A 141,956-nucleotide genomic window follows, 5' to 3' on the forward strand; every position below is an offset into this window, starting at 1 on the left:
TCTGTATGTTTCAGTAATACAACCCTTGCTCCCTGGAAAATCAATAACCAGGTAGTGAAGGTGAAAGCAAGCATATTATCCTTCATATTTAACATTTAGAGACAAATATGAAATGTAATGAGCAAATGATTGTTCCCTGGTAAATGTTAAACTATTGATTGGCTTTGACATCATTAATGTATTTATGCATACAAGGTAAGAGCATTCTTGTGCAAAGTATTCTTGTTATATGATATTTTAATGTTCCAGTATAGGAATATATTCCAATATTAGTGCAAGATACTATTTTAATATACACTTATTTAAATTCTACATTTTAGCTTTATACAACATTATAACTAACATTGTGCAGTTCACCCAAGTTTGCTATATAAATCTTTTTTAATTTTGTTTGTAGTTTCTACTGTTTTTGCTTACACTACTATTGTGGCCATACCTGTGAACTTGACTAGTTAGGGAACTATACCAGAATCTAGATCACTGATATGAATCAGGAACAGCAGAGGTCCCAGTACTGATCCCTGTGGTACACCACTAATGACTTCAACCCAGTGTGAGCATTCAGCATTTATGTGAACACTCTCTTTTCTATTTATCAACCAGTTCTCAATTCAAATACTTCAATTTCCTTGAATGTCTATTGCCTGTAATTTGGGAATTAAGCTTTCATCAAAAGCCGTGATCACCTAGGAATCACCTAGGAATGCAGAGCACACTCTTTGAAGCAGGACAAATTTGCAAATTGCCTCTAAACTTGAACAAATTAAAATATAAATTTAGCATCGTTGCCTGCATGGTCATTCTTGCCTAGTTATCACGAAGCAGCAGGAAAATACAACCCTGTGATATTAATTGACTGTACCGTGTTTTCTTCTTTTCATTCCACAGATTTTAAAGTCACCTGTGGAACAGTCACCTTCCCTAATTCATACCAACTCTTTCCAAGACTTTCAGCTGCACCGATCAGCTCTTCAGACTACATGATCAGCGGAAACAGAGACTTCAAGGCACATAGTTCCACGTCTACTGTGTGAATTTGGGAGTGTGCAATGTGCCTAATTAAATAACTGCACCTTCTGATAATGCAGGAAATGAGCAAGCATGAAAAGCAGTCCAAAGGCCATGGCATCTGGGGCTTGGGAGACTGTCACTCTGTATTAGAAATGTTAAGGTGAAACTTACAACACGAGAAACTGCTCAACAAGAACGTAAATAAGCCTAAAGCCAAGCGGTACAAAACAACCCCCTGCTTGAACACATCAATCACAGAAGATCAATCAGTATAATTAACAGTTCCCATGCCCATCGTGCATCACAATGGAACAAACAGGAACTGCATCATCATAAGCCATTTGGTAAAACTGTTTGCATATATGCAGTTTGGTTCGTTTTCATCTTTCACCCATTCATATTTTCATTGTATTTTTTCTAGATAGGAATGTAAGAAAGGTCACAAACGACAGGAGACCATTGTGCCCGCTGTGCCCGCTGGGTGCTTGTGGGGCCTGTGGGGCTGAGCACTGGAGGTGAGACTGGGACGTGGGGCGGGGGCACTGCCTGACCACGAGCCGGGACTCCCCCTCCCGCAATGCACAGCAGCCAGGGAGCCCCAGGGCTGTGTGGACCTTGGCCACACAAAGAATGCCTGACTGATCCCACAGAAGCAGCCCTTGCCACCCTGCAGCCTGGCCCTGTGAGCTTGCAGAGCTGTGAGTGAGAGAAGCACTGATCTTCCAGGCTGTGCCAGCTGCTGTAGGCACTGAGTGACATGGAGAGGAGCTCTGGCAGGATTACACATCAATGCCCCCTGTGCTGGTGGGAGCTGAAACTGTGATTCCAGATTGAGATCGACAGTTTGGTTTAGAAATAGAACACGTTTTTAAGCCAAAAGTCCGAAAGCAATGCAACTGCTTTCATGTTTCTTGCTGCAAATGTTAAAAATGCGCTAATGCTGCATGCGATTGTGTAACAGTACGGAGGCTGTGGAAATTCATCCCTCCATGGTCAGAGAGCAACCTACTCCTGACGTGCCCAGCAGCCCAGAGCCCATCCCACAAGCACAGGGTGCACTGCAGGGTGACCCTGGTGATGGCTCTCCAGCCCGTCACTCATGCACGCCCACACACATACACACGTGCACAAACACACACACACATGCATGCACACTTGAGCATACAAACACACATGCAATAATGCACACACATGCACAAACACGCACAATAACGCTCACACATATACACACAGAAACATACATACTGTACACACGTACGCACTGTGATGCCCCGTTTGGGTGGGGATTTTCATCTGCCCTCTCACAACGTGCACACACACACTCAGAAGCACATGCACACACGCACAAACACACACACAAACAAACACACAAGGACAGTTTAAAGATGCCCTAAAGCCCTGACAGCATACTTTGGAAAGTGGGAGGAAATTAAAGTCAGGACCCAGGAGCTCTGAGGCAGTGGTGCTACAGTGCCTGTCTCAGTTGTGAGCAGATTTTGATTAAATTTTATTGATAACAATTGCAAAATAAAGTTTTTATAAACCTCCCTCTTGACATTAATTCAGGAAACAAAGGAACCTTTGATATACAAGTGCAGTATGTCATATTCTTGAGAGCTGTAAATCAGTACAATATAGCAGCCTTCCCATTTCGTGAACAAAGGCATGCTTGAACAACAACAATAACTGCCAAGGCTGTGCTAAGAGAGAAGAAGCGCTGAACCTTGAGCCACATGCATTAAGCCAGCGAGCTGAGAAAGAATTAAATCACCAAACTATTGTTTTTAAATGGGTAGGAAGGATATCTTAAAGGGTTGATTAGTTTCTTGAAACAATCATTTGTCTATTTTTTTTGCCATGTTGTTAAAAAAGGGGAATTATGGTTCAGTTCTCTACCATTTAACCTAATATACAATAACGGATACATCATCAGTTCTCCCTGTAATTAGTTTTTCACTTCCTTATGCTGGAACCCTGTCTCACTTTCGTCTGTCCTCTCTGACCTCTTTTCGAAGGCGCGCCGTTCTCTCTCCCGGCCTTCAGGGCTATACGGAAGCAGATTTTGTCATCGTTACTCTGTAACTCTGTAGCTCCCAGTGACAGGAGATCAGCGCTGGAGCTCCATGCTCGACTGTGCTGTGAGGGTGAGCTCTGAGCTCCTTACAGGGGAGCGATCGAAGCACCTCTGGCTGAGGAAGCTACACCCCCACTGGACCCCCGCGAGTCACGGTGGGCCATCTTTACATGACAAGCTGAGGAGGTGCCGGCTGAATCCCACTGCACCCCCCTCGTGTCAGGCATCCTGGTCACAGCTGTCTAACAGCAGTGTCTGTGACCGAACCAGCCACATAACAACATAACATCAACATCACTTTATTAGCCCTTTACAATTTCTTGCATTAGGAATTCTTTTTTTCGCATACCCCAGCTTGCTCTCCATGAGACACACAGACAGGGAGAGAAGCTGGGGTCAGAGCACAGGGTCTGCCATTATACCGCCCCCCTGGAGCAGCTGGGGTTAAGGGCCTCTCTTAGGGGCCCAACAGAGTAGGATTCCTCTGCCGGCTGCAGGATTTGAACCGCAAACCTTCCAGCCACAGGCGCAGATCCTGAGCCACAGAGCCACCGCTCCGCCCATGATCACCCTACATCTGTACTGCAGGGCTCAGCAGCCCCCACCGCAGGGCTGAACGTGAACGGCGCGTCTCCTCGACCCCTCGGCCGCGGCGCTTCCGGGCGAGATTGCTTTAAACCACCTCCGCTACCTCCTGCACCCGCTGCAGGAGAGAGGTCTGCGTTCGCACCTTTCAACATTTACTGCGTCTAGAAAGCAGAGCAAAATTCGCTCCTGAGGAAAGGGCTTTGAAAATGAGAAAATGTTTTTTAACAAGATTTTCAACCCTGCAGATCCCAGCTTCCTGTAAGGGTTTATCACACTTAGTGCGTTTGATCTCAGCAGGGGATCCGCTCTCCTGACGCACACTTAGCAAACAGGCGGTCCTGGAGTTCAGTCACAGCCAGCCTGAGGTGGGCAGAAGTTCCCAGGTTGTTCCCTGTTTTAGCAGCACTTCAGCTTATTTCACTGACCTCTACCTTGCATAAATACCTTGTAAAAGTGGAATCGGGGCTGCTGTTATTTTCCTAATATTAAAATCATATTTAACTGTTCAGTCAGCACAACTCAGATTAGACTTCAGCCAGAGCTCCTCTGAAACAGTGCTTATCATATGACAGACTCTTATTGACTACCAATTATGTCCTCTTTCATTCTGAGGAAGAGTTCTGGTGCAGTATTTCCTCTCTGACGTCTCTGACATTCAGCAAACTGGCAGAACTAAAGTTGACCTCTGCTGTCAGCTTGACTGCTGTCTTATCATTCCAGTCCTGCTAAGAACCTGAGATTTGATAAGCAGGTGTTTATCAGCCCACACTGATCCAATACCATTGTCTGTCAAAAACTGAGACACAATCTGTTATGCACAGTGCACAGAAGGTGTGGAGGAGGAAACTGTTTCTTCTTTGCTTGGACCCCTGACTTCCCACTATTTTGAGATCCCCCAACAGATTCCTATATCTACTTCCAAAGTGTGCAACAAAACTGAATCTTCTCCATTTTATTTTGCTCCTTCCTATACATAGACTGTATCTGGACAATTCCCAAAGGCAGAGTCTGATGAACTCAGCATCCAAGTAACAAAGTTACATTTCTAGATTTGCTTCCTTGATGTTAACATTGCACAATAGCTTGCAACAGTTTCAAGGCAGCCTGCAGCAGGTTTAAAAGCTGAAAACAGTTCATGATTTGATGAAGGTTGTGGTTTGCAGGCCTCGGGGAGCTGGATTGTGAAGCCCTCATCTAGAGCACTGAGGGAACATTCTCCTTTAATCTTGTGCAAACAAAACAAAAGTTTCAAAATTCTTCCCAGAAAAACTCAATTTCATTACATTTCATTTCAAGAGTAACACTTCTCTGTATATAAGTAACAGAAGAAGAGCACACAGTGATTTACTGAAGCATTTGAGCCAGAGTCACATTCAATCGATCTCTGTGATGGCTTTAGGACTAAGATCAATGGCAGATAAGGATGTGTCAGCCCTGGCCTCTTATCTCATATACTTCATCTTAGTTAACTTTAAAGCTAAGAACACATTGAAATATTGCAGCATTAACTCATACGTGACTATATACCACATTTATTTTTATTGTGATATCTAGTTTTTAATGCATTGTAAAAGATTGCTTTTAAACAAGCTACATTAAATAGTTTTTTTTTCTTCTGAAAGCAGATGCAGGAGAAATGGCCGTGTCAATCGCCCACAGAAACCTACTCAATCTTCTGTAAAGCCAGGAGGACCAGACCACATAGACCACCTGCACCTGGCATTAAAATGGGACTGACTGGGACAGGAAAAGAGGAAAACAAGAACAAAGCAAAGCAGGCTAAAGCTGTGGTTTGGAATATACTGTACATTGCAGTGTTTTACTACATCTGGAATAATGCTGAATTGATTAATAAAGGGAGCTGGTGCTCAGTGCACACTGGAGCCCTGACCAGCCAGCTGTGAGTTAAAGTCCACTCCAGCACCTTGCCTTGTCCTTCAGCCTTCTGTGCTAATCGAGAACCACATATCAATACAGTATCTATAAAGATCTATATATCAAAACAGTATGAATAAAGATCTATATATCTATACCATATCTATAAAGATCTATATATAAAATACAATATCAATAAAGATCTTTGTATACAGTATCTATAAAGATCTATGTGTACAGTATCTATAAAGATCTATATATCTATACAGTATCCATAAAGAGGTCATGCTGGACCTCTGCAAACGCCCCCTGATTGTTACAGTCAGACCCACCATTTGAACACAAACCTGCACTGAAGACCATGGCAGGATCAGGGTCTTGTACTATGAGCATCCCTCAGGGGAAGTCATTATGGGCTTCGTCCCCAGGGCTGTCCCCAGCCTGTGAGGGACTTACAGCACTACAGAATGTCCAGTGCTCCTTCCTCAGGAAAGCTGTTTCTCGGAACTGATTAATTTCACATTCTGCAGATTGCCGTGCTTTTCAGTGCCTCAGTGCAGCTATTGAATGTCAGGGCTACAGCAAGTGGAAACAGTTGTTCTCCCCCAATCGCTAAATCAAGAAACACAGCTATGGATTTCATACACACAAAAACAGCCTTGATGTGCGTGAAAGCACCGTGGCGACGCTTTTCCACTGCAATTTAAACACAGCACCAGACAGGTATTACAGTCAAAATCAATGGCTGTGTCAGTCATGTAAATGGAAACTGCTTTTACAGAGAAGTATCGCTTCTCATTACTCTCATTCCGTTCCGCGGTTACCTTTGTCCGGTAGGACTGCCAGAGGCTTACTGTCCACTAGAATAGAACCCTCTCTCCAATGACAGAGGACCAACGGTATTTTTAATAAAGATTTTGTTAAAGATCAACTGGCTGCCTTATAAGAAATATTACATCTGTTCCTGGGCAAGCTATGAGGGCTATGACTGCAAAGTATTAAGGGTTCTGTGCTGCAGTTCTAAAAGACTTAAAAAGAAGCAAGTGCAACACATTTAGGAGCCTAAGATCAGGAACTTTTGCATGACATCGGCTTCTGTCTATTGTACCCGGAGCTCCTCTATAAATGCTTCACTGACCGACTTCAGTAGCAAGCCATTGTTGAGCAACAGACACAGCACTCGTTTCAGAAGAAGGAACAGCTCAATGTTCAAACACGTCTGAAGGAAGGCCGCACTGCATCATGCTCTCAGAGAGAAAAAAAAACAATTTTCTTGGTTGATAAAAATAAAAGACAAGGTTCCTTTGTTTTTTTCCCTCCTATTGGGAAGACAGTTAAGAACCCCCTGCATTATTTAACATCCAACAGAACAGATGTCATTACTCAAAATAAAGCATTCCCTGTTTATTTTGCTTATTGCTGTTGTTGGTCCTGCTGTTATCTAAGGTTCTTCAATCACCCGTTCTTAGATTCTGCACATGAAGCGTACAGCAGACAACAGATTGCACTCTCTCCACAGCCAAGCTAACTGGCTCCTAAATTCTCTCTCCACTGGGAGTATTTCTAGTGAGTAGAAAACTAAGTTCCGCCATACAGATTATTTCACACAGTGGCAGAGTCATTTGTACTCCTCCCAAGAGTAAACCGACTCTTTCTGTTAGTCTGTGGGGTAGCCCAAACACAGAGATGGGTTGCTTATTATCACAGTGTGAAGCCTCACTTTCTGAAGCAGTTACAGTGCACACAGATCACACAGGTGAGAAGTTAAAAAAAAGTCCTTGAAAAATGGTTCTAAAGGCACAACTGGTGTAACTTCGAATTGTGTTTGTTGTCTTTTGAGAACATACAGCAGGGATCTCCAGCCCTGGTCCTGGAGAACCCCAATCCAGAGGGTTTCAATCATCCATTTCCAAAGACTCGGGACAATTGAACTCTAAACAATTCGGCAGGTAACTTTGTAAATTAATAAATTCAGACACCATCCATCTACAGTATTTTCAATAAGTACCAATACAGGGTAGCAGTGAGACAGAGCCTGACCCATCAGACACTGGGAACACTGGCTTGGGGTGTTCCGAGGGCAGGACACCAGTCCATTGCAAGGTACACACACACGTAAGCACACACACGCACATGCACAAACATATGCACACACACACACGCACACACATGCATGCACACACACACATGCAAACACATGTGCACACACACACATGCACACACATACTGTACATGCATGGATGCACACATACACACATGCATGTGCACACAGGGAACAATTTACAGATGCCAGTTCATCTAAACAGCATGTTCTTGCCTGTGGGAGCACAACAGAGAGAACCCGTATGGACAGTGTGAGGCCTGAGAGCCCTGTGACAGCAGTGCTAAAGTCTCTAGCCCTGTGCTGCCATAGACAGGTCTGCTAGAACAAAAATGAGAATGCCTTAACTAAACAATCATTTGCTGAATTTATCAGTATCTGCTGCGTGTTCTAATGTGTCTTATAAGGCGATTTAGGTGATCTACAGGTATAAAACAACCTGGACTGCGGTGCTCTGGGGCTGAGCTTGGGCACCCCTGGACTATAGCAGCTGTTTGAGAATAATTCTTTCTCATGTTAGCTAATGTTTCTGTCTTTAAGAACCAAAAATTCACAAAAATGTGAAACTGCTTTCATTAACTCCTCCAAGAGAAATGGATAGATTAACTTGGCCTCTAGCTGTGATAAATTAGAAGAAAATGCAGATGAATATTCCAATGACAGCTTGAAAGGTTTCTCACCACCATCCCTGCAATGCAGAAGTCACACGTTTCACTCGCACTGGGATTACTTTAATGTCATTTTAATAAAAGAAATTGCTGAAATTACCATTGTTACATCATTATTTATTTTGCATAATAGGAGTTCTGTTAAACCTGCAGTATAAATACCACATTAGTGAGCACAATCCACCTCTTTATTAGTGTGTATAGAATAAAAATTAAGGTGTTCGTTTCAGCAATGCTCACACAAATTGAAAACTGATTTCATGAAATAGTGATAAATCACCTGTACAAAACACCTACAGGCTAATGACACTGGAACTGCTGCTGCTTTTATAATTATTTTATACGTGAAAATGATTTGAATGGTAATAAAATGAGCGAACAGAGCAAGGCTGGTGCAGGCAGCATGTTTGGGATGTGAGCCCGACTCTCAGTCAGTAGGTCTAATGACACAAAGGGACCGTCTGAAATTCAGATCCATCTGAAGAGTTACAGCAGCTGATGTCCTTTAATGTAAAAGCAAAGCCTGAAATGTGGCAAATTCCAAACAATCAGGCAAAACAAGTATGTGTTACCTGTGCTGCACACTAAAAAAGGACCTTTAAGCTGTTCATGAGTAACTGTAGATGAAACACCAAAGTCTCCCGGAGGGAGGGGATTGAATTAATACAGAGGGTCACACAATACTAGACCACAGAGGCAAAATGGTCCCTACAAAAATAATTCTGTTTGTCAAAGGGAAAATCCACAATCGGAGGATAACCTAGACACAGGATCGCAAGTTTCTTGAGTGTAGATGTCGCTCGTCAATTACCTGACATTTCACACAGCTTTCCACACTTTTCACATTTGGTGTAAGGAAACCTAAGCTAATAACAGACGTAAACGTTTGTGGTACTGTATACACACCTTCAGTTACGTGAAATTCATATTCATTACCTGAACAATCTTACGCGTGAAGCATAGCTTCTATATGGAGTAGCTCAGCAAGAGGGCCTGTACTGCTTCACTGATCTCACAGATGGAATGTCACATCAGAGTGAGTTTTCGCATTAAATCTCATTCCACAGTTTTCTTTTCCACCCCTTCACTACTTCGCAGACCACTTACACTAGGGCTTGGAAATCACTGCTGTAGACCAAAGAATACTGAGTCCCTTCCAAACACAGCAGGTGGACTTTCAACTCCAGGCAGCAGAATCTAGAGTCTAATGTGTTAAAGCTCACTGAAGGTAATTACTGAGTCAAAGTGGCCATGACTTGTACCCCGTGTTTCACAAAAAGTGCTCACATCATCAGAATACTGCTGCCGCAGCTGGGAAGGTGCAAGGCACGGGGTGCTGTAAGATCGGGGTACACCACATCCGGGCCTCAGGACCCCGTATGTCTCCTGCTTTTGTTTCAGGTGAGCTCTTGGCTTCTTAGTTAATCTACCAATGTCCTTAACAGGACTCTGCATTGCATCTGGTTGCTTGGGATTTTTTATACTGTCGGCGCCTCTAAATTCCCAACAGTTTCAGACATAGAAGCAATCAGAAAAGTCCATTTAGCTAATGAACAGTTTGATTAAGGGTTGACTTCAGCCTTTCTGAGCTCTGCCAGGAGGGCCTGTGTCACATGGAGGACCTCCTCCTGGGTTCTGACTGAGTGAGTGGATCAGGGGAGCGACTGGGCACATGAGCCCAGGGGCAGGGGACTTCTGGAGCCTGTGCAGCCATGGACACACAGAGTACCACTCAGGGCACCACTGGACTGCAGCTTCTCACAACACTGCAAAAGGTTCCACTGCGGATGCACCCTTGAGCAGCCTGTAAGTGCATGCAGCTGCACAAGCCTCCCTTTCCTGGGTTTCCCTGAGTGCCGTTCCCCCGCCGCCCCCCCACTGGGGAGCACTCCCGGAGCCCCACCGTCTCGCTGCTCCCCTGAAGAGGCGCTGAGCCTGGCAGAGCCAACTGCCTGGGGCTCGCAGGCGTTGAGCGTGAGCCGCACACGTCTTCATCCCACCCCCCTTCACATTGGTCTGTTTCCTTCCTTGCTCTGTGCCTCGCTCTTCCACTATGGCCTCCCCACTCACTGCGCGCCTGGGCTCCGCGGGGCCCCCTCCCCCTCCCCCTCAGCACAACGAGTGAAGAAGAGCCGGTGAGTCTCTTGTCCAGTTCACTGCGTCTTCGCTTGACGGACGTGTCGGCACTGGCTGAGAAAAGCACTGCAAGCCGGTGTTTCCGTGTGATCCAGGGGCCGGACTGCACAGTCTCGGCTTCTCCTCTCTGGGAACGGGCTGGAAGGCCTGCGATTTCCTGACAGAACATTTCTCATTTCCAGTTTGTCCGCTCAAGCTTTTAAACCTTTTTATAGGTTGGACTCACGAAACGCCATTGGTAACAGCTGTCAGTGTAATTTTATCTCTCGCCACAGACAGCATTGATCTGGGTTCATATCTCTAGATTGGAGTTTAAGATTTATCCGGGCTTAGCGATTAAGGGATCATCTGTGTGTGCCCCCGGGAAAGGTCATGTCCATAACACCTTCCATTTATGCTTTGTGCTATCCACACTGCCTGAAGTAAACACTGGGCTTAACAAACTAATTGAGATGGAAGTGGAGCAGCTTGCTTGTTCCGCTTTAAGAGATCTTGTAACTAGGTAAATAAAATCCTTCAGAAGAGAGAAAATTAATTTGAGATTAATCCGCACACAGCTAACTTCTCTCTTAGAGACCACTTGGAACAACAACAGTAAGAGAAGTATTCTTCATAAATAAGAGGCTCAAAGTCACTCTGGCATTTAATAAACAGAATTCAAAATTCCAACAGTAATAAATGTTTGCTTCCAAAATCTTGAGATAAAGTTAAATAGAGATAAGCAGTATGCATCTCCCCTTTACAATAGATTTAAAATTGCTACAATGATTTAAAACATTGAGTGCCAAACAAATCTATCAAATATTTTTTTCTCTCCTTAACATGGTGGATGCTGCACATTGGTAGTGGTGGAGGGGAGTCCCCATTACCTGTAAAGCACTTTGAGTGGAGTGTCCAGAAAAGCACTATATATAAGTGTCAGCAATTATTAATTATTATTATTATCAACATGGAAATATGAGATTATGTCCATTTCTACACCCCATCTGCCAACACACTGCAATGTTTATGATCTCATATAACCTTACATTTATTAATATAAATGAATACTTTATTAATTAAATGCATCATTTTCAGACACACTATACAATGCACATTTGTAAGAATTTAAAAACAGTTTTTCCAACTGAAGATAACACGCAGCTAATTTTGTTAGCTACCAGGAGAGTCTTCAGCCTTCTGAGGATGAACCAGTTACTGAAAATGGATGCATTAGAAAATGGTATTAGTTTTAGTACAGAGCCCTGACATATTAAAAAACATTCGAAAATGTCCTAGCAGTGTCAATAAAGGACATACTATACCAATGTGCAACACGGCTGTCTGCACTAGACCCTGTAGTCTAGTGCAAGACCAAGCTACCAGATGCTACTTTGTTAGCTTCCACTCTATTTTGTGCCCAGTATTGTGCAGAAAATGAATTATCTCTGTCAAGCCTGCATATTCTTATAAGAGTGAGCCACGCACTGCTTCCCTTACAGCTGCTCCCAGCCACACTTCAGGGATGCAGACACAATGGAAAAGTCTGGTTTTACTGAACTCCTTCAGGCATCCAGCAGTGGCAATGAGGCAGTGCCCCTGCCCGTGTTTTCCTTGTTAGTACTGGGGACGGTTCTTCATCACCACACCTTCAATTAACTTATGTCTACAACTAGGCGCAATGTCAAGGGCTAATTAATCATGTGTGAGATTTTGCACATGGCTACTGACATTCTGTGAAATCACGACTAGATCCAAGAACAAATTTGGAGCTGCAAATTAGGGAATATGTCTCACCTGTTCGACATATTTGTCTTCCTGTTAGACATATTAAGGTGCTATTTTAATAGAACAGGACAGGAGACCCCCCCCCCCCCAGAGCTTGGAATCTCGTTTTTTTTAGCACTCCAAACTTTAGAAGCATGTTCTCAACATTTATGAGTTTTCATTATTTCTGCATTATAATGAAAGGTGTGTTCAATTTCATATTTGATATTGCATCTGCACAATTAAATTTGCAGTGTGCTGTATATGTTCACATTTCTGTGATCCCTGAATCACCCTTTAAAGTTATTCGTGCTATTTGTATCTTTATGTGAACCTCTTTCAGATGGTTTGGGTGATGATTTTCTGAGAATTCTACGTCACTGATGTGTGAATGAAGTACAGATCTTTCCTTTTGGAGTGCTCTACTATTTTAATGTACTGTCTGTAGTCAGGCATTAATCCATTGTGTGTTCCTGGTAAGAGCTGGGCAGCTCAGAGCCAACCTGGAATCGCAGGGCTCAAGAGAGGACTACCCTCTGGACGTGAGGTCAGGCCACCAGCGGGCATGCTCACAATCCCAATTCGGAGACGTCGGTTAACCTGCTCAGCACGTCCTTGGAAATCCGGAGGAAGAACAGAATCACCTGGGAAAAAACCCAGGTGGACATGAGGGGAACATGCACAGTCAGGAATCAACCTGGGACCTGAAGGCTATGCAACACTGACCACAACAGCACCTGATGCACCTGTTGGTATGCAATAAGCCGAGACTTGATCCATAATGTATTTTTTCATCCTACCTGTTGTTAACACCTCCACTGCGCAAACACTAGATAAAAAATTCCATCACCGGTCACCTTCTTCTGCCACCATATAGCAATCCCTTTTTTATCTTTTTCATCCATTTTAGATTTTCTTTTCCGGACTATCACCTGCGTATCTCCGCAGGAGCCTAGCAGAATCCTATCTATCCAACATATTATTTCATGAATTATGGATGAATTAATGAACCAGTGAACATATGGGATTTACATTTATACAGCTACTGTACTTCATGAGCACTTTATAAACCATTCAAAGGGAGACACTGGAATAAAGGCAATTTACAGCACATCAAAGCCTGGAAACTGTTCGCACCATTATCTCAAACCTCTAAGCTGACTTTAATATACGTATGATTGTGCGATGCTTTCTGAGAGCCATTACCTCTGTTGATCCCACATACTCCGTGGGTATGAAGCTTTCCTCCAGAACAGCCATTAGATAGTTTCACCATTCTACAGTAATACTGCCTGAACTATGTCAGAAAGCGAGTTAAAGGTGAAATGTATAAAATACACTGTTTAGCAATACATCAACTTCTATGCATCAAGGTCAACTGAGTAATAGTAATTGCTTACACTTCTATAGTGCTTTTCTGGACACTCCACTCAAAGCTCTTTACAGGTAATGGGGATCCCCTCCACCCCCACCAGTGTGTAGCCCCACCTGGATGATGCGACAGCAGTGGAAGTGCACCAGTCCTCTCCCCACACACCAGCTATTAGTGGGGAGGAGAGCAGAGTGATGAAGCCAGTTCAGAGATGGTGATTATTAGGAGGCCAGGATTGGTAAAGGCCAATGGGAAATTTTGGCCAGGATGCTGGGGTAACACCCCTACTCTTGTCAAGAAACAACCTGGGATTTTTAATGACTTCAGAGAGTCGGGACCTCAGTTTTTATGTCTCTGTTTTAGGTCTTATGTCTCTTACAATTGACAATTGCCAGTATGCAACACTTCACTTTGATTTAGTCGGGGCACAGGTTGATTTTGCATCAATTTAATTTCTTGATTTTATTTTTGGTGAGAGCCCAGCACACATTCTTTTACTTCAGTCCCCTTTATGTCTAGAACCCTGAGAGTGGGAAGAACAAAAACTGGTGTTATACCAAGCAAATCCTTTTTTTACCTGTTTGTTCTTATTTTCAATTATTTTTCCTGGTGGTATCAGATCCTTTTGTCATGTACAGATTTTCCCAGAAAAAAAGTTTCCACATTTACTGTAAAACTGGGACAGAAAACCAGCATCAGAGGTAGGACTGTAAATCAGAAAATAGCTCTAGTTGATAAGGGCTGACATCTCATAACACTGTACAATTGACACCAGTGACAAATGAGCTGTAGCTGAGACACCTGAGGCTGCGATATGATTCACATTGTTACACTTCATTCACAACACGCTGTCTATATGCCGATAGCAGGAAAACAGTGCCATGAATTTCAAAAATAAAAAAGAGAAAGGTGTTAAAATGCTGTGTTTAGAAGGGAAAAATGGTGTTGCGTTATCACACACAAATGCACACACTGAGGCTCCAATGTCTAAGACCTTTCTGCTGATTTCAGTGTACAGAAATCACTAGCTGTTACCTACTGTAACAGGTGATCAGCGCTGCGATGCTGAAGAGTGAGGAAAGCTGGGCTCTAGTGCCCCTCGTTCGCGAGCACGGGGACCGAGGTCACCTTGCCGGAACTCAGAACCTCAACGGATTTTCAAGAAGAGTCCAGCTAAGCTGCTGCACCACAGAGCTTTCACAGAGCACGAGAGTCACATCACCGTCGTCTCCTTTTCTGAGAGACGGCAAATGAACCACTGCTCAACACACATTTATTCCGCCCATCATTTAAAAATATAACCCCTCTCCCAAAAAAGCATTGCTTAATTTTATCAGAGTATTCTAACGCTTGTAGCATTAACATCAGCCTTCTACAAAGCCTTCTACAAAATCATCTTGCTGCTTGTAAGGGACAAATCACCTGATAGCATGTTAATGTGTGCTATTCTACACCATTGTTAAGACCACTCTTTATATGACAGCATGAATCCATATGCAGTATATCTACAGAGCCCAGGATGAAAGGAAACACAGCTAAAATGAAACTAGAAAAATGTTAATTTCTTCATTCAGCCCTTCTGTTGTGAGCAAATAGGTTACGTTCCGAGGGTGAGCATTCATTCAACCAACGAAGAAATGGTGTTCAAGTTATCTTTAATGAAAGCATCTGATGAAACACTGCAGGATTTTGAAATTGTTTTCTTGGCTGCAGATGGGATCCTGCACATTTCATTTGCTGGCCAGGTGGCAGAAAGCCTCCGTGCGGGAACACCAGGATAAACCTGCACAAGGAGAGCCACTCAGGGAAGAACAGCTGTAGCCGGAGTCTGTTCCTCCATCGTCCTCCACAGGAAACCTGCGGCATGTGAAAGCAATCTTTTTAGTGCTCTCTGTTTTTCTAAAAGCTTGGACCAAATAGATAAGCCCAAAACCAATATCTCTATACTGTATATTTCAGATGTCAACCCCTCAGGAGACCAGCTGGTAGATAAAACTCCAATAAAGTTACTGACCTGATAAGATGATTTTTTTTTACTAAATCCTTTGATGTATTTCACAGTTTCAGAGATGCTGAATGCTGTTGTGAATTGAAGAATTGTACTTTCCTGTTGTGCGGAGGCTGTGCCAACTGATTGGAAAAGCTGAATGAAATACTCATTCATAAAAGAAGGAAATAAACAAGCCAGCAAATTACACCATGTTATCTGTAGAGTTATGGAAAAAAATATTAAAAAAACAAATAAGAATTGCATCTAAATTAAAAACATGATTTAGGGGATATTTGTACATATGGGAAGCAACACCAGTGGATATTTTCAGGCATATGACTGGATTTTCATGTTCCACTTGAAGAGCAAATCGTCACACTGAATGCTCCAGGAATCAGATGTATCACATGGCATGTGCACAATGACTTAGTTAATGTGAATGAAAGAGATAACAGGAGTTTCCTCCGGCTGGAATGAGATCATTAGTTCCACAGTGTGTGCCCTGCTTTCCCTAATTTAGATCAGTCATTTAGACTCTGGTATACCTTGTAAACGTATCACCTTTGCAGTTGATTCAGAAGTTGGAAGAGCTGCAAGTACTGTCTCAGCAGTTAAGCAATTCAGGAGGGCTTAGATGACATGAGAGCTGGGAAGAGTGATATCTGAGTGCAGACCAGTGTCAGGCATTAAAAAAGCTTTGAAGAACATACTACTGTAAGTCAGAACCTAATACTGGTCACAAACAAGACGTGGCCATTCAGCCTGTTTGATCCCAAGATCTCCTCCAGCTGTTTCTTGAAAGAAACCTGGATACCATCTTGAACACTATGGCTGGGTAGCTTGTTCTACACCCCCAAATCAAGAAAATCATTCCAAACCCCCTTCATCATCTAGGCAGCGCCAGGAAGCGAGAAACCCCGGTTTCACCTCATGTGTGCTGCTGTGCTTTAGTTTTGGAGCAGCTTTGGAGTCAGTGCAAACACACGCAGCAGGAGTGGCTCCTGGCCAGGAGGGAAACCATACTCACACAGCTTCATGGAAGCAAGAGGGGTCTTGAAGGTTCAGGAGGGGGAGGACCCCAGCCTCACTCACTTTCACTCACCTGTGCACAGGTACAGTAGACTCTCAGCATCATGAACTAGTGGGGGGTTAAGGGATATCTGTGGTGCTGAATGTGTGTTAAATCATGAAGAACGGGCTTTTTTTTCAGTCCAAAAACATACTAGTATATGAGAAAAATGTACATCTATGTATACGCTTGATGAACGTTTTGACTTTTCTCTTATAACTTCTGTTGTAATCTATTATAATGGACACAGTTTATGAACATTCACTCTGTGTCATCTGAACTGCAACAGTGAATGCACATAAATTTGGATTTGATTCGGATTTTAACACTACAAGTTTACAATTAGAAATCTGCACATGAAGTTCGCACGGAGTTCAGAGTCTGTAATTGGGTAATAGTTCTTGATGCAAAACATCTTCAAGCGCCGCTTTGAAATCTCGAAATCGGATAAAAAAGAGTGTGTTTCAGCACACAAAGATGCACACAAGAGCATAGAATATTAAAGCTATCAAGTTCTTTCAAAGAACTGGATTAGATGCCAGTAGTTTTTTTGAGTGCGTTTAGTTCCAGAATGTAGCGTGTTGATGCACATTCTCCAAAGAGCCCCATCTCACGACGCCAAGCTGTTTGTATTTGCAATGTATATTCATGAATGCATATGTATAAATAATACAGGAAGCACGTACCCTATTTCTCCGATATCTAGTTCGCACTCTGCCAGATCAAATCCCAGACATCATTTTACTGCCGAGGATGGGCTGGGAATTGAAGAAACACTTACACTATGTTCATTGCCGGAAGCGTTAATTTGGATTTACATGACAATGTGAGAACTCTAACAACTTTATCTCCGTTTGTTCAAAATATAATTATGACAAAAGACGCATAACGCACCAGATGTCCGCTTTGTTTTTCGTGTTTATTCTGTTGAGCTGATGGCTAGCTCTTTCGTGTTTTTCACTCTCGTTCGGAAAACAGAATTAATCTGACGGTCTCGTTTCCCTCCTTTGTCGCTGCAGCTGCAAATGGATTAATTCAGATGGCGGAGGCTAATTCCTTTCCAAAATAAAATACGGAATGGGCTCCCAAAGACGAGGGGTAGCAGAGCTGTCTGCCAAACGGCTTTGCCTTCCCGTGTTTAGCACCACCAGGCGCGTCTCTTTCATCACTTCCTCAGCCTGCACTTGAGTTAAAAAGCAGCTCTTTACCACCTGGCCGTCTGGCCATCGTAGATATGTTGTTAAACCGGGATTCATGTCTACAGCTGTAATTTGAGATTGTATACTAATTCTAACGTGCGCTTTGGCGGGTGATAATACTGTAGGTGACTACAAGCCGTGTTTCTGAAACGGTTCCACGTAAAAATCGCTGGGCTTTTTTAAGCTTCATTGTTTGAATCGACCAATACTATATGCGGATTCCGCTACAGCTGTAGCGATTTTTACGTGGAACCGTTTCAGGTATCTTAAAGTCTTCTGACACCTGAAGAGATTTCACAGCCTAAATGTTGTGTTTTTCTTTCTCATTTTCAGCGAGGAAATGACTTCTACTCATCCCTGCTCAGTCACTTCTTCTTAGAGTTCAGGAGTACAGTACACGCGTTCCATGGGTAAGACCAATTTAGATGTCAGATGCCTGGAGAAGGTTCTTACAGGACACTTATACATTTCAAAACGACTCCCCCTCTTTCTATATCCACAGAGCACAAGCATCTGATCTGCAGCCTGTGTCAAATAACAATGACAACAGTGAAAACAGCTTGGAAAACCCAGCTGCCTTCAAAGATACTGACAGCACTTTCCTAACTGCATCTGGTAAAAAATGCAGAGCAGGTATGTTCAAACGGAAAAGACTGTCAGACGGGAGTTGGGTGGTTGTGCTATGGTGGAGAGCTCTAATTTCCCAATAAGCACCAGTGTAAAAAAAAAAGGTGAGGGATCACTTGTGAAAAATTGAAAATGAACTTGAAATATTATGAGCATCGACAGTAAATCAAGGTTCTGTCAAAACAAGCACAGCAAAAGTACCCAGAGACTGATTCATAACCTCGCCATAGTGGGGGTCAAAACTCTGGATAACTACAGGGTGGTGTGGAAATCGTGGGGGCAGAGTTCTGCTGTTTCTCCCCAGATCCAGGCCCTTCACTCAGGCTGCTCCAGTAAAATACCAGCCCCAGAAACGGGCACCAATGTCAGTCACGTTGGATACAAGTCTCAGCCCCCCAAAAAAGTTAATCAGACCTCAGCTGCATCACATACAAAACAGTGACGTGCCCTCAGAATTCCTCAAGTGTTACGCTGATACTCAATAAGCTGCATGTCAGTTTCAGTCAAAACCAGCTCGTATGAAGAAGACCAGGGGAGGCTTGTCATGTGGAGGGGACAGGAAAGGACTGTGATCATCTTTAGCATAGCTTATTCCTGCCGGACTCAGCACTGATCTGTATCAGGTCCTCCTGGGGAAAACTCCAGGGGCATGGCCACAGACCTGGGCTCACTAAGCTACGGTCGCTTTTTGGCAGATTGTTCTGGAGGCAACTGTGAGAGCTAAACAGTGAAAGGCTTGCTTGGGACATGAAGCTGATGTAGACAATAGTGCAGCACCTTGCTCACTTGAGATGTGGCCAACAAGGTAGACAAGACAGATTCTATGTAAGAAAACAAAAAGCGTAGTCAGACACAGCAGCAGAGCAACCATGAAAACAGAGACAATGTACTGTAGCAAACAAAGGATTGAGAAAGGCAATGCACAACTAGGGCATTATGACTTAATCACTATTCTGACACCTCGGTCCAAGGCAGTTGGCACTCAAGTTAGTGAACCGTGGAACTGCAGGCAGGCTAAGTGCTATACAAAGCTGACATGTCTAATGGACATTTTAGGACTCATTGTAATGCATATCCATTACAAAACAATACACAGCCATTATTACAGTGAGCTGACAGATTGCAGTACAAGAATAAACGTGAAAGGGGATTGAAGAGCAAAAAGAAAAGATGTCAGATTCTTTTTTGGTCCACAGTGGGTACCGTCAAATGGTGTTCAACTAGAGAGAAATGAGGGATGACTATCGGAGTAGCAGAGTCAACCCAATGGGCTTCTTCACAGTCAGCAGTGAAACACCAGCCAGAGGACACGTGCGAAAGCTGCAGGTTGTGCATTTACAACTCGGAACAGACGGCACTGCTTTACACAAAGGGTTGTGAGGTTCTGGAACAAGTTGACCATTCCTGTTGGATTCTTTCGTTGTTGTTTCTTTGAAAGGATCCCTGTATCAATTACGTGCTAGCAACCCAACGAGCTAGATGGGCCACGCAGCCCCCACTCTCATATGTCAGCTGTCTCATCTTCTTGTGCTCATGGCCGTGAAACACTTCCAAGAGCCCACAGGAAAGGAGGTGGGCAAACTCTTCAACTGTTCCACTGAAACTGAGCCACTGTTTCAGCAATTCAGTAAAGGGATACGAAGTAGAAGAACTGCCTGTGTAAATAATCGAATTCATGATCACATTAAACTCACTGTTTTGTCCGTGTGCACTGGGGTATTAAACTGAGACTCGGAGTCGGCGGTGTTTTATGAAGGGAATGCCTGTTAGCTGTAACTGAAGGATCTGTGAGGTCACGAGGCCTCGGGTGCAGGGTTTAAACACAAAGTGTGCCAGACAGAAGTCACTGGGTATTACAGCGAAGCCCCTCTGGAGAATTGAAGCCAGGCTGATCTCCGCAAGAAATGGAGCAGTTAATTGTAGGCGTGCAGAAGCCGAGCATGGCAGAATAATTTGATACCATTAAGATATCATTTGTTTCAAGACGTTTTAAAAGGATTTCTGGTTATCTCGTTTCTTGTTGTAGCTTTGGCAGGATACAGATATGCTGCATAAATGGTGTTCGCCTGTGCTGAGATTTGCAGCCAGTGCTTCAGCTGGCACTTTGTTCAATGGAGGGGTGTGAATGCCCGAGTGATAGGTACAGTACAAAACACACAGGCACTGCCATTATCAAACACGGCTTGCAGGGACGCGTGGGGTCATAGTCCGCGCCACTAACCAACAGTGCCACCCTGCAAGTACATTGGAGAACGTGTAAGTATAGGAATCCCAGCCTAGCCCGACCTTAAAACTGCACTAATATTTATACTTCAGTACACCCAGTGCACAGAGTCCATCTACATCACAAGCTTTACTGAAAGCACAGCTAAAATCCTGGGCATGACAAAGGAATGAGGGATGAAAGCTATTATTGTGCAGGTAGAAAAAAAATAACAGGGATCAGGCGTTTTTTTTTTTCAAGTACTTTGCAGTACTTTATAAATACAAATCCCCAGCACAGTGAAACAGCCAGGGCTAATTAACATTCATGGCCAGTGTTCATAGCAACTACATGGTCTTAAAAATGACACCACAGCCCTGAAGTGTATTTCTTGTAAAGTGCATATACAGTATATAAACGCTGTAACAGCTGCTGTGTATACTTGTATACTTCTGTGCAAAACCATGCACACTGGCCAAAATATTAGGAACCCCACTCCATAACTTGCTCGATCCCTGTGAGTCCCAGGAGCATGCTAGCCTTCCTCTGAGGCGAGGATGAGGGTGATGTACAGTGGGATTGAGCTGCCCTGCTTCTACCAGCGTCCAGTCGGATTGAGATCCGGGAATTTTCTCGACTGGGGAGAGGAGAGATGCCCGTCTCGTGCTCCTGAAACTCAATATTCATTTGACTGAAGTTCTTATATTTAATCCAGTGAGTGTACACCTGTGTACACACACACACCTACTCCGTATTATAAACACCCACAGCCGAAGCGTTGTTTCTTTTCTTCTCTTTTCAGCAGGGAATAAACCTGAACTTGTTACTCTATTACATTGCAAAATATTTACTGGGACAGGAAGAAATATGTAAACATTTTTACATTGATAATATCTTCTAGATTTATTTTATATGTATTCTACTGCGCATGTATCTAAATCGATGGCCGTCGAGTAACGTTACATTGAGGAGCTATTTAAAAAAACACAATTTAATAGGAATATTACAATTGTTTTACATTTATTCGATAACAAAAAGTATTTTTTAAATATGAAATTGTGCATCCCCAAGCACTGAATAAGCGACACCTTGTGGGGCAGCGCAGGAAATGTTCTTGAACTCTGCCGCCGAGCTGTAGTCAGGAAACCCAGGACGCGAAAACCAACTTGTGTAAGAATGTAATCGTGCTGTGGACAGATTGAACTCTCCAGGAGGCCACATTAACCAACACCGTGAAATGTATGTGACCTACACTTTGAACCCCTCTGTCCCCAGTCAGAGGTCAGTTGTTATTTCAGCTGAAGGTTGTTGGGTTTTTTTTTTCCCCCGGCAGGGGAGGTCTTCACTCGGAGGACCTAAAAAGTACAGGAAAGGTTTATTTCATTCGTTTTACTGGCCATACGTTACATCATCATAATAATAATAATAATAATAATAATAATAATAAAAGTTTAGTCGGGAAGATTCACCATGTATTCATACTTAAGTGTTTTTTGTAACACAGTACATCTTTATCCTTGAACCTTGCGTCAATCGCTAGGTTTTTCCCCCTTTCTATCATACGAATGCATGTCAAACCCGGTGTAGAACAGCAGGAAGTACAGGGCGTTTTAGCAAAGACGAGCCCCGGACACGGCGTGTGAACACGCCACGCGTGCGCCGAGCTCCACGCCGGTGCCGGACACGGGCGCCCGGCGGTAACCTGTAACCGCGAGCGAGCAACTTTGTCAAAGGCGACCGGTTCCATTCGGCGGCTCGTCTGCAGGGGGCTTTTCGAGGAGCGCGGCGTCGCCCTGCCGCGGGTCACGGCGGCAACGCGGCCCCAGCCCGTCCCGCTGTGGCACTGCGACGCACGACCGACAAGAGGAGCCCCCGTGGTGGGAGAGGGGGGGTTAAAATCGGCAATGTGCGTTTCGCCGTCCCTGCCGGGGAGGCAGGGTTACCCTGGAACTCCCCCGGCGCGGACAGTGGTTCGCTCCCCCTAGCGGAAGTGCCCGCAGATAGATCAGCTGTGCCTCGGAGAGAAAGTTGTCTGTACCTGGACCGAGTCCGCAGGAGCGCCGTCGGAGCCCGTCGCCCTCCCCCCTTTACCCAGCAGCTGGAAGAGAAGATGAGACGGAAGGAGAAGAGGTTGCTCAAGTTCGCCGGGCTGCTGTTGGCGGCTCTGCTGTTCCTGCCGAACGTGGGCTTGTGGTCCCTGTACCGGGACCGGGTGTTGGAGAGCTCGCCGGAGATCGCCGAGAGAGCGGCGGGTCTGCCCGCTGTCCAGGTGAGAAGCCGTGCTTGTCTCACTCCCTGGCCGTGTCGCCCTGCCGCGCTGAGCTCCTTGCGGGCTCCGAGCCGGAGCCGGAGCCGGCGGAGGCTGGCTGCTCCCCCTCGCCTTGTGAGTGCGGGCTTCTCGGAGGCTGCCCGCCGCTCGGAAGGCGCTTCTTGCGACTTTTGTTCCACCGACTCGACCCCACCACCCGCACCCCGGTTGCCCCGTGTGGCTGTGCGGGTGGTGTCCGGGCGCAGGCTGCGCTCAGATGCGCGGCGAGGCTGTGCAGGGCTGTGCGGGGCTCAAGACGTGTCTTTTTTGTCGGCGAAGGACAGGCCACGTATTCGAACGAGGAAACGGTTCGAATGCAGTGCGATACAAGTTTCAGGAAATCCGGGAAGAAAACTTTCCAGAACCAAGTGAAAGGTTCAAACATCATCATCATCATCACTACCATCATGCGCTTGGGCACCGTGGCATTGAAACAGGACTCGAGCACCGTGTAAGCAGGCGATGCAGGTTTGTTTCTCAACGGGCAAGCAAACGTGTTGAAGACGACGTGCTGCTGACTTTGTGAGCGCAGTCTTTTTTTTGTTGTTGTTTCGCAAGTAGTCCGACTCGAGCTTAACATCTACGTTTGACTGAATCGCAGTCCGGTTTAAAAACGTGCAGTTCTGAGAGCTAGTGAAGTTACGAAAGCGCTGTCTAGATTTTCGAGGTGTGCCTTTTTGTTGTTGTTTTACTTCGTCAGCCGGTTTGAAATTGATATTAAAATGCAAAATCAAGCACGGTGCCTTAATGGTGAAAGACTTTTTTTTTTTCCGCGTAGCTACAGAATATGTGACGCTAGCTGTCTGTAGAAACGTGCGCTTCCCTGTCTGTGAGGGCAGGAGAAGTGGGCGAGAGCTCTGTCGGGGGCAAAACTTCACACCTCTGACCTGTTGTAGGTCAGAGCCAGGAGCGCCGCTCCCCTGAGCTACAGCCGCTGCGAGTTCGAACCACAAGGAGCTGCAGTTCGTTCAGGACGTCTGGAAGGAAAGACCCCGTGTTGTGTGTGTGACAATATACGACAGCGTAGCAGTGCCGACAACAAGAACGCAACCTACCTGTAAAACGCGCTAGGCAAATATACAAAATCTCGGTCTTCGCCTCTCCGCCGCTGCGCCTCGGGGGAGCCCAGCCGAACCGGAGCTGCCGGTGAAGGTTCAGCTGTGTGGATGCGCTCGCTGTGATCAAGATCCCAGTCGAGTCTGCAGCCGGCTGAGCTGTTCAACACGGTCAGCATGAAGCTCTTCGTTGGTTGTGGATTGAAAACGCAGCAGCATACCAGTTGTATACATTTTAAATCCCGTAGTGTCGGGGGTATGTATTGCTAAATAGGGTGACACCTTTATACTTGATTTCGATGTGTTAAGCGTTTGAGAACCAGTGTTTTTATGGATTTCCGAAATGTCTGGATGAGGCAAGGCCAGTGTCTTTTTTTTTCCTGGTAGCAAAGGTTCCTGAAACTAGCATCGTTTCTAAACATTCATTTTCAGCAGAATGTGAAAGCGTGTCCTTGGCTGCCCTTGCCTAAACACCCCTTACAGTTGCCCTGATACCCTCCGAGCTCCCAGTCTGTCCAGTGATCGGCTGCCGCGTACCTCACTTTTCCCTACTTGCAGCATAGAACGTGAATCTCTGATTTCCCCCTGCATGTTGGGGGACCTGACGCAGATCTCTCCAGTCCTCAAAACCGAGAAAGGGAGTCGCTTCTTTACCCAGAGGGTGGTGGGAGCGTGGAACAAGCTTCCCAGACACATTATGGGATGTGTCGATACCCTGGCTACCGCGTAGAAGCCTGGGATCAATTAACACCCGAATGAGATGCGGGGATCAATTAAGTGTTAATTACTGAACGGGCACGATGGGCCGTAGAGCGCTTCTCCTTTGTCACCTCTCTCTTGTGCCTCTGTGTTTTCCGAAACAAGAGGACGACAGACCATTGAGCTTTCGGCTGGCTCAGTGTCTTGGCAGCATTGCAGCTAAAGCTGGGATTTCCTGAACTGAGAAGTGAGGGAGAGAGCTGTTAACAAAACACCTGATTTACAAATCAGTTTATTGTTCAAGAAGCCTTGGTAATTATGTGATCTGCTCATACAGTACCAGGGTTGAGAAAACCAGGCTCACCCCATTGTGTCATGTGATGCAATGTCATATTTTGAGCTGCCTTTTTTTCCCTAAGCAAATGATCTGCTGATTATGACACCCGGCAGCCTCAGAACACTGTAGCCTTCACAGCTGCTATATTATGATGAAGCAAGGACAGGCTTTCTGCAGAGAAAGGAATGGGACCTCGAGCTGGTGCAGGTTCATGCAGGGGAATTGCAGGGAGGCCCAGCAGCTCTGTGTGTGCTGAGCTGTGATTATTGGCACCACAGGCTCCTCCCGCTGTCCGTCCCTTCGGATCACGGGGGGCCCGAGCCGGTGTGTTCTCCGTGCCCGCGGAGCGTGGCCGTGTTTGCGTCTGTCCGAGGCCCCCCCACTCCTCCCTCCGTCCGGAAATGCAGCCTGAGCAGACTTCAGCGCAGGAGTTCACGTGGGTCGTGACACCGACCTGCTGTTCGCAAGACTCCGTTTTTTGGATTTCTAGCCCATAGGTCTGTAACACTCTTATAGCATCAGAAATACAGGTCCAGTGAGTCTAGACTGGAGTGGCTGTGTAATTTGTTTTCACTTATCGACAGCTTTTGTTAATAAATTCATAGAGTTCCGGATTATTTTAATGAATGTTTTATCGGAAACGGGAGGCTTTAAAGCAAGCAAGCAAGAAAGGAAGGAAAAGTGCGACTCGGCCTTGTCACCATTAAGGAACCAAGCGTAGGTGTGCACATTGGGTGTCACTTGGCTTTCTGTGCCTCTTGTTAATCTGTCACTCGGGCTACGGTCTGTCGTGGCGAAGGACCTCGGAGTGTTGAAAAGGACACAACAGGGGTGTTGTTGTTGTGGCCCGTGCTGTGATTTTCCCATCTGGACTCCGCGCCTGGTGTTGGAGTGCAGGCTGCTCTGTATGCTGGTCAGGCCGACGCTCTGTGCTGCAGGGGACCGTGTTGTTCAGCTGGAAGCAGGTGCTCTGACCCCCTCGTGCTGAGCGTTTCATCACGCATCCCTTTACTAGTGGTACCAGTGGAACAGTACCTATAGAGTACGCATAGCGCTTAATATTGCACATCAAACATCTGGAACTGAAGTGGATGTTCGTAGATGCATGTGTGTCTGCAGTTTCTAGCAGTGTTTGCCTCCGGCATGGTGTCTATTAGTCGAGGGCAGTTTCTGACAATAAGCGCCACGTGTGACGGATCATGGCTTTCCCACGTTTTGCAAGGCTGCTCTTCGGTTTTCCCTGTCAAGTTTTATCGAGGCCAGCAGAATGTTCTGTGCTTCTTGAAGTGTCCACATCTTGCCCTCCGAGCCAAAGAAAGGGATTTAAGGGGCTCAGAGCCACCGTTGCAGTAAGTGTGCTGTTTTTTTTTTTCCCCAAGCTGGTGTTTGTTGAGCGGTGCAGCGCGGCGTCCTGATGGATAGAAGGTCTGGCCGTGACCGAGCATCTGAAATCTTGCTTAAAACGTTCGGAGTGTGGGGAAAAATTGTGTGACCGCTGTGGCGAGGATAGAAAACCGCTGAGCTTCAAATTAAGTAGTAAGAGAGGTCTAAAATGTATTGCAGCAGGGTTGGGTCCTTGGCTGAAAAGGATGCCAATACGTCCCAAGCAGTTCCTGATACATGCAGTCAAAGGTGTTTTCATTAAGGCTGTTGATACTACATTCATCATCGGTAAGATGTGTGTGAGCATACAACCAAAACTGAGAGCTGCTTACGTCGGCACGTTCTCAGACCTGCTCTGCTGGAAAGGGCGGAGTACGCGCACACTTTGTTGTACTTGGCATTAAAAAGCACCTGTTTCACTAATTACAAAGTGTCAATATTGACTGATTCAGAGCAGGACAGTCAAGTTTAAAGTAGACAATAGCCTGAGAAATAGGTGAGGGTGAGTCCTTCGTTGTTGCTCTTGGATTATTGACAAGCTGCCTGAATATTTCTCCCATATGCTACAAGCCTGTGTACCATGGGTGCTGATTGGGTAATTGGAGTCCCAGGGTAATTGCAAGATCTGTGGATTGGAAACACACCTAGGACTGTCCTTAACAATTCTTTGTCCAGTACAGGCCTGACATCCCTTCAGATCATGAGCTGTCAGTAATCAGCTCAAACATCTGGCATCAACAGAGAGTCAGAAGTTCACTTATATGCTGCTGTACAGTATATCCAGGTGTACCAGATGTCCACTGTTCAACCCAATGAACTTTGGGTGGAGCAGTATTATTCTGTTAATTGAAGGGGATCATTCCTTTGGGTGGGGTGTAAATCCTGGAGGACAATCTGTCTTGGTTTTCCATGTCTGCAGAAATGGTTGACTGTACTTGATAGGATCTGAAGTATAGCTGATTCCAGTGTGAGTCACAAAGCCATACTTTACTGTGGGCCACTTAGTTTGTAGACATGCCTGAATCCAGAAAATCAGAGGTGTACAGTCCTGCTTTACAGGCCAAGAGACATTATGAAAATCACTTTGATTGTCATTGTTGAGTTGGGAGTGTCACCGTTTTGGTTTCAAAATCACAGATGTCCAGACTGTGCACTTTAAGGGGCACTTGTTTATTTCACCATGCTTGTATTAAAGAGAAGGGTGTTTAAAACCGAGAATATAAGGCACTTTCTTACAATAACGGTTGTTTGGACTGGAAGAAGATGACCAGCCTTGTGACCGAAACTGATACCCTGGCTTTTTTCCAGAAACAGCTGGATGAGCTCCTTGGATCCTTTACCTGCTGACATTACTAATGGCCAAGTGATTCGCCAAGTAGCCCCCTCTCGTTTGTTACCTTCCTTCTGTTCTTATCTACAACTGCAGCAGCGAACCAAAGTGATTGACGATTGGTTCCAGATGGAGATGAAAATAGAAAAATCACTGGATATTCTGTAGGTCATGTAAAAAGTTTCCTTTGTGTGAAAGCAATATAGTAATAAATATTTAAGGGTTTGTCTTGAAATCAGGCCATTGCATCTACAGAGACCCAGGTTAAATAATTTAGGCATCATAAGTTATTATTATATCTGTATTCCTTTGTCATCACTAATAAGCTGCGTTTTGAAGCTGAACTGCTAAACTTGACTGTTAATAATATCATTTTTTTTAATCTATATTTCCACAAACAATATCGGAGGGAGCTGTAGTTGTGACATGCAGCTTAACTGTCCTTTGATATTGGAGCAGGTGTGACGGGGAATCGAACTCTCGTCACCGGGGTCTAAGGAAAGTGCTGCCTCTTTTGCCACAAGTTCCAGTTCTGCTGGCAAGGTGAGATGACAATCTCCCCCAGCCTTAGGACTGCACCCATCCGCATCTTCAGCTCCGTAACGGAGCGACTGGTGTGTGAACAGTCTGGGCCTGTGCCGCTGTCTGGAGGAGAGGGCAGTCTGCTGGAGGGTTGTGGACTCCTGCAGTCAACACCTTGCTGTATAAAAGGGTTAGCTTCCAGGTCAGTGTTGTAAATGGGCATTTGTTCTTGGTTCACCTTTGTGGTTAAGTAAAGGATTAAATGAACGCTGGTCATAACGTTTTCCTCTTATCTGAGCATGCACACCTCGCCCGATGCAATTCTTTAACTTGCGCAAAAGGTGTGAGACCTGGCTTCCGCTACGTTGATGGTCCTGTCGTTCACATATGCTTCATCGCGGTCTCTGTTTTTCTAATTGGGTTTTGTCATTTCCTTCACCTGTGGCACAGGGTGCTCTTGCAGAGCCCCAGTGGGTGAGGTGGAGATCGGCTGCAGGGCCCTGTTGTCCTGTTGGTGAGGTGCTTCCTGCAGACCTCTGCCAGGGCCTTGTGTGTTCTTGCTGTCCACATTTATTTCACCTGAGGGGACGGCAGGACTGAACAGAGTGAGCTGGAGGATGGGCAGAAGGATAAACGTCATCTGGATTTTTATTTATTTATTGATCCCAGCTGGACCTGCATAATCCCTCCTCAACAGTACAGTGAGGTTGGAATCTCTCACTGGTTTTTCTGTTTCTTTTCCATTTCCAAGTCTATTATCAGCTCCTATTTCCATTCCCTTTAAGGCAGATCCAGCCTCTCTCTATCACTGTCTGAAGGCCCTTGTTGGACTCGGAATGGGAGTTTATCACCAAGCAGTGGATCCACTTTGATATTTTAAATGATCCTGACTTGGACAGCAATGTCTTTTTAAAGGATTGTAAAACGATCATTTTAAGTTCTTCAGAACTGTTCCCATGGAGAAAAAAAAGAATTGAATCATGATAAGATCATTAATTACCCACACAAAATTCTGTATTTTCTCTAACATCTATTATGCATGTCCTGTAACCATGCGAAATTCTTTTTCTCAATATAAAAAAACCAAAATGAGAACTTTTATCCTGGTACCCTATGCTCTGTTGGAATAATTGTGTGTGGATTCCAAGAACATTTTATCTACTTGTTTTGCTTGGAATTTTTCTACTCGTTTGGTTTGGACTGTGTTTTTCATCATAACCTAGTTTGAACAGAACATTTGTTGCAAAAGTGCCCTCAAGTGCTGTAGCCAAGAGTTAGCTGCTCTGCTGTGTGCTTTGAACAGTGTTCCTTCTTGTTCAGAGTGCATGACAAGCAAACCACCCTCAGCCTTTAACAACTGATCATCACAGAGCAATTCTGCCTTGGTGATGATGAGTCAGGCTGGAATTACATCAAGAAAATGTTGGGGAAACTTGATTGTTCAACTGATTTCAGCCAGAGTTCCTTTTGCAGCACCATCGTAAACATACAGTGTTAAAATACTCAAATACTGAATTTAAAATGTGTTGGTGCAAGGTTGAAATTGTTAGAGTAAAAACTTGCCAATACAGGTTTGCAGGCAGCAAAAAAGAAAGAACCTGTAAATATTGCACTTGGAGGCTCTGAATTCACATGGATCCAAAATGAGGATCGCTTACAAGTCAACATGCTCCTGAGGAATTTTATTAGGCCAGGATTGTGCTCTGCTGAAGGACATGTGATTGCACAGTTAACATCAGCCGTTTTGCGAAGGGCTTCATTGCTGCAGATCCCTCTCTTCTCTCAGACCTGACGAGGGCTGTGAAAGGTTGAGGATTGAAATAGTGCCTGCCTTTCTTCACTTCGGATGAGAGTGGCAGAGCGCCCAACAATGTGTGAATCTGGCTGGCAGGATGTGGCTTTCTGCATTGTAGGAGCGGGCTGACAATTCAGAGATCTACAGTCTGATCTGTGTTTTACTTTAGAGCTGCACAAGAACTGAGGGGAAAAAATCTGAAGCACAGTCCTTAGCCGTCAAAAGCGTTTCCATCCTCTTTCTTTGAGCCTCGTGATTTTGCCACAGGCCTGCGTACGTCGTCGTAGCGTTCGTCTTGCACGCTCAGCCAGTCTAGAACATGTCCTGTAGTGCTGGTCCTTACGCTGATATAAAAAGAAAACCTTTGTTTATATGGTGCCACGAATTATAAGCACTTTGTGAATATATCTGAGATTTCATTGTGTTTGTCTTTGTTGTATCTGACGCTGCTGAGTCTGAAAGCCTGCTCCCTGCACGCTCTCCAGCATATCGTTTATAAATGGAGCAGGTGGAGAGCCCTGCTGCTGTTTCAGACTGGGTTGACTGGGACAGAACATCTGGACTGTGGCACTGGTAGGGAATGACCGCAGAACATGTTTAACGGTTACCTTGGTTCAGCTTGGTTAATCTGGATTTAAACCTGTTCCCCCACCCCCTGTGTATGACTTCTAAAAGGGCGGCTTGTTCAAGCTACTGTGCATGAAATAATTCAGCAGTTGAATTGTACTGTATTCATATAGCTTTCTCTTCTCATTTCAATGAAGAACTTGCATTGTCTCAAAATGTGCGAAAAGGCCGACTGAAAAATAAAAAGCGCACACTGAGGATGAAGAGCTCTGAACAGAGAGAGGTCTGGCCTTCACTGCTTTAAAACTGGAGTTACCAGCCACGGTCTCAGAGGACCACACACCTGCAGTCCCAGCCGAGCTCTGTTACCTTATTGAGCATTGAATTGACTCAATAATGTGCTATTTGACGGTTATCTGCCACTAAACGTGTTGGGGGTCACCTTTTAACTGTTGCGTTTCATAAGTCAAATAAAATCCCAAACTTTTGAGTAGGGAAAAAAAAAACTTGCAAATGTTGCAGTCAAGCAACTTATGAGTTCAATTAAGTAATTAACCTGTGCTGGTTAAACGAGCAGATGTGTGGACCTCCAGGGTCAGAGGTGGGGACCTCTGTCTTAAATCGGCCTGCTGCCGTCTGTGGGCTGTGCGATGGAGCATGTGGGAGACTGGGTAATCGTTACTGGGCCTGCAGGTTCTCTTTCCCACCATGTTATTACGGTCCCAGTAGAGTCAGTGGTTAAGCTGCAGGAGAGGTCAGTTCCATACTGTGAAGAGTTAACTATAGATGTTGTTAAGAGTGCACAGCGGTATAACAGCTAGTGCAAATATCTCAGAAGAGTCAGCCCAGCAGGAAGGTGATTGTATCGATTAAAGCAGATCTATGTGGACCCTTCAGTCGACCTCACTCCTCTCATTTCTGTTTCTCTTGCCTCCACCTGTAGAAAATCAGGCGCATGACGTCTGCGGTGCGCTGAGTTTTGCCGGCAGGTTACGTTGTGTCTCGCAGGTTGCGGGAAGTGAGAGAGGCAGCTGCAGCACCGTCTATGCGGTATGGTTGGCCTTCGTGAGGCAGGGCGTTGGGCCACTGGAAGCTCTTTACTTCCTGAGCACACCTAGGCCCTGTGTCGCCTGTCAGCTACAAAATGTATGTGCCAGGATTCTCCACCCGCATTCCCTTCCTTTCTCATTAGAGCGAAAAGGATTGACGTCCTCAGGTATGTACACGTTTGTGTGCTTCACGCTGTCGACAGGCGGTGGATTTCCACTCAAAGCCTTCGTGAGCTTTTCTAAGCTTGAGGTGCTGTCAAATGCAAGTGCAGGGAGCCACACCTGCCACCGTGATTGAAACGTCCTCCGCAAACAGGACTGGCACAGCGGTGGTCAGCTCTGGGGTCCTGGGTTCGATCTCGAGCTGAGGTGCCTTCTGTACGGAGTCTGCTCAGCCCTCCGGAGTCTGTGTAGATTTCCTCCGGGTGCTCTGCATTCCTCCCGCCTCCTAACAGGCCCACAGAGCTTGCCTCTGGAACTGGCGCCCCCTCCAGGGCGAGAGCAGTCGTGTGCTTCCAGGTTGGTCTCCAGGCTGCCACGAGCCTCACCAGGACACCTCTGATACTAGATGGGTCCTTTGCAAGCTCGAACTTCCAGTTCAAGTTCATTTGTTTTGCTGGATTAATGCGCTTTAAGAACTGTTATTACTTCCCATAAAAGAAGGCTTTATTCTCTGCAGAGCAGCTGCAGATATACAGTATGCACTTGAATGAGAGCACTGTGCGCAGACACTTGTATGCAATCCAATTATTTTCAATCCCCGAGCTGCTCCGCAAGTGCTGTCAATGGAAGTCTTCCTGGACATTCACATGGCTGTGCAGGATGCACTAATTATTTATGATTTTCCTCTTCTCCCATGCCTTTTGTAAGCGATTCGGCAGCCAGCGAATCTCACCCTTACCAGGCATTCACAGAGCTCTTATTCTGCTCTTGGAACAGCTGTTCAATAAAACGCCAGGCAAGTGAAGCAGGCAGTGGAAAAAGGAATACAAGCAGAGCTGAAAGAAAGATATTATATTTGTAAATATTAAATATTTGTAAATTCTAGCTTTAAATAAAGCTTTTTTAGCTTTATTTTCAAATCCAGCTTTCCAGAGCATTTTCTTTGCTTTTGTGTTTTGTCCTCGTCGTGCTATGAGTAAGGTAGGAGGAACCACGTGTCTCTCGTTAGGGAGTTAAATTATACATAACAAATAAAGCATTTTAGGTTCACTTATGTAACTGCTAGTTGAGCATGCACAACGCATTACAGAACCCTTCACATGGCAATAAATGATCTAAATGGCAACATAGAATTCCTTGATGCATGCCACATTTAGCAAGAAGAAAGACGGTCGATGTCTTTGCGAGAGAAATGCGTTTGTGATTAAGAAAGTGGATTGTGAGGAAGCCGCAGTGCAGGCTCCAGCTGTCGTGCTTCAGGGCCATAATCCCCCGTGAGCAGTGCAGGTAGGGCCAAGGGGAGGAGGATGAGGAGGAAATGGAAGAATGGGAGAACACGAACGACACCTTCGGCACTGCGTTTGATTTCCTGTTTAGATGGACATTCACCTTTCTCCCTATGAATGGTTTTAGCAGTAGTAAAGGCACTGTCAATGTAAATTCAGATTTTAAAGACCTTCAATCCCTTGGTCTTTTATGAGCTAAATGCTTCCTCTCTTCGGCATCATTAACTCAGGGCAAGGCCTGCGTTGGACTTTCCCATTGCTTTGGGATGTAGTCTCCAGCTTCTCCAGGAACCAGTGGTCTTCAGATCACTTTAATTGCCATATACAATTTCTTGTGTTAGGAATTTCTTTCATATACAAGCAGTTGGGGTTAAGGGGCCCAACGGAGTAGGATTCCTCTGCCGGCTGCGGGATACGAACCGGCAACCTTCCAGCCAGTGGCGCAGAGCCTGAGCCACAGAGTCACCACACCGCCCCTACAGAATCCCTTAACAGTACTTGATTAACCCAGTACTGCCCAGTGCAAGGGCCCTCTGTCATAGAGGTCAGACTCTGTTCGGAAGCTCATCATGCTGGTCGAGCTGGTTTGTATGTTTTGGATTGCCGGTTCTGTAAGAGAGGGACTGCAGGTGGAATTCAGTAAATTCTCAAGCTCTCATTCCTGCTTCCCCCGAAAATGCTTGGAGAACAGCGACCCAGAAGACGCCGCTCTGCTGAACTATGTTTTCTGCCTGGAAGGGGTTGAGACGGGGCACAGCAGGAGCCTTTTCATAATGACTACAACTGGGAGCTGGTGGGGCTGTATAATATGCATGGAAGGATGAAAGAGGAAGGAAAGTTTCCGAGCTGAGGGCTCCCTAACGCTGTGTTCAGTGACTGTTCTGCTCTGCCTGTGCAACACGGTACTTTGCTGATGACTGCAGCAGTGCTCTCTGATACTATCTACTGGGTCAACTCTGGCCATAGTTTAATTCTGTTTGATGTGCATGAACGTTTCTCACAGTATTGCAATCGGCTCTATATAGCTGTGTTCTGTACCTTCAGGCAGAAGGCAGAAAAGAGCACTGTTTACCCAATTCCAGACCAGATTTGAAGCTCTTCTGATGGCCTTTTTCACCCTTTCATACTTGTGAATGGAATGGGTCATTAATTCATTCATTCCTTCCCTGTCGACAAACCCTTTCTGGTTAAAGGCCTGATATTCAATACTAAAACATTTGATTCTCATTCAGCGTGAAATGAACAGGTCAACAGCTTTGTGGAAAGTGTTGAGTAAATTACTGTGCAGCGATGGCAGAGTGCACATTCTTCCTGCTGATAATTTCATGTTATTCCAAGATTTAGCTATGGGTATCGGTGTCAATGACAGTAAATGTTCATGCTGGAGCAGTTCCCTTTCTGAACCAAGTGAATTCACTGTTTCACTGCTACAGTTCCAGCAGTTTAAGCAACAGCCCTTGTTTTGTCATTTTATTGAAAAGTACCTTGTGTTGTCCTGTATGGTTCTGGGTGCAATTAAGAGTATTTAAAAAAATAGCCAGAAAAGTTGCGTCTTCTGCACTTCGTGTACATTGTACCGCAGATTGTAGGCTGACAGAATGCAGCAGAGTACCGTGAATACGTTATGACAAACGGATTAGTTCGTTAATGCTGTAACCGGCTCTTTGTATGTTATACATTCAATCTGATCTCTGTGGATCCATTGTAAATATGAGGCTTAGGTCTATTCTTGGTGTTGCATGTTAGTTTGATGACATCTGGGCAGATTTCTAAAGGCTGCTACTACTCTTTCCATGCTTGGTCTGAGTTCTTTAAAGTAGCTTTATGGAGCACCAAGCTCGGTAGCATGTATTGACATCCCAACATGAGAGCAGTGATGTGCTTAATTCCGTAAGTAAGCTCTGGTGATTATGTGGAATGACACCGTTCACATGCACAGTGGCTGTACACGCAACATTTATAATGATCTTGAACCCTTCAGGTTCAGGTTTTCAGGCCGTTGAAATAAAAGGGGAGTGCAGTTAATCTCCACTATTTGCGAGATTAAATGTCAACGAGAAAGCATATCTGATAGAAGATTTCAAAATCAAATGTACTAGGAGCCTGATTGTAATCTGTTTTCAACAGCTGTCACACCCTCCTGTTTAGAAACAGCTGGGCTCATAGGGATCTGCTTTGCATCATTCATACAGATATGCATTTCACATCATTTTCTGTATTGTCTCACTAGACATTAAGCAGAGCTGTTAAAAGCTGTGTCGCAGGCACGAACTGTTCTATAATAGGCCCTTTCAGCATAACAGTTTTGCTACCAGCAGGCGTTAAAAGAACAGACCATTACAGGGGCACATTAGTGTTGATTAAAAATTGCTCAGCCAGGTAAAATGTGATATTTTTGTTGTTTTTTTTGTTTTGCTTCCTGCTGTCGGTCGAACTCAAGCTTGAATGCTGATGCTGTGCAGAAACACATTTAAAACTTCAAAGTGCCCGAAAGCAGGCGACTGTTCCTGTTTGGGACTACTCTATTAGGATGTTTGTACCGTGGCCTGAATACTGATGAAATCATCTGCCTGCCAGCAGAACATCAAACCTGCGCCATTATAGGAGAGGTTAATATGTGCGTTCGCTGTTACAGCTCTGGCTTTTCATCTCGCACCCTGGAGTTCATTCCTGGCGGGTCGAGGGTTGTCAGCCCAGAAGGGCCGTGTCCCTGCATCCCTGCATCCCTGCTGTGTCGCTGGCTTCCACCAGTTGTGAATGTTTTTCCCCCAAGTCTTTGATTGGGGTTGTTCAGCATTAATGGCGCGACTCTCCTCACCCAGCTTGGCAGCTGGTGTGTATAAAGACTGTGTAGCTCGTCCCTCGCCCGTCTCTTTTCCCAGTCGTTGTCATCGAGGAGGTACAGCTGTTTATAAAGAAAAGCTGGGATCAGGGGTCACCAGTCGAAAAAGACCTGCAGCTAGCTGAGCAGTGGCCAGGTGCAGTTCTGAGGTGCCACCCCAAAATGCAAAGGTCCTGGATCTCCGCTAGTGCCTGCAGCTCAGGGGACAGGGCTGCTTCGACAGAACTAGGGGAAACAAATCTTTTTCTGACTTTTGGGGTGCGTAGTTCGAAGTGTCGTTGCCCATTGTAGGTCCTGTGTGGGTCACCCTATTATAACTAATAGCTCTTCTCGTGTAAAATCTTTACAGTTCCTACAAATCTTAGAGACCATCAGGGGACCCGCAGTGATTAGTTTCTTGTGTTTTGCATTGGCGTCTTGTCTGTCCTTCAGGATCCTGGTGCTTCTCGGAGGCCATTCATCTCGGAAGAAGCCTGGGTAATGGGTTCACCGACATGGCTGAGTGGCTAGTTCCAGACACCCACAACCCTCTGTGTAAAGAAGTGTCTCCTGTTCTCCATTTTAAATATGCTTTCCATCGGTTTTCATCCGTGTTCTCGAGTTCTCATATGGAAAAAGCAATAAGGTGCCAGTTCAGGAATTCCAAGGAGAAATGAGCTGGTCTCCATTGATCTACTCTTTTAATTGGAGGATGTAGAACAGCATTGCTTCAGTGTGATTTATTTTTCTTACTGGGCAAACCTGAAGCAAATTACTCATAATCCACTTTCTTGTTCTCACTTTAGTACAGTGAAAGCTATAGAAATGTTTTTTTTCAATGAAGGGAATTATTCCCTTTTTATTTAGAATGATTAGGGTACATGTTATAAAATGTTACACTAGGGCTCTATGTCTGATGGTGGGGGGGAGTTGGAGAGACTTTATGATGCCCTGACTCAGTAAAAGGATTTGTGAGCTCCTGTTAACCACAAACCCCAGTGGAATACCACCACGTTCTGTGTTGAAATTTTAATCAAAGGGAAATGGGGCAGTTGCATCTCTGCGCCTCTTAACAGTCTTCAAGTGAATCTGGACTTTTTTTTTAGCTTTCTGCTTTAGGGAAGCTGTCTTTCATAGTGGCATTTTGAGAACAGATTTCCTGAACTCAGTTTTGATCTTTGCGCTTCAGACAGGATCTGCAATATAAAGAGTTTTCCTGAATAATAAGGTTACCTGTCAGTCAGCTCTTCTCCTTGTGGCACGGATAAGAATAAATTAAATACTGTCCTAAACAGCATATGTAATGTTGTTCAAGGAGTGGAGGAGTGGCATGGAATGCCGAATTAATGCAGTACAGTGTTACTAAACGTAACTGTGAAGCAACATTCAACTCCTGCTGTGTCCATTTTATGTGGATACCTTTCTGCTGTTTCTTAATGACTATGTAGTTATGTTTAGTGCTTTAGGGTCCATTAAGCAAAGTGTTAGCAGCGTATAGGTCTTGAGAGAATTCCCATGTGATGCAGATTGGAGACCCGTGGTAGGTGTGACCTGTAAGGCTTGGTGGGTGCAGGATCACTACAGAGCAACAGAGCTTCTTCTGCGAGTCCAGTGCCTTTCTGAACATGTGCAGAATGCTGTGCAGTCCATCCAGGTCCAAGATGGCCTCACAAGCCATAGAATACAGAACCACGTTGGTTCGTGGAACCAATGCTTCCTGCAAATAAAAGCACTGAAAATTGATCTTGAAGGGACTTCGGAAAGTCTTGGACTTTTCTATTCCGGCATCATGTGCTGCACTGTGGCTGCCCTTCTTTCTAACCAGGAGGGCGTTTGTTCCCTGAAATGTCCTGAAACATTTTTTTAACATCCTTCCATCCATATTCCAGCGTTTTTTTTTTTTTTTGTACCGGCACTGGGGCCTGTAGAATGAGGACCTGTGCACAGAGACTTGGACACGCCCGCCTGTCAGGGTCTACCCAGGGGTCTTCTGCACAATCCACAGTGAAGCGCAGTGAAAGGAACGTACATTCGTTTTTTGTCTTCCTTCAATGAAAATAGACTGTGTACAGAGTGATCTGTTGCTCCCGGGGAGTGCCAGTGATTCGGTACTAGTGGGGCGTGATCCTGATTTACGGGAGAGATGCCCCTCATTGTGCAGCAGGCTGGAGGTGCAGCGGCTGGTGGAGCCGTGTGAATAAAAGGGGCCGTCAGAATATTTTTGCCCCTCGGGAATTGGTGTTACAGGCGGACAGAATTAAACTGCTAATCCCGGTGGTTTATTCTGTACAGCTGCTGTTTTCACACCCTGCCTTTACTTGTCACCCCAGGATGTTCGCCCTTGCCGTCGTCGCACAGTGAGAGTGGGCGGGCGAAGGTGTACTGCCCCAGAAACGGAACTGTGATTCTTCTTGGGTTCGGAGTCTTATTCTTCACAGTCAAAATTGGCTGGGGAAATTGATGCGGAGGCGGTTTTTTGCAGTGTATGGATTATGTAAGAGTACTTCAGGAAGACCTGGGATTTCAGTCTTGTAACGGCGAAACATGCTTCACGGTAATTTTGTTTTCCTTGCCAATTACATATGTTAATAGTTTTAATAATGGCAATTAATTCTGTGTAAGCAAGCCCGCTCATTTGCATAATAAGGTTTACTAATTTATCTATAATCAACTCATTATGCATTATTTTGTGTTGTAATAAAAATGTGATTTTTTTTTACTGACGATGTTGATGTGGCTGGTTTGGAAATGCTGAATGTATTCCTTCCTGGCTCTATGGATTCATTTGGCAACATTTTATTTCTGTTTATTCCTGGTGTTGGGGGCAGAGTTGATGTTGAGTCAGCAGGAGAGCTCTTAAATCTGAGTGGGTAACTTAATATGGGCGAGGGCAAGTCTGCTGCACTGTGCTGCCGCATGGTTTTTCAAGTGTTTTCTTCCAACCTTCAGTGGACATGGCTGCACCTCGTCTATCATGTAGGTTTAGTGCCCGAGGCCGTCCCACAGTGTAGAGGCTTCAGCAGAGGGAGGTCCTGCAGCTCTCCTCCCTGCCTCGGAGATCAGTGCGCGATCATGGTGGAGCCCAGCCAGCGGCCACCTGCTCAGCCCTGCTGGTGACACCGCCGTTTTGCCAGGATTGTTTTCCCCATCCGCTGCATGCCCCTTGTTTTCTTTCTTCCATTCAAAATGTTTTTCAAGCATGTCCCGTGCGTCCTGCAGCGCCCGGGTGGAAGTGTGGTCTGTCGGGTGTCTGTGGCCTTTAGGGCCGGGGGGCGCTGTCTGCGGGCTGTTTATTCACGGCGAGCGCAGCTGTAGGAGACGCACGGCTCAGGCTGTGAGGCGCCCCCGTCGCGAGACAGCACCCCGGGGTGAGCTCAGCGGAGGAGGAGAGAGCGTCCGTTTCCTCAAAGGAAAGACGAGCACAAGAGCTGAGCATGGGGCAATGAGAGGGTGGTCGCGCTGCAGCTCGTGTTCAGGACCTTCATTTAATATGCTGGAGTGGAGGGAAAACACCCTCCGGTTCATCTGGGTTGAAAGGTCGGCCATTTTGCTGCCTTTGTTATCCAAGACCTTTTATGGCGGCTCTACGCACTTGAGAGCTGGCCACCTCTTCTCCAGGTGGAAGCAGGTGGCCTCTCGGGGGGTGGTACGGTCTGACACTTCTGCACCCAGCCTCCTCCGAGCCTCTGCATCAGGGCTTGCAGGTGACCTGACATGAACGCCATGGTGTTTCCGACCCAGGCCACTGCATTTTATGGACCCTTCTGTTGTCCTGCAGCTCTCAAAGCTTTACTCCTGCTTTAAGTGTGCAGCCTGTTTCTTCATCTGAAACACTCCAGATGTGCAGTGCTCGGCTTCGACAGCGGTGGCTCACTTGCAACCGTTTGTTGCAGTAGTTCCAGTCGGGAGCTGCGTCAGCATGCGTAGGCTGACGAGGAACAAGTAAAGGTTTATTCCTGCAGAAAAGAGAAGGGAAGCACCTTTACATGTTCCTTTGCGACTTTTATGTTGGTCTTTACTTGCTCCACCTTTCACCTGTGGCAAAAATAATCTAAATTGCTGCACACAGAGCCTTTATTCACTTATTTCCACCAGTTACCATCAGTATACAACTTTATTAAATTACTCTTCTGAAAGTGTGATTTGACACTTCTGAAAGTGTACAAGGGACACCTCCGCTTCTGTGAAACTGTGAAGCTGGTGTCTGCTTGTCACCAGCATGTTGAACTTGCTCATCGACAGGTGTCATCATCCTGACACCTTTCCACACTGCAGGCTCGTTTCAGAAAGCAAAGTGTGAAAGAGACACTTTCCAGGGAAATCCTCCTGTGAAAGCAGCACCTCAAGTCTGCAAAAATATTGTATAATTACAATATGCAAGTTGAAAAATCAGTCTCTAACGGTTCCGCAAGGAAAGCTCTCTTTATAAAATGAGCATGAAACTTACATTTTCCATTTGCTTCCCTATACATCTGGACAGAAAATTACGTGACAAATATGTTGGAGTACATTTTTTCTGATGAGCTGCTCCACTGCAAGGTGTTAAAGACCTTTCACATTAGTCTCAAGAAAATCAATAAACTAAATGTTTTCCCTTTTCATTTCTGTCCTACTTTCTCAGGTCAAATTTTCAACTCCGCATTTCTGAGGGTGTGGAGTGACGTTTCCTGCCCATTCTCAGTGCGTGTTCAAAATAGAGGGATTTTAAACAAAATTACTGCGATAATCCTATAGTTTGTGTTACTGATTTATGTGACATGCCCCATACAGACTTAAGCGCACATTAAAGGTCCCCTTTTTTATCCCTGCCTTTTTATCGGCTGGCATGTTTTTTTCAGGTGTTTTGTATCCACACCTGATGGGCCTGGGCAGGGGCAGATTCTGCTCTGAAGCGCCTGAGCTTGAACAGTTTTCTTCTTGAGCGAGGGACTTGTCCTTCCTTCTACTGTTAGTGCCGTCTGAAGCTGAGGGTCCGAAGGTCTTTTCTGCAGTTCTCCTCAAGTGCCAGTGGTAGCAAGTCACGTGTCGACATTTTTTCCCCTGATAATAGTTTCCTGGTTGCAGGAGCTCGTTAATCTGTGCATCTTGTCCAAACGCTTCTTAAAAGTACCTGGAGCATCAACAGCACAACAGTGCAGCCCGTTCTCTACCGCCGAAGCTCTCCGCGTGAGAGTGCCTCCTGTTCCCAGCTTCAAATCCGCTTCTCGTTCGTTTCCTCTGGTGTCCTTTGATTATTCCTCTGGGCTTCTTCGGGATCGAGCCGGATGGTTCCCCCCCCATCTCTAGTGACACAGCAGTGAGTTGGCTCCTGTCAAAGTTCGCCCCGCATCTTGAGAGAGCGTGCTCCAGCGCGGCGGGCGAGCCGGTGTTGTTCGCGGGGCAGCTCCGCGGTTCAGAGCCGCCAGCCGCAGCCGGTTCCCGAGGCGGCCTGGCTCTCCTCCCGCCGGCTGCAGGCTTTTCCGGCGTCTCACCGGCCCCCTTCCTGGTGTCCCCAGGGCGCGAACGTCCGGCCCAAGAGGGATGGCGAGCCGGGCCAGGGCGGGGCGAGGAGGCGAGACTGGCACGACTACGAGGCGATCCGCCGAGACGCGGCCAGGGCAGGTGAGTGCGGGCGGGATGGCGCTCCGCGGGGGGGTTGTCCGGGGTGACGGGCGCGGTGGGGGGTGGGGGGGTGCTCCTCTGTCTGCCGCCCCGGCTCGCACTCCGCCTGCCGACCCATCTGTGGTGTTGTGGTCTTGAAGGGAACGGCGAGCAGGGCAAGGCCTTCCCGCTGACGGACGCCGACCGCGTCGATCAGGCCTACAGAGAGAACGGGTTCAACATCTACGTGAGCGACCGGATCTCGCTGAACCGCTCGCTGACGGACATCAGGCATCCCAAGTAGGTGGTTCTGCTTTTCTTTCTTCTGAGGCGTTTCTAGCGATGCTGTGGCTTTTGGTTATTTTTTAACAGCCCATGACTGTAGCCTCGTACCACGCTCTTCTTGAATAGCAATTGCCCGGTGTCAATTCTGTGGATGCTAACGCTGCTCATATCATAAAGCTGCCATCTGTAAGTGAAGTAGAAGATTAATTGAGTAAAGTTGTGCAATCACACACTAATAATTTTATTCATGTTTTTTCAGGATGTATGTAATCTTTTATCATCATCAGCTGGAGGAGAACTATTCCATTAGGCATTTTATCACAGATTACCACGGAGTAGTATTAAACGACTGCCATAGATTACCATAATCGTAAATCACTGCTGTATTTTGAATATTTTATTAGAGGTGATTTAAAATGCAAATCCAGCCCTTGTGTTTCGTGTGCTATAACTCCTACAGTACAGATGTTCATTTAACTCCTGGTTCATATATTCAAAATGTTCTTGAGAATGTTAAGCATTTCATCTGCTCTATCTGAAATCTAATTATTTTCAAAATCTGTGTTGTATTCGAGCTGGTTGCTTTTTCCTTAAAGTAAACACCAGGCAGCTTGTTCAATCACATTGAAAGCCGTGGAACACCGGCTGGCTGATGCGATTCAAAAGCCTTCCCATTGTGTAGCATCTTTCCCTGCATAACCTAAAGAGAATGAATTAAGACTGCTTTCAAACGCAAAACCTTTATCTGAGTAACCTTAAATCATTCTCAATTGATTTCGATCTGACTTAACCCATTTTACTGGGAGGGGTAAACCAGTGTCAGGTGGAATCGGTTGATGTTAAATAACTCCAGTAGATATCTTCTGAAATGTAATTTGAACTATGATTGAACATCGATTAGTTTTGTTTTGAACCTGCATGTTTTTTTGAGTGGGCTACAATGAAAGAGCGCTGTGGCAGAGGGTATCTGCTGCTGACGGCGATCGCCAAGTTTTAAAAGTGATTCACTGCTGCAAAGAGGGCTTCTTCACCTGTGAAGTGTTTGCCGTTCTGTAATGGTGTCCTTGACTTAATGCTTGACAAATAGAGATGGTTTGCGAGCTATATGGCTTGTAGCTCTTTCTTTTAAATTTCTAAGGAAAGGCAAGATTATTTTTTCAATACTGTTGCAGCAGAAGGTAAAAAAAACTGCTTTCAGCCTTGCGAGATTTGTTTTGTGCCAAGAGCTGTCTCGCTAAAGGTTTTTCAAAGAGTGTCCCGAAGGGCCGGACATTATACAAGTATCCTGCTGCTTCTTAGCAATTAATTGATGTTCAGGCTTGCAAGGAAATCACAGGTCTAAAATGCAAAGCCTTTAGGGTGCTTGTAATCTTGCCATTTGTGCAGTATTTAATTACGTGTAATGAAGCTCTAGGCCAAATCTGTGTCGCTTTGCGATATCTTGCCTCTGCTGTTCTTTCAAGTCTCTGCTGCCTGAGAATGATATCAAATGCAGCATGTTGTCACTGCTGGGAGTATCTTCTGTTCAGAAATTAAGAATTAAAATATTTCATTTCGCGTGTAAATTGGTAAGTTTCCATAAACTGGAAACTTTTTTTGTTATCCTGCTGCAAACAAGTGTGCCTGTGTGAAGGCAGCTGACGCGTGCATGGTCCGTTTGGACCCATTCCCACTGGCAGGACGGAGGGGGAGGATTCCTCTGAACCTCGAGCTGAAATGAAGGGAATGCTGAGAATCCAGGGGTTGCAAATCAGGCTTTATTTCAGGAGATCGGGCTTTATTTCTTTTAAAGGAAACTTAACATGCTAGAAACAAGACAATATACTGTGCTTTCTGGAATTTACCGCAGTATTACTAGTTGGCTGGTGTGTTCTGTGGGCTTAACTGCCCTGGAGGTTCAGAGATCTGTAAAGCAGTGACTGGGATAGCTGTCAGTGCTGCTGTCGCACGTATAGTGTCCCAGACTTTAATGCACTTTAAAGGCCTGTCTGTATGCTTCAGATACAGCGTAGAGAAATAACAAAATGCTGATGACGTCAAGTCTGCTGCATTTTATTAGGAGAAGGGCTAAGAAACGTGTGGCGCTATGCAAACGTCCATCACTGGAGCTAGTGCTCACTCTTGCACCCCACCTGAATTTCTTCTCCCACAGGGCACTGGTGAGGCGCCCAGTCAAGGGAACTGTGTCTAGTCACTGATTGGCATTGCTTTGAGCTTTGATGCGTCACGGGGCTCAGTGCTCTGAGTTTGTTGCAAAAGGGCCATCACGTCCCCGAAACCCAGACGGAGCAGGATTCTGCCGCGGCAGAGAACGTCACCTTTTGCCGAAGTGGCTTCCGCTGTATCCACTCTGCGGCCCGGAGGGGCCGGAATCCAACCCCAGCAGGGCCAGAGCAGAGCCGGATGTGTGACATATATGGCATACGGTAGAAGCTGCATTAAGCACACGTTTGTGAGTTTATCTGCATGAAGAAAAACATCTGGAAGATGAGGTCTGGCCCTCTAACAGGTGCATATCTATACTGTATATATGTGGCAGGATATACAGTAGATGATTAACATACAACCATAAATCCACTTGAGAGAAATTTCATGTACCTTTGTACTTAGTGCAAGGTGTAATCAGCCAGCTGAAGTACAGGCTCTGTTTAAATATGGTAATTGGTAAACGCAGAAGTCACCCAATCAGATTTTCTTTTTGTTGCCATTCCCTGGAGATCGCGGTCACCCAGCAGAGCTTTCATCCAGGACTGTCTCGGTAGTAACCGCCAAAGAATAAAAGATGTTACCTGAGTAGCACCTTGGTCTGCTGTTGCTGTGCTCCAACCATGAGAGGGAAGGGTCTCTAAGTCTGTGACAGTGAAGGAGCAGCCAGCCCTGTCAGTTCTGACACGGTCTTAAATGAGTTAAAAACACTGGAGCAGCTTGACTGTGCCCTGGAGAGGTCCAGGTCTCCAATAACTATTCAGTAAACTTGTAAGTACTATCATTGACACACGAGCAATTGAACAAACTATGTGCACTTCACAATAAATGAGTAAATAATGGCAGTAATGGCATGGAGCACCAATGTTTCAATGCACAACACAAATGGCATAAAGCCAAAATAAGTCATAAGGGTGGTCATTTATTTATTTTTTTAGTTTGATTCATCACCATGTTTCAGGGGTTCTAACCTCCCAAATACAGAAAGCCATCCCTGGTGCTGTGCAGAGTTTCTTTCTTTTGAAACATGAAGCCGTACATGTGCGGTATTTAGCTATTCATGGGAAATGTGTCCAGACTGATTGAGGTACACCTGCCTCAGGGTCACCCTCATGGAGTGCTTTGCCCTGAGGCCTAAATGCTTCCATCGGTGAATGTTCCTGGTGATAATCTGTGCTTTGCACGTGAAACTGTGCATTTCTGTATAGCGGGAAGGCTTTTGGAGAGATGGCCATGCACCCTTAGGTGTCTAAAAATAGTCTGAGCAGACAACTACGACTGGAGCAGAACCGCATTCATTTAGAAAGGAGAGTGAGGAACGGAATGGATTTAATGGTATTGACAGGTGGCGACAGCTATTCAAAATGAGACATTTCCAGACCGCCACGATAATGAAGGCCGCTGCATTGCATCTGTAATGCCTCCCAGCGGAAAACGACACGGTTAATTCTGTGAATATCGGCTTCTCATTATCTTGCCCCTCCGGTGCATTTCACGGTTGGGCTTTGCAAAAATCAGCTTTTTAATTGTTCAGTGAAAATGCAGTAACGGCCAGCTGAATCATTACCTGAATCAAGAGCCTCCTGCGCTGCCACACCCCGTGTGGTCGTCTGAATCCATCTGGAAAGAGTGAGATCAGGTGAAGCGCGTTGAACACGAGCCGGGCTCCTCTAGACGAGTGTTTCTGTGTTCTAGCTGCAAGCAGAAGCTATACTTGGAGAAGCTGCCAAACACCAGCATTATCATCCCCTTCCACAACGAGGGCTGGTCGTCCCTGCTGCGCACTGTGCACAGCGTGCTGAACCGCTCCCCCCCGCAGCTGGTGGCCGAGGTCATACTGGTGGACGACTTCAGCGACAAAGGTAAGAGTGGGCAGAGCCGGGCAGGGAGAGCAGGCTCCAGGCTCCACGCTTTGGCGCTCTCGGAATCGGTCAGGAAGTAACAACAACAACAACAAGGTGTTCTCTTCATCTAACTTTGCTCCTCTCTTCTTAATAAGCACAAATCCAGGGTTCTACAATATAGCTGTTTCACTGCTGAGTGTGTAGACTTTGCAGGCTGGGGGTACTTGTCTTCTTGAGCTCCAGGCTGCGGCGGACTGATTGCCAGACTTGGCTCTCGGTAGCTGGAGTCCGTAGGCCTGGCGCGAGGGGAGAGGCGCGGCCGGGGTGAGGCGAGGGTGGCGCGGAAGCCGCAGCAGCAGGCCGCCCATTGCGAACCAACGGAGAAGAGGAAATACGTTGGAGACGTTCCTGCAGGGGGGCCGATACTGCCGTTACTTCAGGACCCGGGTTCACACCCCTGGGCCTGGACACCCGCTGGCCCGCTGCTGTCCGTCCCAGCTGGGCTGTCGGTTCCGTGATTGGGCCCATAATTGACCCCGTAACTGGTCTACAGACTGTAAACGTTCTGGAGCGCTGCCATTTCATCGCCGCTTCGCAGGTCAACAAAGGTCTGCAGTCTGGCAGCTTTGTGAATGGAAGAACAGTGCTTGCAAAGTTGCCAGTTCAGCACCTTCTTGCCTGTGTTGGATCTTTAACAAAGCAAAGAGTTGACTGGAACAAGACCCAGCAGGCCTGGGGGTCCCCAAAGCGAGGTGTGGGGGTGGGACCCCTAATTCAGGACAGGGGTGTCCACATCTTGTGCTGGAGAGCTCAGGGGATCCTCTAGGCCTGTGTTAAATTCAGTTAACTTGCTTCCTTGCCTTGTGATTTGATCAGTCTGTGTGATCTCCCCCTCTTCCCATGGGTTTCCTCTGGGTGCTCTGGTTTCCTCCCACAGTTCAAGGACATACAGCCAGTTTGTGTGGCTTCTAGGAATTGCTGCTCCCCAACAACAGTCTTAACAGATGAGTGCAGGAAACCCAAGAGCCAGATCTCCGCAAACACAACAGTGAGTGCTGTTGGGGCAGTTTCTTCAGCTGAGGCTGCCTGGGCCGAGCACGGAGGTCTCTTTTTAACAACGCTGAAGCACGAGCCGTCCAGAGCCCGAGAGCGTCGTGTTTCTAGCTCCCACCTGATTCTGCTGCAGTGAACCTTGAAGATGCAGCCCAGCCTTGATGTTCCAGCTAATCAAAGCATCTAGCTGTTGCGCTGTTAATAAAGACCCCCACTAGGCAGCGGCACAAAAGTTTGCAGCCTGTATGCTGAATGAACAGAAACTGTTTAATTGGGATAGAGCTGGGTTGTGCTCATTACTTCTGTTAACGGGGAAGTCTTAACATAGTGGTATATTGTCTGTGAATCCAAAATGTTATACATTCAGTTTGTCTAGTGTGCCCAACCTGTTTATTTTGCTTTCCTTGGGGACATTTACACAGGCGCTTCAATCATAGAATTCTGCAGCGTCTCACAGGTCCTTCAGTATTTACGGTTTTCGAGGAAAACAGCAGGTTTTCTCCATTTGAATATTGTCGTTTAGTGCTGGTACTATCCCTGCTGTGTTATTCCTGTATCGCCAGCATAAAAACGCTGTCTCCGGATTCGGCTAGAACTGCTCCAGGAGGCCAGCAGAATGTGGAACTATCAGCTCAAAGGAGAGGTTCAGGATGTAACAACCGACAGACTGTCCTGTTCTGTGTTGACACCTCTTCTGCTAGCGTGGCGCATCTGCCTGGCTCCCCCGTCTCTCACTCAGGGCAGTGGGCTTTGTGCAGCATGCTATTAAAATGGGGTGGGTGGAAGCTTAGATTAGACTTACTGCTAAAATTTATCTGATGGGCAGTTAGCCCATAGTGCAGATGCTGTCATCTTTGTTGACTGAGGCTGGGTGACTGTTTGTTCTAATAATTAAGACAAGGATTTACATACTAGGAAATCCTGGCATTAAGACCTCCTCTGCTGACTCCAACGAGTTGCACAATATCCTAACAACCAGGATAGACGAGGTGTCATTTCCTGTTTGTGAGGCCCTCCTTAATCGACATCCTGGTGTCAACGAAAAAGAGAGCCCTTGCAAATGAAAGCACAAGAGTTTAATGTTGGCAAAGAGCAGTAGGCCATGATCTAGCTCAGGGTCCACAGTTCTGGTCCTGGAGGTCAGTGTGTCTGCAGCAATGTGTCCAGTCCTGCTCCTGGAGGGGTCAGTGTGTCTGCAGCAGGGCTGTCTAACACTGACCCTCCAGGACCAGGACATCTGCAGCAGGCCTGTCCAGTCCTGGTCCTGGAGGAGTCAGTCAGTGTGTCTGCATCAAGTGTCCCCAGTCCTGGTTTTGGAGGGTCAGTGTGTCTGCAGCAGGGGTCACCATTCCTGGTCCAGGGGAGGTTAGTGTGACTGCAGCAGTGTGTCCAGTCTTGGTCCTAGAGGGGTTAGTCAGTGTGTCTGCAGCAGGGCTGTCCAGTCCTGGTCCTGGATGGGGCGTTGCAACTGATGATTTTAAAGCTGCAGCACTTGAAGAGCTGGCAGGAGCTGTTTGACCGGTCTGATTAAATCCATATAGAGGTGATTCAGGTTATTAAGAGTCTAGCTGGATGGAAACCCGTAGAGACGTAAGGAACTGGGGAAATTAGAGGATACAAAGTTACCAGTTAGGTTTCATCTGAGATGATGCTGAATTCCTTTCAAGCTGTTGTAGAATGTGTGTTTGCTGTTTCAATTACAGATGAGGACAGTGCCTTATCTACTGTGAGACATGAAGTCAAACAAAATTTTTATGAAGGGCAAAACCTTGTTTGTTTTTTTACCATTAAACTGTCAGTCTTTGTTATATCAAAGATACCTGTGGCTTTGCCATCCTGCCTCTTTGCGATCTAATTAGGCCATTGAGTCAGAAAGGCCACTTGCACCGTTACCTTATTTACGAGAGAATGTGCATGCCTGGTTAAATACTTGGCAGATGTTTTTTTTCAGATGGCTGCGTCTATCGCCTCAGCTGACCATTGTACAACAGATGCTTGAACTGGTTGAGTTGGAATAAAAATACTCACTCTTTCTGAATAATAAATGATAATGGGCTCGATTGATTATAGATAATCCTGACTGTTCTGCTTCAGGGACCAGACATCAATTTCACCCTGCTTGCTTGTATAATATATTCAGCCTGTTATCACGGGCTTTTTCCTCAATGTGCTTTTCACTATTATTAAGGTTTTTGTAACTTTACAGTGTCCTGTGAATCTTTTAAAATTTGAGGGTGAAGTTGCCAAATAAAAGATAAAAACAGTGCAGTGTAAATACAACAATTACTCTTTTTCGTCTTGGTCTAGAAGATATAATCTTCTTTCACTTCATTCCCCCAGAACAAGCTTAATTAGCCTGCCATGATTGCATTAATGGATCATAATGCTCCAGATACTGCACAGACTTCATGCTAATCGGATGGGACTAAAACTTACAAATCACTCTTTTTTTCACATTTCTAGCGCCTGTCATAATGGACACAGAGCAGTTGCTGCCAGAACAATAGGACTGATTTTTACGCCGAACAATCTAACAGCATCCAGAGGGGAAACTAATTGTCCTGTGCTCTAAGTATCCCAACAGACAAGAAAGACAGTTTCCAAGATGCAGCGCACTCACTGTTGCTGTCAAGAATCATGAATTTCATCCATAATGAATTTAGGACAAATGTCTTGTGTTAAAGGAACACACTCCCCTCCTCTCTCTGGTCTTCTTCACTTCTACTCTGTTTCCTTGCTCCTAAACTTTTCGATCAAAGATAGTTTCTAGGGAATCAGACGGGTCACATTGGAATCAGGGAATTCAAACATGATATGACGCAAGTCCCTCTTCTGACCTTTAAAATCGGGGTCTGTATGGAGCCAGGCAGGAGCGGCCGTGCCCCATGGCTTGGCGTCTCGTGGGGAGCGCAGCAACACCAGTGCAAGCGAGAGCCCTGCTGACGTGAATGGGGAGCAGACTAGCAGAAACACAGAGCACGAAGCAGAGCAGCCACTAACACATCCCTGGGCGGTCAGGCCGAGACCACCGGCATGGAGACACAGTTGGACAGCTGGGGGTCAGCACTCATTTTCGTCGTGGCAGGGTGGAAAGGAGCGTGCAGCTTCCTCTTTCTTTCTCTTCTCAGCGTCTGGTCTGCTCAGGCAGCGTGGCTGTGTTTGAAATCGCTTTCATCGGCGCCTGAGCGACTGATGTAGTGGGGCTCCGCAGCGCGTGTGCTGACCGACGCTGCCCCCGGCCCACGTCGGGGGGCCCCCAGGAGCAGAGTTCAGCCCCACGATGCTCCACGATCAGTGCGATGTGCAACGACCCCCCCCCTCGCCTCCGAACGGACCTGAATAACCTTTAAATACCCTCCGCTGCACCTTTGCAACGTGACAGGGGCTGGTTTACCGGTTCGTATTTTTTTGTGCTTACGGAAAACAGTGCCAGTCTTTACTTACAATCTATCCAGAAGTACTGATAGCTCCTCGCACAGAAAACCCCCGGTCATAACTTTCAGTTGGGGAAAAAAAAACTGTTAAAACTTTGATTACTCACGGGGTGAGGCCTCCGGGGGGGTGGTGTAGTGGTGATCTGTTTAATAGGCGGGTCGAGGCAAAACGCACAGTCTCAGCCGTAAGGTACTCAACTAGTGCTCTTCATTCACAGTGCAAGAAAGTAATCAAAATCCCATCACAAAACGGAAACCTAAGCTCTTTGGGTTTCTAGTTAGACTGGTGCAGTTCCTCCCTGAACACTGAGCAGTTAAGCCGATTACTGGGATCCGAACACAGTCTCTCCACAAGACCAAAGTTTCAAAATAATCCAAAATAATTTCCAAAACCCACCAACTCTACAGAACTGTGGTCCATGCCTGGGCACTACCTTCTCCCTCCCTGCTCTGATGGGATTGCACAGCGGAGGGTCTGCCCTCTGTCTCCGAATGGCACAGGTTGACCAGCCTGGCTGCCTTAGTTTCCTGGTTATTGTCACTGTTATCTGACAAGTTGTCTTCTCCCAGTTGGCCAGGTGACTGAGGGTGTCAGCTCATTCATGGGAATGTAGATCAGACAAGGATCTGGAATGAGATTGAACTGGTCCACAAGGGAGCCTACAGGATGTTTCTTTAAGGAGACTCTATAGCACAGTGGAAATTGTTGGAGAAATGTACCAAAAAGATCCAAACACATGTGGAATGGAAAGTTGGGTGCATCTAACATCTTTTAAGTATCTATCATCATTTTGACAGTTCCCTGCATTGATGAGTTGATGGGTTGATGGATCAATGTCAGAAATGGTTAACAATGCTCTTACAGGAATTTCTCTTTGGTTTCATCTTGCAGAGAGGAATGCACTCACCGTGACGCCTTTCATTGGATCACGTGTCTTTTAAAATATTTCTTGGTTGAAAGTCCTGGAATTGTGTGTGATTTGCAGCTTTGTGCTGAGTGCATGTTGTCTGCTGTTCAGTTCACACATCACACAGGTGCAGTTCCCAGAGCGATCCAAGTCAAAGCTCTCTTGTTTGATGTGCAGTGCATTCTTTCCTCGGCAGAAGTAGAGGACTCGTGGTTATTTCATGAGAGTGCTGGCTTTTTCTATTCTGTAACCTAATCAAAGGCTTTTGAAGACTGAGCAGAGAGAGGCTTTGCAGAGACTCATTGAATGATAATGAGTTAGTAAATCACTAATTCTGCCTTTCCTTATAATGTACTCTGATCTTAAATGAACACCTTTCTCATGTGGTGTGATACCTATGAGATAGACTGTGATGTACTGTACATGCTCAATAAAAGGTGCACGACTGAATAACACTCCTAAACACAGGAGGTGAGGATTTCGGATTATAATCACCTTCTTTCTGGAAGCTGCTGTTGTACCTTTATTTGGAAAGCCGAGGGGCTGAGTGGGTATTTCATAAGGCAATCTGAGGATGAAGTGTTCAGTCTTTAATCAGCTTCTCACTAAAGCCAGCATCTTTCATCACACCCGGCTCAATCCACTTCCTACATGCCAAGCAAGTTTTATTCCACATCCAAAGCTGTACCTGCAAATAACAGCAGGAGAACAAATCTGTTTGTATAACCTATTAAGGAGTGTAGAGTGGAAAAGGCTTCTTACTGGCAAAATGGATAATATAATGTAGAGACTTCACTTAAAATATCATTAACTTACATAATTATGCCTTGCGAGATAAAGTAAGCACATTTAAAAAGGTGCAAGATCATAATTATGTAAACTTAGGAAGGGTTTTCACAGTAGGTCTTCAGTAGCCTTCATGTTCCTGTGCTGCCTGACTTACAGTACTTTCCTCTCCTCTCGTGCGAACAGACTGTGCAGGGAGGTGTGGACACTGCCTGTCGTGCAGGGAGGCTGGTCTCTTATTGCCTTCATTAGAGAAGATGGCAATTCTCTAAAACATCTTAGCACACATGCATATAAATGTGCACAGTGCATATGTATCATCGTGTATCTGCTTTTAATAAAAATAACAGTGTGACTTAATCTTTTAAAAAATACCATAAATTTACTTTGTTTGGTATCTTCCTCCTATGTCCCAACATTTGTATCTTCCGGTTTCATTTTGAGAAGCATTTACATGCTTGATTTCGATCATGTGTGTATCATTGACCATACGCATAGTTGTGAAATTCTTCAGCACCACAGGCGTCCTGGTATCCATAGTCATCTCAACCGCTCAGCCCCTCCCCTTCAATCACGTCGGGTATCGGCGTCGCCAGTGGAAACCGGAAGGAGATGCCTGAGCGCAAAGCTAGGTGTGTGTGCGGGGGAACGGCGTCATTCCAGCTGCTCTCCTCGGACGAGGCCTGCTTCAGGGCAGGTTTAACCTGGAGGTGTGGGAACAGACAGCAGCCCTCTTGAGTTCCGTGTGAAGGAACTTCTGTCCCATTAGCATATTTTCGAAGTGCGTCAGGACAGACCCTGTGTGTCGCGATGGAGGAGAGATGCCCTGGTGACTGCCAGGCTTTGGATTATTTTACCGCAACATCGTGCGTGAGGATCACAAAAGTCGGCAGCAAGCGGAGTATCGAGCTGAGTGGTGCAGGATGGGTCGCCTCGCTCTGCCGCTGCGACGGGCTCTGCAGCAACACGCTTGCTTGACTTGAACTCAGCCCTGGCTTTTATGGCCACCTGATCAACCCTGTGCATCTGAGCTGTAGTAATACACGTAAACACACCCCTACACTCTTACACACACACAAACACCCCCGCACTCTTACACACACGTTTTACAGCAGTGTTGTTTTACCAGCTGCAGTTACCACCTACACTGCCAAGATGAAAAGTCTCGGGCAACTACGTAAGAACGCTAATCCGAGTCCCTAAAATTAATTTACGTATATCCTTTCCTTTTTTAACTTTTTTTTTCCTTTTGCAAAAGTGAGGTGGGAAAATCAATGCAATAAAACGCATTTCTCAACACTGCCTACTGTCTCTCTCACATGTTCTCTGGCATCACGCACACACCTGCGCGCTCCTAGCTTCCAGATAGTAGCGTTGCCTCTAATGCCAGGTATGGAGATGATACACAGCACTGACAAGGAAGGATACTCTCATCTTACATGGAGATAGAAGTATTTCACCGGATGTCATTAAAACTGCAAGAAAGGTTAAAAAACTATCGTCCCCTCTAGTTCATTTGGAAGTTACTGTAGTTAATCCAAGCACCTTAAGGTTCCTAGGATCATCAGTGTTGAATATCTGTATTTATATCATTACTAAGAACAGTAATCCATGTTGTTTTCTGGTCGGTTGTGTACACTTTGGAGCAAGTAATCCCCCCGTTGTGTATCAGCACATTTATAATGGTGGGCTATGAGAGTTGTAATGGTTTGCTGTTATCCGTGCAGCATCGTTTCTGCGTGCAGGGAAGGCACGTGGCGAAGTGGAGGTACCCCGAGGATGGAGGGACTTGCAGAATTGGCTGACTAATTCTGGCCCCAGGGCCCAGGTGACTGCGCAGCTCTAGAAATGATGCAGTTTCCATTATAAATCTTAGTTAAGGAAGTCTCTTGCTTAAGGAAGGTTTTTTTTGCCTTTCATAAAGGGAAGTATATTGTTAGCATTAAATTATAGCTGTAGAAGTTTAGCCTTGAAAGTTGCAAGCATTTAATTATAGTAGCTTGCAGATAAACACCGACACGTTCACTCAGAATTATCACCTAGCACTCAGAAGTCCCTAGCAAAGCCTTACAACATACTGCACCTGAGTGTGTGTGAAACGGAAACATACTGTTGAGTTTTCACACACGTTTTAGGATTTCTGACACCTTAATGTTTTCGACATTACCATTTTTCTTTAGCCTTCCTTACAGTCAGTACAAAATTGCTTTAATTTGACACTTCGGGAATACTCATGAATCCACAAAAAGTCCCTTTTCAGAGGGGCCGTGAGCTGGGATAAGACTTCGTTTTGCCCTGCTGCTCCGTACAAGAGGAGCCACAGGTCAGACGTGGTGACCGGTTGTCCGAGGAGCCAGTGGTGTGCTGCTTTTTTTTTTAGCTCATCCTGCCAGGAGCTTTTTCTTGTATGACTGGGTTTTTGCTGTTGGCTGGGGTCTGCTTCCTGCGATGGGGAGCTTTGACATTTATAGTCTCATCTCAGAAAACCTTTCCTGGCAAAGTGACTCTCCATCTTGTTGTCTCCTTTCTTTGAGCTCTGATATCCTCTTCAGCTGTGTCTTCTCCCAGAGTTTTCACACAGATGTGACAACTGTAGAGATTCGGTCGGAATATGCAAGCCGTTGCTTGGAAGTTAGATACACAAGAAAAGATACACAGATAAAAATGATTTATTTTTCCTTATAAAACAGTAATCACTGCAATGGATAGGCGTCCTGTCCTGAACTGAATTGAAGGAAGCAGGTATAAAATAAATGGATAAAACAGTATTCGTTAACGTACATACAGTAGGAAAAAAGTAATTTAGGATTGTCGCATGCTACAGCTATGATAACGCTTGGGAACATTTCGAGTTAAAGACCTTCTTAATTTTTCAAGAGGAAGCCCTTGTCAATGCAGACCATGTCACTCAAATTGTGCTTTAAACTTAATCTTTCGACAGATCTTGACAGCAGAGCTCAGAGCTACAGTGGAGTTTTTCTGTATTGCATTGTACTTCACTGTCCCTGGGAAGTTAATGCCTTTAGCTTCATCTGGAGAGGATCTTAAGAATTATTTTGTACTGTAAAATATACTTCAGGATTCTGCTTCTGCTGCTATCTCTGCTCTCATATCCTTAATAAAGAGTAATGGGTTTGCATAAGAAAGCAGAGAACTGTTCATTTCTGTGATTAATTGCTTCCAGTTCCAGTAAACTGGATTACTGGTAGAATTGATTGAAGTGAAATTAACAGTGTAGAGGGATCCATTAACCTCAGTGAAAGTCTTTTTGTACATTTGCATGAGCGAAGAGAAATGCAGGAGGTGATATGAAATTTCTGTCAAAGTATGTCTATTCTGCAGGATTAATCTACTTGTTAATCCTTTGCCAGGATAATTCATTGCCTGCACTTGGTAATCTTTCTCTTTCTCCATCTTGACATGAAAAACACAGCTCACACAGTTGTTTTTGATTGGCGAGCTGAGCGTGTCTCTGCATTCAGGCTAATTACATACCCTTGAGGAAGCCTGGTCAGACTTAGTTACTGATGCAGCCCAGATTCCAACCCGAGTCTCCAAGCAGGAGCCTGCACAGGCAGAGCCACGTCAGAGCCTGGTTTTGCGATTTTCAAACAGTTCTTATGTGTGCAATTGAAGATTATTGTAATGAAGGCTACAGTAATCACTGCAGCAACTTTCCATTGTATTTGCTGTCTTGGAGAATTTTTTCCACTTCCCCTTTTAAGACAGTTGAAAGACGTTTTTATTTAATGCGCATGGGAGCAAAATTCACAGAGATGCTCGGTGTATTTTTCTCAAAGTGAAGTTAACTCAGAATAGCTCTTAAATATTTTTCTGTTGTCTATCTTGCTTCCCTGTGCTTATCTGACGGGCAACATTCCAAGATCACACTCATCTTCCTATATTTCTATATTTGCCAAAGATAACATCTTTTAACACACTTGGTTACATATATGTTATTACAGAACACAGGAAGCCCTTGTGTCCAGCATTCTTCCGTTCAAGTCAGTTCTGTGTGTCCACCTTATAAAATGCTGCAGTGTCAGCAAGAAAAGAATGTACAAGGTTCACCGAGAGCCTCTCAACAGCTGGTTTGTATGAGTGTAATTCTTCTGCTGATGGGTTAGTAACAGATCTAACCTAGTTATGTCACTGCTTTCAGAAGGCTAGATTTGTATGTCCTCGAGAAGAGTGTTAAGAGCAAGTTAACCTCTCCTCTCTGCACCATGTCCGTCACAAGCAGCGCCCCTCCGAGAAGCACTCAGATGCCTGCTTCAGCACTCAGCTAAGACACGGCTGCAGTTTGTAAGAAAAAGGGCCATACGTTTTCCAGCAGCTTTGCAAGAAATGTTTCTGACAGGCTTGAGTCTGCCAGTCATACCCTAAAATAAGATTATCCTCTCCCTGGCTCAAAGAAATATTCTATTCTCACAGGATAAAAGAATGAATCTTTTCACTCTTGCACAAAGGAGGCTATGGGGGGACCCAAGTCAAGTATTCAGAATCATCAAAGACATCGATAGATTGAACCTAAAGTCTTTGTATTTCAGATATTTTGGTTTCCTCTTCATGCCTGATGCCACTTAGCTCATTTGCGACAGAATAAGACATTTATTTATGCAAGTTTATGTAGTTTGCACGATCATAATTGCAATTCTTCTCAGTCAGTGCAAACACAATTAGGTCATCGGCATGCCAGAGAAAACTTCATTAGGCTCACTTGACCTTATTTTTTTTTAGTTTATTGAACAGGGACAGAGCACAGCTCTTAAGCTGCATCAGACTTAGCTAAAAACTCAATTTACATCTGCATTCCCTGGGCAGGAGACAGCCAACAAAATACAAGACACAGACACAACATAAAAAATACAAAAACAGCACAGCTGCAGGTGTAACTGCCCTTGTATTCACACAGCACTTCCTGCTTGGGCATCTAACAGTCTGGGAATACAGCTGCAGCTGCTTCACTAGAGGGTAGAGAGGTACTGTATGTGTTACAACTGGTTTGAAGGTTATATGATGCTGGTATTCAGAAGTTTAGAAATTAAAGCTAAACCTATTGGATATTTGTGAAATAGGATTTGGTAGCGAATAGACAGCACTCCAATTATTCCATGTAGCGCTGGTGGTGACTGCAGAATTTGAAAGCATTTGAGCGTTGCCCTTGGAGCAGTATAGATAATACCTCTAAAGGTTTTCTCTGGGGGGAAAATATTCTAATTTGCTGGAGCATTTGGCAATTAAGTCAGAAATAAAGTCCTAAAACTCACAAAGGAGTGTGGCTAGAATTCTTTAAGAGCGGAGGTGATTGTGGATGTTCTGAGCGCAGGGTCCAGAGCCATTAGTTATCCGTTGTGATGCCTAACACTCAGCTTTTTTCGGCCATGGGCTTAGAATTTCAAATATATTATTTACATTATAGCTCTTCTGTCTCTTCAGGTCTCTTCCGTTTTAACGATCACTAGATGTACATATGGAAGTGCAGACATCAAAAGCTATTTAAGTCTGTTTCAATCCTTCGATGTAATGTTTCCACACCACAGAGGCCCCACCAGAGACTCCCCCCGTTACCCTTCAGAATAAGAGTGTCTAGTCTGCAGTAAATAACTCCATGGACTTCAGGTTGTTTCTGTCAGAAGCAATAGTTCTTTCATTTGCAGATCTCTTGCATAATGAACGTGAAGAAGGTACCGCACATCACACAATTGCCTGGAAGCATCAGTAATTGGCTTGATGGAAGTCATATGAAAATCAGATAGATTGCATTTAAAGAAGGCTGGAAATATTTTATGTGCAATTTTGTTGGGAGCCTCTGAACAATTGTGTTTGGGGAGGAGCTGTTTATAGTCAGAATCCATTCTCTTAAAGGGACAGACTTCATACTAAGTAATTTGAAGGGACTGTGCTTGCCTATGGTTTTAAAGTCGTTGGATAAATCTAATACTGCATTTATGTATTCCATGCCGCAAACTGTCGTGAAATTCACATATAACCACTTCCTCCCCTCCACTGTACCATCATATAATGTTCTACAGTATATAGTATGTATGGTTAAAAGACCTAAGTAACCCACTCTTATATGATAAAGTACTAATGCATTGGTTGCAAGTTTAAATAACCATAGGGTAAAATAACTGACCAACTAAAACAAACAACCATAATCACAAACGTATAGTTATTGGCAAAAATAAACAACGTGAATCCCTCCTATGTGTCCATTGGATACCTGCACTTTCTCTCTGCCCCACTGTAATCAAAACTGTACAGTCCACTCCAGCCTGTCACTCCCCACCCTGCTGGCACAGAACCTGGAGCTTTTGTTACGATACACAAACTCGAGACCACATTGAGATGCGGGGTCTGGGCAGTGAGCACTTCTGCAGGGGGCAGGGAGAGACTTGTTCATTAGCTTGATTCATCTCACAGTCCTAGTCTGCTGTGCTCGGTTTCATCCCGATCTGTTTGTCTTACATACAAAACCCAGTCTGCCAGGCGGAAGTGCAAATAAGCGAATGTTAAATTCGCAGATGTCAAGACCCTACTGTTCTTGTTACCTGCTGGCAGTTTCACAAACAGGTGAAGCATGTGGCCTGTAGGTCTGAAGTCGAAGGGGGCTTCCTGCAGATCTTCATTTGTTGATCTCTTTTGCTTTACCTCATAAGCCAGGGCAGTAAGGTGGATTGGATGCTTTTGCACTTGAGTTTGCAGCTTTTAAATCAACAGGAGGCTCCAGACGCAGCAGAGCACTTTTCTCACAAATACACTCACCTAGTGTACCCTAGCAACCGTGGTATGTGAACACAAAGGAAGTGGAGTTAGTGGAGCTGTGGAAGGAATGCTGATGGAGAGCTGACACTCTGAGGGTGTCGGCCCCAGCAGGGCGTCCATCATTCTCACACTGCCGCGAATCGGGAGAAAAGATCTTGCATGTCCCTGACTTTAATGGTGTTTGTAAATTGGCTTGTCAGGAAACGGCCGAGACTGGCCAAGAAAATTTATCAGCTCGATGAAGGCAAATTGATTTCTTTTTTTCCTGGAGAAGAATGACCTTCCCGATGGGTTGTGTTGAAAATATGTTGGTGTGGCACAGTGTGCCGTTTTTTCCTCTCCTGGTCCTGCAGTGTGCCCAGCCTCAGTGCTCACCCACAGCTCCCACTGAGCAAATCTGAGGGGCATTTACAGTGCTGGAGCAGACAGCTTGTGAGTGATACATGACAGTGGCCGTGTGTTGTTTATATGTAAATGAAATGTTACTACAGGACTTGTTGACTAGTGATTTGGACTGGATTCAGGAGTGTTTTCAAAGTGCTGTTTTTTTTTCCAAATGGCTGTTTTTTTTCTGAACTAAAGCGGGTTTGTTCATTTGCACAAATCACCTTTTCTCTTTTCTTTAAACTTTTCCCCGAACAGTTTTGTATATGAGGAGTTTTGTATTAGACAAGGTGTCTTAATAGCATTTAGAAATCCTCTGTGATATCCTTTGCCATATTTTGTTTAAAATGGTATCAAAAATGGGAGTGGTATTCATTGTCAATTTCAATTTGCCTTAGGTCTGTGCTAATTGGCAAATATATGCACAGCTTCACAGGTAAAGCCTTAATCTCCACACGCCTTGAGGCTGTTTCCTGGTGAGCAGTGTCTTTTCCAAGGTGGGATCAGATTTCCAAAGTGCCTGCTGACTCATGGTAAACTCATGTGCCTCAGCTTGTCTCTGAGGCAGTGCAAGCCAGTTACGGGGAGCTCTCCCGAGTCTGAGCGACTCCAGACGGGTGTTCAAATGAAAAAGGGGAAGGGTGCCCTTTGGTAATGTCGTGCTGTTGGTGAGAAAAAGGGTGCTGATGGGCCGGGGGGAGACAAGAGGGGCGCAGCGATGGAGAAATTCTTATTTCAGCCCATCAAGTCCCAGGTGCTTTGCTCTGCGGCTGAGCCTTTTCCTCCCCCTTCCTTTTTTAATTAGAGCACCTGAAGGCCTCTCTGGAGGAGTACATGGTGCGTTTGCCGAAGGTGAGAATCCTGCGGACGAAGAAGAGGGAGGGCCTGATCCGGACGCGGCTCCTGGGAGCGACAGCGGCCAAAGGAGAGGTCATCACCTTCCTGGACTCGCACTGCGAGGCCAACGTGAACTGGCTGCCCCCTCTGCTCGGTCAGTGGAGCGCCCGCCCTGTGCTGAACACACACTGAACAGTGTTTTTATATCCCCCCTTGCCTGTCACCAGTTAGCGCCGAGGTCATGGTGAGACACACGGCGCATCTGTTCTTCTGCAGTTAGACATCAGACGCTTCCAACACGCAACGACGATGAGAGAGATCAGTCTGGATTATGACACGAGTAGGAGAGTAGTACTGCGGTTAAGAAATAAAGTGATATACATACTCCAAAAGTAGTGGGAACGCAAGTTCAGAACTGTTGTTTTTGCTTCACAGTCATTCCATTTGTATTTGTGTCCGCTACAAACATGCAAGTGCACACCTTTCCCCTCTGTCACCGTGGTGACCGACTCCGCCTTTCCCCTCCCCTGCCACGGTGACCAACTCTGCTTTTCCCCTCAGTCACCGCGGTGACCGACTCCGCCTTTCCCTTCTGTCGCCGCAGTGACTGACTCCGCCTTTCCCCTCCATTGCCGTGGTGACCGACTCCGCCTTTCCCCTCCGTCGCCATCGTGTCTGACTCCGCCTTCCCCCTCTGTCGCCGCGGTGACCGACTCCGCCTTTCCCCTCCGCTGCCGCGGTGACCGACTGCATGGCCGTCATCAGCAGATGTGGACACGTGTAAAGGAGGGAGACCTGTCTCTCGGGGATGTTGGCAGCTTAGGAATGTAACATCTGGCAAGGCCCTGCGGTCACGGCCACGCCCCCCCCCAGGTTCCTCCAGTGTTTTTTATCACGAGAACAATGAGCACACAATGATTTACAAGTGTGTGTCCTAGTACTTCCATGCACACATTTGAGTTGCATGCATTGGGTTGTGTATCCCCTTTCAGGCAGTAACTGCACAAAGTCTCCATCCCACTGAGCTCACCACTCTGTGTAGCTAAGGGATGCTTTACCAACCCTTTGCGTGACACTTGCAGTTCTTGCCTGTTCTTGGCATGTTCTAATTTCAGCAAGTATAATGCATATTCAGTTGGATGTAATGTAATGTTTCATTGACCGTATTTTTAGGTCGTTGTTATGCTGCCCGGTGAAACAACGCACAATAACTCAGCCTGCAGAAGATGACAAATTGTTTCTGTAAAATTCAGAATTGGTTCTGCTGCTGCCATCACATTTTTACATTACATACGTCCATGACATTGTTAGTTTCAGTAGACAGCAAGATTTATCGTGGTCTCATCTGTCCGTAAAGGCTTGTTCAAAGCTCTCCTGGCTCATGCTGGCATTTCGAGCAAATTCTGAAACTTTGGGGAGGCACCCCCATCCGGGAGCTGCCCACAGATCGGATGTATATTATATTGCATTTGTCATTCGTATGAATCTCGAGGTCATTAATACTAATTGCTTGACTGTGAAGTGAAAATATCAGTTTTGACTTTGTTGTCCCAGTACTTCTGGAGGCTGTTATCTTTAGGGATTCATTTTTTAAATCGGAGTAAAGTTCGGATTTCTATTAAGGTTTAGTTGTGTGTGTGTGTGAATACGTTACGTACTGGATATTTTCTCTTCTGCAAATCTGTTGTGAAATGTTTATTACTCACTTAAAAGAAGGTATGACAGATATAAATATGGAAGAATTTAAGGAGGGCAAAATTGAGTTCACATGTGAGGTATGTTGATACCTTTTGTTGATTATAATTCTTGGAACTTATAGCTCGAAGGTGATGTGTGTGTGTATGATATAGGTTCTGTTTCATCTCTATAGATGCTATTTTTGCTCCCAGCATGTTAACTAGTTAACATGGACAGAAAATGTTTTGTTACCATTATAGGAAAAAATTATAGTACATGTGGGGAGATAATTACTTTGGTTTTGAAGGCTTATGTGGAGGTAAATTCCATTAGTCTCACTTCTGGAGTCTGATATATTACTGATCTTACTATTTGAACCAAACATTTATTCTTGTAATGTTTGACAATGAAATATTAGTTTTACCTGTTTGCTAAATTTAAATAGGTAACAATCGATAAGACTCTTTGAAAAGTAATTGTTCTGAGGACAGAGGAAAGGTTCCAAGTGAGAGGAGACCATTAGGTCTGTCTGGCTTGTCTTGATTTTTACTAGCTAATGGATCTGCAAGCCCACAAGGGCTTTCGTTACAAGATAATTACAGTAAGCAGCATTTAAAAAAACCGCTCATTGAGAGAGGCACAAGCAGGACGCGCAGTAACTTGCTAAGGACCCACTCAGCTTGAAGTTAACACCAGAAGCCCTGGGCGTGCGGTGTGGAGGAGTGACTGGAACGTTGTGGGTTCGAGTCATTTCACTCACATTGCTCTCGTATGATGCCCAGCTGTATAGGTGGGAGCAAGTATGAGTCACTGTGATATTAATTAGTGATAACAGAGGTCCTAAACACTCCAGAACAGCACTCCTCTCTCTTGACCCCATAGAGCCACAAGGTCTTCTGGTTGTCATTCAGCCTGAGCTCAGCTAATGGCTTAATTGACTCAGTTATTGACTTAATCACAGTCTCGTCGTCGCTAGGCTGGAGCTGCAGTAGGATGGCCTGCTGTGCTCTGGCCTGCCCCCACACAGTTTTCCCAGCTTTCAGTTCCAGAGGAGAGTTTTCTGTTGCATTAACATGGAAAGGAGGGATCTTCTCCCGCTCAGACATCCTTTGGAAATGCTCGGTAGTGCCGGGGAGCTGAGCTTCCAGAGACGCTCCCCTGCTAGGGTTTCGAATGGGGTAGAGACGTTTCAACCAGCGTGATGTTATCTTTCGCCACCGCCTTCCGGTGCGGTCCGGTGCCAGCCCTAACCCCGCTCTGTCTCCGGCCCTCGGTTCCAGACCGGATCGCTCAGAACCGCAAGACCATCGTGTGCCCCATGATCGACGTGATCGACCACGACAACTTCGGCTACGAGACACAGGCGGGCGACGCCATGCGGGGGGCCTTCGACTGGGAGATGTACTACAAGCGCATCCCCATCCCCCCGGAGCTGCAGAGAGCGGACCCCAGCGAGCCCTTTGAGTGAGTGGCGTCTGGGGCGGGGGGCCGGGGGGGTTGGGTTTCATGTGCTCGGGGCTCCATCAGCGCTCGCTCGCTTCAGAGGTCAGTACAGTCGACTCGCGGAGGCGATTTGCAACTCTAAGTTGAAAACTAGATTGCGAGTCCGAATATTCATGGACGATTAAACTAGGGTCTGATTCCGGTGGAGCCGTCTGGGGCTGCAGAATGTAAATCAGACAAAAGGGAGCTGCCTGAAGTCAGAGCAGACGTTGCGGGGAATCTCCGCCCCACCTGTAGCTGCCCTCTTCCTCTGCGGGCCCAGCACTTCGGCCCGTGTGCTCAAGCATCTCCCTGCACCGCCTGCCCTGTAGCTGCTCGCACTTCTGCGTTTGACCCAGGTTTCTTTCGGGCCTGTTAGCGCGGCAGCATTTATCCTTTCCAAAGCCCTGATTGTTGTGACGGGCTCACTGCCGGCTGACAGGGTGCGCGACCGCTCGCTCGGCGGACGGGTGTCAAGGAGAAGAGAGCGTGGCACCGGCCAGAGCGTGTCACATTGTCCAGAGCGTGTCACATTGTCCAGAGCCTGTCACATTGTCCAGAGCCTGTCACATTGTCCAGAGCGTGTCACATTGTCCAGAGCGTGTCACATTGTCCAGAGCGTGGCACCGTCCAGAGCGTGTCACATTGTCCAGAGCGTGTCACATTGTCCAGAGCGTGCCAGCGCTTCTGCTGGCTTTTTTCTTCCCGCTCTCCCACACCCTGAGCTCGCTGGTGCCGTTACCGTGACGACGGAGGTGGAACTGCGATGCCGGCTCGCTCAGCAGCCCATTAAAACCAGGTGGAGGCACACTGGTGACGACCTCGTTAGAGTTCTCAGCCCGGCTAATTGTTTTTCATTGTTCTTCGGACGGCAAACCCTGTCAGAGGGGGGTCTGCGATGAGACGTTACTAAAGGCAGAAAATGGCTTTAGTGCCGTATACTGTGCATCTTCTCTTAGTCGTCCCTGGACTAAACAGATCCAGATCTAACCTGTGGCATACAGTATACAAGGGACCTCCGCCAGTGTCCAATTAAAACGATTACTTTCTATTTCATTGCTTTTATTAACTTTTTTATTGGAATACAGCTTGTTGAGTAGATTTCAGTCCACTGTAGGGTGTAATTTTTATTCCTCTGATCATAAAAAATAAATACTCTGTTAATTAACAGTTCTACTTAATACCTGCTTAGTTTGCGTTTACTCATGAAAGTCCTAGAGCTTCAGATTTTATCGTGAAAGCGTGTGACCTTATTGATGTGGACAAGGCCCTCGCAAACCGGTTCTTAGTTGAAGAGGGGAAAAGAATTTGAGGTAGGTAGGTTTATAAATATAAATATGGGTTTATTAATCCCATGAGGGAAACTCAACTGCTACAGCAGCCAGGCACAATAAACACAGTACAGTTCAAATGTAGTAATACAATATAATAAATACATTTTTTTAAACAGAATAAAGAATTACAAACAAAACAGAAAAGGCACACACAAAAAAAGATGCAATACACAGTATAGATATTGCACACTCCCAAGCATATTGCACAGAGTAGGTAACTGTTGCACAGTTGTGGATAATAAATAAATTGCCCATTACACTTCCACGTATTGGAAGTGGAACAAATAAAAGGTTGTATCTGAGAGAAGATGAGCAGGTCGCATCAGTACCTTCTTAAAAAGGAGGTTTAGCAAGTTACTTAAGCTTGCTGAGCTATCTAACGTGCCAAAATAATTTGCTTAATGTGTCTAATTTTCAGCATCTTACATGATTCAATTACTGAAGAACGGTTCTCAGGAACTCACAGACAACTTCTCACTACAAATGTGGCTCCAGAATTCATTTACTGTATTAAAATGTTTGCTTCTTACAAATGGCCCATAAATATAACAATAAAATTTGAACTGTGCATAAACAATAAAGTACTTTGAAGTTTATAGGCTTTGATATACGTGGGACTCTAAATTAGTTTTATTTCACGTGTTGGCAGCAATCTGGTGCAATTTGCTTTGCTTGGCACTTTAATTACTAATAAAGTTATTTATTAGTGCTCTTGTGTTTTGTTTATATAGCAGCTTTCATATAAAGGTACCCAGGATCATTACAAACTAAGGAAGAAAATCAGGATAAAATAAAAATGTCATAAAAAGATGTAAATATATATTTTTTATTTTGACTTGAAAAAAATGTGAAATTTAAAAAAAACGTGAAAGAAACTGCAGCAGCTGAGACTTGTGGGACACAGATATATGTATGCATCCATAATCAGGTTGTTCCTGGTCAGTACCACACTGGGCCAGGGCAGGGTACATCCCGGACAGGACACAAGTCCATCACAGGGCAGACACACAGTCAAATACACACACTCTCACACCTAGGGTGTCATGGCAGTTTATGTGGGTAGAAGGTCCTTTCTGCATCCTGGTACCGTGCCATGCCATTCCGAACTTCATCAGTGATGAGTGTCTTTTAAAAGTCTCTGGCAGCTGGTGCAGCGGGGCCAGCACAGAGGTTGCTGTTTTCCTAGCTCAGCTGAGAAGCTCTGCAGGCTTGCATGAGCTGGAGGCGCTGTCCCTTCCTGTCTCCCCGAGCCAGCCTGAGCTTTGTGGTGTCTCCTAGGTCTCCTGTCATGGCTGGGGGGCTCTTCGCCGTGGAGAGAAAGTGGTTCTGGGAGCTTGGAGGCTACGACACCGGCCTGGAAATCTGGGGAGGAGAACAGTATGAAATTTCCTTCAAGGTAGGATATTTCACAGCTCAGTAGCAAAGGCATGATGAGGGCCATATCTTTCCCTGAGAGTCAGCAGGAGACGGCAGGCGCTGCAGGCGCTCGGGACTGAGTTTGAAGACCTCGCTCCACAGGGGAGCTGGCAGCAGGATTTGTGAAGAGGAAGAAAGCCCTTTTAAATGAGCTCGATGTCGTACAGAACACACACACGCTTCGCAATAACACAGACGCGCACACTCATACACACCCAAAAACCGGTGCTTACTGTAAATCTGTGTGATTGTATTTTTTTTTTTACGGCTTATTCTTTTCAAAGGGAAAACCTGCCATGTTAAAGTCTACCAATTGGTGTAAAGGAAATAAGCAGCATTACACTATTGGGGAATCACTATTTTATCATTGGGTATTAAAATTCAAAACACTTTCCAATAAACAGAATTGTTCTAAATCCAGTTTCCTGTGAAGATACTGAGTGCACACACTGGAAAATAACAGATATTTGACATCAGTGCATCAGTGGGCAGTAAACAGTCCCTTGTTGTTCTTGAGCTGGTGTGTGAATAAACCATGTTAATCAGCAACTAGTCATCAAAACAAACAATTTTAAATAAATTGGAACACTTCCCTTTTTAAATAGCTTTTACTGTTTTCAACATGCTTTCTTTTTTCGCTGGGTTGAAGATTGAACTCTTCCTGTCTTTCACCAACCTGTTCTTTCCTGCAGTGGTTTGATCCAATGTTGTTTACAAACGAGTCGTCCCAAACGTGTTTCATTATGTGCATTGGACTAGAGTGAAAAATGCAAAAACCCCACTCCAGGCCTGCGCAGTCTCTTTATTCAGTATAGTTAAATATTTAAGTGGTAATGAAAAATTGAACAGCAGTGAAGGGTGTTCACACAGAGAATTTCAGGACTAGTACAAGGCAAAGTCAGGCAGCGTGTTTATTCAATATTTCCAGACCCTGCAGTTTCTCATTAAGCAGTTAACAGCGTTATAAAGGTCTAAACGGCCCTGACACTTGCCCACCAAATTGTCTGTTCCGTGAGCAGCCTGAATGCAGGCTTGTGGCATTTAACAGACTTGGATAGAGCTTATCCTCTTAATTGAAAGTGACTGTATTCCATATATAATGTTGTGATCAAGGGAAAAGATAATCAGTGTGGCATGAGTGATTCTTATATCAGATTTCAGTTTTCATTGCAAAGTCTCCTCCCTCTGAATTTAATCGACGTAATAAAAGGAGCGTAATAATAACAGCTTTTGGCTGGGTCATGCTATCAGACTCATCGTTAAACTGATTACACTTGAAAAAGCCATTTTTGCAGACTTTATTTTTAAATTGCCGTACCATGGGAGGAGCTCAAGTGACCTGTTGGTCTGGACTGAAGACCCAGCAGGTCTGGCTCTCTGCATCTTTAAAAGGAATTATTTACCTGTGTTGCACATATTTTAAAACATTCAGTGCTACTGCAGGTAAGGAACTCACCAAACCAGGAGAAAAGCACTGTATGCTTTTTATCCTTCTTCATTTTGTACAGTACCAAGGATATCGGTTATAATCTGGGGGAAAAAAATGCATATATGGGAAAAATGTTTCTAATCCTCTGTGAAGGCTTAAAGAACTCGTAAAGTGCAACAGATCTCCCTCTGAAGTGCTCTTCTCTGTACCCTCGCTATAAGCTCCTTACATTCCTTAACCAATTGGTATTTCCTTCCCTTTACTGTGAATGTTTTAATTTCCCATGAAGTCGATGCTGCACAGACGAGTGTCGTTTTTTATGCATCTTCTTCCCAGCCTACTGGATCCTAATATCCAGTCCTGTCTCAGCAGCGTGTGGTCGCTCAGGCACAGTCGCTCTGGCGCTGGGATCACTCGTGCGGTTGGATTGCTTTATCTGTCTGTTTTGTTTAGGTTGAATAAAATCTGTGGCTTTTATGGGAGGAACATTCATTTTCTACAGTGGTCTTCGACGAGATTTCTTTCTTAACAGCCCGACTAAATGAACTGGGAGAAAATATTTTTTTCCGTGAAATAACACGGAAAAGGGCTGTCGTCCTGCTTTCGAACACAGACCATTACTGCGCGTGCCAGCGGGATTTCGACCATGTGAACACATAAAGAATTTAGGACGATTTCCTTCCAACGTGCAAACAAAGTAGCCATGCTAGAAAAGGGCTCTGAAATCCGCAGTCTGTTTCCCAATTGCGTTGACTGCATTGTTAGGTCCTGTGTGCAGAGGTTAAAGAAAGTAACTGTCCAGTACCAGGAAATTGCCTCTGTAAATATGCCAACAAGTCCATGCTGGAAGTTTGGTTTCCCAGGATACCAAAGGCAATGCCGTACTGCTGCCTAGAGGAAACAGGAGTATGAGGTGTTTAATATTTTAAGAAGAGAACGGCCTACAGTCCTGTCCCTGCTGGCAGGGAGGTCCTTCTCTAACGAGCGTGGGTTAATGAAGGGCTCACGGAGATGAACCGCACAGTGTGACAGCGCTGCAGCAGATGGATCTCTCTCGGTGCAGAGCCCCTCGGCGCTCGCCTGCTGCAGCAGGGCCTGGGCTGCCAAGAGCTGTAAACATCCATTGATACACAGAAGCCGTTACCTTTCTGTCTGTTATTGATCTTTCATTAGCTGCTCATGCAGCTGCGCGGGCTGTGATCTGAATTATATATATGCTGTATAAGTGAGTTGTAGTTATTGTGGAGAAACCTTCTGCAGTAGAAGCGGAAGCTTAAGAGTTCTCTTTCACCCAGTCTCTTCTCAGGAGCTGGTCTCCACTGGAGTGGTGAAGAGTGCAATTAATGCTCAATCCTCCTTGCCAGATGTTAAACGTTTTGCATGAGGAGAATCTCCTGAACATTGCCAGCATGCCTGGCTTGGGTTATTCACGGCACACGTGGGACAAAACCCTTATTTACCAGCCCGCACTGACAACCCAGCACATGTTACTTCACTTGCAATTTCACCCTGTGAAATGGGATTTTAAAATGGGAGTTGGGGCTTTACAGATGGAAAGTTCCCATTAGCAGAAAATACCTGGTCGGAGACAAAATGTTGTGTCAGAATACCAGTGTATTTGTTCTTCAATTTTGTTCCAACACACTTCGCTGACTTTCGCCGGCAGACAGTAGATTCAGTTTCTGATGAAGGGGGCGCTTCAGTCACAGCTGTCATGTAGTCTGCAGTTTTATCTTTTTCTTGTCTTGCGGGCAGAAAGAGTATCAAATTAATTGCAGCAGCTGCTGCTGGCTGTGGCTCTAGAGGACCAGCCAGTGAGACCCTGGGGCCAGACCAGAACCTGCTATTATATCAAATACAGCAGCGAGCAGATGCATCAGCCCCTTCCATTTCCACGGTCGGTTTGGATATGTTGTGCACATGGATTCACACCATGGCAGGACGTGTCTGAATGAGATCCTGACATCAATTTAAACGGTTAGTTACCTCTCACAGGTCACCTGTTGTATGTTCTGAGAAGTATCCTGGCAGGTTCCAGAGGGTCTGATTATATCTGCTGGTTGGCGAGTCGCACAAGCGCTCCAGGCAGAGGGGGCACAGCTGCAGGGAGTAAACTACCTGAGACTTCTCAGACGCTGTTGAAGAGGACAGATTTCCAGTGCCCAGTCTGGACAGCAGCATTACACGCCCTCTCGGTCTGAGCTGTGCTCCTGTCTTTTGAACCTGTTTCTTTTTTTAGGTGTCAGAGACTGATTTGCTGATTTGTTCAGTGGACGATTGTTTTCAGTGAGTGTTTGGCGGAGCAGAATAATGGACAGCAGTGTTCTGTTAAAAATGCACAAACTGTAGTTTCTGTACTCAGTCATCTGTTTCCTCTGCCCCTCGGAGCACCACCAGCACTGGAGCTGGGAACAGTTTGTCTTGCCAGGTTCTCCAGCTGTGGAGCACGATTTGCCTGCTGGTGGAGTGATCTGTACAGTACAGTCGTGCACAGCCTGTGTTTAACTCTTCATGCGCTGATGTCACCAGGTGTGGATGTGTGGTGGCAGAATGGAAGACATACCATGCTCCAGAGTGGGACATATCTACAGGAAGTACGTTCCATACAAGGTGCCTGGTGGAGTCAGTCTGGCTAGGGTAAGTAAAATATTAATGCTGTTTGTCCCCATGGGCTTTTAACATGCATGGGAGTATTTCATGTTGAGTAAACCTGACTGGCAGAATGAATGTTTTATTCCTCGATGTGAAAGTGATAATGTGCTATCCCATGAATCCTTCGGAAATCTGTTTCATGTCGGTACCTGTGCTGCAGTGCAGAGCTCCATGTCAAGAGCATGAAAATTAATGAATGAACGAGACGGATTTTAAGTAATTCTCAATTAATTCGCTACCATGCTCTCATTGGTCACCCTCAGATCTCTGGTCTTAACCTGGTGTGATGTCACAAATAAGGACAGGAAATCTTAAGGAGATGAATAACCCTGTGTGGGGGGCCCTGTGTCGGACCCCTGTGTCGGGGGCCCTGTGTGGGGGGTCCTGTGTCGGACCCCTGTGCCGGGGGCCCTGTGTGGGGGGCCCTGTGTCGGGCCTCTGTGTTAGGCCCCTGTGTCGGCCCTGTGTTCAGCCCGAGATAGTGTCTGGTCTGAAGTGTGGGAGGCCCCTTGCCGAACCCCGTCCTGGTGACAACATCGCAGCGTGACACACATCGTTCCTTCATTATCCAACAGGTTAGAACAGCAGAAGGGGGTTTGTCAAACACTCACAGCCTACACATCCAGGGACAGTGGAGCTCCACACGGCTCTGTCAGACAGACACCCCTGCAGGAGGCAGGCAGACGGGGAGGGCCGGGTCAGGCAGGTCAATATCTGAATAATTCCCTGTGCTCACAGAGGCTTGGCAACTCCGAGGAAGTCTGTGTGTGTGAGGGTGTTTCCAGCGGCCTTTCCCCTGTGAACAACCAGTTACCAGGACAGATCAATATCTCCTCTGCCAGTAGCCTATCTGGGCTAAAACATTCTCTGTGTACTTCTTTAGTCTGAGAAGGACAAATGGACATCTTGTTGCTTTCTTGTTAATCTAGCCAATACGCCAGACATGTCTGCTGGGCATTGAGATTCAAGGCTGAAGAACATATTAACAAAGTTTGAAAAGGTTCATCTATGATTCTTCCTGTTTTTCCAACAAAGGTTTCTAGTTCTTGCATTCTTTGCAACTAGCAGTGTATTGATTTGGTCATTTGAAAGCTTACTGGATAAGTGACCTTGATGAGGAATTCGCAGTATTGATCCTAACATTAGGTCAAATCCTCACTCCAGCATAACCTGTATAAATTGGGCTTTCGATTCTTGCCTAGTAAAGTGAAATCTGAATGCATTGATTATCTTCATTACCTCATTACACAATGCCTTGAAGTGCTTTTTTTATATAGACTTGTTCATATTTGACTGAAGAGCAGACTAGAATATTTTAGTGGGTAAGTGCATTATTTTAAGAAATTAAGCCTCCAGAGCTGCCTGCCAAAAACTGACTGTATAGAATGCACCACATTTGAACAAATGTATCTCAAAATTGAATTTTAAGGTTTTTTGAAGAACATGCATCAGCCTTGCTACTGCATGCTTTTTGCTTTTTATTTTTTGTAAAAATTCCTAGTTTTACTTTATTCTGGAGCTGTGCAAGGTCAAGAGTTCTACAGTGAACAACAGAACTGTCCTTTTCTTATTTTGAATAAACTTTTAGGATTAACTCAGTGCTTCTCATGTGTATTCATTTTTGGCCACTGGCTTTTGGGATCATGAACATTTTTTTTAAGTGAGTGATCTCACCGGGCTGGACAGAAAGACTTAAAAACCAGCTCTCTTTCCATTGTGCTTATGTTTGCTTTTCTTCCAAGGCATAAAAAATGCATTTCATTGCCAAAATGTTTAGGCTGACACTCTGCTCAGGTGCCTTCACTGCAGAAAATAAATAATTCCTTGAGCGCTAACGGCCAGTGAATATCTGTTGCTGAAGCCCTGTTGTTAGATGTTAACTCTCTGGAATCCTTTGAGGAATGACTATGAGGCTTTAGGATCAGTATAAGGGGCGGAGTGGGCCCGTTTCTAACCGTCCTGTCTGTGAACGTGCTCTCCTGCAGAACCTGAAGCGAGTGGCGGAGGTGTGGATGGACGAGTACGCGGAGTACATCTACCAGCGCAGGCCTGAGTACAGGCACCTCTCCGCTGGGGACATGACCGTCCAGAAGGAGCTGAGGAACAGCCTGAACTGTAAAAGCTTCAAGTGGTTCATGACTGATGTGGCCTGGGATCTGCCGAAACACTACCCCCCTGTGGAGCCACCGGCCGCCGCCTGGGGAGAGGTACAGTCCACACTGCGTCCACACTGTGTCATGATGGGAGAGGTACAGTCCACACTGCGTCCACACTGTGTTATGATGGGGGAGGTACAGTCCACACTGCGTCATGATGGGGGAGGTACAGTCCACACTGCGTCCACACTGTGTCATGATGGGGGAGGTACAGTCCACACTGCGTCCACACTGCGTCATGATGGGGGAGGTACAGTCCACACTGCGTCCACACTGTGTCATGATGGGGGAGGTACAGTCCACACTGCGTCCACACTGTGTCATGATGGGGGAGGTACAGTCCACACTGCGTCCACACTGTGTCATGATGGGGGAGGTACAGTCCACACTGTGTCCACACTGTGTCATGATATATTTTTTAATAAAATAATGCTTTTGTTTTCTTTACTTTGAGTGAGTGCCTTGTGTACTGCGAATATGTTTAACTGGACAGTGCTGCAGTACGTACAGTATGTACAGGGAGGAGTCCTGAGAAATGTGCGCAGAAATGTTTTCAGTGCACAGACCTGCCGTATGTTCACACACAGCCCCGTGACCCAGCTAGAGGTGGTTTTCTAAAAGGGGCACCGCCACCTTGGTCGAACATGTGGGCGTTAAACACTTTGGGGGTGCATCTTCAACAGCTCGCTTACAGTAACCAGGGCGGGGCGCAGTTTGGGGTTCCCTTCCCTGAGTGTCTGTGTGTGTCTGTTCCAGCTGCGGAACGTGGGCAGCGGCTTGTGTGCAGAGAGCAAGCACAGCGCCTCTGGCTCCCCCATCAGGCTGGAGGTCTGCGCGGCGGGCCGAGGGGAGACGGGCTGGAGTCACGGCCAGGTGAGTGGCACAGGCCTGGCCTCTGGAGGCCCTGGCGTCTTGATTCTATCATAGAATAATAACAATAATGATATCTTAACACTAGTACAGTGCTTTTCTGGACACTCCACTCAAAGCGCTTTACAGGTCATGGGGATCCCCTCCACCAGCACCAGTGTGCAGCCCCACCTGGATGATGTGCCAGTCCGCTCCCCACACACCAGCTCTCAGTGGGGAGGAGAGCAGAGTGATGGAGCCGGTTCAGAGAGGGGGATTATTAGGAGGCCATGATGGGTAAAGACCAGGGGGAAATTTGGCCAGGACACCAGGGTTACACCCTTGGACCATAGAGAGTCACCTTTACCCTTTGGGCAAAGTGCATTTCCATGTCGTTTCCATATGTGACACTTGAAGTCCACTGGGTTGATTTTCACAGCGTTGAAGATTTTGAATGTTTGTATCAAATTCTCTTTCTATCTGCTCCTTAAGCCTGTCCATGGCAGCTGTTAAGACCCAAAATGCATCTGTTTGCTCTTCTCTGGACTGATTCCAGAGCAGCAGTATGGTCATTTCGTTATTACTGACCTGAACATTCTGATCAGAAAGCACTCCCAAAATGTGACATTTGTCAAAATGAGGTAGACCACATTCCTGTTGGGTTAAACTCAAACACATACCCTCAGACTGAGCCAGGACTGCTACATCTGACCATCTTGACTTATGCCAAGTGTAAGGACAAAAAAAAGAGAATATGATGTATGAAAAACCTTTGAATGTTTGTTGGCGTAAACTTTGCCATGCTGAATTTGTGCAATAAATTTGAACTACATTTTGTTTTCCTTGTTCAGTTGCTATGCATTTGAATTGCTTAATCTGTTTTCTGTATTTTTCTTGCAACTGTGATAGCAATCTTTTTTCTAAATATGTTTTTGGAAACTTTGCTTTGCTTTTACAGTCGTCTGAGACTGCAGGAGACCTTTGGAAAGGGCGTGATCATGAACTGGGGTTTAGAAGCAATTTCGCCAAATCATGTCAGTTTTTAATGACAGTGACAGAAAGCAATTTAAGCACACTGGAGCACATCAGAGAGAGTTTGTATTTAACATTAAAAAAAGTAAAAAAACATCACCCTGGATTTTGAAGCTGTGACACTTCGGTTAATGGAAGAATGTTACCAATTAATCTTGTGCCTGACAGGCAAAATAGGCAAATTAAAAAAATGGAAGAAGCTCATTGCAGCACTGAGAACAGACCTGAATACATGAACAAAGCTGTCAAAAGATTAAATTGGAGGCTGCTACTGCTGCCATATAAACCTGCTACTGTAATAACTGCAAACAGGTTTGCAAAACAGCAAAACAAACTCAGCTCTTAAAACCCCCAGGATTCTCCTCTGGGAGTGCGCTCCCCTCCTGTGTCACTCTCTTCTGGCAGTGCACCCAATACCTGTGTCACTCTCCTATCGGAGTGCACACTCCTGTGTCACTCTCCTCTGGGAGTGCGCCCCCCTCCTGTGTCACTCTCCTCTGGGGGTGCACCCTCCTCCTGTGTCACTCTCCTCTGGGAGTGCGCGCTCCTGTGTCACTCTGCTCTGGGAGTGTGCACTCCTGCGTCAGCCCCAGCTCTCAGGAAGGGGAAGGCAGGGTGCAGAGCCCTGCTGCTGGAGCTGGGTGATAACGGGTTGAAACTCCTGTTTGACTTGCAGGTCTTCACGTTCGGCTGGAGGGAAGACATCCGCGTGGGCGATCCCCTGCACACGAAGAAGGTGTGTTTTGATGCTATTTCACACAACAGCCCTGTCACGTTATACGACTGCCATGGCATGAAAGGGAATCAGCTATGGAGATACAGAAAGGTAAGAACAGCCTGTAATCTTGATCATTTTACACCTTAGATACAAAAAGGCTGAACTGCTGTACATCTGTGCTGCTCTTTTATTTTTCTTTTTTTTCAGTGGGAGCTGTATGAAGTAATTATCTGATTACTGGGCAGGAATTCCCTGGAAGGGGTTTGATAGACTGACTTGAATCATGAAAGCTGATTCCAGAGTCTGTATTGATTAGTTATTAGTCTTCAGTGCTTCGCCTGAATCTGGAAGGAAAAAAAAATCTTACTTTCCTCTAGATTTTAGTTATTGTTGCAATATTGGTTTTAATTAAAATCATTTTGACTTGGATAATGAATTTCAATTGCCCGGCATCTAGTGTACAAGGGTAATTGAATAGACCCTGTTTGCCTCAGTCTTTTTTTCACTGCTACTAGTAAACTGGATCAGAATAATTATTTCATCTAGCTCAAGTATAAAATATCAATTTGACTCTTTGCCATGAAGTAAAAGATTTCACTGACAGACCATCACTCTCGTGTTTCCTCGGCCTAAGGCATGTTGACACTTTCTTCTTCAGTAATCACCCGGGTGAAGTATTCATTTAAGGTTTTAATTTAACTTATCAAAACCATAGTCCCTCATGATATTGTCTGTCGGATGTCTCTCAGATAAATCTAAAGGGGTCCCTAAATTTCCCCCTGCGGTGCTCTGACTCGTTTGCTCTGCCTGGTCTGCCTCCGGTGCAGCGAGTGACGCCCTGGCTTCTCTCACGGAGTGACTGAACTACCAAACGGGCAGGATGGGGCAGATGGTCTGTGACAAAATACCTGTTGTCTCTTTCTTCAGGACAAAAGTATCTACCACCCCATCAGTAACAGCTGCGTGGACGCCAGCCCAGCAGAGAAAAAGGTCTTCATGAACAGCTGTGACTCCTCCAAAACACAGCAGTGGGTGTTTGAGAAAACAAACTCCACCGTCTTGGAACTGTTCAACAGAAACAACTGAAACACCAACTCCAAGGTCTGGAGTGTATTTTCCTATGGAGCCGGGTATGTGGATATTCTGGGGGAATTTAGAAGGAACATTGGGGACAAGGGATGTTTCTCGGGATTGGTAAAATTGTGATGGGCAAGCCAGTCTGCATGTGCGCGCTGTAGGAATGCAGACAGCCTGGCCGTCAAATTATGCTGGGATAAAGTCTGAAATGGTCGGGGCAGTAGGGTTTTATCTTATTTTGGGACTGATTTACCTACAAGGGTTTTTTTTTGCAGTAGCTTCCAGGTGGTGCAACTGATAGTTATGCATCTCCTTTGTCCCTTGAAGCCTGTCTTGTGGACGCCGGCAGCTTTGCTCCAAGCACAGCGACCCTCGGCCACCCTTAGGCCTCACAACACATGGCGCCAGCCTGAGACATCCCTGCCACTCCAGCGGACCAGTCGGCGCGCAGAAAGGGCTGCTCTTAGCTCCCTGTCTGGGGATCAATAACATTTCAGTCCTGCACTGCCACTGTGCATTTGAATGTTAATTTAACAACTAAATGCACTGCATGTCTTGAAACACCCAGCACACAGAAGCAGATAAATTAGCCATTAGTAATAAGTTAGACAACATTAATAAGATGGCAACTAGTTTGTGACAGAAGTCCATGTAATACAATTATGTCTAAAACTTTCTTGAACCCCAGCTCTTTGTTTTCAAAAGCTTAGAATCCATTAAAGCATCACAAAGTATGTTGTCTAAAGGCTTTTAATGCTTAATGGTGGCAGTAGGATCTGGAAAGCAGCTATTAAGACACTAACAGCAGATGTAATCTATGCACCTTTTTACATCTGAAGAGGAAGTGTTTTGAAATATTAAACTGAGATAAAGAATCAAACTCTTTTTTTTTGTTGGGGGAAAAACTGGATAGTGATATTTATGAAAACTCTGTTTAGCAGTAATACGAATCAGATCCGTCTGGGGGCTGACACGATCATGCCAGTCTGGTTTGCCCAGGTCGCAGCTGTAGGAGGGGCTCACACGGTCGAACCTGAGGTGGCAGACTTGAACGAAATCTCAGTGCCTTGCTGGACAAGGGCCGACGCATCCCAGCTCTGGGCCAAGGAGCCTTTTTTAAAGCATTGTTGTGTGTGTGCGCCCAGCACGTTAGCTTGTAAAGCATTTCTAATGAATGTTAACTTTCTGTGTTTTTCAACTGTAGTATTTGTTCGCTTGGGAAAAGAGAGTGACACAGTTTCAGATAACGGTATGTTTTAGGTTTAAAAGGGAACTCCAATTAGAACAACACATTTAAACATATGCAACAGTTGGATAAACGCATACGAAAGCCCCAACAGCTGTTTGAGTGATTCTGTCCGTGGAGAGTTATTTCTCTCCAGGAAGCTCGACTGTGTTCAAAGCCCCAGCTCTCTTGCACTGACTGCACTTGCCCTCGTCTCTCTCTTGGGAACCCCCGACCAGAGCCGGGCCTCCGACGACCTCTTGTGGTTGACCCCTGTGTGCTTCAGTCCGAGAGGCTGTACGTCTCTGAACCAGATTTTTAGGTTTACTTTTGATGGCTGTCTCTTCTCACCACAATACCACCTCTAAGCCTGCTCTCAGAGCCTCCTCCTGACAAATTGTTCTTCGTCAGTCCTGGGGTGGGACACTTCTAAGGCCAACAGGCAGGTGGCACTCTTCCTGCCAGATCCCAGAAGTCCCAGCCAGTCCACCTGCCTCCTGGCTGGCACGGTCATTTATCTGTTTGCAAGAGTGTAGGACCTGTGCCCGGGGCCCTGTTTACATTTGACACTGCTTAGCGGTGTTTTGCAATGAGATGTTTAGTTTATTGTTATTAGCAGTACAGTAGAAGTAGGATATTTCAATGTCACTGTTTTTATTTCAAACGGGCTGTTGGGCTGGAGTTCCCTATTAGAACAGTAAGGTCATGAGAGAGGGTGGTGTCACTGTCTATTCTGTCAATGTGCTGCTATATCCTAGAGGGGTTAGAAATAATACTGGAGGCTTTTTGGAGTGACAACTTAGCAACCTTTAATTAATTATAATGCTCTTTTTAATTATGTGCCCATGTGTGTTTTTTTTCTGCTTCAAGCAGGGTTCATTTTCACTAATAAGCCATTTCATAATTCTGCCCTATGTCCTACAGTTGAGTTGCAGGCAGGCTGTGATGCAGGTGGGGAAGAACGTTGCTCTGCTATCAGCTCACAGTCTGCTGAACTCACCCCAGGAGCTCACTCGTGGTTGAAATTACAGACCCAATTTTCAGAACACAAAACAATCCAAAACCCACTGGATTCAATCATTGGGAACATGTGGCCTTTTGAATTCATAATTGTGATGCGTGCAAAGCACAGTGGACTAAGTGAAAACCGTCAAAGAGAATCGTGATGGAAGTTAGAGAATGAAATTGCTGCAATATGGATCCTTTAAACTAGCAGCTACCCAGTCACCTCAGAAACCGTCTGGATCCATGCTCAAATAGTGTCTGTTCTCTCTCGATTTAAACATGGAGTTGGTTTCTCTGAATTATCCCACTCAAAAGAGAGAACCTTAGTTCTTCAGGTTTCATTATGATTTCTGTAGTACTTTGATAGTCCTAAAGACAATAAGATTTATTTTTAATCATTGCTTTAATGATGGGATTCCTTTTTCCTTTTGGTCGTTTATTTCAGATGTCAAGTAGCACATTATCACACATTAGCACAAACCTTTCACTTGAATAATTGGATGCTTTTAGCTTCTCTTATCATACTTTCAGAAAATGTGCTCTCTTTAAAAATATCAGGCTTGGTCTGGACAGGTGCTGAAACGTGAATTTCCAATGCCGGACTTTTCAGCCTAAAATAAAACATAAAACACACATAGGAATGCGACAGTGGACTTTCTCCAGATCTTCTTGTATAAATATGATTATTGGATCTGAGACTTCAAAAATGTTTTACTATTTAAATCAGCTCTGTCTTCTGCAATGCCCTTTTTGAGAATGATTTTAACACTTTTAAAGAAAAGGGTCTGTCATACAGTGTTTGGCACTTTAAATTAATGCAAACGAACCTGCAAAACTGAATGCTTCCAGCATGTCAATTTAGGGTAGAAAAAGTTTCTAGATTTGGAATATACTTTAATTTTAACTGGATGTTTTATAGGAGGAATTTTGTAGAATTCTGTCTTACTTGTGGGCATTATCTTATGCTTTCAATGCTGTAATTTTGTGAACTCGGAATTGTTATATTTAAAGACTTCATGAAATATATTTGGGCTTAGATGAGCTGAATGGTTTCCTCTCGTTTGTAACCTTTCTAACATCCTGGAGGTGAATCGGAGAGCTTGTGTGGCTTCGCAGTGGAAGTTCTAGAACCCGTGTGCTTGTTTCAGCTGGGTGGTTCAGGGGATCTCGAAACAATTTGATTTTATTCTAATATGAGATATATTTTGGGGGGGTGCTAATTCAATTAATATTTTTATAAAGAGGAAAAATACATCTTTTATACAGTTGAAATTTGATAATTTCCTATTTGAAATACTGTTCAGCTAAAGTGAAAGAAATGTTTGCATTGTTGCTTTTAATTCACAATATACTGTGTATACTTGGTGTGGAATTATGTTTAGGGGATTAAAGTGCACATTTTGTATCTCATAAATATCCAATATTTTTTTCTACTGACTTTTAGACACAATGACTGTAAAAAATGTATTTAGATATTTAACAAACTACAACTAAACTGGAATTGTATAATATTTTTGCTGAAATGTACAATAAAATGTTTATATATTTGAATTTCTTACTGCCTCCTGTTTTTTTCCTTTTTGGCTTAAAGAATATTTACTGTTCTCAAAGTTTTGGTGCCCTACCATTATAACAGAGTGCAGTTATAATGCACTCTGGAGAGACCAGTGGTCTCTCCAGTATCTTCAGAGAGCTTTCCATCTGTGATAAGCTGGTAAGATAAGATCACATTAGCCATAGATTTTTCTCTCTTGAGGAATTTGTCTTTTCGTATACCCCAGCTTGCTCTCCATGAGACACACAGACAGGGAGAGAAGCTGGGGGTCAGAGCGCAGGGTCAGACATTTTTACGGCGCCCCTGGAGCAGTTGGGGTTAAGGGCCTTGCTCAGGGGCCCAGCGGAGTAGGATTCCTCTGCTGGCCGTGGGATACAAACCAGCAACCTTCCAGCCACAGGCGCAGATCCTGAGCCACAGAGCCACCACTCCACCCATAAGGATAGCAGTGTACAATCTAAGGGCTGAAGAAGTGTCCTCATTCGTTCTCGTCCTTGCATTGGCTTGTGCATATTGGGGTGAGGGTCGTAAAAAATACAGGTTACCCTACGTGTTCATGCCCTGCAGCAACCAGGATCTCATCCCTAGGTGCTCCACATGTAGAAAGGGACTCATTTCATTCACCAGTGAAGCTCAGCTCCTCCTGGACCAGCTGCCCCACTGCACAGCAGATCAGGGGGACAGAGAGAAGCTGCCCCAGCCCATGTTGCATTAAGGCCAGGACTGCTCAAGCCCAGAGTGAGGTGGTGGTCTTTTTGAAATGCAGAGTATTTTCATTGTCTTACATCAGCCTGGAAGGAACTGAATCTCCTGAGCAGGATTTCTGAGCTCTGAGTGTGTTGCATCATTGGTACATTATCTCTGCTAAGGGCCAGATTGATTAGGCCTTCCCAGACCTTTTCATCTCCTAAAAGTCCCATTTCAAATTGGGATCTTGAAATGTATTGCTTAAAAAATCCATCTGAAAGGTCTTTAAAAGGAAAGCTTGCAGAGAGAGCTACAAGAGGCCAAGTGAGCATTTGGGAGTTGAAACTGAAAAGATTCCTCAGATACATGATTAGAATTGGACTGCTTGAAAACTCAAATTTGACTTTAATTAATCTCATTTCCCCCTTAATAAAAAAAATCCAGTCTAGTTCCACTTTGTTTGTTCCAATGTATATATTAAAACAGATCAGATCAACAGAACTAATCTTCCTTGCTGCCAAATGCATGATTTACTGTTCCAGGGCTGGCAGTCCTGCTCGTGGAGGGCCTGTGTGTCTGCAGGTTATTTCAGCTCGGCTCTTGACTAAAATGAGCTCATTATTGTCCTAACGAGGGCAGTTTAGCAGCTCCTCCCAAGCTCCTCAGGGGGTGACCACCTGCAGTCACAGCGCCCCCTCCAGGACCAGGAATTTCCCCCTGCTTGTAGACACCACACAGGTGTAGCACGTGGGATCGTGACTTTAAGGAAAAAACAAAGAGGAAGTATTAATGTTTCAATAAGTGTAGTGTTTAGCGTTTTTACATCATGCAGCACGGACCCCAGTGCGTAGCGGAATAGCTGATCAGCTGAGGCAGACAGGAGAAACTGGGAGAGAAGCTTCATCGTTTCGAGATCCACAGCTCATTGCTTCCTTAATGGCCTTCACCAGGCTGTACTGGTGCAGTCCGAGACTATCAAGGGAAACGGCAACAGCTCATCTCCAGGAAGCTGGTTTGTCTGGCCGATCTGCTGCCCTGGGAACTGCGCTGAGGTGAGGGAAACAGAGAAAGTCCCCAGTGCCCGCAGAGAGCGACCACAGGGTCGGGGAGGCTCATCCTGAAGACACAGCGCCCTGGAAATGCCAGGCCCCTGGAGTCCCAGCGCGGTCTTGCATGGTCCTGCAGTTCGGCGGACGATGTTTCCAAGGCTGCGGTACTGGGCTCCATCAGGATGTGGTTCTATCCCGCAGGTCCACGCTATCCCCAACGCTCTCCGCCATCCGAGGTGGTCCCACCGTGACACCTGCTCCGCTGAGGGCCCCCGGCCCCTGGCCCCCGGCCCCCAGCCTCCAGACGCCCCTGCCTCACAATTACTTCTTCTCCGAGGCCACCAGATCTTTGCCACGTTCCTGATGGTGAGTTTTACACCACACAGTGACCGAATCCTTGGATTTCACTGAAAAAAAACTAGAGTCTTCTGCTGCAAATCACTGCACCAACAAGGGATGGTTTCAGTTCAGGTCAGTGAGCACACCGTGAGCTCCGAAACTGACACGCTGCCGCCCATCCTCCATTTGGCCAAAGCAACAGAATTATTCTGCTAGCCCTCTGCCTGTAGAGAGAGACACGTGTGAAGGACTGGGCTTTCTCGTCTGAGCAGCGATTGTCTAGATTGAGTTGTGCGTGTGGCGATGTGGCGTCAGAGCAGTCCTACAAGTTAGCCCGCTGTTCCATATTTGCAACAAACAAATCGGAGATGGCATTGAAAAAAACATTTTATCTGCGAACTCAAGAGAGCAAATCCTGGAGTCTTTCGTCACACAGAAAAAAAGGGGGGAAACCCAAAATGTCGATGCCGTGAAAACAGCTCTTGCAAAGCGAAATGAGCAGATAAAAGCCCCTTCCTTTCCCCTGCTCTTCTGGAGGGAACTGTGCGTGATGTCTTCAGGTTCGCGCCGACGCTTGGCGGCTTTCTGCGCTGTACAGTGCTGCCAACTGAAAACGCATCGAAACTGTTATATACTGTAATAACATGCTGCTTTATTCCCTGTAAACACAGAAAAATATATGGAACTCGGATGTGTGGATTAAAAAGCTGTTGTCAAATGTTAATGTTGTATTCATTTTTACAGGACAGGGACTGTGGTCTATGCATTTTCTAACTTCTAGTACTGTACCTAAACACAGACTTCTGCTGGTGAAAGAAAAAAAAAACATTGACCGTTTTCCGGAAGGAAGCAAGTTCGCCAAGCCAACCGGCGGGGTGTGGCGCCCTCTGGTGGTCACAGTCAAGTACAGCTGATCGATCGTGACTGACGAAGAAGACAGGGTATAAGATCACTTTATTGGCCATATACAATTTTTCTTGTACGAGGAATTTGTCTTTTCGCAGACCCCCAACTTGCTCTCCATGAGACACACAGACAGAAAGAGAAGCTTTCAGTTCAGTTCCTTCAGCTGGTCAAATATAGGACACCCCCTATCAGTGTAGCACTGCTGAAGCAGTTTAGGACCCTGGCGTTGGCCCGGTGGTGCCTTATAGAGTAGAAGCTGTTCTTACTGCAGTGCCTCTCGTGATCCAGGGGCAGCATGCTGGCCAGGTTTTCAGCTCTGCTCCAGGTCCCTGAGAAGAGGCCGGGTGCCGGGGGAGATCTGTCTGTAGGGGTGATAAAACACAGACCGTTCCCTCAGGTTTCGTCTCATTGAGGTTTTGTTTTCCTCCCCAGCTCGAACGCTAGTCCTTCCGAAGGCACGCCCGCCCTGGGAAACTACAAGAACCGGGGGCTTTTTCTTAAGATGGCTACAGAATTGCTTCTTCTTGTGTCTTTTGGTCTGGGTTTCACTGTTCTCTTTGAAGAAATCCGCTGACTTTGTTAGTTCCTAATAGGATCCTGAATGCTTATATCAGGTCCCTTCATAACATTGTCTTTTCAAAATTGGCAAGGTTCAGTTCTTTCAGCTTGTTAGTGTGGGACACTCCCTTCAGACTGAAGAGACTCAGTTCCCCCAGCCTATCAGTGCAGGACACTCCCTCCAGACTAAAGAGACTCAGTTCCTCCAGCTTGTGGGACGCTCCTTTGAACCCCAGAATGTGTCAGCATGTTCTGAATGCAGGCTTGTGGAAACTGCAGCAGCTGCATCAGCAGGGCTGTGCTGTGAAAGTCACAGGTGAGAGGAGTGTGTGTGGCCAGTGAGGAAGCCATATACTGTAGGCTGCCCACCTGCGAGTGCTGCCACAGGGGTAGGTTGCATGTCAATGCTTTTGTCTTGTGGAGCTCTGCCCCATTCCTTGTAGAGACTGGTCAAGTGTGCACAGTACCTGCTCACTGGTCTGTGAGCCCTACTGAAGACAGCATTACTTCCAATTGAGTGTGTAAACTAAAGGCACGCCCTCATAATATTTTTTTTTAAAGCTCAAAAGCCAACCTGGACCGTTGACAGTAATGTGTTGTCAGTTAAGGTTTGATGACGTCAAGCTTTTTAAACATCCACTTATTCACACTGCATCCCCAAAGGGAGTTCTTGTGGTCGTTTAAATAGATCGAAACAGATCATATACGAGTTATTTAGGGTGTCTGACTTTTTTCATGTAGAATCACATGCTGTTTGTTCATTACTCTGCGTTTTTGAGTCTGGCAAGGGTTTTAAAATCGAATCCGAAACTGAGTTTTAAACACTATATTATGATTGCCATCATCACTATTCATCATTATTATGCTGTAGCAATTAGAAACAAACGCAGTATTTCGAAACAAACGCAGTACCGTCCGGTCGGTGTACCGGAGCAATCGTGCACTGCGCCTCACGCAGTTGGGGAGACAGCCGAAATCATTTGAAAACCAAGCAACTGACAAACTGGTGAAACATGAGGGGATTTCCTTTGTTACTGCAGTTTCGTTTGCGCTGTTTTTTGGTCCCTTTTGTTATATTTAAAAGGGTGGAACTTGACCGAAAACAGGGTGAGATCAGATTCGGTAACGGAGCTAAGAGGGGGGAAGACGGACGGTGCGCAGTCAAAAATAACAGAATATCGTACACGCAACTGTCAGATGTCCGAAAAGCTTTTTTTTTCCAATCGTCCTGCGCTGGCATAATGTGATCGACGGCAATGTAATGTCATGATTAGTGACTGGAGTTGTTGTCGAACAAACACACACCGATTGCTCTGGCGATGGGATCGCAAGCGCTCCATGACAACATGCCTGCGCGAGCCCATTGTGGCCGCTTCCTGCGCGAGCCAGCCAGGCACCGACCCTCCTTTCAAAAAAAACAAATACGACCCGGAATCAAGGAAGTAAGACGTCTTGCGAGAGTGACGGGCCCGCCGACCAACCGGGGCGCAGCGTGCGAGCGCCGGCGCCCGCCCCCCCCGCCCCGCGACCAATCGCCGCTCGGGGGGGGCGGCACTTCCGCTGCCAGGATAGGACATGTTTTATTGTGCGATCAGTTTCACTGAAGACTCCTGCAGTTGTTTCTAAGTCCGTGAAATTCGGGTTTCGGTAGGGCAGATCGGCGGTTTTGAAGGAGGACGGGCACGTAGAGACTCGAAATACCCGGTTCGCCCGCAGGCTTGTCGGCGGAGCCTCGATACGTTGGCGCAGGGGTCCGTGTGCTGGCATTTAATCGGTACAGCCAGCTCAGCCGGCGGCGCAGAAGTGGAGTCGGGTAGAGTACTGCACTCAGCCTTTTTTCCCTCCCGATTCTCCTGTCACCTCGGCTGCGAACAGCCGCCGCTGCAGGAACTTCGGCCGCTTCTCGTTTTTCGGGGTCTGGCCGTGCGGCGCCGGTTTCGCCGGGTTCCCGGGCGCGGAGGTGTGGGCATGCCCCAGCGGGCCTGCGGTCAGCGGCAGACGCGGTGGAGAGTGAGGTTGTAACTGCTGCAGCCAGCGAGAGATCCCCCTCGCTCTGCGTTTTGCACTTGAATGTAGTCTGGCCTCGTACTTTTTTTACCTCGGTCCCTGTTTTTGGCTTGGTCTAGAAAGCTGTATCCGAACCAGCAAGTCGCTGTGTGATCACTGAAGAGCTTTTCGACTTTTTTTTTCCAATCGGAGAACAGCTTAGGCGTTATTTTTTCCACCTCAATCGTAGCCTTTTTTTTCCTCCCCAGACTTCATCTAGTCGCGTATCCTTAATCCTCTCTATCTGATATTCGCCCGGAGTTGTGTGTGTGTGTGTGTTGGTTTTGTTTTTTGCTGCTCCTGCCCTTTTTTTGTGATTGCGTCTCGCACGGCCGCCCTCTTCCAGCGCTCTGGTCTCCTCGTGAAAGAGTGCATGCTCGCTTGACTGAGGGAAAAAAAAAAGAAGAAAGGAAGAGGAGACGAAGAGGAGGAGGCCGGAACCGGACTGTGTGTGTGCGTGTGGTGTGTGTGTGTGTCTCTCTCTCGTCCCCCTCACCCGAGTCCGAGACAAAAGCAGCATGAACGGGTTCAGCACGGAGGAGGACAGCCACGACGGGCCGCCGGCGCCGCCGTTTTACGGCCAGAGCTGCTGCCTCATCGAGGACGGAGAGCGCTGCAGCCGCTCCGCCGGCAACGCCTCCTTCAGCAAGCGCATCCAGAAGAGCATCTCGCAGAAGAAGCTCAAGCTGGACATCGACAAGAGCGTAGGTGGACCCGCCGGCACGCCGCACGCTGGCCCCACGCCTCTTCCGCTTAGTCCGGGCTGGGGCACCCGGGGTGGTGGGGTGGGTGACGCCGAGGCTGACCCGATGTGCGCCTGGCGGCCTTTTCGCTTTTAAATGCCAAATCGCTGCGCACGGGTCGCCGCTGTAGTTCGGTCCGGCTCGGCTTGGAGCCCGCAGAGCTGACTCTCCCGGCTGGGGTCCCGCAGCGCCTGAGATCTGGTGCGGGCTAGTCCACGGCTCCTCCTCCTCCTCCCCCCTCCCTCTCTCCTTCAAACATGGCTGTTGCTAAGGAAGCCCCCCGGGTTGTCCGCGGCCGGGCCGGGAATGCCGATCCCGGCGCCGAGAGGGAGAGGCGGAGCGAGTCGCGCTGCGGGTATCTGTCCCGCAGCGGATCGGGGGGAAACACTGACGGCGTGTTTTGCGCTGGGCCCGAGTCCTGAGTGCTGTGCGTCTGCTTGCTCCTAGGTCAGGCATCTGTACATCTGCGACTTCCACAAGAACTTCATCCAGAGCGTCCGGAACAAGAGGAAGAGGAAGACGAGCGACGACGGGGGCGAGTCTCCTGACCACGACGTCGAAGTGCCAGAGGTACTGGGGGGGGGTGCAGGCGTATTCAGATGAAGCCGCAGATTAAAGCGAGCACTGGTGACAGACTGATAGGATGTGCGCAGGGCCTGACGTAGATGCTCAAGTGCAGCCGGTGTCCGAGTTCGGCAGTGGAAGGGCTTGTCGCCCGTGGAGGGCGGTCCTGCCAAAGTCACAGGCCTGATCGATGGGCTGGTGTACCCCAAAGGCGGGGACATCGGCAAGAAGCATGTGTCGAGTTTGACACAGTCCCTGAGGCGCTGCCGCAAGTGTGAGCAGCCTGTCTGGGTATAATTCCCTGCCCACTGCCTGCAGTGTGGGCGCAGCAGGGCTCTCTGCAAGCCAGTCAGGGGTCAGATGAGAAGAGGCCAGCCTCCCCATCTTACTGCAGCTAACAGTGTCTCACTGGCCCAGGACAGCTGGCCGCGCAGTCTGTTCCAGACATCCGCCTCCCGCTCCAGAAGGAAAGCTACGTGTTGGCCGTGCTCGAGCCGTTCGTGCTCAGATGTGTTTTGCCCTTCCAGCTGTGCGTCTTTCTCTTCAGCTCGCGGTTCCCGGCGCGGGCTGAAGCGCCGAGCACCAGCGGGGGGCGGGGTAGCCGGGGGAGGGGTCTTGTTCCGGGGCTCGCCGGGGCTCGGCGCGGCTCGCTGTCCTGCTTCAGTGTTTGTCAGCGGTACAGAACATGGCCTGAAGCCAAGGGGAGCACGGAGACTGTGTGAAACTCGAGAAGTGCCGGTCGCAGAACTGCGCTGTGTGCCGAAGGAAGCCCTGATCCCCGAGTCCTCGGACACGAGTCCAGGGCAGGTGTGGACGTTAGGTGTCCCCACGTCCTTCTAGCAGTGCTGCGGCTCAGTAGGAAAGATTTGGGAATTAATCTGGAAGCCACTTTAGACCTGCTTTTCTCCTTCAGAAATCTGCTGTGATGGAGGATTTTGAACACCTGTATCAGGTTTCGCCGATGGACAGCCCTGTGTGGGGTCTCGGCAGCTTTGTGTCTTCATGTGATCGGCACAGCCCTGTCTTCTGCAAGGCAGTCGGCAGTCCAGGCTGGAATTAACTGCGTTCTTGGTGAATTTCCTGCGAAACAACTAACCTCAAACCAATTGATAATTAAGCATAATGTTTTTGTATTTCAATTAGTTTTTGCTAAAAAAAAAAACATTTTTACTTCAGAGCCAGATTTGGATATACCCCCTATTGTTAAATAAGGCAAATCTGGTGAATGTGTGCTGCGCTGCGCTGCGCTGCGCTGCGTCCACGTGCTTGAAAAGTAACCAGTGCAGAAGCTGACACATCTTAATGAGGCCGCTGGCGCTCGATGGCGGCCTGCAGTATTCCATGGAAGACCACAGTTTGAGCTGTTTCAGCAGCAGTGCTAATGGATTGAAAGTCTTGACTGCTCTCTTTTGTGTTGTTTTGTAGGTTGACTTGTTTCAGCTTCAGGTGAACACACTAAGACGCTACAAGCGGCATTACAAGTTACAGACCCGGCCAGGCCTCAACAAAGCTCAGCTGGCAGAGGTAATGTGTATTTCTGAGTGCACACGCTGTCCGTTGATAGAGTCTGTAAGTCTTTGCTTCAGTTTCTAGACTGTCGTTTCTTTCTGAAAGCAGTGGCTTTTGCTCTGTAAAGCCTGGTTTTGGCCTGTGCGTTAGTTTCCATCTCGAAACTGAGATCTGGTGATAAAGTTTCTCCGTGAAGTTTGTTCCACAACAGACACAAATCTACAAATCGCCACAGCTTTCCATCATTATTGAATTCGACAGAAGTTTAAAAACTGCAACATAAAAGTTTGTCTCCAAAATAAATGGAGTTTGTCTCCATAGCAATAAAAATCATTCCAGCCTTGTCTGTAATAACCACGTACAGCCAAAAAAATTCAGTTATCATGGTTTATTGCTTCAGATGAACCCATTCGAGTTCTGCTGTGTAACCCTTGCATATCCTCAAAGTCGAGTCTTCCTTTTCCACACAAGGGAATGCCTGGCATTTTCTCGGACTTATTGCAGCAGTAAATATTGTTGTGCCCCGTGAACGGGGGGCTTCGGCATGTCCTGAACGAAAGGCAGAAAGTTCAGAAGCTTTTCATTCTTCCCTGAGGTCCACACTGGCTCGTTCACCCCTTTGGGAACTTATGATCATAATAATGCATTTGGAGCCCCCTCTGCAAAACATCTGTTTCCTGCTCCCCAAAGGTAATCTGGCAGCTGTGACTTCAAATCATTCTGGCTGAGGGCCAGTCGTCCATTAGAGAGAAAATTGTTCAGAACCTTCTTGTACAAACTTGTTTCTTGAAAAAATAAGCTTATTCCAATTAACTTTGCGGCGTATGCTGCTTTGCATCAGTACTCCCAGATGACAAACCGTTCGTGCTTTGTTGTCATAAGGACAGTTAACAGGCATTTTAAAAATATCAAACATGGACTCCCATCGCATGCAAGTTCCTAAGACTGGATTGCATTCCTTTAGCTTTAACGTTCACATTATAATTGTGTGTGACTTGACTACTGAAATGAGAAACAAAAGAAAATGATTTCCATCAACTGCTCAGAGCTCTGTGGCTTGAAAACGGATAATGACATCAGTTGGCTGTGTCAGTGATATAAAAAGCACCAGATCTTCTGGCCAATTATAAACCTTAAACCTTGCAAAGAAGACTATTATCTTTGCTTTTCAGTGCGAGTGCCAGAAACAGTAACCGTTTCAGACAAAGGCCATACGAAGACGGTAGAAGGGGTGCTTTTCCTTTTCTTCCAAAAAACAAGATGCGCTTTCTTTCTTTTTTTCCTGACAAGAAAATCAAATGCGTTGCACTGTGTTTCGCTACAGGCAAGGTCTACTGACATCTTGGTTAAATGACAAACCTTCCCAGCCTCCCCTGGGCCGCTGTGCATTGCGGTGTGAAGACAGGCGTGGGGAAGGAGCTCGTTAGGACACAGCTTGTGGCCTAAATAAAAGGCCTCGTAGGGGGAAAAGGGAGATTCCTGTTCATACACATTTTAATGCTGAAAGGTTCATGCAGAACTCTTTTATGCCAATGCCAGTTTGTCATGAAAATGCTAAATCCTCAACAGCACTGTGGTCTCTCAAATAGACGGATCTACAGATCCCTCACATGTACCATCTCCGCTTTTTAACCATGGTAACTGCAACTACCTTGGCTGCACAGCCTCATTATATCCAATTTAGCTGTTATATAAACAGGCTCAGTCAGAAGTTTGGATGTAGGCTGTACAGAGAGACTGGGGGAGAGAACAATATCATTCTTTCTTCTTCTCTCTAATCCCTCGATTCACGAGTACTCCAGAGTGTATGAGTATTCCCCAAACACAGATAACCTGTGGCTGGCAAAAAAAAGTGCAGCTAAGCATTATTACAAAATTATCATCAAAGGACCATCTTGTTTAAGACAACCGGTGCCAAATTCTGTTACTGCATACGCTGTCAGGCACAAGGACTATAAGATTTTGCAGGAGTGCAGGGATCCACAGTAGTTCTGGTGCTGGCTGGAGTTTTTTTTTCTTGCACGCAAGTATCCCACTACGTTACTTTGCGCTGGTTTGAAATGTACAGTGGGGTGAAGCTGTTGAAATCGAACCCGGTGTTGCTCAGTCAGGGGTTTCCCTTGTCGTTCTGGGAGTCGGCACGATGCACGCCACCCCGCAGGAATCGAGCAGTAAACCGCACTGCCTTTCAGACCCTGTGTGAAGTTACTGCTGCGACGCTGGCTTGGCGTACTTGAAAACAGCACATTATCTACTGCGGTCTGGCTGGCGCTGGGGGCGGGCCCGGCGCTAGTGTCTGTGCCCAAGGAACATTGAAAAGGCCTGCCAAGTAGTCACTCCAGCCATAAAAGTCTCACAAAAGAATCTCCCTGCAGCAGTCTCGTTTGGATAAATTGTGTCATTGATTTGTTTGAAAGGCCTGTTGGCCACTGTCTTTCTGGGCAGCATTAAAGAAATAAGACTCCCTGTACAGGGCAGTTCTTACTGAACTCAGGCTGCACGCTGTTGTTCACATTGTCCCGATGAGGCAAAAGTGGTGTCTCTGTCTGAAGGTGAATGTGTTCTAGGATCAGGAAGGGCCAGAATTTCTACAAGCACCTGCGGGTCAGTAGACTGGAGATGTTCTGTCTCCAGCCTGTCCTGAGGCCAGCTCAGCCCTCAGCGAGGACGTCTCGTGCTCGTGTGAGGTTTCCCGATATCTGCTAGGACAGGGACTAAAGATCGCGAACTTGACCTGAACTTGTGCAAAGAGAGAAGCTGCAGTTCTCCTTGGAGAAAGGCGGTGTCTTCACTTAACATTTTAAAGACAGAATTTTAACCTATCCTCCCTACAGAAAGCATTAACAATGTCTCTTCTTTGTTTTAGACTGTTAGTCGTCACTTCAGGAATATTCCTGTGAATGAGAAGGACACACTGACCTATTTTATTTATATGGTGAAGAGCAACAAAAGCCGTCTTGATCAGAAATCAGAAGGCAGCAAACAGCTGGAATAAGGTCACTGGGTTGTAAAGTACCTGAGGCGGACGGACATGTCAGAAACGAAGAAGCTCTTGTTCAGCCAAACATTAAGACTGTTCCGGTCGAAAAGGGTATAGCTATAATGTGAATATATATGTACAAAAAATAAACTTTTAACTGAACGTGGCAGAAGAAGAAGATGTAGTGTTGCTGCAGTAAGAGTGTGTTTTTATTTTTGCTGCCGGGGTGTCGGCCCGCGGTGCTGCACTCGCAGGCCGGCGCGGCGAACAGCAGTCGGGTTGGCTGGGGAGGAGAGCTGGGGGCCGGCAGGGGGGTCCGCTCACGCCCTGCTCCAGCAGCCGTGGGGATGGGGGTATCTGAGCGCCTGCAGCTTCCCAGCAAGTGACCTGCACTCCCCCACTCTCAAGGTGTCTCGCAGCGATGACCTCGGCTCCTGTTGATCATGTCTGTTGATTTTGCTGTCGGTCGTTGAACTGGAAATCATGAAATGCTGACTAAAACAAGAGCCACCTTTTTCTGAAATGCCACACAAGCCCGTTCCTTCCTTTTATTTATTTTTTTATGTGAGACTGGATGATGGAAGAGGCAGAATTTGATTTTGGGAGGGGGTTGTTACCGTCATTTAATCCAGCCCAGCTCTGAAGGGAGACCTGTGTCTCCAGTTGGTATGAGATGACGCTGGGCCCACTGCTGTTGGTCTGGAACTTGAGAAGAGTAAAGCTGCCCTTTACTCGTTCAGCAAATGCTCTTTGGACCTGCCAAGGCTAGAAAGGTTTCCACAATGCAGAACATGAGACTTTGCAGTCTCGTAGACAGATACTGCTTTTAAAGCTTTGCACAGTGTGGGGGTATCTTCTTCCCAGGTATGGTTTTACACGGCGTTTTGGAAAATTAAGTATGAAAGAATACACTTCCGACCAGCTGATGTTTTTAAGATGTACATTGTGTAAATGACGGAGGTTGGTGCTGTATCTCTTCACCATTTGTGATTTTCCTTAATTAACCCAGTTCTGAATAGACAGGCGTGACAATCGCGAGGGGTTGATCAGAAGAATTACCTTGTTTTCAAAGTAAAATACTTAGTGGAACACTTAGTGGAAATATTACAGCATGTGAAACAATGAAACTCTTATTTTTATTTCCGTTTATGGTTTAAGCTCCGTGGAGCATGTGTAATATCGAATTCCTGGTTGTGTTGCTTTCATTTTTTTACTAGGTTATTTCAAATGTGTTGCCTACACATGTACAGTTAGTAATTTTAGCAGCACAAACTTTAGTTTTTCTTCCTGGTGGTGTTGGGTCAGGAACTGTGGAAGTGGAGTGGCGCTTGCCCAAGGACAGGCCTTTCCGGACTGCGGGAATGGCTCTTCTGCTGCGCTTCGTCCGAGCACATGGCGAAACGTCCGGGTGGGAATGCACTGCGATGAAAGGACTGTAGAGCACAAGACTGTTCTTAGAATCCTCTCGCAGCCCAGGTTAATGGGCTGAACCACTAGCTACACTGTGGGCTGAAGAGCATCATCTCCTTTCCTCCTGGGCTGGAACTCAGCTTTGTTTAAAAGCTGTGGTGTTCCTGGGTTCAGTGAGGTTATTTTTCCTCTGGCGTGATGTTGGCTCAGAAGACCCTGCGGGAGAATCGCACCGGTCCCGGTTGTTGATGAAAGGGTGGATCGAAGGAGCCTGTTCCAATTCGACGGCCGAGTACGCGATCAAGTGGCCTCTTGTTCAGTTGGTACTCAATGGGATTTTTTACAGAACACAAAAGCCAATGTAATAGAAAAATGGGTCTGGTAGCAATTTCCATTTCAATCCATGCCTTTATTTGAGTATATTTTATTAATCTGGAAAGAGATCAACCATGCATATACGCTGCATATATTGGACACAAAGTGGTTCTTACCATGTGATGAACAAGATGTTGTTCCGACAGAGGGGCTGGACGTGCTTGGCAGGCCTCAGTCCAAGATGTAATGCCTTAGTATGGGGTTTTGTTAGCCTCATTATATTGGAGGCTTTGTATTTAAGACTGTATGTACGAAGTGAAAGAGCTTTTGTCCCCACAACACTTGCTGTATCTTGATGAAGTGTTGATACCCGTTACAGCTGTGCTAGTACACATTAGTGCTGTATACGTTTTGCTGTTTTCTTTTGTTTAAAGGTTTTGTAAGATGTAAACACACTGGCTGTGCTGTCCTACAATTTGCTGTACTAAACTAGATTGAGGTAGACACCGCTTACTGCTTTTAATAAATGTTCTGTGTATAGTAAACCGGTGGTGTTGTGTCATTGCTGCTGATGGGTCCTGTGCCAGTGTTGTGTTGCCCACAGTTTGGCCGGGGCAGTGTTGTACCCCCGCTGTCCTGGTTTGGGGGTTCAGTGGTGCTCTCTCGGCTGCTCAGATCCCCAGTGCGGGGGGCTGGACCAGCTCGGGGCTCTGGGGTCCGTTACCCTGGAGACCAGAAGAGCCAGGCCGTCTGGGAACAGCTCCTCAGGAGCAGCATGGGGTCAGTATTTCTTGACTGTTTTATCAATTTTCTCCCGATCTCAGGTTTGTAATGTGAATTCTTGCTGTGTGTTTGTTTTTTTTGAGTCTCTCAATATCGTATGCAGTTTTTTATTTCTTATTTTCTTCACTCACTGTGTATTATTGATATCTTCCCACACAAGACTCTTTTATTAATTTCTGCAAAGGCATCTTCTAAATGCTAGGATGTATATGTAATTATAAATGTTTTTTTTGTCAAAGCTTTTTCAGTTTCCTCCCTGTGACTTCGAATGTTACACGTCTCTTAACGCGCGTCCTTTGTTTTTTAAACTGCTGGGTTCTGTTTCTCAAGTATTAAGTACGTGCAGCGCGCCTGCTGCAGTGGTTTTTATTCAGCTGTTTGTCTTTCAGTGTAAACCAGTGTTCCAACCATCAGCAGTGCACCTGCAGTCGAGTATCAGACGTGCGCTTGCTCTCCCGTGAACCTGTTGCCCGCACTCCGGCAAAACAGCGGTCCGCCTCTATAGCGCATCACTGATGCGGCCACACGGGGGCAGCATTGTGCCCACGAGTGAATTCCCTCTGCCTCGCATCCGCCTGATCATGCACTAGCGGCGGTGAAGTGGCACCGCCGTTGTAATGTAGTTGTTTGCTGGATACTGTTGCACGATTGTGCGTTTATATTATATCGATGCCCTCGATGGGCCGCCAGTAAATTGCCTTGCAGAGTCGCACGCCGATATGAAGGGGCGTGCCTGCAGCGCCGCAGACGGGGTCCAGTCCGGGACAAAGTCCGCTGCGGTCTTCAGCACAAATACTCACACCGCCGCTGTCGGAAACGCTGTGAGTGCAGAGCTCGCTTGACTACAGCTGACCGCTCCAGTGAGGAGCAGCCTGTCGTGAAGTCTCGGACTTGAGCGTGTTCAGAGTACTACATCCAGCTGGGGCTGCACACTGGTGGTGGTGGAGGGGAGTCCCCATTATATGTAAAGCGCTTTGAGTGGAGCGTCCAGAAAAGCGCTATATAAGTGTAAGCAATTATTATTACAAGCACAGCTGTGTCTTGAGCTGGGCAGGTAATCTTATTTTACCCAGTTCTTATTAGGAACAGATCACACTGTAAGGGACTAAACTTTCATTTCGCCGGCTCTGTATTTCCCGCACCTTAAAGGTGGTCGCCGAATAAACACGTTTGCTACAGTCTCGTGTTAATCGGGGACGAGCCCCTCCCTTTCCCCTGCCGAGAGAGCAGCCCAGCCCGGCCCGGCCCGGCCCGGCAGAGCTCGGCATCAGAATTAGCACGGGAATACCGCGGCTGGGTCGTTTCAAACAGTCAACCATGCTAGCAGGCATGCAGGTACAAATAGCATTTCCTTGGGTTTAAACTTTCTGAAAGGTGCCTGTTAGGGCGTGCCTCAGTATACTGTCCATTCCGAGCGCAAATAGATATACACCTACAGTACGCTGCTGCGCCAGAGCTTTGCATTGCTGCTGTGGGCTGGTTTTACTGTTTTTTTATGCGCAAACACAGTTCACTAGCCGTCTAATCCACGGCAGTGGGCTTTAAACCGCTCTTCCTGTCGGATGTGTATTTTTGGTGCGGAAATCTTGTCTTTCTGGAGGTGCAGCGAGGAGAAGGAGCATCAGCCCGTGGCAGTGAGGCAGTCGGAGGTGATTGGTGGGTGTGACCGATGGGCTGCTACAGCACTCCAGGCTGGCTGTTCATATACAGTTGAACTTGATGCGTTGTGATCAAGTCTTTAAACACCCTGGTCCGTGTGACGTGAAGATGCTTAAAAACCCGTCTCGATCGTTTCTCGCCAAAGCTCGTCCGTGTCAATAAAAAAGCTGTTACAATAGTAGAAACCACACAGGGGGGCTTAAATACACAGTTCACAACATATATTGTGATTGCTGAATGTGTCTAGGGCGTCTTGAGAATTGCGCACAAGAGCGAATATATCACTTAGACCAAAGCTACATAGGAGCGCTGTTGATTGTCAGTTTACATGCAGGTAGACCGAGTGACACATGTATTCCACCATTAACACCTTTAGTCGTTTAGATTTATTATTGTTAATACTAAGGAGACAGTGTTATGGAAGTTGTTATTGCAGAACAACGCCAGATTATTGCTCGTGTGAAGTTAAAGTGGTACACACTAGTTTAGACAACGCGACTTTTGAAGTCGCTTTTAAATGGTGTATTCACGTATCGTGTCGTTGCCGATTTTTACAAACCTACTGTAAGTGTTTGCAGTCGGGGGTTTGCGCCCATGGACCACAATCGTGGTATCGTTTTCGGTTCGCCTGCCTTCCCCGCACGGAAATTTGCGGAAACTGGCGGTGAGGAGGTCGCCCTTCAGGCTGTGGTTTCGGGTCCGGCCTGTGTGACTGTTCGGTGCCCATTCAGGTACACCCCGGAGAGACGCGGCGGCGGGGTTATGAACAGGGCTGGGCCTGGTAGTTCGATATGTTCCCTCTCCTAGCGACATTATTCGCCTGCCCTGCCCTGGGCAGTATGAACCGCTGACCTGGCGGACAGGTGCCCGAGGTGCGAGGGAAGGCGGTGATGTTTCTGATGGCTCGGGTCATGCCAGACGGCGGCTTATTTGCGTGGTTTACACGCAGGAAAGAGCCCTGCTTGCACCCCTGGGCTATAAAGTTCACTGATGTACAGTTGCTAGATTGCTGGTAGTAAAACTACACAGTTATTATTAAGGTGTTATTTTGGGATTTGTAAGTAATAACCAAGCGAATTAAGACCGATGACGCCAATGCCATCCATCGACCCTCGTAAATTACATAAAAGGCTTAATCTGGCTGGTTCGTACTAACGTGATGAGAACAAAGGAAAATAACTATAAAATACAACTTCCCACATGACAACAGGCCCTAAATCAAAACCTTTCAGTGTATAAGGACATGTATATTAATACGGTTTGTTGTTTGCACTATTTTTTTTTCTAAGACGAGCATTTAATAAAGTTCAGCTAAAGGTTGATATCCCGTGGGTATCCTCGTGCAGTCCTAAATAGGGGTTAAGTTTGCTTTTTTCCTGTCGTTTCCAGTGTCTAACGATGAAGTATATTTAATGGTAGCGTTTCACAGCTGAAGCTCCCGGGACGCGACGCAAAGCCGAGGGTGGGACTGAGCCCCGCCGCGGGTCCCGTGTTCTCACAGCGAGAGCGGAGCTCGGGTTACCAAGCAGTAGGGAGACCTTGCCGGGGCGAGCCTGATCGATCTTTGCCTGATCGATGAAGGCCGGGTGAGAAAGTCCCGGCGATCAGCCCTCCCGCAGGCCCGGGGGCTGTGCAGCACAGTCTGCGGCTAATGAGGACCCCCGCGGGGTCAGACAAGCCCCAGCCCCCTGGCTGCCCCGAGCGCCCACGCAGGGGGAAGCACACTGGGCCGCTCTCCGTGGCCGCCCTCCCCTCAGGACCGTCGCACCCGGGGGCTGCGAGCTGCGTGGCTTTAATTCACGACTGCAGTCCTATTTTACTCGCATTTCCCAAAGTTGGGACGTTACTTCGAACATCGTTTCGCATAACAGGCTCAAATATCGGATTTTGTGTTCTCGTGTTTATTGACTTGATCTGTTGGCAGAAATGAAGCGAGTTCTGCATGGCATTGTGGCCAAAGTCCCATTATTATTATTATTATTATTATTATTATTATTATTATTATTATTATTATTGCTAGTATGTGGGGCATTTTTGTTCCGTTTTTCTATCTGAGTTTCAGATCGAGCCTCTTTAATTTTTACCTTTTTCTTTTCTTTTAACTTTGCGGCATTGATTGGTAGATCATCTAAACTCGTGTTTCCTGGGGTCTTCACACCGGTTTTCACGTGCATTGATTGATACTGTTTTACAGTTTTACGTTTTGTCTGGTTAGAGATTTAAGTGAAATGCTGATGTCGTTAGTAACTCTATAACGCATATATACCCCTACAGTTAATACGACAGTGGCCCTCCGGATGGACCGAATCGAGCATTCTCTCGTTTGAAACATTTGGTCTTGGCGAGTAAATTAAACCGCTCCCACCCTGTCCGTAAGGCTGCCGGTTCGCTCAGCACAGTTACCATTTTTTTAACTTCCATCGATCGGCTCTGAAACCCACATGGTGGTAATTTAGTCGTTCAAGTTCCAGCACGATGTGATTTCGCTATTTCTGAAGGAAACGATAACCGATGTAAAATCCTACCATAAAACACAATCAAGCCGATGATATTTTGCCCATAAATTAAAGATGAGTCGTACGGCGTTTCTCACAAAACATGTTTTGTTTCAGTTCCTTTGTACAGTATGTGACCACTTTCCACCCAAATGACTCTGGACGATATATTCGCTGGCTCTTAGAACAAGTGCAAGAGTCTGAAACCGCGCTCGGCGCAGGGAGGTGAAAAGGGCCGGAAACTGGGACGGTGCGTGTTCTGGTGACACCGGTTGTAACGTGTCGGGTGCTCCGTCAGCGGTCCAGATGGGGGCTGTCACGGGTACCCCCGTCCTGGACGAGTCTGATGTCACCCAGGAATCCCGCGCGGCTCCGCGGAGTCTCATCAGCAGCGCGCTGGAGATAAAGAGGCCGTCGCACGGAGGGTAAATAAACAGGGGTGGGGAGGAGGAGGGGGCAGTTATCGGCCACAGCGGGCTGGCGAATGGATTTCAGTTCGGCCAGTTCTGAAGGACCTGGGTGTGCGGGGCGGGTCACCTAATCATCAGGCTGCTCTCACTCATCTAGGCCTAATAATGCCGAAATCTCACATTCTGAAACTTGCTTGTTAGCTGTCACCTACACATATATGTGTGTTATATATGCGACACACTGTGGTGACGCGGAGCTTCAGTATGTTTGAGCAGACCGACATCTATTGTAATAGTATTGGGCAAAACACGATGACATTAAAACAGCTATAACTACAGTATAGTGTGATGATGCCGATGAAAATTGCAATTATTAGCAGTAGATGTTGTAAGAAGATATTCCGCATTAGGGGACATAGTTGGCGCAGCTTTTTCTCACTAATAATCAGCGAGTACGACACCTGGCCGGTAGCGCGACGCTAGAAATGTTGCGCAAAAACACCGCTTCTCCTTTGCTCATTTCTTCTGTCGGCACCGGCTTTCGACAAACACAAAATTAAATGTCAAAGGGATCTCTGCGAACGTGTCAAACGGCTCAGAATGTCAGAATATTATACCTTTAATAATCATGACAGCATGCCCGCCGGTACACGGTGAAAGTGTAGGATTAAAGTTAGTAACTCATTTTGACCCTGTGCTTTGAAAAGCTCGCATAATAATAATAATAATAAATTCGCAGTGATGCCATAGGCTTTCCATGTTATAATAGATACAGATAAATCTCAGCTGTTTCTTTCAAATAATAAATTATGACGCTCTAGGTTAAATAATAATTTAAGAGATGGTGCAAACATGAAATAAATGGGTGTTTCGACATGAGTAATTAATGGGTAATCCGTGCAATGCGTTTAGATGTATCGTGAATTTCATTTTTCTATTTATTTCACTAGAAACAAGAATACGGAGAGACACACTGGAGGTAGATTGAGACATTCGAATACCACGGATACAGCGTGCGGCTCGTCCGCAGCCGAGCGCGGCCCGGACTGGCCCACGATCCAGACCTCCCGAAACCCACCCGTGCACACGCCTGAAATGTTCTCGCCGGCCACGGTGCGGGCGCAGTCGTATCTGCGGTCCTTGTGACTGGGCCTGCATCTCGGCAAGAGAAGAAGTTCAGGTTAGCCGGGAGCGGGGTGTCCGCCGGAGAGGAGCGCTCGGTTTGCCTCCCGAGACGGGCCCGCTGCTCCCTGCGGGCTGAAACCTGCCTCTTGACCGCAAAGTCGCCCGCTCCGGGAGTCCAAGTGGTTGTATTCCAAGTCTCTGGCGCCTGTATACCGAGTCTTTCTGCGGGGGGGCCGCTCCGCCAGGTACTTTCACTGGTTGAGCTCCAGAGCCCAGACCTGCTGGGGCCAGCCTGTGCGACCTTTCAGTCTCTTCTCGCCGGCCAGAGAGCCCGGAACACCTTCGTTCTGTGGGAAGAAGAGACGCGCTTCAGAAACCTCGAACAGCCTCCAGGGCAGAGCCGTCTCCGCCGCATTGCAACCGTTTGAGCGAGGCACCCCAAAAAAGGGACGTCACTTTTTAAATGCTCCTTACATTTATAGATTTTGCTTTTTATTTCACCTTTTGGCCATGCTGAGGTCCGAGTCAAAATAATTTGGCCGATAACATTAAAAAATATATATACTGAAAAACAGGATATCATATAATTCCCAATATACTACTGATTAAATTAAATAAACCTAATTGTATTAACCTTAAACGAATTAAATTTGTTTTCGTTTTTTCACAAATATTTTCTTAAATAACAATTTCGTAAATCAGTTTTACAACGCAATATTGAACACTGACACAAATTAAAATCTTTTTTTTTTTAGTTTTTAAAGTCTCATTCAGCTTTATTCCTTGTTTTCGTTCACGTATATTTTTTCTGTGTTCTGAAATGTTTTAATCTGAAACTAGTAAGCGACTAATCGAGGTTTTGAAATATAACCTCGCTTTTGTCGATTTCGAGGTAACGTTTTCTTAATGCGCACTTGAAAATACAGAACTTAACGGGAAAATAAATTTGTAATTGAATCAAATATGTCTTCATACATCAACACTAGGCACAAAATAATGTAAAAACCGTTTTTAATAATACTGGTACTACGCCTTGGGTGAGACACAGATGAAGTCAGTTTTATCTCCGAGCCCATTAGCAGTATTAATAACAGCAAATAACATATTGAAGTCGCTTTTTCTCACACGAACAGTACGATTTTGTCGTAGGCACAGGAAACACATCTGAAAAACATTGCTCGAAAAACGTTATTATTTGTTGAATTTAATCAATAAATTTAAGAGAGATTTATTTTCACTTGAAATTACTAAGAACACATGCACACGCGTATACAGGCCTGGGTGACATACTGGAAACTTCAGCGGCGCTCAGACAGGGACAAGAGTATTGGAAGAGTAACAGTAGGATAACACTCCGGGCCGGTTTTACCTCAAATTGATCAGATTACCTCAGTTGATCACAGTCTTGAAGTGCGCATATACAGTATCACGTGTGCTAATACGGGTTTTATCATTTAAAAATAATTTTAAAAAAAAACTTTTTAAAAATGCCTCACCGCTTCTCGTTTTCTTTTCAGGTCTCTGTTGTCGAATTTCTTGATTTCAGCCTTAAACCCCTCCGTTTCCCCAGCGTCTTTCGCCAGCACGTCCATCAGGTACGCGATGTAGCTGGTCGCCAGTCTCAGGGTTTTGATTTTGGACAGCTTCGTGTCCGCGGGGACGTTCGGGATGCACTCTCTCAGCTCGGCAAAGGCGCTGTTGATGCTCTCCGTCCGGCGTCGCTCCTTCTTGGGCGCGGAGACCCGTCTTCTGCCCATCCGCCCGTCCAGCGCCTCCAGCTGACCCTGCTCCGGCGCCGGGCCCGGGACCACGAACTCCGAGCCGTATGAAGGCTGGAGGTGCAGCTCTGGAGTGACCTCGCCATGATTGACCACCCAGCTCTGAAAGTAAGGGTTATCCTGGTGGCACCGGGACACAAACGGGAAAGGTTCGCGCATCAGGTGGTGGTGCTGGTAGCTCCCGATCAAATTCATGTCGGCAGCTGGCTGGGGAAACAGAGTCCGGACGAACCCCGCCTGAAGCCGAGTGTCTTCTCCCCTCTCGCAGCTCGAACCTCGCCTTTACAGGGTCTCCATGGGCGAACCCGAAGGGGGTGGCGAATTCTCAAACTCGGGGGTGCAGCAGGATCACGAACTCGTCGCGGCGTGTTAGAAAATAGCCTGAGAGCATTTTCACAAAGCAGCCCTTTTCCGCGTGTCGCCTGTGTTGAAATTAAAAACCGGCACTGACATACTGTCAGTCAGTGTGAGAGAAATAAAGGATATATGAGTGTGAGTGAGAGAGAGAGATTCCGATCTGCTGTGCGGCAAAGTTCCTTGTTCTGCTGAATCGCGAGGTTGCAAATTTAACCCTTCTGAAGGTGAGGAGGCCCACGCTTATATGGTGTAGAAACAGGGCGCTGTGCAGCTGACCAATGGAGAGGGCGACAGGGGATGAGGGAGGAGATCTGACGGCCCTGACAGACCCGCAAGGCTAACGGTACAGCCCGCAGACCGCTGCGCGCCGACGCACAAGGCAGCAGTGAAACCTTTAAACGGCGGACGGTGACACAGGCGACGATGCCTCATATATCCCCAAAACGCAACTTGCTGGACAAGTGTCGCACTGTTTGGTTTTGTTTTTTTTTTCCCGTGACTTCATAGTTATTTTTTCATTTTTATCTAAAAGACCTGGTGTTAAAAAAAAACCCTTTCGCCTTTGTGCTGAGAACGCAATATGAATTTATTCGCATGTCGAGATGCCCCTGGTTTGAATAATAAAAGCCTTTGCCAGCAGACACGGCTCCGCGAGCGCGTGACGGGTCCTGTGCTGGGAGGCCAACGGAATGACCAGCCGGTCCGGCCGCAGCGGCAGCAGGGCTCGGAGAGGCCGGACTTCAGAACCACAGGGCAAGGGGCGAGATACAGCCACAGAGCGTCTTCAAGCGCCCCCAGCATAAAATAACAACAACAACAAGAAGAAGAATATTATAATTATTATTATTGTTGTTGTTGCTGTTGTCTGATTATAATAATTACATAGTAATAATATTTATATATAATAATAATAACGAGGTTCATATTATTAACAACCCTGAAGATTATTATCCCCATAACCTTATCAATATAAATATAATCGTATTATATAAAGTATCCTGATACTTTTCAAAGGCTTTTCTTCAGTTATTAGGATCGAAGACTGTCGGAAAATGTCTGTTTTTTTTTAAATTGGAGATCCTGACCAAACGGACTCGAGGAAGCCGAACGGCGCCCTCTCCTTTTTCAAGTTTATTTTCTTACGTTCAACAAAACACGAAATGTCGTTAATTGCTACTGAAAAGATGGGGATTATTGTATATAAAATTCCCAGTCAGTGTTTTCTGTGACGAGCCGAACACCGGCGGAGTTGTGTCACGGCCCTGAGGTCGTTTCCCAGCTGTTTTCCCAGTTTCCGGGGGGTTTCGGACACTCGGGATGCACGAACACGTGGGTCGAAACCTCTGTACGAGGAGATCTGTTGCGTCGGGAGAAAAGTTCCTGAATTTTACCGAAAGCCCGAGTTTGAGTGTAGTCTTCAGTCCCTCATCTAATATCCGAAGACAACACGCACTTGCAGAGACACGGCTCGGGTTCCAACAGTCCACTCGAACTTCCTAACCTGTCTGTTAAATGTGAACGACTAAAAAAAAAACTTTGATTTTAATTCCGTTGTCTGTTCGTTTTTTTTGTTGTTGTTGTTGCATTTTTAAAAAACTAAATTGTATGAACGGGTTCTAATAAATTATAGATACAATCATTTGACGTTAAAGCAATAATTTGGTGTCGTTTTTACTTAACTAAAGAAATACATTGCGAATTCGCTATTAAAATTGAGAATTTAATACCAATGCCATGGTGACGGACTCTTAAGGGTATGAAATCCATTATATAATGCCCCCGATTTCATTCCAGGTCAGTTTAGCCAATACGCCTGGACTCGGGTTCGAGTACTGTGTGTACAGTATGTTCTCTTTCCACGGGTCAAAGGCGCGCAGATCCCCGCGGCCTCTCTGTCATCTGTTCGCATTTTCCCCCTATTAGGCGAGTCCAGCAGCCAGGCCTGGTGACACCTCGCTTGCCGGCCGCCAGGCTAAACTGACCCACGCGTTTGTCTTGCGTGAGAAAGAACGATCAGACCTTATGAAAGAAAGCAATAAACGAAAAGCAGCGAAGCCCCTTCGCTCTGTTGCCCGAGAGGCCCGTATCGATGCATCACCTGCACCGTGCAGAGCCGGCCTGAGCTGCAAGCGGGTCCCCCACTGCACGTCACGCGGTGCCCGCTGTGGGAGCTGGGCGCGCGTGCGAACCCACCGGCTGAAGGGGGGCGCGCGGGTTATCGCTCCCGCCGCGCGAGACCTGTCCCCCCTCGGCCCGACATTCCTCCACTGCGCGCGCCGCGCACGGCTGGCTTATCTGCAGGAGACGAAAACATTATCCCATTACATTACATGACCTTGACGCTATTTAGAAACCATTTACTGCATTTCTTATCTAAATATAGCAATAAATCAGCGCTCCCCGGTTCCAGTTAAACAGATATTCCGTGAAAAGCGGCTCTGCACAGCCACTGTTTATATTACAGAGAAGGTACAGATTTTGACTGTCTTCTCTCCTCTCATGTCAGCGGACGGCATCAAATAAGTATCCGCTCTTTCGCCGACTGCAAATTTCACGATTCAGTTTTAATGACAACGGCAATAATGCAAGCGACGTCTGTCGTGATTCTCTCCGGAGGACCAGACAGAAATCGGGAGTGTCTTGGCGATAACTTTGTCAAGACAAAGCTTTCTGACAAAACGACCCTACAAAATGATGCAGAATTCCATATTGGGATCTTGCTAATTATCCCTTCACAACAGACATTATTGTACAATGTCAATGTCTTGTATATGTATACAAAGTATTGTATAATGTCAATTATAATGTATAATTGTATAAACCCTCACACCTGAAGAAGGCTCCACGACCGAAACGTTGTGTTTTCTTTCTTCTTTTTTTTTCAGCAGGAATAAGCCTATTACTTGTTCCTTGCAGCCTACGCAGGCTGACGCAGCTACCCAGCTGAACTATTGTATATTCGAGTTGAACAATAAAAATGGAAGATTGCAGAGGCCGCGGTAGGGCATTCAATCACTTATAAATTAAGAGGTTATTGTTCTGAAACAGACATTGCACACTGTATTTTATAGCGGTCTCTTAAACAATTTTTTAAAAATAAAATCTAATACAAATCTGCTAATAACATAAACATGGCCACATAACTAATTCGTTTGCTAAGCAGTAATGACAGCCGCGAGAAACACAGAGCACGCATCTGTTCATTCATTTTAACCAAAGGCCATTTCTGCGCACGTACAGTGTGTTTAAAATCCGGAGTGTTTCAGATCGATTCTAGGATATTTCTAGATTGGCGTGTTTGTGTGTACCGTCGTAAAGAAAGGTGTTCATACTTACAGTGTCACTAACAGGCAGTTTTAATGTTGTGGGCGGCGCAAGTCGCCCGTGCTTTGCTGGGGAGGTCGTTTGATTTCGCGTTGAAATGTCAAACTTGCACTGTTCCGCACATGACCTGTTGAGGATGGTGTCTTGGCTTCCTAACCCGTGTCATACGTACTAACTTATAAACTGGAAGGCCAAGTTAGATAAAGAAAATGATTTCCAGTTGTTGATAGAATGCTATGCTGCTCTTCACATTCAGTTTTTCCGATCCCGAAAAAAAAATGTATATACCTAGATTCATAATTTTCTTACTTTTTCATCTAGTATTCTTCTGGCCATGTTTTGTTAGAAAACAGACGCAACCCTTCAGTCGAAAAAGGAAAAAGCACAAATCGTGACATTCTCAATTAAGACATTTACTAACCAGATCCGAGAGGCAATACCAATCCCCACAGTTCTCTGCGGCCGACACCTCCCGGAGCCCGGAGTATCGTAGGTTTCCCCGACTCCGAAGGCTTTGTTTTTGCACAAATGCGTGAGACGGGGTTTTATTAACGACTGCACGTATTCTGGCGGAAAAGTTACCGTTTCCTTTTCAGTTTCATATGACAACCATCCACGTAACAGCCATCCCGAAAGAACAAGAACATCTGTGAGCGCCTGTTCTGTCATCGAGAATTCGGTTTCTCCGCTGTGGGTGATTTTGTACAGTTCATAATCCCGGAAGTGCTGCAGAACTTTGATTTGGTTATTAATGCCTTTTTTTTTATTCCTTGCGTTATGCCAGCCAGAGTTTTAATGCATTTTTATGCAAAGGACATATGCAAAGTTTTCATTTTAGATTTTTAAACGGAATTGAAAACTTAAAACGTTCAGTCTGTAGCGCAATATATCCCACAGGAATCATTGAATAAACAACATATTTTCTGCTAGTGTTTTTCGTTTTTATCTTGGTATTTGCTTTTCTAAAACACCGCCGCTTCACTTTAACCAATAAAGATAAGTGTTTCAAAGGAATGCAGAAAAAGTGGCTGTTTTCAGACAGTTTCCGTGCAAAGGCTACTTTTTGTTTACAGCTGTGATGTGACAATGCGAGGCCTTGGCGCCCTTTGCCCTGATTTATGCTGTGTATACCGGACAGAAGCTTACCTTGATACGCCAAGACCTCTGGTTGGATTTAGCTCAGATCTTTTTCTTAACCAGCCCTTACTGCCAGACCACCAACAGCAGCCAAATAATTTTTCTACAACAATTCAGTCAAAGATTCCCCTGTTTGACAATATTTGGCTACTCAGGTCTTTTGGAACATACCAGATCATTTTTCCCTCTTGCTAAAAGGTTTGATTTGATATTCTGAAACACTCCAGATCAATGGCTGTGGGTCTGTGTGCTGGACCTCAATGTTGCTTACATTCTGATCCATACGAAATTGGACAGCAGCCTTATGGGGGTACAGGGTAGCCAGAAGCAAGAATAAAAAGCCTGCAAACCCGAGCAGGAATCAGACACATTCACGATATACCACCACTTCGAAATGTAGTTCCTTGCAATTCTTTATTGCAAATGAGCTCAGTCACATGAAACAACTCACATGTCTAAAAAGAAGATTTTCTGCCGGTTCTACAAGGGCTCGACTCTTCAGTCTGAAAGACTGCTGAATACATTACTGAAAGCTCACCCTATCACCTGGCCTATCACCTTTACATTACTGAAAGCTCACCCTGGCCTTTACCCATCATGGCCTCCTAATAACCCCCCTCTCTGAACTGGCTTCATCACTCTGCTCTCCTCCCCACTGAGAGCTGGTGTGTGGGGAGCGGACTGGCGCATCATCCAGGTGGGGCTGCACACTGGTGGGGTGGAAGGGATCCCCATTACCTGTACAGCACTTTGAGTGGAGTGTCCAGAAAAGCGCTATATTAATTATTAAAGCAACTCAGTTGGGAAGCACGTGCAAATGGAAAGCACAAGCATGGGAATAAATATGAAAAATATAAAACTTGCTATCATCTGCAGCTTTGTTCCTCTTTAGCTGTTTGCGACATGGGCTTGGAAGAGTTAAAAGAGAGCAGGTCCATGCTTGTTCCTCTCCGTAGGAATCCCCTGCTCATTAACAGCAATAAATGGAATTTCGATATGAGAATACCCCTACTTTACTGGTACAGGACATTACAAGCAGTTAGATTGGATGCAGGTGATGTTAATCTAATAGCGTAATGAAGCTACACTCATAAACCAGGGGTTGCTTTTATGCTGGGAGGGAAGAAGCTGTAGGAGTGCCTTCTGGGGCTGTACTGTAGTTCAGGTTTGGACGTAGAGCTCTAATCGCCATCTTTAACACCAGGTTTTATTCATGAGTCCACTTTTCATCACCCTAATCAGTTACTTCAGCAGCATGCATGAAAATATTGAAAAGGATTCATCAGATGAAATACATTGACCACAGAATGACTTGATACTAGTGGGATAATCCACACAACAGTATCCCACATTCACAGCGTGGCAGTGTCTCTCCAGGGGCTGACGGTCCAGTTCATTACCTTGTCCGTCACGCGGGAGGTTTGCGTGCTGCGGAGCACAAGGAACAGTATCTCTTATGTGAACGGGGACGAAGTCGCAGTGTTTGGGCTCAGCTGGTAAATCTAGATACAGTCAGTCTGAAAAAACCCAAAGGATACATCAGAAACCAGGACAGACCCTCTTGGAGTACCGAGGGGCAGGTCTTTAACTTCATCACAGACGTACAGTGAATGAAATGTACAAATGTTTCAGATCCAGCATGAGTGAATTGTCTTTTCCTCATATCTTCTTCTACAGGACACTGAACAAAAGCTATGTGCAAGCAGAGGTTGGCTGTCGTACGTAAAATAACTGATGTGTGTTTTGTTGTTGTCTGAGACAAGAGCTTTGGATGTTTCGGGGAAACAACAGGGAAGTGTGTTGTACTCCAGGTACTTTGAATTATCAGAAAAAAGTTGAAAATTGTTTCAGCACCCCAGAGCTGCCTCCAGACACTCAGGGTGCCTGGTGGGACCACACCCTGGGTTTCCCTCCAGTCCACCTCTGGTCACAATCAACCCAGCCAGCAGCTCTGGGGGAAGCAGGAGAGAAAGCAAGCAGCAGGAGAACATCCTTGTGAGCACACAGAGCATGCAGACTCCACACAGAAGGGTCACCAGTCTGTTGAATCCGGGACCCAAGAGCTGTGAGGCAGCAGTGCTTGAACACCACACCATTGTATTAACCTACAAAAATAAAAAGGAAAAAGTCCAATTAAATTCCATGTTTTTAGTGGCAATTTTAAAGATGACATTTATACACAAGACAAAGTTACAAAGAACAGGTGTGAGATAATATAAATACACTTTCTTGTTTTCAGTAGAATTAAAGAATTACTGTCTGGTCTGTGAGGCATTTAAAGTCTTGCCTGAATGGAAAAGTACTTGTTCCATCTAAAGTAAGAGGATACTACTCTAATGGTCTCAACTGTTGTTCAAGTAAAGAGGAACAAACCCCTTAAAATGTGTGGAATAACTCTCTTATTTTTACACTGTAGAGAGTCTAAGAAGAGATTTAAAACTCTTTATGAAAAGTACAGAAGCTCTGCTGTCAGAAGTTCTCCTTTAAAGTTTTGCAAGTAAAGCTTCAGGCCCACGGAACGGACTGTATCGTATGACTCTAAAATCTGCAAAATTATTTTCCATACCTTTTTCCACAGGGAGCTCTGGGCGAGTCTGGGGAAAGTGTATTGTGGACATTGGTATTTTAGGAACATTCAGAACCAAACCAGATTTAAAAAACGTTAGAATCCAGGAAAGAACAGTGGACTGAAAGGCCGTCTCTCATACCGGGCCTCTCTTGTTTTTGTATCGTTAGCAAAAATAACTCTGGCCTTTTCCTTTTAAAAACATTTTTCTTTGGGTAGAATAAGATTTGTTTTTTTATACTAATCGTATGATTATTCTTTGCCGTTTCTTTTCACTCTTCTTTTTTTTAAAGATTTATCATAACCTTAATCCAACATCTAATGTCTGCTAACATTCTGTCTTTCTTGGGGTTTCTTGATTTGGGTAAATCACAACATAGGTTCCAATATTGGCTATCAGGAACATTGTACCAAATCTTTAATATAATGTTATGAACTGTTGATTTTTTTCAGGGTTTTTCTTTTTGACACCATCTAAATAAGTCTTCGACTTTTTATTGACTGATCCTTTGACCAAGTAACATTAAAATTGTGGAATTCCTATTAATTAAATTAAAATCAGTCGCTTGAGAAAGAGTTTGTGGGAAGACCTGAGAGTCACACAGTTCTATGCTGGCTAATCGATGTATTGTAAAGTCAGACCAGTGTACTCTTGACAGATCAGTCCTAAATCATTCCGGGAGACGTGTGTTCTGTTTAAAAAAAACACGTCGTAAAAATGTGTGCGCTAACATCTTTTCCTGCAGAAGCAGAGGACCGATTTTGTTTCGGTCCCAGCTTTCCTCGGGCAGCGCCGTGTGCCCCTCATGCTTGGTGCTACCCCAGCAGGTCCGCGCCGGCGCCGGCGCCCAGGGGACCAGGAGAGCTGCCGACCCGCCCAGCACCGCCCGGGGGGCGAGGGGGAATTCTGCCGGCTCTCGGCCGCTGTCTGGACGGCTCTGCGAGGCCGGGCCCTGAGAAAAAGCAGACGCGGGCGCCGGGGCCTTTTTTCCTCCTTCCCTTTTCCTCGCAGATTTTTTATGGCAGCTCTGCTGACACATGACCTTTGTGATGCATTAGGCAGCGAGCGCATGATCACACAGGAGAACAGCAGCTACGTACCTGCGGATAGAGGGCTTGTGCTCTCCTGGGAAAACTCCCTGAGTGATAACAAACCAAACGTTTGAATTTATATCCCTTACATACCTCCATGCTCTAATCCAATCAAACTACATCTCTTAGCTCTCTGTGGGACTCATAGAAACCACAGGCTGTGTGGAGATATGAAGTATCCAGCCTGCCCCCGGAGTGGGGCTGTGGAGTTCCTGAAGCTGTTCCCATCGTCTCCACTTTTCCCACTGAGCTCACTGAGCGTTTGTGCAAGCTCTCCCATCTCACCCCAGCGGAGGATGGAACTGATTAAGGGGTAGGTGTTATTACTGCCTTGTCCTCACTGTAGTCTGAGTTCAAGGCATGGAAGTGTGTCCTGTATTTTGGAAGGGATCTGATGACATCTGTGGAAGGGAAAAATTGATTTATTAGTAGTAGTAGTATATTATTAATGCTTTGTAGCATCTGAGTATGCTTTCAATTTTCTAAACACAACAAACAGGTGAGCTTGATTAAGAGCAAACTTTCCAAAAAAAGAGGAGGGTTTGAGCCTTTTCATAATGTCCAAAAAGAAATGAAGTCATCTATAACTGATCACTGATATAAATGGTCTGGAATTTTAACCAGGATTTATTCGAGGTTTAAATAAATGGAGAAAATACTATACTGGAGCAAAAAAAAGGTTCGAAAGTGCAGTATGTCAGTACAATGAGTGTCTACTTTGGGTCTTGCATACAGATTATAAACTGCGGCCGAAGTCTTTTCCTCCACAAGGTGGTGTACTGGCCTGGATGAGAAAATCATCTGTGCTGTCTGATACAGTACTTGTATTTCTGATCAAAGAAACCATTGCTTATTTGTGACCATTTTCAAAAAGCCAGTTGGTTCTTTACCATTTGTGTTCACATTCATGGAGTACAATGAAAGCACAGGCCTAATTTTAATGGGATGCCAGCATTAAGCTGAGACTGTAATTGGTGCATGATTTGTAAGTACAGAAGCAATTAAAGCTCACTGCAGCAAAAGGACCGATGTTCAAGGCAGGCAATGTAGCAGGAAAAGGTCTGGCTCTGTCTTCCTGGAGAGCAGGCATTTAAACAAGACCCTCCACACTCTTTCTACAGTAACAAGTAAAGGGCCGTTCTATGCTGAAAAGCAGAAATTAGAAACACAATGTTTTGGCTGTTGGGTTCAGCCTTCTGAAGGAGGCTCACGCCTGAAGGAGGCACAGTAGTCAAGAGGCTGAGTTTCTCATTTCCAGTTTTCAGAGTGGAATGAGCCCATACCTGTTCCTCTGCAAACAACACACACTGCAAGTGTGATATCCATTATCTCAGCATCACTGCGTCTGGTTATGCTCGGTATTCTTCTCACAAGTGACATAACATGCACGCCTTACATAGAAAAGCCCCACTACAGAATTCTTACGGCTTCAAGTAATTGCCTCTTAAAAGTCATATATAATGTTTCGTTTATTTGGAGAGAAGACTGTAAGTTCTCTCAAAATCTTCCATCCTTCAATAACATAAATAAGGGTTTTTAAAACTTTAAACATGCCTCTTCAAATCTATGGTCTGTCATTTTGCAATCTGTAAACCAAAGGGAACTGCAGTTCATTCACTAAGAAGGACATGCAGGCATTGTTAAGCGGCGCGCTTGGCCTAGCGGGACCGGGCCGGAGTCCTGTTTTACGGCTTGCTTATACATTCCTGCGGGAAGATAGTTTACATACCAAGGCAGCGATCTCCAGTAAATCAGCCGGCAGGTTGAGACAGCTGGGAAAAGGTGGAAATCCTGTCATCGGCCTGCTTGGTGCTGAATTAATGAACGACAAATGGAGATAATAACATTGCGGCCTGACCCAGACCGCAACATTACACCACGTTTAGGGAAATTTAATTTTAAGTTCTAGTCATCACCGTCTCCACATTCAGGTCCCGTGGCTCTCATTCTGCACACGAGCACCGAGACTCCGGCCTTTCCGTTCCGGGATTTGTCGTTTGAAAAGGGGGAGATCCGGTATGTTCCGAACGTTTCTTGTCTCTGGGGACTACGACAAGAGCTTTGACCCGCACAGTTACCCCCACACTTATGGTTTCCGCAGCAGAACAAAACACTTCAGTTCATTAAAAGGTCTGATGTCTGTTAGTAAACGCCATTTGCTCTCGCTGTTTTCAAGCAACCAAATAACGTGCACGCTTGGAAGTCTCCTGCTAGATTGCAGACATTTATGTCTATTAAAGTAAAATAAAAATAGCCTGCATCTTGATAAAGTGACCGCAATGCACCCTGGAAATAACTTCGTAATTCAGTACCACCTTCCGCAAGAGACCTGCAGAAGTGCATGACATTGATTCAGCTGTCATCCTTTTCAATCGACAAATCCCGAATTCCCTCCGCCAGTGTGCTGTAAAAAAGCAGACTACGCTTTCAGAAACAATAAATGCATTATTGCAGTTTAAAGCGTTTTTTTCCCCCTCCTAAACTACTGTTTCCCGTTTCTTCACATGTGGTAGAAAAATATGCTTAAAACTATACGAGTGAAAAGGATGTTACCTCATTAAAGAAAAAGCCATAAATCTGTCTCTCAGTTCACGCGCACCTCTCCACATCTGGTGCCTTTTTAACCCGCTATTGTTCCACAGCGACCCGCTCCAGCATCGCTTTATATTTTAGTTTACCGATGTTAAACATCGTTTAACGTCACTTCTTACTCGCGATTTCATGTCATGATTCATGAATTGGTCTTTTCTCTCTCTCTCTCCTGTCGCTGCTCTTGTCGGGTCTTTCACATGTGCCAGGAACGAGCTGCAAAATACAAATCCATCTTTGTTTGTGGACCGCCGAGGCATGACGTGACCCAAAATAACGATAAGATCCGAAAATAAAATGGGGGAGTTCGGACTCTGCAGGCAAGGTGACAAGTTGCTTGATTATCTAATATTGATCTCATTGAGTCTATTACTGCTTTTTTACTTTCCGATTGTTGGATTAGCTGTAGTATAAAAGAATTAAAGGAGGTGAAAAGTTCCGCAACATGCAAGGCAAGAGGTAGTTTGTAACTCCTATCCACTTTTCATCCCTGGATTGAACGATAGAATCGAATTGAAAGCCAGCTAGTATCTAAATAATTTTGAATATGCAATATGACTATTTTTCTCTGAAAATATTTCCCTTTATTTTAGAGGGAAGCATATTATCCTCATTTAAAGCGGTAAGGTAAAACGAATAAATAAAGTCCCATGAAGCCCCAGCGCTAAACGGACATAATTCTGTCCGTTTTCTTTTTATTTGTCTCCACTTAAAGCTAGTTGGCTAGTAGAATTAACGCCTTAAAACATTAATGTAAAAAAAACATTCACTTAATACTGAATTAATCGACTAAAAGATGGATCGATTTACAAAGGGAATCGCAGTGGCTGCTGTGTCCGCCTCCTCTCTTGTTCAATACCTTTCTGGTAACCAGACGTCATTAATTCAAGGGGTTTCTCAGGTCACCTCTTTGTGTGAAGACCCAGTTTTTATAATCCACAGAAGTCCATTTTACCCTTAACGTATCACAATGGATCAAAATAGTACCGTTAATTAATGCTTTTAATTGTATTACAGTACACCAGTCAGTCTGAAATTTCGATCAACGAATACAAACACCGCCACGCTGGGGTACTATAAATCCTAATTAAAACGATCAGGGGTGATTGTATTTTCTCAGACTCCGCAGTCGTTTAATTTTTATATTTTCTATTTCTTTGGGAAAACAGAAATACAATTCGCAAATATCAGGAAAGAAAACAAAAAAAAAACATGAAACATGCTTTTCGGGAAATACGAAATCTTTGTATTCTGGAAGTTAGCTACTATTTTTTTAATCCCTTTTTAAGCCCTGGCGTAGCACATATCTAAACGCTGTCTGTAAACCAGTGTACGAATCCTTCCCTATGTGTAGACAGAAGCACTAAGGCCGTTATATAACAGGTCTTAACATGCGCTTTTAATTATGTTTCCAAATTACTCTGAGGACCGAACGGAACCTTAGAAGCAAAATATATAATTGTCCCCGAAGCATTCCACTAATCATCTGGGGTTTCGTTTTGGAAACACTCTTATAAATGTGTCTTACTTATACCACCTTAATATTACTCGAGTGCGCCATACAATAGTGTTTTGTTTTGTTTTTGTTTTGTTAAATGAGATTTTTCGTTCGCTAAACTCGCTCGTATGGTTTATTCGTTAGCTAGGCAAGTTAGCCTGCGCAAACGTGTGTTCCCCGGATGTACTGAAATATACTGTACAGTTGAACATTGTTTTAGAATTGTGTTAAATAAGTTTCTTGCAAATGTGTTTTTAAATAAATATTCCCGTAAGCGAGTGTTATTTTTCCAGCATTTCCTTTCCTTCCTCTGCCTGTCCTGTGTTCAGTCTTTTCTGTAACGCCGGAGACGCCGACCTTAAGCAGTGTGATGTTATTAAAAAAACTCCATAACATCAGACTGTAATCTGTTTCAATCAGATGATTTGACTTTATATGCACAACAGAAGAAACCTGAAGAAGCCATGGGCTAATAATATACGGCGCACTGTTACTGCATTGTTTCATCGTATTTTAGTGACCACTCTCTTCCAATTAAAACCAAATTAAAAACATTAAATGTAAAACTAAGAACGGTCAGAAACACCAGAAGGCCGTTCAGCCCAGCCAGAGAGCAGAAAAGACAACAGTTTCGACTTCCTCCGGGGTGACACTGAAGCTTGTAGATCTAACCGCAAAACCAAATCCCCTTTTTTGCAACATCAAAAAAAAAATATGAAACGGGAGAAAAAAGTTTTAATTTTTCTTTTCCTTTCAGCATATTGAGAGAAGCTCATGCTGTGGTGCAAAGTTTTCCGAAACGTTTCCTTGCTCTGAGCGGCATCTTCTGCACCTTTCGTGAACAGGACCAGTTACTCGAATGAAATCTACACCAAACTGTTCTCTGGATTAAACGGGTTTTTTATTTTATTTATTTTGTCGTTCTTCGGTGAGAATAACAGCTGGTCAGTGTTTAATTTGAGGAACAGCATGACTTTCGACTCCAATAAAGGAGATGCTAGCCTGTGAGGTTACTGGCTAACACCGCATTAGAAAATTGTTTGTTCTCATCCTGTTACTTCGACATCAAAGTGATCTCTGTCTGGTTTATGCCAAGATAAATTAGAAAGGCGAAAGGCAGACAGGAGCCACAGAAAGGAAGCTTTCCTTTAATGTTATCAAAATCTGATCTTCGCCCGTACAGTAATGACATTGCCTTTCCATTCTTGCCAGTCTTCTTTGTGGAATATTTTGTAATAATATTATAATAACCTTTCAAAAGAGGCGCACATGACTCATAGGACCTTTTTCTGAAGTCCGCGGCTTAAAGCAGCTTTAATATTCATTTTTATCACGGTCCTGCGCCGGTCGAGTCTCGCTGTAATACTGTTATACAGGTAACAAGCTGCACGACAGAATCGTAAGCAATGTTCACTTGTTTTTTTTTAGCTTTCTTTTCTCTGTTAGTCTGTGTAGACTTTCAGATATGACAATCGATCCTTCTGTGGCGCCCCGGAAAAGCTCGGGTGACCTGGAGAATAAGTTGGTTTATAGTTTGCCAGGCCAATTAGTTTGGCTCAAAGGACGAAGTGCTTTGTGTTTTGCGTGGATCTGTCCTCCGCCCTGCTCTGCCCTGTGCAGTGATGTTAGCTCTGCTCCGTCTTCCTCTGCGGTCCCTCTCCACCGCCGTCTCTGCAGCTCCTCAAGAGTCTCTGTCAGTGCACCGGCGTTAGTTTTTTTTTTTTAATAATTAAAGGTCAAGATCACAAAACAGCTTTTGATGAAGCAGCTGTGAGGGAGAGTTCTAGGTAACTTTCTTACTATTAGCAACAAATGCAGAAGAGGAATTCTAGATTTTTGCTATGCCCCCTCTATCCTTGAAACCTTGCTAAACAAACTAGGATTTTAGAGAAACGTTTCAGGGAATCATTAGCTTTCATCTTTTTTGACAGTTCGGCCGATTTCTTTAATGAAAATACAGTGGGGTTCGGCTTTGATGTTTCAGATGAGGGTCTTTGTGTTTTTATTTGGATTATGGCTTATCTGTCTGATACCCTGGTGCTGTCTGCTGCAGTGCGGGGCTCCGGCCCTGGTGCTGGAGCTGGCCGAGAGGCAGGGACCCCAGTGCTGCCACACACCCCTGATAAGGATGATGGATGAGCAGAACTCTGGCTCCACTGCGGCCCAGAAGCTTCCTGGGCGCTAGAGATAGCCCTGCTGTCACAGGAACCCCCCTGATGTCTCCCCCTTCCCTCTCTGCTTCGGCAGAGCCTCAAAACAAACTCCCTTTCTCAGGAAAATAAATAGAAGGGGACCGGCGATGAACGGCGAGCCCTCTGCCAGCCGCTTCGTCCACTGGTGGCAGGAGAAGACGCTCCATATTGCTTGTCATGGGCTGTCTTCGCCCCCGGGACAGTGATTTAAGAACCACTGCAATCTACGTGTTCAATTCCGTAACCGCCTCGATATCTTAATTGGGGTTAATATAACAAACCCAGGTCCAAGTGCTTCTCCAAGGTATCTGTGAGTGAGCTGTCGGTCCGCTGGACGTCTCCAGAGCCCGGTTACACTGAGGTCCCTCTCCACCCTCTCTGTAGCTGCTCTGGCCAGCTGCTGCCCAGCGGACCCCCGGACCCCCGGACCCCCTGTGTCTGTGCGCTCCAGCAGATGTTCCCATGAGTGGAGCTGGGAAGAGTGGGTTTGCATGGGAACCAGTGTGAAGGCGTGCCTCTGAGACCGGAGGCTTGGTCTCAGGACAGCCGGCAGGAGAGGGGGCACTCTTCCTCTCCAAGCGGTGAGAAGCTGTGTTTCAGGGGACTCGGGTTCCAGGAAGGACCCGGGAGCTTCCTCCATCACTGATGCCCCAGCCTCGAGCCGCAAGGGGGTGCAGCAGGCGCTTGTGGAGAGGCGGGAGGGAATGAGCCTGCTCACTCACAGTGTGACGAGGACTCGCGGTCCGACAGCGGAGGACTTCGTGACGTGTGCTGGCCACTGTGATTGTAATACATTCCTGGACCTTTAACTTGAAGAAACAAGGCAGCAGGACTGCAGCCGAGCAGAGACGGGTCCAGCTGTCCCGCTGATGGGCCAGATGGCCTGTTTTCGTCCGTGGGGGCTTGTGTGCTCCTCTGGCTTTTATTGTGGCAGAGTGAACTTCAACGTCCCTTTTTAGGGCCAGCTCTGCTCTCGAGCTGTGATCTATAATCATCCCTGAAGTGGAAGAACAGCTGTGATGAGTGATAGCAGAAGAATCTAAAAGCGGGATTTCCTGGTTTTTCTGGAGTGCGCTCCTCCTGCTGCTACCTGACATTAGCCCACCTCTCACTGGTCACACCTGAGCTCTGAATCGCAATTCTCTCCCACAGCTTTAGGTATTTAGCCTAGGCAGAAGCTATTTCGAAGTGCTCATTGCACCTCATATAAATATTACCGTGGACCACGGTGAGCCTGTTAGAAAATGCATGAAGTTTTCAGATTGGGAAGTGAATAATGATCTAACTCCAGCTTGTCTTTCTGCTTCACACACAGACCAGGTCTTGCGAGACAGTTTCCGTTACTGGGAAATGCTACACTGACGTGTTGTTGAAGCCGATACCCTGGCTTTCTCAATAAAAAGCAGGATGAGATCCTCAGGTTAGCTTCCAAACTGGGAAGGCCAGATGGTCCCCTACCTTACTGAGACTGTTTATGCATTCTTATGCAAAATATTTAAGTAAAACAAAAATCAGGTATCAGAGAAAAAATGTTTACTGTAGGGAATTTTAATAAATTCTATTTTGAGTTTAGCGTTCTTGAAGGGTTAAACATTTCAGAAAAGAATATTGGTTTGTCAAGATCTGTAAACTGGTTCTATGCAGTAAACTCCGAGATTAACCTAATAACATGTTTAAACATTCAGTCTTGAACTCTTAAACGTACAGATGCTTTAGTGTGCGCATTTCAGGAGTACAGAATTGTCCTGACATTCTGTACACCGCAGACATGCGACACTGAATTCCAGACACTGGTCTTTTCCGCTCGACAGAGCCACACTGTGAAACCTAACGGAGGTGTGACCAGGCAAAGCTAAACTGTGCCTCTTCCCTAATCCTGACGTTCAGCCCTCCTGCTCAGAGGTCCGCTTTCGGTGGGACATCGCATTGTCGCCTGGGCCCGTCCCTTCGGCAGACCCCACGTAGACGGCTGACATTATGAAACACTTCATTCTTTAAATAAAGGGATTCTATGCAGAAACAACGAAGAATCAAAACCTATTCCCCCTCTCAGGGAAGCTATTTTTTTTCTTTATATGATATTTCTATTTTTTCCTTTCCTCATTAAATTTAACACTGCAGCAATTCCTAATTTTCAATGCACCGATGCGCATTCCGGTTCATTCCCAGTTAGAGCGGGCTTTCGGCGCCGTGCCGTGCCGCACAGACCCCTGTCAGTTTTGCCCTGGCGTGCCCCACCATAGAGGGAAGGGTGTGTTCTGGGGTGTCAGGAATCTCCCGGGCGAGGCGGCAGCTGATATCTCGTAGGGTCGCAGAGACGCGCGTCGCGGCGCTGACGTGTGAGCCGCGATCCCTGTTATCGTCAGATACATCAAGTATGTGTGGAGACCGGGCCCGAGAGGCGGGATGAAAAGCAGATGTGTCTTCGCGTGAAGGAGAGGGGAAAAAAAAAACCCTTTGAGGCAGCGTTCAGAAAATATTTACCACCAGAAGTAAAGGGATCGTTCCCCCCCCCCCGATCGTTTTTTTTTAGAAATTAGGGTACAACAAGATAAAGTTGCAAATCGTTGCAGCGTGTTAAAGAGGCCCGTCTTGGGGTGGAAGTGCCTTGGTTTTGTTTTTCCGGCCAGTGTAAAGGTGTGCAGGGACTGGGATGGACAGCGCCTGAGGGAGGACACGTCCACCGATCTCCTCTGGCAGACCTGTGTTCAGTTGGAGGCCCCGTCTCTGAGGCAGAGCCAGCAGGTCTGATTAGAAATCGCGCACCTCTTCACTGAGCCGTGGAATTTACATTCCTTCACCCGCAACATCGAGTGGAAAAACACAATTATTTGATCGTAGCAGTTAGTAAAGAGGCTTCGAAGCTACTCCCCCAGGGTCTGATGCAGTCTCTTTGCACAGAACATAGGGGGCTGATTTTAATGTTAAATGTTTACAGTAACTTCACCAAATAAGAAAGAAATATTATAAACTAGAGGAGGCATCTCCAGCCTGCTCAGCCAATCTAGCCAGTAAGGACCCTGCTGACACCGAGGAGATGTGAAGGAACAAGCAGAGGTTGACCTGCTGACGGGATGAGGCTCCCAGGCTGTTGAATTGTTGGGAGTTTTCAAGGTGAAATAACCCCTTCCTCTTTTCCACACGGAGCCCAGACCTGCGGTAAACTGAAACAGGGAGCTGCATCGGCATGGACAGGCCGCAAAGGAACAAGTACAGGTTTATTCCTGCTGAAAAGAGAAGAAAGGAAACACAAGAAGGCTCCGCAGCCGAAACGTTGTGTTTGTTTTCTTCTCCTTCCAGCAGGAATAAACCTTTACTTGTTCCTGTTGCAAACCGGCTGAACCACGCGTATCTATCCACCGCTGAAGTCATTATCCTCGCTCCTGGGCTCAGGTCCTTCAGGAGAAAAAGCTCTTTGAACACATCATAAATCATTTCTGTGACTGGCAGTTCTGTTTTGCTATGAAGTTGGTTTTTTTAAAGCTGAGATGTAGGGACAGATTTTATTAGTCACGGGGGTCTCTTTCAAACCACTATGGTGATTCCCAGTGTAGACCAGCAGGGCATCAGGAATGGCGGTTAAAAAAGGAGAAAAACAAGGCAGACGAATCTGGTCAAATGTTTTCATTTTCTATACAGAGTGGCATCAAAAACACAGCAAATGAGTGCTGGTACCAATAGCATGTGTTGCTTTATAAAGATTCTCAATATATATTAAAATGATATAGATTGCCTATGACATTTAGTCTAGTATGTGCCTGACACCACACCGAACACAAAGTGGAGCACGTACAAACATCCTTGTCTAGTCACTAGACTGGGTGCATCAGGGTAGGGCCTGATGCTGACGCTGCTGTCTGTCCCCTTGGTGCGGTAATGCTGTGGGAAAAACAGGCAGTTGTTCTGGATTTGGGATGGGGGATGTGCACATTTCAACAGCGGTCTGCAACAAGCATGCAGCTCCAGACTGGAGGCTTTCTCCTTTCTGAGACTGAAGTCAGGCAAGCCCTCTTCCTTTTTTAGATTGTCCTTGTTCAAGCCGTCCGCTCCCTGCTCTGTCTTGTTTTTATTTATCCCTGAAATCACGGGTGAGCTGTCCCTGTGATTTATGCAGATGTTTCATGCAAAGTGCTGGAATGCAGGCTCTGCCCCCTCAAAGGCTATTAGGGATTCATACTCCTCCAGGAGACAATGGAGATAAGAGAAAATTGAAAAAGAAAAAAAGTTTCTGAATCCCACAGTTGTTTATTCTTTATCATCTTCTTACTTGATGAGAGCTATTAAGTTATTTGAGCTCAAGAACCTTGTAAACAATAGCTAGGCTGGAATCATTAGAGCAAGCATCAGCTTAATTTCCACTACAGCCTTTGTCATAGCAAAGATTCAACAGAGCTGTAAAACAAACTGCTGTAGCTCCTGGATTAGTTCACACGCTGCCTCCAAGAGCACTTTCTTAACTTGTGCCCTGCTCCAACATTAGTTGTTGTTTTGTTGTTTTTTTTTGAACTTCTGAAATGGCTTTGTTTGCAAAGTTTCAGAGTATTTGGGGGTATGTCAGCTCAGACAGTGCGAAGGTTGCTGAAGTTTGCTTCCTTTAAATGTCTTAATGTTTTAATGGTTAAACGTGTTAGCTTGGGATCTGGTGAATATTTTCAGCTGTTTAGTCTACCAATCACAATGGTGACAGAGAGTCTGCTTGGGCCTGAGAGGCCTGTGGCTTCTGGGAGTGAGGACAAAGATTGCAGAGCCGCTGGCCCACAAGTTTATCCTCAGCCTTGACAGAGGCATTACCAAAACATGATTTAGACTTTAAAATGCAGGGCCTGCTTTATATAAAGCACTGCTGACTTTGAAAGGTAATTTCAGAGCCTGCATATATATATATATGCGTTTGTATATATGAGACATGATCGTAATAGCTTTTCAAATTTTCAGATATCTCTGGAGAAAAGAATTTATGAAGAAAGATGTGTTCACTGTCTTAAAATGAGCTAATTCAGTAGTTAAAGGAGTTAGGATGCTCTTCAAAACCCAGAAGACTGTGTGGTGTAACAATATCTTTTACACCCTACAGAACAGTGAATAACACTGCTGGAGACACTCCGTTACACCTCAGTTTTCAGGGTAACAAACCTTTTCTTCTCTTTCTGTTTACAAAACGAAGCCTTCCTTCTGTACACAACTTTTGGAAACGTGTGAGCAGTTCCACTCGGGATACCGTGACTGTCCCCTCTGTTGAGAATCCGCTTGGAATGCGTTTGCAGCTTTCTGGAATAAAACAATTTGATCACATCAGACATCCGTTTTTTTGCTCCAGAGGTATTTTTTCCCCCCCAATACATTACAGTATGTAATGTACCGACTTATATCCCTAGAGCCCCTTCCGCGATGGCTGGAGAAGCAGTAAACTGCAATCTCAGCTGTGTGTCTGAAGCCTTCGTACCGGCAAGTGTAATTTGATGTTGTTTTGACTATAGTTCCAAATTGCGGCTCATGGTTTTCATCCAGGAATGATTAAAGTGGGCATTCGCACAGAGAAATCTCCGGGTACCTCACTGTGCTCGTTTTAGTTCGGAAAGCAGCGCAGTTCTACACCCCACCACTGAAATCTGTGTTTCGGATACTTTAATTACAAGCCTCGGGCGGTATGGAGGTTGCTCTGCTCCCCCGGTGAGTTTTATGAAATTAGCCGCTGCACTTTCCTTGATAGGAACAAATGTCTCTACTCTTATCGCCGAGGAGGTTTGCCTTGGTTACAGTTATCATGCCTCAGACGCTCTTCCCTGCAGTTACGGTCAGACCACCAGCCGGCCAAACCTGCGGGCTAGCGGGACTCAGGCTTCACAAAGTGACTTACAGTCCTCCCCAGCGCCCTCTGCTGGAGGGCGGCTGTTATCTCCGTGCACTTTGAAGGACAGGGCAAAGGTGGTTTCACTCCGTGTCTGCTGTTTCACAGTAAGTGCAGCCCCGGTCATAGCCAGAGGATGTGAATTCACTTTCGCAGACGCACGCTCCCTCCATGGAGAGCCGCTGACACAGGGGTCGCGCACTTCCTTGGGCTTGTACAGGCGGCAGTAAGTGAACTCAGGGCCAAACCCTGTGCCAAAGTCATGGAGCGGTAGCCCGCTGTTCACAGCCGCTGTCGAGCTAGTAAAACGCAATCTTTTAAGCGGAGCAACTCGGAATGGGATCTCGGCACAGACCTTTCCCTTTTTTTACAAGCTCCCGGGCTTTTAAACAAATTGCACTGATGAAGCAGAAAATCCAATCCGTCATCTTTCTCCCTGTGCAAATATATTCGTGATGCAGACAAGCCTTAACTGCCTGGGACGCATTAACTCCTCATCAGCCAGGTGGGGCTGCACACAGGTGGTGGTGGAGGGGATCCCCATGACCTGTAAAGCGCTTTGAGTGGAGCGTCCAGAAAAGTGCTATATCAGTGTAAGCAATTATTATTATTATAGATAGATAAGACTTTATTGATCCCGAAGGGAAACTGAGGAATTATTATTAATTAATTAGTCTCAGTGTAAACGCTGTATTTTCTTGCAGTGATCCCTGTAGGTGAATGCAGCCTGATGGAGGGCCCTCTCCCTGCACAGTCTGACATCAGACAAGCGGCGGCTGCTGCCCTCAAAGCTGCTCAGGAAACGCAGGGTTGAGCCCCCCGGTCCGGCTACAGCGCGAAAGGTAGTTTTTCTTCCCAAATCAGAGGCTGACAGACTCCTCTGAGCCAGAGGGCGGAAACGCCTCACGGCCTCTGCGAGGTATCCTGACGGCTGAAATGTTATGGCCTTGTTGGCACCTCTTGACTAAACATTTGGGTATCTGAATGACAGAGTTCAGTAATCAAAGGATCAGAGAAGCCCCCCCCCCAGCAGACAGAGACCCCGGGGTCCAGGGTACCCCTCAGAGAGCTCGCTGAGCATGTGAGCCACAGGGCTCCAGCTGTTTATTTACACTGGCCCGGGGCTCTGATAACGTGTGGAAGGTTACACCCTGTGCTATATCCCAGCCAGGGACAGTAAGGTAATGGGTCACCTCTGACAGCGTGTACCTGTACTTGTTTTCCTGTTTCAGAATGATTTTCTTTTTTCCATATTCTGTCTGTTTATCTTGGTTTACAGGGACAGGTTTTGAATGAAAATGTTACTTTAACTAGCTGTGGATTGGCACCCCTGTTTGGGCTGTAGATATTTTTAATTTTCCCTCAAGCATATTAAGGGAAGCTGCCAGAATCTGTGAAGGAATCAAATCGATTTTCTAGCCGCTTCATCCAGTACAGGGCCACAGGGGTGCCGGAGCCTATCCCAGCAGGCAGTGGGCTCAAGGCAGGACAGGCCCTGGACAGGACGCCAGTCCACCAAAGGGCACAGGCAGACACAGACACGCACACACTCACACCAGGGCCAAGCTTCCCAGAAGCCGACTGGGGGAAACCCGCTCAAACACAGGGAGAGCATGCAAACTCCACACACACAGCACTCCCAGTCCAGAACTGGGCTAGCCACCGCGCTGCCGTGCCTCCCTGATTTCTGCTGCCTTTCCCATCATTATACACAATTCTGGTCTGACAAAATTCCCAGCATTCAACAGAGGAGCTCCGTTTATGGCTCCCTACATGAAAAACAGCTGTTTCCCATCTCAGGGGGGTGAATCACAGAGCGGGATATTTTGTCCGGAGTCGTTCTTTAATTATCAAAATGAAAACAAGCTTCGAGGGGGCAGATTGGCCAACGCAGCTGCAGCTACAACGGGCGATTGGTGAAAGGAGGGGTTATGAGCGTTCCTGGACAGTCCCGAGATCCCTTCTACCGCAGCAACCCCGCCCAGGGGTGCGAACCTGCCATGTTCTGCCCTGGGCGAGAATGCTTTATGGAAAGAGAGGGTGTCTGTAAACTGGGGGTGAGGACTGGGGGGGGGTAGGTTCCAATCTTACCGATAATGCGATACAAACGCCCTCCAAACGCCCCGGCTTTGCTGTGTAACCCCTGCAGTCCTGGCAGCGGAAAAGACCCCGATGTCGTTTTACAGGTCTGTGCTCTGGCGTCGGTGTGGCTCAGTTCGGCACCGGGGGGGACGTGAAGGGGCCGTCTGAAGACCCCGCCGGGGAGCAGAGGGCCCAGCTGCAGCCCGTCACCTCTTCACTGCCAGACCCCCGAGGCACAGCGGTCAGCCACAGCCTCGCAGGTCTAACACAGTCACCTTCATTCGAAATCACTGTGAAACACCGAGAACAGCTCTGTCTTGAACACAACGTGAGCAGGTTACTTCGTTTTCATTTCGTTTGGAATTCGCTGGACATGGAAATCTCAGGGCCCCGTAGCTCTTAAGGACTGGCCGTTCCCGACTTGAGTAAACCGGTTCATTTCATTTCGCCCTGAACCCAGGTTTTGTTCTCCTGATGGAAGGGAGACCCGTAGACCCCGCCGGACTCGGGCTCTCCAGGTTCTGGTGTTGCTCGTTTCCCTTCAGCGCGCTCCAGCAGGCCCGCCTGCGCCCGCTTCACGGCGACGAGTGCGACACTGAACACGCACAGCAGGCGACTCACTCGGGCAGCGGCGCCAGCTGCGTGTCAGAGGGCATGGGCTCAGCAGTGCGCGCGCAAGCTCCATCTGTGACTACATCGCTCATGCAGGCACCTGGGGGGGCCACGCCCCCTACTTCCCGCTTGGCTTTCAGTTAGAGCGGCCTTTTCCTTCCTCGTTATGTCCTGCCATGTTGTCACGTTCCTGGTTACGCCCCGCCAAAGTATTACACCAAATTAAATACAAATAATGAATATATATATCCTGATATGTAAAAAGTTGTGGCCTACAAAGTAGTTGACATTTTAAGGAGGGAGGCGGGTTGTGCTGTGTTTGAGCATTTGGGTTAGTCGTGGGGCTGCAAGAGGCTGGTTCACACCAGGGCTTTCTGCACTTCGGCAGTGGAACAGAGAGCTGCCATAGAAGTGGTGAGGGTTCGAGGGTTCAAGGGTTCGAAGGTCAGAGGGTTAGAGGGTTCAAGGGTCAGAGGGTTAGAGGGTTCAAGGGCTAGAGGGTCAGAGGGTCAGAGGGTTAAAGGGTTCGACAGTTTGTGGGTTCAAGGGTTAAGGGTCTCTGGTTTCGAGGGTTCAAGAGTTTCAGGATTTGAGGGTACCAGGGTTCGAGGGTTGGAGGGTTCGAGGATGGGCGGCCCTCCTTGTTCCTTAACTTGTGAACGAACACAGAAACACACGGGACTCTCAGTTAGAAACAGTGCGATTTGCTGTGAAAAGAAAATCGTTTGCCACATCTGCCACCTGAGCTCTGAGGGATCAAAGCTTGGTCAGATGTTCTTTGCTGGACACATCCTGACAGGGCAGTCCTACCTTGATCAAACAGAACTGTTCAGATGCACAAGGAGGAACTGAATTTACAACAGCGTCTGGAAGAGATGGCCTTCCTGACCTGTCTGAGCTGTAACACAAGCAGGCCTGAAAGGTCACAGAAATTAAGGTGGGTGTCATATTAACATTTTCCATAACCCGTCTGCAAAACTGAGACATTTGCTGCGTGAAGCGTGGAACTGAAACCATAAGAGCATCTAAAAACACGCAGACGTCATTCACCACAACACGGCTGGGCAGCTTGTTCCAGCCTCCCACAAACCTTTGGGTAAAGAAGTCCTCCTGTTCTTGGGTTTTAAATTAGATTTGCACTTGTGGACCTGAAAAAAAAATCCAAGTGCCGCCACAAAAACTAACTCGGGCAGCTTTCTCACTGCGCACTGTCTCACTTTATTAGGAACTGGGCAGAACGTGCCGCACAAACTAGCAGGAACAATATTTTTAAAAGACCTTCTGAAGTCAAATACTTTTTTCAAAACACGGGAGCGAACACAAAGCTGGCCGAGCTTCACAGCAGCGCTGCAGCTTGTGTTGTTTAGCTTGCCTGGCTCGAGGAACTACTCAACAAGAAGCTAGGAGTCCGATTAAAAGAAACTGAGTAAATTAAAAGTGCAAACCTTTCTGAGTCTCGAGGCTCAACATTAAATTGCAGGGGGAAAAATCACAGATTTTAAATCAGGCAGCCTGTTTGGGAGCACAACAGAAGCCCTGTGTGAGCAAGCAGAACAAAGAGGGCTGCTTCAGACTGCCCACAGCTTCGACCAATTAACATTCCTCTCGGCTTTACGACCTGTCCTGGGCCCGCCCCTTCACTCACACCTCATAAAAGTCACAAACATCAATTCTTGTAAACCATAACTGTCATTATAATCCCATTAAAAACAACCCGCAGAGCAATTTACAGTGTAAACCCAGGCAAAACTGCCGTCGGTGGATCTCTCAGTAAAATGTTCAAAACGTTGCAGAACAAATGAGAAGTTTTATGGAGTATAATTTGCCACAATGGTGCACTTATAGTTTTTTTTACTTTTTAATTATTTCTTTTTTTTGGGGGGGGGCACCTTGTCCAGGAAATGGACAAGACAGCTCTTTGTCAAAGCAGTCAACATTAAACACGTATGTATTAATCGCTGAAATCCCACACTGAATGGTTTGGTCTGCTTTATAAATTTGGTTTATTTTGCATATCTGATACCACAGGGCAACTACAGAATATACTGCTTGGATAGTGGTAAAAAAAGACAACTAACGTTTCTAGATCTGATCTCTGACAGACCAAACTTACTCTGATCCAAACCACAGCTGTTCCTACTACAGTCTGACTGTATTCAGTCCAAGTGCTCGGTCAGAATGTTAGTGTCAAGGTCTAGCATCAGAAGCTTGTGATTCACGAAGGTGTCTTTTCAAAATCTTTGTGTCACTTGTACACATCTCCCCCAGCCTGGTGTAGAAAAGCCCATGCAAGTTTTTTGTCTTTCCCAGCTTTGATTGCTGTATAGGCCCTGTGACGGCCTGGTGCCTCGTCCCGGGTGCATCCTGGGCCCGTTCATAGCACCTGCACAAGGAAACCTGATGTCTTGTTCCGTTCCGGCAGAAGAAATACTAACTAGCGCCCCAGCTCACACTATTCAGTGTGGCACTCTCTGTGTACTAGACAACTGCTCCACTGCTCTAAATGAATTTACTTTGATCTTCAACAGGGAAGACATATCTCAGTGCAGCTCTCTGTTCCATCCTGCCCTTGGCAATGTGGTACCTGTATACAGAAGAGGGGCTCCCCCCTGCAGCCCAGCGCCTCCTGTCGCCATACTGGTACATGTTACTGAGCCCCCCAAGAGCAACGACAACCATTCCAGTTCCTCACCACTGGTGAGCGAGCCGAGTCTGCCCACCTCCGTGTCTGGGAGGGTTTTTGCTTTGGCATGACCAGACCTTTCCTGCCTGTCTCTTGCACTGGTTAGCGCTGAGCAGAACTCTCCTGCCAGTAGTTCAAAAGCAGGTGAAAGTTTCTTTGCACACTTCGATCCTTTCTTGTAACATTTGTTTATTCAGAGGCTAAGACAGCATTTTGAATGAGGACTTTTGCAGTGGGTTCTGACATTGACTTCGACAAGTCAGACTTTTCGAAGCTGTGAATGATGCCAATGGGCAGATGGCTTAATGGTTAACCTGCATTCCAGGCTGGACTGTTGTTCTGCACACAGAGAAAGCCTCCTGACTCCAATTTGTACTTCTGGGACTCCTGTGTGAGCTGCAGCAAAACTTTTGGCATTTTAGTGACACCTTGTGGTAATGGTGGGTACCCAGCAGACCCATTGCACAGCTGATCTGGGAGAGAAGTGCATAACTTCTCCTGAATTAAGGGGAAATTTAAAGGTCACATTTAAAGACACCTTCACATGTGTCTGGAAAAACTGCATACTTTTAAATAAAACACTTTAGAGTAAATGTGTCTCTCAAAGTTATCCTTTTCCAAAAGGTAATCTACAAGGAACTGTGGATCTCGCACACACTGCTGGTGTGCACATGACCGGCATGTTTGAAGACATTTTGATTAGCTTTGAATAACACATGTACTGTATCTATAAATACAGCAGGGGGTCGGAGTGAAATGTTTCTAAAATGAAACTAATAAATGTGGGCAATAGCAGCCATTCGGTGCTTCTCTTTTCATTGTGAGTGGGTGCGCTGAACAGGAAGTCACATGCCCACTGTGGAGAAACAACCAGACCAACACTGCTGTGCGAGGCACAGCAAGCATACACACGCCCATCGCGCTGCGTTTAGAAGATTAAACTCAGATTCCTGGGCTGGTGGTGAGTACAGCTTCTTCCCAAGAATCAAGCAAAAAGATCAACAGGATAACTTTTAAAGCTACTATTCCCCGCTGGAAAATGAGTTACCATTTTCCCATATTACATCAACGTTTTAAGGTCTGTGTTCTTGATGCATCACCCCCCAGAGTGAGCAAATTCCTGTTCAGAATGAACAAGCTTTAAAATGCCTGATAAGACACAGGAGGGACTGCAGTCCAGGCTTATTAGTGTGACAGAACAATTCCTTGAACAAGGGTATTATGCCCTCCACGACTTTTTGTATGGCTTAATTAATATCTTCTGAGATGTTTGCTAAAGAATATCAAGTTTGAAAGTTCTTAGCAATTATGAAGCTCTAGTAGAAATATATTACAAAAGGTCTTGATGGCTCACTAATATGTTTCTATTGTCTGGTATTATCAGTGACTCAGGTTGTGTTACTGGATTCTGCTTTAACGAAGATAAACTTTAAATTTAATGCAACAAGAGATAAATTGTTTTGAAGAAAGATGGAAAAGGTTATGACAGAATCAAGTTCAAGGGAAATTCAAAACAAAACAAGCGTAAATGTTTGAATGATATCCAAACGTGATAACCTACACTTTAACAAACTGGTTGAATTTCCTCCTCTTTGGTTTGTGATGAGGATTTCTTTGGTCAACTCTACTACAACATCAGAGGAACAGGCAGAAACAGTCGTTAGAGCTATAGACTGAACAAGTATGTGTACACATTAATTTGTCAGCGGGAAAATATTTATTCTAAATGTAAATGGGTTTCAAGCATGTAAATGATTAAATGTCTCTTGATTAATTTTGTCAATTAATGACTTTCCTAAATACTGAATCTATAAATATTAAGCATGTTACCAACCTTTCCCACAATTTCCTTATTTCTTATATAAGATCTATCTTGGCAATTTGTTAGACTGTTACAGGTTTTACATCTCAAGTCACGATTGAACGTCTGCAGACATACTGAAAAAAAATTCAATTTAAACATATCTGAATTTATTAACAAATGTAAAAAAAACACTTTGAACTTAACATCTCAACAGAACTGACGTCGTGATCCTGTCGTGTATGAGGCACTTCGACAGTTAGGTGGCCCATTAAAACTGGAATGAAAGCTGCTTGTTGTGGAACAATGAAATGCGATAAGCAACCCGAGCAGAAAAGGCAGGTGTGGCCCTGGGTTCAATTCCAGACCTAAGGTGCTGTCTGGGTGGAGTTTATATGTTCTGCTTGTAAAATAAGATCTCTTTATTGGCCATATTCAATTTCTTGCATTAGGAATTTGGCTTCTCACATACCCCAGCTTGCTCTCCATGAGAGGCACAGACTGGGAGAGAAGCTGGGGGTCAGAGCACAGGGTCAGCCATTTATACGGCACCCCTGGAGCAGTTGGGGTGAAGGGCCTTGCTCAGGGGCCCAACAGAGTAGGATTCCTCTGCCAGCCACAGGATTTGAACCAGCAACCTTCCAGCCACAGGCGCAGGTCCTGAGCCACAGAACCACGGCACTGCCCAAGAGACATACTGGTCAGTTAACTGGCTTTTGGAGAACCTGGTCCTGGTGTGAGTGTGTGCGTGTCTGTGTCTGTTTGCCCTTGTGCCTGTGGCTCCCGAACGGGAGGAAGCGTTTAGAAAATGAATGGGTGGATTGGACTGTTCTCAACGTGTGAGAGGCCACAGACTTCTCGGGGCTCCGAACCTCATCACTCGACCCTGCAGACCTCACACCAGGCCGCCTGACTGCGTCAGCCCTCGCTGCATGACAGAATCGCGTCTTCAGTTCCGCGCAGACGACGGACCTCCACGTCTTCGCCGGGGGGGGGACCGCGGCGCGTCGCCTCCGGACTTCTAGGAGAACGTGTGGAAGGAGGTTCCGCTTCTCTTATTGACCTTCAGCACGGCCCCGTTCCGGCTCTCGTCCCTCACGAGCTCCAGGAAGCCCGCGGCCACCTCCTGCACCCTGCGGCAGAGGAAGAACAGGCTGCAGACCATCCTTCAGGACACGCCGCAGTGCTGCGCTGCCTGAAGCAACATCATCCAACATCCAACGTCTTTCACTTACACCTCAAGTCAAACAAACACGGAACCAGACACACAGGGTGGGGGGACAGCGCACGAGGCAGGGAAGCAGGTGAAACAGCGGCAGAGAGGGCATCTGTGTCACTGAGACCCTGTCAGTCTCAGAAGCGCAGGCCCCGCTCGGCCTCGGCTCGCCCGTCAGCTGGGGCTGAGCTGCTCTTTCCAGACACGGGTGGGTGGGATCCTCCAGTCAGCGAGCTCTTAGCAGCTCAGTGAGTTAAGTGGGCTGAACGGCTTCCTCTCGTTTGCGACAATGTTCTCGTCGGACAGGAGCAAGAAGCCCGGGCTCAAAGCAGCCCCCATCAGGTGAAAGGACATCTGGACTGCATGGCTCCTGGGTGGGGAAGGTCTGATCTAGTCCCTAGAGGCCTAGCCCTGGCAATGCAGCCCTGTTCAGTCCCTGTGGCCACAGGTGCGGGGGTGGGGAGATCTGAGCCAGGAGTTCCCTATTTTCCATTGAGTCATTTATCCCACACGTCACATCTGGTTAAGATGCATCAAACAGCAGCAAAAAGCAACAATAGTGTCCGGTGTCCAGTCCCCAGAATTGGCCAACGTGCAATGCACGGGAGTCTGAGAGCCTCCATTAATAGGGTGGGGTTAGTCGGCTACGGCCCTCTCAGCTCCTGGGGAAACTGGAACCCCTGCTCCTTCCCCGGTGCCTGCAGGGCTGCCGGCTGTCAGCGAGCAGTGCGCCTGTCCTCCAGTCAGCGCTGACGGCGTGTGAAAAGACAGGGGGGCGTGGCAGAGGGATGGGCGCACACTTCCGCATTCTCCCGTGTGGGGCTGCAGGGCTGCTTGCTGAGACTAGAACTCACTCGTGGTTCAAATTACTCATCTAGCAGCTTCATCCAGTTCAGGGTCGCGGGGCGGCCAGATCCAATCCCAGAGTACCAGGCCGCCAGCCCATCGCAGGGCAGACACACAGACACACAGACACACAGACACACCAGAGCCAGGCTTCCAAGAAGACAATTAACCCACCATCACGTCTCTAGGCTGTGGGAGGAAACAGAAGCAAACAGGGGAAACCCACGTGAACACGAGGAGAACGTGCAAACTCCACGCAGGCAGCACCCCAGGAACTGAACCCAGGACCCGGCCCAGCACAGCGCCAATGTTAACCACTGCGCAGTCATGCTGCCCAGATTCTAAATTATGAGGGCACACAATTTTTTTTTAAAGTGCTGGCAACCATATCTTCACGAGCTTCCCTACCCTCTGTGAGGGACAGTAAAAGTGTTATTTGATTAAATACACTGCACAGAAGAAAAACTTACTCCATCATTCCAAGCACTCCAATGAGGTTTTTATATTCCTCCTTCAACTTGTCTGAATCTTCCAGATGAACGTTTGGGGTCAGAGACTGAAGTAGGTCTGTGTTTACGAAACCCGGGCAAAGGATGTTGATTCTCACTCCATAGTTACAGACCTGGGACGCATCCTGCAAGACAGAGAGACCCACGCTGTTACACACTGACCACTGCGTCACACTCCAGAGTGAAACTCCTCCAGACCCAGAGTCAGTCCAGACCCAGATGGGACGCCAGTGCTATTCAGTGTGCACTCCCCCCATTAGACACGTGCTGTAAGACATCCTGCAAGCAAGAGAAAATAAGAAAAGAGAGAGAGCAGACCACCACCGCATACCCCTGCACACAGAGTGCTTCTATCACAGCTTCAAGCCCCGTCTCCCTGGTCTCCTGTTTCACTCGCAGGTATCTCTGTCTCTTAGTGGTTCAGGTGGGGAGCTGCGTCAGCATGCGTAGGCTGCAAATCGCCGACACGTTGCGTTTTCTTCCTTCTCTTTTCAGCATGGCATAAACCTATCCCTTGTTTCTCTGTCTGTTGGGGCTGGCGAGGGACTGGCTTGAACACCCTTCCGGGTCTGACCAGAAGGGAGCACTGACCGGCGCGGAGCAGCACGGCAGACACATACCGCCAAGGCCCTGCTGAAGCCCACCACGCCGTGCTTGGTGCCGGTGTACACAGGATTCGTGAGCATGGGCCCCAGACCTAAGGGCAAAGGGAGAGTGACACTCAGTGACGTTTCCTGAGGACGGCCCGGGCGAATCCGCTCACCGGAACATTCCCTCGCGCTTGCTCCCGGTGAGCCGCAGAGGACGCATTCTGATCCACGTGAGCTCTTAATGAAGTCCCTGCACTAGCTGTGGATGTATCTGATCGGAGCCATCAGCCCATGCTTCAGGCCCGGCAGGAGGAGCAGGCCACACGCTCCTCTGGCGTACTGTGGCCTGGCTCCTCTGGCCGCCTCTGTGCATCAGACGTGGCTTCCTCATAAACTCGCCACGGTTTTTTTTTCAGAACAACGAGCAAACGTGTCAAAAAAACGGCAGCGAGGAGAGCCGTGCTCGCACGAGGAGACGTGCTGTGGAAAATGTCGTACCTGCCATCGACGCCACGTTGACGATGACCCCTCCGTGACCTCTGTTCTCCTTCCTCATGTACTGCAGGGCGAGGTAGGTGCCCCGGATCACCGCGTTCTGACAACATAGCGAAGGCCAGCGGCGTCAGTCAGAGCTCTTGACGACACCACGCGCGCTTCCGTTTCCGACTAACACCCTCGCCGCGCCAGCACTCTGCCAGCAGGAGGAGAGGGAGCCCCACCGGGGCGGGGTGCTGGGAGCCCCACCGGGGCGGGGTGCTGGGAGCCCCAGGGGAGATCAATTGAGTGGAAGCTCAAGGAGCAGCTGACGGGATGACGGCACCCAGCACTCGATGTCTCAGGGAGGATTTCTGGGGTTAAACATCTTATCTGCCTACAAATCTCTTCCTTTCCAGAATTTCCCTCCTGCCCTCTTCACACCCACACACACACACACTGGCTCAATGCTGCAGCCTCGAATCTCACCAGGTTTATCGCAACGGTCTTCTCCCAGTCGTTCTCGTTGCCTATCCCTGCGTTGTTGCAGACAATATCCAGCCGCCCGAATCTCTCGAAGGTTTTGGCGAATGCGTCTGTGATCAGAAGAATGATCTGTTATTGCTGAAACAGCTGCCCAGTTCTGTACTTCACGTTCCTACTTGTCCCACCACATTCCTTATCTGGGAACCACAAGGAATCACAATAACTCAGCTAAAATGACAAAGTAAGCTAGCAAAACAAAATATAGTGTGTAATTCCGAAACAAGAACACAACTATAAGCCCACAGAACACGTCAATCCTGAGTGGAGATACTCTACGCTCTAGTGTTACCTTGAGTATAGTATAATACATAACTCCTTCAGATGTGGTGAGGTGTACATAATGTTACCTGCTTATTCTTCACTATCTCGAGCAAAACTACCACAAGAGGAGCACCGAATCCTCCGCCCCACACAACATATCTCCCCTTCCATCATAACACCAACCTTTTGACTCAGCAGAACCTAGGAATGAAATTAAACTGAATTAAACGGAATTTATCTAAAGAAATGGGAATTCTGATGTGTGGCTTTTGTACAGGCTCAGCCGCGTTTGGTTTTGAAGGCGATCCAGTCCACCGGGTGCATTGCTCAGACACCCAGTTCATGCAGTGCAATTCAGAGATTTCGGCAAACTGTTTAACTTTGAGCTCTCCAACAGCAGCCCTTTCAAGACATTGACTCTGTTGAGTCATATCCGTCCGTATTTGTATCCAGCTCATCTCTCAGCGCACGCGGGAAGCAGGCAGGCCTGGTGAATCTAAGGAGAGCAGCGCACCTGTCAGCTGCTCTTCTGAAGACACATCGCAGGGCAGGAAGAGTGTGCTGTCGGCTCCATACTGCTCATCAAACCTTGCCTTCAGTTCACTTCCTGCTGTCTCATTTACATCCAGGAGAGCCACCTAAAACAGACAGGTATTAGTAGATGTGATTAGACCGTTGGGTAAATCGTAGATTCCACGAGAATATTTTAAAGTAAAGTGGTCTTATTGTCACGATAGGGATCCCTCCTCTTAAAGGGCGCTCCGACCCTTTTGTATTTTAGCTTATTATGTGCACCTGCTCCCTGTTTTGCGTCTCCTTATTCAAGCCTGGTGCTCTCGCTACCCCTCGCTCAGTACTGGGAGATGGACACCTGGAACCAACGGGTCCAGGAGAGACCTGGCGGCATAGGCTTCCTCACGGCGTCCTGACCGTCTGAGTCCGGGGCTCGGAGCGCCTGGCCTCGTTACTGTTTTTATTCCCTGCCCCTGCACCGGATCCCGCTCCGGCCCGGTCTTGTTTTTGTCCTGGAGGGATCACCCAGCTCTGGACTCTTGGACTTCGCCCTGGGTGTCCCTTAGGATTCCCTTGGACTTGTTCGCCTGGAGCACGCACTTGTTGTTGTTTTTTTTCAGAAAATGATTTCTTTATGTACGAGAGAATGCATAACTATTTGGGTTTTACGTTGCTGAAATAGATAAGAAAGTTAACCCCAGTGTCCTGGCTAAATTCCACTCTGGGCATGAACAATGGATGGCCTCTCTAAAGTTCATTTGTAAAGTTTCCTGTAATTCAACAGGTGCAACAGTTTTTCATGAAACTTCCTGGGCTGTTGGGAGTCGCCCAGGTGGGGCTGCACATTAGCGGGTGGGTACAGGGTAGGAACAGGGTGGGTACAGGGTAGGTAGAGGTGTTTATTGCTATATGTACAGTACATGTACATCTTATCCACACCGATCTCTCAGGACAGGCACAGTACAGCAGGCGACACAGTGTGACAAACAAGACCCCACAGTGTGGACAGTACATGATGAAGACGAAACAGTACATAAACAGTGACAGTATGTACAGCTGACAAAACAACACGGACAGTCACGGGTTTAAGCGCCACAGTCGCGGTCCCGAGGTCCCACGCGAGAAAAAAAAAAGATAAACCCACTTGAATGTGAAACGAGGTGTCACTTTTTTTTTGTCAGTGAACAGATTGTTGTTGTCCGACTCGGAATCTGAACTCTGTGGATACAGCCCTGTTGGAAGAGGAAGTCCTACTGTCGGTCTCGCCGGTTTTTAAAAGATGTAAAAAGGCGAAAACCCACGAGGCTGTAAAATATAAGTGGACTGAGACTGAAACATCTGGATTTTTTTTTTCAGCTTTAGGCTATGTTGCGCGGACATGATCCGAAGTCCTTAGCTGCCGGACGTTTAATAACATCACCATCATAATTACCGGATCAGATGGTACACGTACTTATCGCGCACAGATCTGCTATATTACAAGGGGGATGTGGTTAATTAACTGTACTTCTATCCAAGTGCTACACGCGGTGTAGTTTACAGCTAGTTTTAAACAAATCCCAGCTGTCTTGTTCTGAGCGCAAATGACAGACCGAGGGCGGCCGCAGGTTTCCTGGCCGTTCGACTATTTTTGAAAACTTTTCAGACATTTTGTTTCGAGCGGTTTCTCTCTTTTTTTTCCCGTGATTTGCAGACATGAGCCCACGACCTTACCTTCGCCCCGTGCTGGAGCAGGATCTCGGCGAAGCCCCTGCCCAGCCCCTGAGCCGCGCCGGTGACGAGCGCCGCTTTCCCGGAGAGCGTCAGTGCCATTTGCGAAGGAGGAGCCGGACTCTGTCCCGGTCCTGGCAGGTCGGGGTACAGCCTCCACAAGAGGAATTGAGGCAATAAGTACAATTAAGTAATAAATGCAGGGAGAGAGATAAGGCGCGACGCCCTGACGCACTGAGGAAAACAGCAAGTTTTACACACATTTTTACCTCTGTCCAGACATGGTTAATACACACCCTGCGACCACCTCCTAGATAGAAGATTAAGTCATTAATGTAGGTCGTTAAAGTGCGACCTTAGGTTGGCTAATGTTATCTTGTTTCCAGAAAAAAAGATGTCGCTGTAGACGTCAGTACCAGGTAAGGTAACCAAAACAGACCTTATACATACCTTAAGACGACAGCACAGCGCACCAACGCACGGAAATCAAGTCTTCGGAAAGCCCGAGAGCGCAGTTCTTATACCCCAAGGAAGCACACATGCGCAATGCGGATCAACCACGTCCTGTATCGTGTTGCTGATGTTGTCCCGGGCGGTATGGTCGGGGACGGGGCAGAAGCTGTTTTAAAATGGTCTGAAGCGTGACGGTGTGAAGACTGGGTGGTGCGACTCACATGTCTAATGGCCGTCTGCATCCCCAGACCTCCATCAGCCAGGAGCCACAATCACGACTCGTAGCTCATGACCGGAGTCTGAGATTCACTTTTCAGCACCACCTCCGAGTGTAGGATGAGACGGATCACAATGTCCTTACCTCTCTGGGGCTAAGGTCGAGCGACGAGCGGGGGAGAGGGGGGCAGAGGCGAAGCGCCGTGTTGCAGACGTTGCAAAAGATTGATTTCGGTTTCCCTCCCACACACGTACCTCACACATACACGTGTGTCAACAGTTTAACTTCTTCAGATAGTCAAGAGGCCACACACCTTCTCTGGTGACAGGACAAGCGAATTCATTCTGAGTTCCTGATATTCACAAGTAGTGTTTTTTACACCCTTTTTTTCGGACGGGCTGAAAAGTATATTGATATCGTGTAGGTAATGGCGCACTTCCACCACTAGATGGGGACACGGCGCTGTGAGGACATACACATGAATTCATAGCGGACGAGGAATTGGAGGAGGTATTGGCATAGTCCCTCTTCACATTACCAATTTATATATATAACTAATTCAATAACTCAATCTGACCTTCCCACAGTTCAGAAAAGCTGGAGCATTTCAATTGGTTCAGCTGTTTCTCTCTCCTCCCCCTGATCTGCACCTACAGTGGGGGCCACTGGTGCAGAATGACCACTGTGTGTCTCCCATGTGGGGCTGGTGGTGCAGAATGATCCCTGTGTGTCTCCCACGTGGGGCTGGTGGTGCAGAATGATCCCTGTGTGTCTCCCAGGTGGGGCTGCTGGTGCAGAATGGCCCCTGTGTGTCTCCCAGGTGGGGCTGGTGGTGCAGAATGATCACTGTGTGTCTCCCACGTGGGGCTGGTGGTGCAGAATGATCACTGTGTGTCTCCCAGGTGGGGCTGCTGGTTCAGAATGATCACTGTGTGTCTCCCAGGTGGGGCAGCACTTCAGTAATAGATGAAGTGGGTCATCTCCTGTATGAAATACACTTTGGGATCTTGTTGGATGCAAAGTGCTGCATAAAAACAGGGGAATATTTTGTTATATAAAGTACTGACTATAAATGTGCTGCTGTGGCAAGCTTTCTATGAATTTGAAATTGGTCAGTCTAGTATTGGCAGCAGGAGGTTATCAAGAGAAGAGGAGGCTCACTTTGCGAGTGAGTGTGCCTGCCTGTGTGTCTCTGTCCTCTGTGTCACTCAGACCCCACCCAGTCTGCAGCAGCAGAGATGCAGTGAGGAGTGATAGCTGGCCAGTGGCTGTGAGCTGGTGATTACTGTTCCGAGGAACAGCCCAGCAAGTCCTGCCAGCTGTTTCTCTCCCTCCTCTTAGAGATAAGCAAATAGAATAACAAAGTCGAGGGACACTAGAAACATCTATACATCTGCTTGTGTGCAAATTTTCCTTTTGGTCTGCATGAGATCGATACTGGATTCCTAAACATACAGATGTCACCTGTCTCTATTTTATAATATATGCTATATATACATGACATGAATACACATAGACAGATTATATATTGTAACGCTTACGGCCGACAGGCACTGTGTAAGAGCCGGCGTACCAGAGCAGGTGACGTCACCGCCCTTCCCTGTGATAGCAGGACCACAGCTACTGGGCTGTAGGGAGATCTCTCTTTGGCTCACCGGGCTGGGTCGCTGCAGAGAGACGCGGGAGTCCTGGGTTCGAGCCCCTGACGGTGGGGGGCCGACCTAATGCGGCAAGGGCGCCCGCCTGAGCCCCCGTTGCGTTACAATATACTCATATAACTGAAGATAGAAAATCCTTCTCAGCCCATTCCAGTTCAGTTTGGTTGTCTCTGCCTGTTGGTGGTGAGCCAGTGAAGTCAGCTCCCTACATACCAGGCAAGAACGAGCACGTTTCTAAGATTTCTGCACTGTGCAGAGAGGGAGGGTCAGGGCTGTGACAGGAAGGCCCTTCCTCCTGAAATGTGACACGAAAGCAGGTTGTGCTCCTTCAAGGCGTTGCTCAGCCTTTAGGGAAGATCTGGTCCATGCGGAAACACAGCGAACAGCAGTGTAGGTGAGTGTGATACAGGAAGGCTGATCTGGAATGCAGGAATCACTTCCCGGCTGTTGTGGGTAAACCAGGCAGCTCCAGATACTCGACTTCGACTTGCTGTCGAATATTGGCTTGTTACTGTTGTTGGGTTTTACTGCAGCTATTCGGGAGCTGTACCACACTTATCTAAAAGGAAATACTTCATTGCTAAAGGACTAATAACATATTTACAGAAGTGGAGGTTTTTCAGGTAATAATAATAAGATGAAACTTCATTTCAGATACAGTCTTTAAAGAGTAGCATAAGCACATATAAGAGACACAAGTGGTTACAAGGTCCTTAGAAAGTGCAGCAGACACAGACGCCAATGACATAAAAGCCTTTCTGAACAGAATGGTTCTGAGTTGAGATTTAAATGCACTCAGCATAGGTGACTCCCTGATATCCTTGGGGATAAAATAAGGGCGGTTGCCCATGTTGTACACAATGAAAGGAAGGAAGTGCAAGCATTGCCCTGCACACCCACTGAGACAGTCGTCCACAGCTACAAGCTCCGAAGTGACATACAGGAGGCTCAGCACTGATTGGAGGAGCAATGCTGATGTCATCACAAGTCATTATGGGGCATAGCTGGGAAATTGCAGGGACTAGTATTGCAGTAGTAAACTTTGGTCCTACCACAAGTGGGGCAGACCCCACCGCGTGCTGCCTCCTGGAGATTCCCGGTCTCTGGGGCTGCCGGAGTGACCAGACGAATACTGGGAATGTCTGGATCATTGAGCCCAGCCTGCTCCCAGAAGAGTCTCCACTGCTTGATCCACTTGGGCCAAAAAATAACCTACCCAAGTGATGCATCTTAATACAATACAAGTCCCACAGCCCATTTCAGCTGCTGCTGACACTGGCAGCCCATGTGTTTATCCCCCTAGCATGTAAAACGAACTGGGATCATTCAGAGACTGCACGTTGACTCAAAAAGGGAACCAGGCCTACGTCTGTGTAGTGCTTATGCACGTTGGAGATTTGAGCCTAACTGATTTGTTTCTTGTCTTGTACAACATCCATCGGAAAGTGGTGGTATGAATTTGGGAAAAGAACGTGGGCATTATAAATGAGCGGAGCTCCAAGCAGCTTGATTGACTGCCAGTAAACTAATGATCCACTTAATCGGCCTGCGATTCTGAGTGTAGTGTGTGCTTGTCCCTCGTTCCCCATGAATCCCCTCTGGTGTAGCTCTGACTCCAGAATCATTCATATGAGTGTGAGGGGGCAACCAGGGGGGGCGCTGGCCTGGGGACCCCCAGGTGAGAGGGGCAGGCTCCTTGTGGCTGTGCCTGTGGGGGGGGGGGGACAGGAGACCGGCCCCTGTATCGGATGTGTCCTTTTTCACCGGTCGGGACTCAGCTGTGTGAAACCCTGTGGAGGGGCTTTCTTCCTGGACGGTATCTGGTGCTTCGCAAACAACAAAGAAACCGCCGCCGACAAAGCCTGGGTGGTACAGCTCTGCATATCCGCCAGTATTTGCGCGGTTATTCCTGAACTCCCAGCCGCCGGAACAGGCGCCCCTCCGGTCTCTGTCTCTCTCTGTCAGGGTGGCCAGCAGCTCCGAGGCTCCGCTGCAGCCTGGTGCTTACTGTGCACATCCCACGTGTGGGATCTGCTGACCAGCTGCTGACTGCGAGTTTTGTCCCCTGTCTCCTGCACTTATTCAACTGGCGATTGCATTACTAAAGGGCTCCAGCGGGGTGGACAATGCCAAAGAGCTTTACATGGCACTGATGTCATTGTGCACAAAGAAAGGGATTCTGCAGCTAGTCGGGGTATCAGAGTATTTACCCCTGTGCAACAACAGGGGCTACAGAAAAGGCCGTGTGTGTGTGTGTGTCTGTGTGTGTGTGTACTCGTGCACATTTGTGTGCATATGAGCACCTCTTCGTGTGTCTGCTTTGGAGCAAAGTTATTTCAGAATGGCTGGGGCTGCCATGGTGGAAATTCGTCGGACATTCGGAGCTGTTCAACCTGTAGGGATCGCGTTTTCTTGTTTTCTTGAAATGCACTATCACGGTAGACGAAGAAAAGGGTCAGGGAATTCCCCCGTGTGTCAGTGACTGGGTCGGCATCACCCTGCGTCTTCACTGTGCTGCTGATTGCTTCGCGGGGGTAAAGAACAGCACCCTGGGGCGGACATGCAGGGGGTGCGCAGCTGTTGTCGGACAGAGTGGGCTTCGCCCTCGGTCACAGCCCCTGTGTGCGCATGGCCAGCCCCTGTAAGCTCTGATGTGTTTAACTGTGCTGTGTAAATATACTGCACCCTGAGAGATGAGACCAAGAGACCAGGTGACCACGTAGATCAGGCGACCAAGATCTAAAATAAACTCTCCACCAAATGGGAGTGCTATAGCTGGAGATTTGGAAAATACCCTTTTAAAATTTCGCACCTGGTTTTCACATTCAGTTGTCTGTGGTTTTTAAGTTCGGTCACAGCTTACGTTCAGCCACCGTTTATCTTTCACCACCCTGCTCGTCCTGAAAGCTGTAATCAGCAGTGAGACAGACATCTTCGTCCCCTTATCTGGCGCAGCTACAGCGGCTCACAGGCATGAGCTCCACTGCGCATTGTGTACAGGCCTGTTGGATGGGACAGGAGTCTCTTGTTAGAGGCTGAAAGGGTAGACAGGCAGCTGCAAGAGCAGCTCGAGGGAACCATGGACAGTTCCCTTGTGGAGGTGGACGTCTTCAACAGTTGGGTGGACACCATGGAGGCAGAAGGACAGAAAACCGAGACAGATGAAGCGGACAACGGAACGTCCTCTCAGCCTACGACAAAGTGTCCTTGCAAGGCTGTCTATTCCAGCTGAGCCTATTTCACGCTTACAAAGCACAGAGCCCGAGCGCGTTAAAACCACAGGAGTGCTGGAAACTCCTTCCCTACTGCCCCACAACACTTTCACACGTGTGGTATAAGCTAAGCCTGCTACCTGAGGAAATAAATCTGGCACTCCATGAAGCGCTAGGCCTGACTACAAGGTCCCTTCGTGTTTGTGTTTGCTCCATTTTGTGCTCAGTGTTGTGCTGCACACACATCAGCTCTGTGCACTAAGGAAAAGCTGTTCACTTTGTTTTAATAAAGCCTCCTTTTCTGTGATACCATTCTTTCAATCATTAGCAATGTCCATCCATTTTCTATCTGTTTTATCCAATTCAGAGTCACAGGGCAGTCAGAGTCCACTCAGGCAAGCAACAGGCACAAGGCGGGTTCTACCCTGGACGGGATGTCTGGGTAGATGGATGGGTTAATGGATCACTGGGCACACACAGACACACACTCACACCAGGGACAGTTTCCCAGAACCCAGTTAAACTACCAATATGTAGTTTTTGATCTACAAACTCCACACAGACAGCACCCCAGGTCCAGAATTGAGCCGAGGCTGGGTCAGTCCCGAGCAGAAAGGTCAGGGCCCGTCTGACCCCGATCAGCCCCGCCCAGCTCCGGCGGCCCACAGCCAGCTCGAGAGTGCGCTGTCTCGGAGCCGCACGCTCGCACAGCAGGGTGTAGGAGGAGTGGAGAAGAGAGCAAGGAGGGTTCTGATTGTTCCACTGGGCCTGGGCTCACCCAGCCAGTGCTGACACCAGCTCCGATCCTACCAGATTTATTCACCTGTGGGACGGCGTGTCAGGTCCCATGGATCAGGGGTGTCTTCCATGCTGGAGCTCCACTGGCCTTTAGGACAGATGAGCAGGGGGCTCCAGCGCTGCTGGTTCACACCCCGCAGGGTCGGGGACTG

General features: G+C 46.5%; 4 protein-coding genes and 2 long non-coding RNA genes across 9 annotated transcripts; 3 read left to right on the top strand and 3 right to left on the bottom strand.

The window, feature by feature from the left end:
- The first annotated feature begins 22,769 nt into the window (after positions 1-22,769).
- On the top strand, positions 22,770-79,660 carry LOC102689728 (polypeptide N-acetylgalactosaminyltransferase 10). Of its 3 annotated transcripts, none has more exons than XM_069195338.1 (12): positions 22,770-22,928; positions 41,469-41,574; positions 41,715-41,853; positions 45,739-45,905; positions 60,026-60,211; positions 63,015-63,198; positions 65,829-65,946; positions 69,925-70,032; positions 72,033-72,254; positions 72,960-73,076; positions 74,761-74,910; positions 75,730-79,660. In XM_069195338.1, the coding sequence occupies exons 1-12, from the start codon at positions 22,770-22,772 to the stop codon at positions 75,886-75,888; spliced, it is 1,815 nt and encodes a 604-aa protein (XP_069051439.1). In that variant the 3' UTR covers positions 75,889-79,660. The 3 variants fall into 3 exon arrangements, with proteins under 3 accessions (XP_069051439.1, XP_069051441.1, XP_069051440.1); XM_069195340.1 differs by lacking the exon at positions 22,770-22,928 and adding an exon at positions 23,349-23,435; XM_069195339.1 differs by lacking the exon at positions 22,770-22,928 and adding an exon at positions 38,254-38,527.
- Positions 79,661-84,754: 5,094 nt separating this feature from the next.
- On the top strand, positions 84,755-93,315 carry sap30l (sap30-like). The gene is made up of 4 exons (XM_006631946.3): positions 84,755-85,953; positions 86,440-86,562; positions 87,982-88,080; positions 90,932-93,315. The coding sequence occupies exons 1-4, from the start codon at positions 85,768-85,770 to the stop codon at positions 91,058-91,060; spliced, it is 537 nt and encodes a 178-aa protein (XP_006632009.1). The 5' UTR covers positions 84,755-85,767; the 3' UTR covers positions 91,061-93,315.
- A 5,722-nt stretch (positions 93,316-99,037) lies between these two features.
- Positions 99,038-102,210, bottom strand: LOC102691681 (heart- and neural crest derivatives-expressed protein 1). The gene is made up of 2 exons (XM_006631949.3): positions 100,739-102,210; positions 99,038-99,589 (listed from the first exon to the last, which is right to left on the bottom strand). Exons 1-2 carry the CDS (start codon positions 101,213-101,215, stop codon positions 99,494-99,496), a joined length of 573 nt encoding a protein of 190 aa, XP_006632012.1. The 5' UTR covers positions 101,216-102,210; the 3' UTR covers positions 99,038-99,493.
- Positions 102,211-106,238: 4,028 nt separating this feature from the next.
- On the bottom strand, positions 106,239-112,269 carry LOC138241814 (uncharacterized). Its single transcript, XR_011191080.1, has 4 exons — positions 112,050-112,269; positions 111,226-111,308; positions 109,590-109,897; positions 106,239-107,943 (listed from the first exon to the last, which is right to left on the bottom strand). It is a non-coding gene; the product is annotated as an uncharacterized lncRNA (long non-coding RNA).
- Positions 112,270-122,333: 10,064 nt separating this feature from the next.
- On the top strand, positions 122,334-124,561 carry LOC138241681 (uncharacterized). Its single transcript, XR_011190937.1, has 2 exons — positions 122,334-122,465; positions 123,810-124,561. It is a non-coding gene; the product is annotated as an uncharacterized lncRNA (long non-coding RNA).
- A 4,388-nt stretch (positions 124,562-128,949) lies between these two features.
- On the bottom strand, positions 128,950-136,446 carry LOC102689930 (15-hydroxyprostaglandin dehydrogenase [NAD(+)]-like). Of its 2 annotated transcripts, none has more exons than XM_006632104.3 (8): positions 135,917-136,446; positions 135,470-135,620; positions 133,758-133,881; positions 132,926-133,032; positions 132,461-132,557; positions 131,993-132,069; positions 131,334-131,497; positions 128,950-129,934 (listed from the first exon to the last, which is right to left on the bottom strand). In XM_006632104.3, exons 2-8 carry the CDS (start codon positions 135,566-135,568, stop codon positions 129,823-129,825), a joined length of 780 nt encoding a protein of 259 aa, XP_006632167.1. In that variant the 5' UTR covers positions 135,569-135,620; positions 135,917-136,446; the 3' UTR covers positions 128,950-129,822. The 2 variants fall into 2 exon arrangements, with proteins under 2 accessions (XP_006632167.1, XP_015205132.2); XM_015349646.2 differs by lacking the exon at positions 135,917-136,446 and adding an exon at positions 135,736-135,833.
- Positions 136,447-141,956: the final 5,510 nt, after the last annotated feature.

This window comes from Lepisosteus oculatus, chromosome 11, assembly GCF_040954835.1.
Source record: "Lepisosteus oculatus isolate fLepOcu1 chromosome 11, fLepOcu1.hap2, whole genome shotgun sequence".
NCBI lineage: Eukaryota > Metazoa > Chordata > Actinopteri > Semionotiformes > Lepisosteidae > Lepisosteus > Lepisosteus oculatus.

Excerpts from the sequence above, each read along its gene's own strand:
- sap30l (XM_006631946.3), top strand. The coding sequence starts at position 85,768 with ATGAACGGGTTCAGCACGGAGGAGGACAGCCACGACGGGCCGCCGGCG. Across the intron at positions 85,954-86,439 it reads AGCTGGACATCGACAAGAGC|GTCAGGCATCTGTACATCTG; the intron begins GTAGGTGGACCC and ends GCTTGCTCCTAG. Across the intron at positions 88,081-90,931 it reads ACAAAGCTCAGCTGGCAGAG|ACTGTTAGTCGTCACTTCAG; the intron begins GTAATGTGTATT and ends TCTTTGTTTTAG.
- LOC102691681 (XM_006631949.3), bottom strand. The coding sequence starts at position 101,215 with ATGAATTTGATCGGGAGCTACCAGCACCACCACCTGATGCGCGAACCT. Across the intron at positions 99,590-100,738 it reads TGAAAAGAAAACGAGAAGCG|AACGAAGGTGTTCCGGGCTC; the intron begins GTGAGGCATTTT and ends TTCTTCCCACAG.
- LOC102689728 (XM_069195338.1), top strand. The coding sequence starts at position 22,770 with ATGAGACGGAAGGAGAAGAGGTTGCTCAAGTTCGCCGGGCTGCTGTTG. Across the intron at positions 73,077-74,760 it reads CGGGCTGGAGTCACGGCCAG|GTCTTCACGTTCGGCTGGAG; the intron begins GTGAGTGGCACA and ends TTTGACTTGCAG. Across the intron at positions 74,911-75,729 it reads AGCTATGGAGATACAGAAAG|GACAAAAGTATCTACCACCC; the intron begins GTAAGAACAGCC and ends CTCTTTCTTCAG.
- LOC102689930 (XM_015349646.2), bottom strand. Across the intron at positions 133,033-133,757 it reads TTCAGAAGAGCAGCTGACAG|ACGCATTCGCCAAAACCTTC; the intron begins GTGCGCTGCTCT and ends TTCTGATCACAG. Across the intron at positions 129,935-131,333 it reads GGAGTGCTTGGAATGATGGA|GGTGCAGGAGGTGGCCGCGG; the intron begins GTAAGTTTTTCT and ends CCTCTGCCGCAG.